The following is a 144,179-nucleotide window of genomic DNA, read 5'->3' as shown; positions in this document are numbered from 1 at the left end:
CAACAAGATATCAGAGGCTCCATCATGCTGGGCTCCTAAGTGACAACAACCTTGCTGCCTGTGTACCGAGAGAAGAGAATGTAACTTGTTGCATTAAGCCACTGAGATTCCAGAGTTAATGTTACCACAGAAAAACCTAGACTATCTTGACTAAAACACCTCTTAAAGACAGAAGCAAATTACACCTTACTGTATTTCCTCTTTCATCTCTTATTCTTTTAAGAAATATAAAAGCGGTTAACACTCTTCTGATGCTCCTGATAATACATCAGTATATCAAAACTCCCACCCATCCTTAGAGACTCAGCTCTGTATGAAGACTTCCCCACCCTCCCCAAGCGGAGTTAGACACTTCCTCCTCCTGCTCCCACGACACTCTCACTATCCCTCTATTAGAGCACTCTCTATTGTACTGAAATGATTGTGTACAGCTGTCTCTCCCTCTAGACTGTAAGCGTCAGGAGCCTCCTCTATTTCCCTCTTAAGAATCAGGGAAAATATGCCAAAGGAAGGAGAAACGCAGCTGCACTGAGGCTCTCCTCTATCCTTAGCTGGCAGTGTTTTAGTTAAGGCTCTTTTTTTTTCTTAAAGATTTAAAAAATGTTTTTTCCTTTTTCTCCCCAAAGCCCCTGGTACATCGTTGTGTACTTGTTGTTGTTGTTGTGGGTCCTTCTAGTTGTGGTGTGTGAGACACCACCTCAGTACGGCCCGATGAACGGTGCCATGTCCATGCCTGGGATTCAAACTAGCAAAACCCTGGGCCACCTAAGCAGAGTGCGAGAACTTAACCACTCAGCCATGGGGCCAGCCCCCAGTTAAGGTTTCTTTGATTGCAGGCAACAAACACCTAATCTTACTAGTTCAAGTGAAAAAGGAAATTTATGGGAAGGATACAATCATTCTTGGAATCCAAATGAAAGATAAACAAGTAACTCAAGGACCTGCAGGAGCCAGGGCAGCCCAGGAGATCTCAGTGGCAGGACGTTATCACTGTCCCTCTGAAGTTCTGCCGTGGCCCGACACAGCTTCCAACTCCTGGACTCTGGGTCTATCAGTTAAATTTTTCAGCAGACAGAATCTGATTGGCCCAGCTTGGGTTAAGTGTCTACCCCTAACCCAATCATGATGGCTGGGAGAAGTGTCATGCAGTAGAAACACAGAACTCTGAGCAATCAATATGGGTGATTCTCCAAGATAAGCAGCTGGTAAATCATCTAATAGATGCTTCTGTCAGACGATATCTTATCTAACCTTCAGAAAAAGCGTCTACTTGCCTCACTGCTCTGTAGACTCTCTCTCTCAACTTGACACTTCCTGATAAATTCCAACCAAGCACCATTCTTGGAGCCTGCCTTAAATGTCACAAATCACCCTGAACTTCTGCAGAAACACCTGGACACACAATCTCTTTGTAGATAACAGAATATGCCCAGAAGTTCCAGTAATCTTATCTGCCCTTAGCTGCCTCCTCCTTAGCTGCCCTTGCTATTCTCCTCAATGGTTCTCAACATCCAGGACACTGGGCTCCACGCATGGGCTTTATCAGCCCCAGCTGAGGCTCATCATTCAGCGAAGCTTGACGGTTAGCTGGGAACTGACAACGAGTTTCCCCATATTAGGCCCATAGGAAGTGTTTGTGGACTTAAACTGAAGTGGATTACTACAAGCTAAATTGTGTCTCCTCTTACCAGCTTTTCATGGAATGGAAAACCAGAAGCAAACTGGAGTCCTTCAGGGAAGTGGGCGTGCAGCATCAATTCTGGAAACAGATCACCCTCCAAGTCCTGACTATTCATTTCCATTTATTCATTCAACAAACTCTTCTGGGTACCTATTATGTCAAGCATTTTCCTAAATCCGGGGATATTAAAATGAAAAAGATCTTGTCATGCCATTAACTGAAGTCTAGTGGGGGGGGGGATGCAGACATTTGAATAGACAACTGAAATTCTGGATGATAAAACAGGCAGTGAACTCTTATTGAAAGAGTGTGGGTGGAGGCCAGCCCCATGGCCAAGTGATTAAAGTTTGCAGGCTCTACTTCAGTGGCCCAGGTTCGTGGGTTCGGATCCCGGGTGCGGACCTACCTCACTCATCAGCCATGCTGTGGAGGCATCCCACATACAAAATAGAGGAAGCCTGGCACAGATGTTAGCTCAGGGCTAATCTTCCTCAGGTAAAAAAGAAAAAAAAGAGAGGAAGATTGGCACAGATGTTAGCTCAGGGCTAATCTTCCTCAGGTGAAAAAAAAAAAAAGAGGAAGATTGGCAATGGATGTTAGCTCAGGGCAAAACTTCCTCACTAAAAAAAAAAAAAAAAAGAGTGTGGGTTGAAACTTCGATATGAATCCCTCCTCCACCATTTCCTAGCTGCATGACCTTGACAAGTTATTTGACCTTTCTGTATCTTAGTTGCCTTATGACAAAGGAAGGTAAAAATAATGTCAGTTTTGCAGTGCTGTTGTGAGTATTAGATATAATATGTAAAGTATCTAGCACATAATAGATGCCCAATATATGATAACTTTTAATATCTATTACAAAATCCAGGGTTTTTTTGTTGGTTTTTTTTTACATATTTATGCTTTTTGCATAAGTCCCAGGGTCTACAACAGTGTCTGGCATATAGTAAGTCCTCAACAAATATCTTTGAATGAATGAATCAATGAATGAACCATCAGTTCTTGTGCGCCTACCCCATATTAGGCATTTGTGTATATATCTGTAAAATAACTTTTAATTTAGAGAAAGACAGTATAATACAGAAGCTAAGATCTTCGTCTTTGGTGGTAGAAACATTTGTGTTCTAAGCCGTACTATGAATTTGGGCTCTGTCTTAGGTGAGACTCCTAGAAGCAGACCTGAGAAGGGGCTTCTTGGGCAAATGATGAGACTGGTTTCAGGAGAAACTTCTAAGAAAGGGAAGGAAGCAGGATAAAGTAGAATAAGAAGCTAGACAAAGATGTGGTGGCTTCTGGTGCCTCAGTCTGACCTCAGTCCAACCCTGTAGAGAGCTCTGGAGTGTGAATTGCACCTCGGGGTCAGTACTTTCTTGAAGAAAGGGGGCTGTTCTCCCCACATCAGTCAGCTGTTGGCTGCAGGTGGCTCTGGGGAGGAGCGTCATGATCTCTGAAGCATCTCCAGGCGGGTGACTCCATCTGACTTCAAGAAGAGTGCAAGTATGAGGTCCTAGCCATCAACATCAGGAGCTGGGTGCTGGAGAGGGGACCTGGTGGTGAACCAAGGGCATATGCTGTAAGATTATCAGTACTCTCACTACAAATGACACCCTCACAACTTATGACACACGAGGGACTGAGGGATCAAGAGCTTAAAAAACTCATCCGAGGTTATCTAGCTCTAAGAAAAAAGTGAACCCTAACAACTACCATATGGTCATAAAAATAACCACCAGTTATGAATTAAATTACCATGTGCTAGGTAGTGAAAACAATGCTCTACACACGCTATCTCATTTACTGCTCACAACAGACCTACAGGGTAAGTGATCTTATTATCCCGCAATTAAAATGAGGAAACAAATGCTAGGAGGGGTCACGTAACTAGCCCCACATGACATTACTGCAGTGGCACGGCCAGGGTTCAAAAACAGGAAGGTCAGCCTCCAAAACCAAAGAATCTTAACCACCACTCCAGGAAAATATTTTGAGGTATTGATGTTTATTTCTCTCCCCACAAATGTCCCTTCCCCTTGCCCCATTTCTTTCCCTCTGTTCAGTCAGGGAGCAGTGTCTGAGATGCTTTCCTCACGGGACATTTGTGGTGGAGTGCAAATCAGAAAAGAGGGTTTCCTTTTGGGCTTTTCCACAAAAGAAGCCTATAGGGAAAAAGGATCTAAGAACACAGACAAAGTGTATTGGCTTGAAGAAATGGGGGAGATTTCATTTGTTCTATTAGAATTAGGGTCTGCTTGTGAGTTTCTGTAGTGTAGAATTAGGGTCTGCTAGACTGCAGGAGGCGGGAGAGAATGAGCAGTGAGGGCAGGGGAGAGAGAGGGAGAGAGAGAGACTGGCCTCTGGATCCCTGGGCAGCAGGGATGAACTTCACTTCCCAGCACCACTGCTGGCAGAGATCACAAAACCTCAGAGAAGAAAGGTCGTGTGGTCTTAGGTAGATGGGACCACAGGAAGCCTCACAAAAGACTCTCACTTTCCAAGCTTTACAAAGAAGCATAGAGAGGGAGTGGATGAAAAGAAGCCATGCAGACAGGGACAATGGATGCATCAGTGGCAACCCCTGTAGACAGATGACTGAGAACCAAACACAGCCACTCTTTAGATGCAAGAGACATGGATATGACTGACCCTATGAAGGACCAAAGTTAACTTTTTCTACAGATCAGAGGGCTAGAGAGCATGCAGTCAGATAATCAGGTTGAGCCAGACAAAAGAGGAAATGCTTGTTGCACACCTGAGTTTGAAGTTTGAAATGCGTACCTATGATCAACAGATAAAAAATTGGCCTTGGGGACTGTGGAGACAGCGGCCTGCCTTATGGTGAGTGGAGAGAACTTTCCTGTACTGAAGTCACCACCACCAGCCCTTGAAAGGCAAACCCTTACCTCTCTATTTGGCTTCCTCTATGCACTGTCCTTACCACGATGGTGGAATAGTGAAAACTGAGGTCTAAGTAACCAAACCTAGAACACTGATAGGGTCACTGCCTCAGTGAAAGGGGTTAAAAAAATGCTGCCCATCAGGCCAGGGAAGCAAACTGGGGAATTTGTTGCAAACTAGGGCTATGGGTTGGAAAATTACAAAACTGACCCACCCATGAGAAACTGAAATGCCAAGTCTGCACCTCACGGCGATGTTGAAAATCAAATTTACGCTACTGGTAAGTGCCTGGATTTCAAAAGTGATAAAATCTCATTAAAAACTTGTTCTAGACTGGGGAAACCCCAGAGTTTCCTGCAGACATGAATGCAAACCACTCCGTAACACCATTACCACAGCTCTCGGTTCTGCGGGACTTGCACGGCATAAAATCATCCCCACTAGGATGTAGCTATCATGCAAAACTAAAAGTCATTGTCAACCATGAAGAAGAGTCAGCAGACAACACAAACGGTAAAATCAGCCACTCCAGGAACTTCAGGTAGCAGAACGACAATCTGAAAGATACTATATGGTCCTTTAAAATTTTAAAAGAGATAAAAGAAAACCTAGAAATCACCCTGAAAGAACAGGATAATATGAAAATAATAACAAGCAGATTCAAAAGTGAATCAAATAGAATGTCTACCAATTAAAAAAAAAAGTAGGCAAAGAAAATAAAATTTCAATAAATGTTTTAGACAATAGATTAAACATTGCTAAAAAGATAATTATTGAAGTATAAGATAAGGCTGAGAATATTACCCAGAATAAAGGTCATAGAGAAGAAGAGATGGACGAGATGGATAAATGATATGGAGAACAGAATGTGAGAAGAGTTCCAGAAGGAAAGATTAGAGAGAATGGAAATAGGCAATATTCAAGGAGAATTTTCAGAATTTAGGAAGCACACGAAGTGCAGAACAAGATGAATAAACATATATTCACAGATGGATACATCAAGTTGAAGGTGAAAAATAACAAAGACAAAGAAAATATTAAAGACAATGAAATTATAAGCAAAGGAAAAACAAATTGACAGCCGTAACAGAAGCCCAGAACAATGGAATAGTCCCTTCAAACTCCTGAAAAAGAAAACTGTCAATCTAGAATTCTGTACTCAGGTTAACTATCAACAATGAAAGTAACAAAAAGACATCTCTAGACAGAAAAGATGGAGGGAGTTTAACGATCCCAGAGATGTAGTTCAGTAAGAGGATACTGACCACAGAACAAAGAGGTAGGGTGCCGGGAGCATTACTGAGTAAGCAAACTGGTCAAGTCTGTGGGTAACTCTAAGAAAGCATTTCTCCTGAAAAATAGTAACTAACTTTGGGAGAGACAGTAAAAGATAGGTGGAAATAAAATAACCAGACAACAAAAATGAATTAAATAAAAGGAAAGCAATGAGACCTAAAGCTTTCTAAGGTCCTCATACCATTCTGGAGGAGAGTAGAAACAGTGATCAAGTGCAGAGACAAAGGATGCATCTTAAAAACTTAAGGGAAACTACTAAAAAAACAGAAATAGAATGCATAACTTCCAAAACAGTAGAGAGGAAAGAATACCTAATTAACTCAATATAAAAGTAGGAAGTAGAAACTATATAAAATATATAATATAAAATAAAACCTCAAAATAAGATGGTCAAAATAAATCCAAATGTGTGACCACAATAAATGTAAATGGATGGTTGTCATTAACTGACACACAGGGATTCTTGGATTGGATAAAAATAACCTGAATGTATTTATTGCAGAGATAGCTAAAAAGTAATTTTGGGAAGTAAAGGGATGGAAGAAGGAATCCCAGGCACATGCTGACCAAAGGAAGCCCAGTGTATCAATAGCAGTATCAGATATAATATTATTTAAGACAACAAAGCATAATCAGGGATAAATACGGCCTTTATATAATTACTAAATGCAAAATCCACCAGTAAAATACAAACACCTGAATCTATGTTCAACTAATAACACAGCTTCGAAACATACAAAGCAAATGTGATAGAATTACAAGAATAATCTGATAAATCTACAATCATGGAGGAATATTTTAATAAACATTTCTCAGAAACTGATGGATTAAGGAAATGAAAAATGAGTAAGGATATTGAAGTTTTGAACATCACGACTAATAAGTTTGGTCTAATGAACATGTTTAGGATGTAGAACTTCAAAAGCAGAATATATTCTTGTTAAGCACTCATGGAATATTTATTAAAAATTTCTCAGGCTGCAAAGCAAGTCTCAAAAAATATCAAAGAATCAATATCACATAGACCACTTCCTCTGGGATGAAAGAAAATTGGAACAGAAGGGCAGGAGAGCAGTCAAGCCCTCTCTCCACTCTATTGGGAAACGATTACACTTTAAAAAATTCACATGTCACAGAAGAAATTTGATAGAAGTTAAAAAATATTTAGACATAAGCAACAACGAAAAACATTTCCTATTAGAAGACGTGGATGCTGATTCTAAAAATTCATATAGAAGAGTACAGGGTCAAGTTCAGTAGAAATGGGGGAAATGCAAATTGAAATAGCAAGGAGATTCTTTTACACCTATTGGCATGGCCAAAATTTTGAAAAAGTCTGATAACGACAAGCATTGGCAAGGGTATGAGATGACAGGAGCCTCCAACATTGCTGCTGGTGGAGGAAACGTTAGAGCAGTTCTGAAGAGGGACTTGTCAGCATCTAGATAAACGAGCACACGCTTGCCCTCTCGATCAGTAATCTCTAGGCATGTACCCTGGACTGGCCACCACCCAGTAGTCAAAGGGTCCTAAAAAGACTGAAAAGGAAAAGAAGAAAAAGAAAATATTAAAGTGCATTACACATTGTGAGGATTAGGTATTGGTTTTGTAAAAATTGTGTGTGTATTGGTGGCAATGTAAATGTATGCTTTCTGGGGGTCATGGTCAAAAAAGAATTTAATAGACACGAGCCTAAAGAAACTCTCACATTTGTACACAGGGAGGTAGAGTGTTCATTGTAGTGTTGTTTGTAATAGTGAAAATTGAAAACAGCGTAAAGTGTAATAAAAAAAAGTCGTATTTATCTACTTAGTGGAATGCTATCCTTCAGTTAAAATAACCTAGATTTACATTTTTTGACGTTGAGAAATCTCAAAATCATAATATTGAAGGTACGGAGAGCATGGGATCATTTCTCCAAAATTTAAAGATGCATCCATATGTGGTAAAAATACCAAAACATTCATGGGAAGGATACATACCAGCCTCAGGGCTGTGTTTCCATCGGAGGGGAAGGGTTGGGAGGAGACTGGAGGGAGTGTGCACGTGGGGGAGGGGGTGTCTTTTGCTTTATCTGTGACATTCTCTATGTACACAAATCTGAAGCACATACGGGAAAATGTGAACACCTGTACAATTCAGGTGCTGGGTACATAGATGTCTGGTATTTACTATATGTTTCAAACAGTTCATAAATATTTAAAAATTAAAATGATCATAATAAAAATGCTTTCAGAACATTACCTATCCAGCAGAGGCTTGCAAACCACAGGGCCAGCTGAATGGCTGGTGCACTGGGCTGTTTGGAAGGGGCTCTTGCTGGCAGTTAGCTTGGGGGCAGGGAGACAGAATATAAATTTATATCACACACCGACGAAATCAATAGAGGTAATTTCCTGATTCAAACCCATAGATGTGCACAAAACCATCCAGATCTACAGAGAACTATACACATAGAGAGGGAGCTCAAGGGGTGACTTGGGGCCTGAATTATTCAGCATCTGTCTCATGGCCCCACCTCTCTGGGCTTCAGCTGGAGGGCGGTGGAGAAGCGTGAGTTGTGCTGCCGGACTGGCCTCAGCTCAGATGCTCTGACAATAACAGACTCGTGATGAATGACAATTGTGTTTCTCTACATCAGTGTATGGAAATCTGTTTATAGATTTAGATTACAAATTCTGGAAGCTTTACGTGTTTAATGATTTTTCACCGACCTTAAAGGGCTCTGTACTATTTCAACCATGACTCTGCCTAAATTCTGGGCATTGTGGAATTAACTCTGATTTTGTGGAATTAACTTTTGCGATTAAGAAACACTTGAAATGTCACTTCTTCCACCCCCAAGTTCCTTGTTTTATTTAGAAAAAAAGTGGGAAAGGGAAGAGGCAGGCATTTGGGAAAAGACTTTAGTGAATGCCTGTTTTTCTTCTCCTAGGCTTACAGGAGACCAGTAATTCCAAACTTCATAACTGGAAGCCTGTTGGGGAGAGCGGGCAGTCCACAGGGCCTCATTTGTGCCTCTCTAAGACTGAAGCAACTGGTCACGAAGTTCAGTTCTAACAAGATTAAAAACTACATCAGCAGGCGGATGGCTACAAAACCAAAAGGTGCTGAGTGACATACACATTACAAAAGGAAAATTGAATTAGTGGTGACATTTTTTGGCCTGAGGCCTTTTTTTTTTTTGGCTGTGGAAATAAAGACAAACTTTGATCTGTTCTACTCAGAACCTGACGAAGACATCAAGGCCGGAATACTGCCTCTAATCTTATTTGTTATTTCCAGGCTGTGTACCCTGGGCTCCTCTGCTCCTGGAAGATGGGACTGTGTTATCTCCGAACGGACATTTCACCCTTCTGTTACAACAGCCCCATAAGAGAAGTCCTGCCGGACGCTCAAAAGGCATCGCCGTGATTGCTGTGGGGGCCACTAGTGGTGTGGCCAAGGCTCTGGATTCCCCGGATTTATGTGTTCTTCCTCAGTGTGGAAAAACTATAATTAGTGGAAGTAATACAAAAGAGACCAGGGAAGCAGCAGCACAGTGAATATAGAATTATAAAAAGACACAGCAAAAACTTTCCTCTTCTTAAAGGAAACACGTCATTATTTTCTCAGAAAAAAAAAACTAATGAAAACAGACCTGCCACTAGACACAATCTCAAAATGTCTTTTACATTTTGAAGATAAAGAAATTAGGCAGCAAGCATCCAAGCAGGAAAATAATTATCTTCAAAAACAAACAGAAACACGAAAGGAAAACACGACAAAATACATATTTAAAAAAAGGATGCAAGCAGTTCAGAACTTTCCGCGTCAGCAATAAACGCCGTGACAGAGTCGAATGGTGGCTTTACGACTTTGAGAAAAGACTGTAACTCAACATGCATCTAAGTGGGTATTCAGGAACAAGGACAACAGAAAAGCAGGTCAGAGATCCCGCAGAGGGAACGGTGTTGCAAAACTCTCCAGGTGAAACGATCTTGGCCTGGAGAACTCTGAAAGCTGTGGTAAGGAGCTGGACCTTTTTTCTAAGGGTTCTAAGCAAAGGAGTGATGTGATTCGATGGATGTTTAAAGAAATATTAATCTAGCCTGCTGTGTGAAGGACAGACTAGAGGCTAAGAGTGGGGTGGGTATATGAATGAGTCACACACCAGGAAAGCACGCATACACCAGGCAAGAAATGATGACAGCGTGAATCAGTGGGGTAAAAGAAGTACTTGGATTTGAGATCTCCTTTCTAGGAGGATGACATAACAGGACTTGTTGAAAGAGACTGCATTGGGGGTGGGGTGGAGAAGGGGACGGCTATTGCTCCCCTGCTGCTAGGAAGTGCAACAGAGACATCTATTTGGATTTTCCAGCTCTCTATTAGATACTCCAAGAACAGCTGATAAAACCTTGCCTTCTCTTCTGGGAGCCCCACAAAACGTTCTTGAGATACGTAAAACCCTGGGCAGGTTGTTGGAGAGATGCCCCAAGCAACAATTGCTGGTCTCATCCTTCAGAGCGATGCCCCCTGCATCACTGTGGTTGGACAGCAGTTTCACCATCCCGCATCATAATTCTGGCAAATGTACCCATTTGCTTTGCATCCTAATCCTGCATCAAGATCCCCTAACACCCCCTTCTCCCATTCTTTTTATTGCCACTAGGGGAAAATCTTTTCAACATTTGATTATTGCTTGAATGTGATTCCCTGGAATTTGGAAATGTCTCATACCCACTTAAATATGCTTTAATCCCCTTATACATTCTTTCTTCTAGAACCTGCTGTCCCTTTCCCCATGTATCTATCCCGAGCATGCTTTTCTTGACTTCACTTCTTCATGAGCCAAACTCATACTTTATTCATTGTCTCCCTGACAGACTGACCTTGACTATTGTACTCTGGACTGCCCACTGGGTTTCCACGAGGTCATCTGACCATTGAGATCCAACTCTGTCCCCCAACATGTATCCTATTTCTCAGTTCATAGGAATGGCTGCCATTTTGACTTCCACCCTTTGTTCTTATTCTTACAAATTGTTTATGTCTTCCATCTCCCATGGGGACACCATTCTCACTCCAGCTGGGGGCTGGGACCTGCCACCCACAGGGAGACTTCTCAGATACTGCCTTTCTGTCTGCCTGGGCTTCTGAGCACTGTTCTTCTGGGGCTTTTCTCCTGCCATATGTCCTCACTATTCATAGCAACCATTGTGCCAACCAATCATTTACTTAAACCATGACCACAGATGGTCACAGCCCTTGGAAACCATACCTTGCTGATTGAACCTGGGAGTTCAGTCCCCCTCCTTTCCATGCATTTTTCTTTCTAGAAAGAGAATCCAGTCTAGATCATGGTGTGTCTGGCCTACCTACTCTATTTTACTGTGACTTCTGTCCCCCTTGACTCACTTCGAAATATACTAGTTCTAAAATACAGTCATGCATCACTTAACGATGGGGATACGTTTGGAGAAATGCATCGTGAGGTGATTTTGTCACTGTGTGAACATCACAGAGTGTACTTACACAAACCTAGATGGTATAGCCTACTACACACTTAGGCTATATGGTGCTAATCTTATGGGACCCCCGTTGTACATGCGGTCCATCGTTGACCAGAACATTGTTATGTGGTGGATGACTATATATGAAAATGGGATTCCAAACAACTGCTAGGAACAATTTGACTTTCTGAGGGGCAGAAACTGAGTCTCATTCATCTTTGTAACCTGGGACAGCAAGTACCCATAAATTTTATGGGAAGAAAATCCAGAGACTAGGAAAAGATGCTAATCTATTTCCAAAAAAGGCAAATTCCAAGACGCTAAAGATAGTTAAGTGGCTAAACCCTAAAGCAAGCCTTACATTTTTGCCTTGTGAGTACTTCAAAAAGAACGACATGGTCACCAAGTAAGTTGTATAAAATTGACCTAAATTCCTAATTCTGAGGGATTGGGCTCAAAAATATATATGACATAGAAGTTGTATATCTCAATTTTTTTTACTACATAATGTATTTAAAAATTTTTTTGTATTGTGGCAAAATACTATTACATAAAATTTACAATTTTAACCATTTCTAAGTGTACATCTCAGTGGCACTAGGCACATTCACATTGTTGTGCAACTATCATCACCATGCATCTCTAAAATTTTTCATCTTTCAAATTGAAACTGTACTCATTAAACAATGACTCCTGGGTCCCCTCTTCTCCCAATCCTTGGCAGCCACCACTCTACTTTCTGTCTCTATGAATTTGACTACTCTAGGTACCTCATATAAGAGGAATCATACAGTATTTGTCCTTTTGTGACTGGCTTATTTCACTTAGCGTAGTGTTGTCAAGTTTTATTGATGTTGTCGCATGTCTCAGAATTTCCTCCCTTCTTAAGGCTGAATAATAGTGTATCTCAATTTTAACATGATAAATTTTCTCCCAATGTCCTGTGGATAAATGACAGGAATGTGGACTGAGAGATGGGATACTGAACATTTCTGAGTCTGTGTCATCCGGAGGAAAGTTGTCTCGGGCAGTTCCACAATACTGTTGTCCAGACTTCCCTGGACATCATTTCTAGCAATGACTTAAATGAGGACACAGGAAGAATGCCAAGCTAATAACTTGTGAATGACACAAAATTGGCCATAACAGCTCTTCTGTTGAATGATGAATACAGATTCAAAATCTTTAGTAGACTAGAATGATATATCGAAACCAAGGAGATGAAATTTAACAATAGTAAATGTAATACACTAAAATTAGGTTAAAGAGCATATGTGCACGCATGCGCGCGCACACACACACACACACACACACACACACACACACACACACCCCTGCAGCATACAGGATGGAGTAAAATGGCCTAGGAGCAGCATGACCAAGAGTTGTGGGTTTTAATTGACCACAAGCTCAGTCTGAGACAACAGTGGGATGTGGTTGCCAGAAAAACTACTAATGTGATCCAAAGATGCATTAACAGAAGCACGATGTTCGGAGCGAGGCAGGAAATAGCTCCTCTGCCGGCCTTGCTGGTTAAGCCGCACCTGGAATGCTGTGTTCAACTCGGTACCGCAGTTTATGAGTGAGATCAAAAACCTGGAGGGCATTTGGCGGAGGGCAAATGGTCTGGAAAACATGCTGCATGACGAGGAGGAATCCAATCAGGAACTTAGCAGGTAGAAGAGAAGACTTTGCAGGGGGATACAGGAGACGACTTGAAAATTAAAAGCCTTGCCTTTTGTGTGGCATTAGAAAATGGAACTATAACTCATGGATGGAAGTTATGGGAAGGGTAAGTTCTACTTAGAAGAATAGACAATTTCCTCATCGTCGGACCTACCCAACCATAGACTGGGTGGCTTCAGGAGTGAGTTCCTCATCATTGGAGGCAATCAATAAGAGTTATTTCAGAAAAGCGGTTCTCAGGGGCAGTTTTGCCCCCCAGGAGACAGAGATGTTGTTGATCATCACAACTGGGAAGAAGCGGGGTTGCTACTGGTGTCTAGTGAGTAGAGACCAGGGATGCTGCTTAACATCCTATAACGCACAAGACAGTTTCTAGAACAAAGAATTATCCAGTGCTGAGCTTGAGAAACCTGCTTCAGATGGAATTCCTATACTAAGATGTTTCAGAGCAGAGGCCCAAGTCCCCTAGCCAGATTTTTTCTTGTTCTATCTTTTGCTCACATTTAAGAATCCTCAGATTTCTCATGAAGATCTGGAATTCCAGCCTTTCTCTTAAAAATCCCTACATTTGGCAATACTGGGCCCACCTTCCTGCTTGGCAACAATTGCCTGGAGCTGAGTAGCTGATGTCCCTGTGGATGAATCTAGAGCTCTCTAGTGGGAGCTTAACCACCGCCCCACCTCCAGGGCTAAGGCTACACCCCAGACCAATACATCGGACTCTCTAGGGATTGAACTCGGTAGCAGTATTTCTTACAGCTCCCCACAATGGATCCAAGGTGTAGTCAAGGGCAAGAACCACAGCTTTATAATGGAATGATAACTTGAGGGAAGAAGTTCTAAGGCCAATAAACTCATACCCGGCAGATAGAACTTTCTAATAGTCAAAGAATTTAAAATGGGCTGCTTCAGAAGTGAGCTTCACATTTCTGGAGGTAATCAATGGAGAGAGTTTTCAAGAAGAAATCTCTACTTTGGAATACTTGAAAGGGAAAGAGACTGGACCAGAGCAGAGGTTCTTCACCCTGAGTGTGGATGAGAATCACCTGAGGAGCCTCCCCAAGGACACAGGCCAAGGTCTCATCCCGGAAGATTACAGTCTGGTAAAGTCAGGTAAGGGCTGAGCAGGTGCAAATTGAAAAAGCTCCCCAGAAGATGCTGGTAAGTGCTCCTAGGGAAGAACCACTGAGAGAGATGGATGACCTCTAAAAGACTCAACCTCAACCTTGGCAATGACTCAGGTCCTTAAAAAAAAACTATGTAAATCTTCAAATACACACTAAAATAGAAACATAAATAACATGACCACCATGGGTTGGGGAGCATTTTCACACACACGAAGATGCGGTTAAACTTGAAGCTGCAAAATTCTCTGATTCAGTCTAACACTGAGACCCAAGGGACTCAAGGAGAGGTCTTTTCTAGTTTCTAACTCTTTCTGACATACTTGACATGTGATGTTTGCTTAAATAACCTCTCAGAAAGCAGCTTATATGCTTGTGTGAGAGCTTTCAGCTTTAGCAACAGATACTGATGCTGCCGGCTTTAAGCTAAAAAGAATTCTATTAAATGGGTGTTGGGACAGTGTAAGAAGGTTTTAAAATATGCCTGCCTTAATAAAGTATGATACCTCAATGCAAAGACTTATTATACAGCCATTGGGAACTGTCATACAGATTAAAATGTATTGGAATGTAAAGATGTCCACATTATAGGGGTCTGTGAGAAAATTAGGCTATAGAACAGGATATAAGGTATGATACAATTTATTTTTATAATAGCATATATTTGTATTAATAGTTATATACAAAATCTGAAAAAAAAAAGTCTGAATCTTGACCTAACCCTCACACCTTATACAAAAATTAACTCAAGGTGGATTATGAATTTAAATACAGAATGTAAAGCTATAAAACTTTTAGGAAACAACATAAGGGAAAACCTTCAGGATCTAGGGCCAGGCAAAGAATTCTTAGATTTAACACCAAAAGCACAATCTGTAAAAGGAAAGAGTAATAAATTTGACCTCAACAAAATTAAAAACTTTTGCTCTGCAAAGGAACTGTTAAAAGAATGAAAAGACAAGCTATAGATGGGAGAAAATATTTGCAAACCACATTATCTGACAAAGGATTGGTACCTAGAATACATAAAGAACTTCTAAGACTCAACGGTAGGAAAAAAAAAAAAGAAAAGAAAATCAAATTAGAAAATGGGCAAAAGACATGAAGAGACATTTCCCCCCAAAGGATATGCAGATGGAAAATAAGCACATGCAAAGATCTTCAACATTATTAGCCATCAGGAAAACCTAAGTTAAAACCACAATAAGATATCACTACACACCTATCAAAATGGCTAAAATAAAAAATAGTGACAATACCAAATGCCGGTGAGGATGTAAAGAAACTGGATCACTCATATATTGTAAAACGGTACAGCTACCCTTGAAAACAGTTTGGCATTTCTTACAAAACTAAACACGCAATTACCATTTGATCCAGCAATTGAGCTCTTGGGTGTTTATCCCAGAAAGATGAAAACTTATGTACATACACCAGCCCGTACATGAATGTTCACAGAGGCTATATTTGTAATAGGCAACAATGGGAAACAACCTAAATGTCCTTCGATGGGTGAATGATTAAAGAAACTGTGATACATCCATACTATGAAATACTACTCAGAAATAAACAGGAGTGAACTACTGATACATGCAACAACGTGGATGGATCTCTGGGAATTATGCTGAGTGAAAAACCCAATCTCAAAAGGTTACATACTGTATGATTCCATTTATATAACATTTGTGAAAAGACGAAATTTTGGAAGAGAACGGATTAGGGGTTAGGGATGGGGAGCAGGGTGGGAGAGAGGTGGGTGGAATTAATAAAGGGCAATATGAAGGACTCTTGTGATGATGGAATTGCTATGTATGTTGACTCTGCTGATGGATACATGGACATGTGATAATATGATATAGAACTAAATACACACACATGTGACTACCAGTAAAACTGGGGATCTGAGCAAGATCAGTGGATTGCATCAATGTCAATATCCCCACTGTGAGATTGTACTATAGTTTCAAGAGATGCTACCATTGGGGGGAACTGGGTGAAGAGTATGCAGATCTCTGAAGTTTAATTAAAAAAAAAAGAAAAATACATTGGCACGTAAATATGTCCACGATATAGGGTTTTTTGAGAAAATAAGGTTACAAAATAAAGATATGATTTATTTTTGTAATTTTGTGTATTTATATGAATAATTAGACATAAAATTTGGAATGTATGCTGAAGTGATAACCGTAAATTCTTCCAGGTGGAGGGGCTATGGGTAGCTTTCTTTTTCTTTTTCTTTTATTTCTGTGTGTGTTCTATTTTCTCTACTGAACACATGGATTAGTGAGGTGAAAATAAGTAAAGATTCTTAAAAAGAGAATAAAACGCTGTTGGGTGGTTCACAGAATCGCTAAGACGTCTGGAGAAAGAGACAAGTGGGCAAGAGTCAGGAGGGGCTGGGTGGTAGGAATCTCTGGCAGGTCCCCTCACAGAGGGTCTGGCTTAGGCACCACTGCAGCTGCCCCGAGCTGCTGAGACGACACAGCTTGCCAATCAGCATCATGGGCAGTGGACTCTGGGTGCCCCGACTCTCCCTGCCAACACTTGCCTCCAGAACTTCAACCGTGCTGGAACCTCTACTGCTACAGGGAGACAGAGAGAGAGAAAGAGAGAGAGAGAGAAACTCTGTGGTCCCTGCTTCCTATGTCCTTTCCTTGTGACTCAAAGCCTGGAGCAAGAGCACAAATGGAGGCCCACATACTATGCACTTAAACATTTAAAAGTTATAAACCAAACCTACAAACTATTAAGTAAAGTATGTTCTATAATGCAACGCTGACAGATATACCCTCAGAGCATTCTGGAAGGCCAAGTTCAGATTTAGAATTCCGACTCCTCCAAGTTCTTCACTTGAAGGTGACGATCTGAGGACAGCCAGCCCCTGGCCTGTGGCCCACTCCCCTTCTCTTTGCACTCCTGGTTCATCCTCCACTTCAAGCTGCCTCATACACAAGCATGTAAACATTCTAGCTCCATACGCACCCTCTCCTGCAAAGATCCCTTTCTTGGCCACCCTTTGGGCCTCAGGGTGTGCAAGCTGGTGGTGCAGTCCACTCTCAGAGGGACACCCCTGAGGAAGAGATCTGTGTGGACCTGAAAATGTGTTGAGGCTGTTTGGCCAGGTATTCCAGGATCCAGGACACCTGGAATGTGGTCTCTAAGGAGGGGTCATAGGTGGGCACATCTCCTTGGTCCTGTGGACTCCTCACTCCATGGGAAGGGACGCAGTCAGAGTCTGGGTCTTCCTAGCTGCAAGGGAGTCCAGGAAAGTGAGATCTGACACTTTCAGCTTCTTAGTGGAGGATAGGTTTATGCCTGCCATCAAGACTTATAGCATGGGAATTCCATAAACAGAGGAAAGATACTCAAAGCTTGGCAGCCTAAAAGAACAAATGTCACCTACAATGCTTTAGCACATAGACTTTATCCACGGTCAGCTCAGAGATTCATAGATGATGATGATGATGAGGGAAGCTAACATTTATTGAGTATTCACTTCTGTCAGGCACTATGCAAATCTCTTCACATATATTATCTTGTTTAATCCTCACAAGAACTCTAGGTTGTAGACTCTTTCATTACTGCCACTTCCAACAGAGAGAAGAAAACTGAGATGCTAAGAGATTAGATAACCTCGTCAAGGTCACTTGGGCAGCAAGTGGCAGAGACGGGCTTTGAACTCAAGAATGCCCGGCTCCAGGGTCTGCAAGCTTTACCACTGCACTGGACATCCTCTAGAGCGTAGACTGGTAGAAAGATGATTTAGAACCTAAAAATCAAAATGTGTGTTAATAGCTATTTGCCTTGACTATATAGAAACCCTGAATAATGCCCTCTATGAATGTTTGATCCTGAATGAGGACACGCACTAGGATGAGTTCATCATACAGTGTGTCCCCTGGGGCACGCTATCAAGCTGAGTTCAAGGATATTTTAACACTGTTGGCCTGACACCCTTTCCTCTCACCAGTTTCTTCAGGACCAAGGATGCACAGAGGTCAGCATTGTAGAGATAGGACTAAAGGATCCCAGTGAAATGGAGAGTAGATAGCGAGTACCTGGGAGGTGATGTCTCCATCACCGTGGTGCTGGAGAGAAAGCAGGCATCCTCTTGTCTCTTTCCTGCTTCTTTCTCTCTAGGCCCCAGGTATAAGGCTTGGGGGCGAGATGATTAATAACAGAAAGATGTTTCAGTTTTGCAGGAAGGTGGTTAGAGGTGAGAGGATGTTTTTGGCTGTGGTGTTTTGGAGGGATTTAGTTTAGGGAAGGAGTGATGGAGAGAGGGACGAGATGCTCCCGGTGTTTCTTGGGGTACTGGAGGCACCTTGCTGCTCAAGGGTAGTTCCTAGGCAAGAATATCCCAAGCTTGTCTTGCCATCAGCATCCTCTGACGCACTTTTAAGAATGACAGCTTTTGAGTTGCAATCCAGATGTACCAAATTAAAATCTCTCAGGGAGATTTATTGGTCAATAGATGGTTGGCCTGGTGTAAAGGGGAAAAGATCCAAAATCATGTTTGGGCTTACTCTTGGAAAGAGGGCAGGTAGAGGCTCTCACTAGAAATAAAAAGCAAGCACTGGGCTAGAGCAGCATTTCCCCTAGCGTGGGGTGTCTATTAGTGATGGCACCAAGATAATTTCCGGTGTCACACAGCCATCAACTCACAAAGAAAGTTATCCTTTTATAAACAACTTTCAATCCTTCTAATTACATCCAGGAGACTTCTCAGTCTTGTGCTGAAATGTCTTTAACATGACTCTTGCTTATTCACCTTCTGAACAAAGAGAGAGCAAGTCTCAAACTCAGCCTTCAGCAGGCAGCAATATCCAAAGAATGTAATAACACTGTTTTGTCTTTATTTGTGTACGTTTTTAAGGTTACCTCCAATTTTGGGAAATGATTCCAGTTTTTCACTTTGAGTAGTGATCAAGCTCACTTTAAAAATATCTATTTAAGTACAAAGGGTGAGATGATACAAAGAAATTTTATAGAAATACCCGAATTTTTGGTACATGGGCAGGGCAGAAATCATGAAGATGCCATGAAAATGACTGAAATTCAAGAAACGCCACTCTAGAATATTCCCAATTCGCTGCTTCCTCCCTCTTCGGAATTTGAGCATGGTGGAAAGGGTGCAGAAAATTAAAGAAGCCCAGTAAATACTATCCACATCTTTTTCCCTTCCTTTCTACTCACTCATCTTATACTTGGGGCGGGGGGGAGCTTCTAGACATTAATACATCACCTCCTTCAGTGTGTTAATAAATGATCTGAAATGAGCTATGGTCCTTGCAGCTAGCAATATCCATTAGACAGGGGTTGGGGTGGATGGGAGGCAGAGACAGGGCCGGGGGAGGGATTAGGGAGGAGGCAGTTGCCAATGAAAATAAAGCAACATTTTCAAGGTCTGCAGCTAAGCCTCAAGCCTCAAATCACTGGGTGAGCAAGGAAGTGCTAAAAAGTTGTTTGTGTGAAATGGAGTGTAAACTGCAAATTTGTTATTGAGGTGGGGGAGAAGGGAGCAGAGACTGAGGAGAGAGAGATGGAATGTGTGGGCAGAAGGAGGGACCCACTTAGGAAGCATTAGCCCCACCGCAAGTGGAAGACTCTGTAGGAGTTTGGCTGTCCTTATTTCTACAATACCAGATAACTCTGCAGCTCACACTCTGTGTGTTTGCTGCCGCATCTCCATCAACAGATGGAGGTAATAAAGAGGCTAAAAATGGAAACACGAACTGATGTGTAGCTTTGTCGTGGCAGTTTGTCACAGAACAGTCAAGAATCCCTCACCGGTAAGTGTGCTTGTCAAGGTCACCCATGACCTCTTTGGTATTAAATCTAACAGACACTTGGCTGGCCAGGCTGTAGCAAGGCCAGGGAGGCCAGTCTCTCGGGGTGTGAGGTTGGCCGCTGCCCACTTGCGATCAGCCCAGCTCAAGCAATGGTTTGGCTTCCCTAGGGCTTCTGGAGGCTGTTAGTTCCAGCTTTGGTCAATAGCCTTCGTAATTAATCAACTTAAAGGGAGTGCCGGTTAGCAATGGTTCTTGACCCCGGCTGCACACTAGAATCACCTAGAGAGCTTTAAAAAGTAACACCACTCCTAGACCTCACCCGGGACCAAGCTGTGGGGCCTCAGATTCTAAAAGAGCCCCAGGTGATTCTAACGTGCAGCCAGGGCTGAGAACCACTCGGCTAGATAGATCATTAAGGGGCCAAGTTCAGACGCGTATGTGGGATGCCAATCTTGCTCCTTGTCTAATCCGTGATCTCTCGCCTCTTCCCAGTACACTCTGAATTGGGATCGAGATAGGGGATTAACACTGAGAGAGCAAGAGACCATAACTTATTTAAGAAAAACCAATGGATGCAGTTTTAAGATTGCTTCCAATTTTATATAAATAATGCTATCATGAACCAATCACCTTATGCACAAACTTTGTATGTATCCGTAATCTATTTTCTTGGGATAAATTTCTACCCTGAGTAAAAAGGTATAAATACTTTCTAAAGTTTGTAACACACATTGCCAAATGGCTTCCAGAACAACTGTTCCAATTGACATACTCAAGTATGTACGAGTTTGCCCTTTCTCCGTAAGTTTCATGACCTGGAGTTTATCATTTAAAAATTATCTGCCAACTTGATTGGTAAGAAATTCTATTTAACATTATTTTATTTTGTACTTCTTTAATGTTCACTTTTTCCATTTGTGTATCAGTCATTTGTATTTCTTCTTTTCTGAAATGGCTATTCATGTGCTTTGGCCATTTTTCCATTGTGATGTTCATTTTTTCACATTAATTTTTTTATTAGCTATTCAGATCTATTTAAAAAATTTTTTATGCTATCTTTTTTTTTTTGGTGAGGAAGATTGGCCCTGAGCTCACATCTGTTGCCAATCTTCCTCTTTTTTTCCTCTCCAAAGCCCCAGTACATAGTTGTATATCCTGGTTGCAGGTCATTCTAGCTCTTCTATGTGGGATGCTGCACCACAGCGTGGCTTGATGAGTGGTGCCATGTCCACACCCAGGATCTGAACCAGTGAACCCAGGCCGCCAAAGCGGAATGTGCAAACTTAAGCACTCAGCCACGGTGCTGGCTCCCATATTAACTTTTTAAGACTTTTTATATATATTAAAGGTATTAAACTTTGTGTGTCATATATATTGTCAATATTTTTCTTGGGGTCATTTGCTTTGAATTTTATTTCCGCAAATTTTTTTAGATATACAGGTGTAAACTGTTTATGTAGCCAAATTTACCATTCTTATCCTTTATGGTATCTTCCATGGCTTTTGTGTTTAAAAGTTCTTTTTTAATCTCAAAATGTTTTTATGATTATTTTATGGCCTAATTTCTAATATTAAATGCTTCGATTCATCTAGAACTTATTTTGGCAAACAAATTGCCTCAGCTCCACACCCAGATGCCACCTCCATCACACACTGAACACGAGGGTCTGGTTGTGGGCTCGCTCTTCTGCCCTGTTCATCACTCTGTCTGTTCTGTCCTGAGCTAATACTGTACCGTTTTAATTACTGTAACTATATCATTTATTTTAAGATCTTGCAAAAAGTACATCATTCTTATTTTTATTTTCAAAAGCATCTGGTCTATTCTTTATGATTCTTACTTGAATATTATTTTGGAGAAGTCTCATAAAAATATTACAAACTTAATGCATATTAAGACAATATTGTTTGCAAATATTGACACATAGGTCTATGGAGTCAAAGAGAGAGTGCCGGGATGAGAAACACAGGGTTTAAATCTGTGAGAAAGGACAGGACTAGTCAGTATTTCATCTTGGACAACTGCTTATCCAGTTGGAAAACATGAGAGTGCTACCTTAAATTATACACAAAAATAAATCCCAGGAAAATTGGCAAAGTCCACGAATAGTCAATTTACAAACAAGGAATCCTAAACAGCCAAGAAACATAAAAAGATTCTTACCCTCCGTGATAACCAGGAAAATGCAAATAAAAACGACAATTTGGTATAATTTTTCTTACACATGATTGGCAAAATTATTTTTAAAATATAGTTTCTCAATATGTAGAGTCGATGAAGTTCGGGGAATTGCTGGGAGAGTACAGATTAGCATAGCCACGCTGGAGGGAAATCGGGGAGGATCTATTAAATTTAAAACACACACACCTTATTTCCTAGTGAATCTACTCAGAAACGCTCGCATGTGTACACAGTAAGGGAAGTATAAGCAGAACTCTACCAGTTGCTAAAATACCAAAATACTCCTCTTTCGGTTGGTAGATAGCCCCACCTTAAGGTCTGCAAGTGCCCTTGACCCCCACTGTCAAGGCCACTTTAACCTGTTCCCCTCAGCCCCATGTTGTCCTGAGATCCAGCAGCTTAAGAGTTAATGAGTTAATGACCCAGCACAGAGAAAGGTCCAGGACCCCCTCCAGCTTGAGGCCCAGGGTCTGTATCAGTTGGTTGGGGATATTTGACTGTGATCCCTGTGTTAAAGGATATACATCAGGGGCCAGCCCATGGCCAAGGGGTTAAGTGCATGTACTCCGCTTTGGTGGCCCAGGGTTCACCAGTTCAGATCCTGGGCGTGTAGCTACATACCACTCATCAAGCCACGCTATGGTCGCATCCCACATGGCAGAACTAGAGTGATTTATAACTAGGATATACAACTAGGTACTGAGGCTTTCAGGAGAAAAGAAAGAGGAAGATTGGCAACAGATGTTAGCTCAGGGTCAACCTTCCTCATACACACACACACACGCAAAATTCATTGATACCCAAAGAACTTGAAATCAACAATTCAAAGAGATTTATGCACCCCTATGTTCACTGCAGCACTATTCACAACAGCCGAAACGTGGAAGCAACTCAAGTGCCCATCAAATGAGGAATGGATAAAGAATACATGGTAAATAAATACAATGGAATACTATGCAGCCATTAAAAAGACAAAATTGTCCCATTTGCAACAACATGGATGGACCCTGAGGGTATGATGTCAAGCGAAAAAGCCAGACAGAGAAAGACAAACACTGCATGATTTCACTCATAGGTGGAAGATAAACAAACACGTGGATAAGGAGCACAGATAAGCAGTTACCAGAGGGGAAGGCCGGGGGAGGGAGAAAGGGGGAAACAGGCACAAATGTATGCTAACAGATAAAAACTAGACTATTGGTGGTGAGCACAGTGCAGTCTATACAGAAACTGAAATATAATAATATACACCTGAAATTACACAATGTTTTAAACCATTATGACCTCAACAAAATAATTGGAAAAAAAAAAAGATGTTCAGGGGCTGGCCCCGTGGCCGAGTGGTTAAGTCTATGTGCTCCGCTGCAGGCGGCCCAGTGCTTCGTTGGTTCGAATCCTGGGCACGGACATGGCACTGCTCATCAAACCATGCTGAGGCAGCGTCCCACATGCTACAACTAGAAGGACCCACAACGAAGAATATACAACTATGTACTGGGAGGCTTTGGGGAGAAAACGGAAAAAATAAAATCTTTAAAAAAAAAAAAAGATGTTCATCGAAGCATTGTTGTAAGAACAACAGATTGGAAACAGCTTGATGCAGAGACTAACTGCCTGCCAAATATCCACTCTCTTTCAAAGCCACAGAACCGATCAACATTACTGTCCATCCAAAGAGGACATGTCCCAGCTTTCCTTGCAGCCAGCTGTGGCCACGTGATTAAATTCCAGCCAATGAACCACCGGTGAGCAGACATTAGGTGGGACTTCTGGGAAATCTTCAGGGGGAGGATGGGCACCTTTCTCCCCTTCCTCCATGCAGTCACCAGGACCGAGATGTGATTGGGGGAACTGTAGCACCCATCTTCAACCACAAGGAGGCGGGACACAGCCAAGGGCACCGAGAGCTGGAAGCAGCTTGGGTGCCTGATAACTCCATGGAGCCACCGCACAGACCCAGACTGCCTCCTTCTGGACTTTCTCTGAGTGAGACAAACAAATTTATGTCCTAGCCAAACAGCTGTTGCTTTGGGTTTCTTGGTTATAGGCAGCCAAATTTAATCACAGTGGATACAAAGCTAAATGCCTATTAACAGGGAAATGGCTAAATCAACCATGATATATAAAAAATATATAAATGGAAACAGCTTGAGGTGCCAAATATATGATGAAACACTTTGCAGAAACTGAGTTAAATCTATAGGCATTAACATGCTGAGTGAAAAAAAGCAAGTTGCATAATAGCATAATCATATATGTAGACTTCTCCCCAAATCTCCAATAAAGTATGCCGGTTTTTCCTTTTTTTCTATAGATGAAAGCATAGAAGAAAGAGGGAAAGTATACTACCTAAACTGTGATCATGTTAGTGACTCTTGGAGAGAGGATAAAAATTCCTGGGGGATGGTCAAAGGGCACCTTATCTGTGGCTGCACCGTTCTACATTTTTACCAAAGGAAGGATTCATGTACTACTTGTATGGTACGAATTAATTAGGTTTCCCACCTACCCACCAGCTGACCTTCTTAAACTGTTTCCTTGCCTGCTGCTTGCCGCCTGCAGGGTCCACATTTGAGAATTGTCAGGGCTGAGGCCGCGGACCTGGAGCGGCAGCCTTTTTGGCACACAGAGATTAGCTCGAGAGCCACCACCTGAGTGCTCTTTGTCTGAGAACTTCAAGGTTCTTTCAGAACCCCTCTGTCACGAAGACTGTATTTCTTACAATACCACTGTGTCTAAAGAAATGAAATAAAGGCATTAATCTGTGAGGACAAAGAAAGTGAGAGGATGCAACAGCAAATGAGAAATTATAATAAAAAATTGCAAGTGGTACCTGGCACAGCAGAGCTGAGAAAGTTGCAGTGAATGCCTAAAGCAGGAAATACTGCCTGAGGAAATCTTCAAACAGCTCTGATCTCAGAGGTAGTGGGTGCTGCAGGCAGCAGGACAGAGATACAAGGCTGAGCAGCTGGACCCCTAGGTATCCCTTATCATGCACACAACCAGGAAATTGTGCTGCCCACTCTCTAGTCGCTTATTCTACAGAAAAATTCACTCAGATGAGCTCCAGACAGGGAGACCTCAAACACAGTGGGAGAAGAAGAGAAGTGTTGGTATAAACCAAAGGGAATTAGGTTAAAATCATCCTCTTATGCAGGATTTATCTGTGGGTCTCATGCCACATTCTTCTATTTCTCATTTTTGAATGAGGCCAGTTCTGAGTCTGCTAGTTGCTTGAGAACAGTGTGGGGGCAGGACAGAGGGGAGTAATCTGGGCAGTTGGCAGTTCTAGTTTGGCTTTATTGTCTCAAAACAATTCTTAGCAGGTTGACAAGTCTTTGGCCCCTGTGGTGGATCTGCTCTCTGAGTGAGATTAGAAGTCACAGAGGGTTTTAAGCAGAAGGATCTCTTTAAAGATGACTTTAGGAAGGCCTTTGGGGGGCTGTATCAATCAGAGTCTGCTCAGGAAAACAGAACCATGATAGGTACTTCAAACAGAAAGAATTTAATTATAGGAGATTGGTTCTAAAAATGGTGGAAGAGTGAGAGGAGAAAAAAGGGAAGGATAAAGTTACTTAGAAATTAGCAACTGCAGGAACTACCCCTAGGCTGTAGGAGCAGAAGGGAAAATGATGTTACCAGAGCCCACAGCTGCTACATCACTGTGATTGCTGGAGCATCTGCTACTGTCACTGCTGCCTTAGGAACCACGGCCACATCTGCCTTGCAAGAGTCCAGGAGGTCACATTTTCACTAACACGGCAGGATCCCGGGGGCCCCCAAATTGGCTGAGAGGTGGAGGGTTTGCCACACCCAAGAGTTCCATGTCCTATAGCTGAAGCTATAGGAATGCCCACTTCATCCTCCACGCTATTCTTGTTCATCCTCCATGAACAAGAAATGAAAAACCTGCACTTAACCAACACTGCTGTTGCTGCTAAGGCTGTGTGAGACACTTTTAGAAGCAAAACATGGTTTCTTTTCTTTTTTTTTCTCCCCAAAGCCACAGCACATAGTTGTATATTGTAGTTGCAAGTCCTTCTAGTTCTTCCATGTGGGATGCTGCCACAGCATGGCTTAATGAGCAGTGTGTAGGTCTGTGCCCAGGATCCAAACTAGCGAACCCCGGGCCGCCAAAGCAGAGCATGTAAACTTAACCACTATGCCACCAGGCTGGCCCTCAAAACATGGTTTCTCCTTTCCATTTGTTTTCTAGTCTCCTGCCAGGGACTCCCATTGGGCAAACCTAACTAGAACCCAGCTGGTAGGAGATTCTGGGAAATGTAGTTTTCAGGCTTCCAGCATCTTGAACATCAAGGGAGAGCATGGAAGAGAGGGAATAGAAAAGAGAGAAAAGAAATGAGTGATAGTGGCTACTGCAGGAATTTAGGTGGGAAAGAACCGTGGCTTGGACGAGGGTGATAGCAATGCAGCCAGTGAGAGACAGTCAAATTCAGTATATATTTTGAGGGGAGAATCAACAGGACTTGCTCACAGATCAGACATGGGGTAGAAGAGAATGAGAGGAGTCAAAGCTAACTCTAGATTATTCTTGGCTTGAGCAAATGGAAGATGAGAGTTGCCATTTACGTGGATGACTAGGACTATGATAAAAGCAGTTTTTGAAAACTAGCAAGAGTCCAGTTTGGGACATGATTAATTTGAGATGGCTGTTAGACATCCAGGTGGAGATGTTTGAGTAGACAGTTCAGGGGAAAGGGGATCTGAATTTGAGATGCAGCGGTATGTAAATGGTATATAAAGCTATGAGACTTATGATATAACTAAGGAAGTGAGTGTGGATAGAAAAGAGATGATGACCAAGGACTAATTCCTGGGATACTCCAAGGAATGGTCATGGAGGCAAAACAAAACCATCAAAGGAAGCTTAGAAGAAGCAGCAGAGAGGTGAGAAAAACACCAGAAGAATGTGGTATCTTGAAATCCTGGTGAACTAAGAGTTTCAAGAAGAGAAAAGTGTCAACTGTGTCAAATGCTGCTCATAGGCCAGGTTCAATGAAGATTAAGAACTGACGTGAGTTCAGCACTGAGGATGACATTGGTGACCTTGAGAAGAACAGTTTTAGAGGAGACGTGGGACCATCAGCCTGATTGGAAGGGGCTCCGGGTCAGTGGGAGGACAGAGGTTGGAGCCAGTGAGCAGAGCTCACTCTTGAGGTGTTGAGAAGTAAAGAGAGAAGTATAAATGGTGCTCTAGTTGGAGGGAGAGGAGAGGTCAAGACAGGGTTGTTTCTCTCTTTTCTTTTTAGGAAGGAAGAAATACCAATGTATTTGTATGCCAACAAGAAGGACCCAGTGGAGAGGAGAAAAATGAGGATGGAGGAGAAACATGGAAAGATTGCTGGAGTCATGTCCTTGAGTAGACAAGAGCGGATTGGATATAGCACGCAAGTGGAGGGATTGGCCTTATCTAAAAACACAGACCATAAAATCATATTAACAGGAGAGAAAACAGTCCATGAACACAGCTGCAGGTGGGTAAGCAGAGGGAGTGGTAAAAGTTCTCTTCCAACTGCTTCTATCTGCCAGTGAAGGAGGAAGCCAGGTCATCAGCTGATGGGATAAGGGAGGAGGCGTTAGAGGTTTGAGAAGAGGAGAGGATGATTGCTAGGAAGAGTTCAGGGTCTACCTGAGATTAGAAACGATGACTTTGAAGTGAGACTAGTCATCATGCTGGGTGGGGCATTTGCTGTGCTCAGCTGTGTGGGTGCAGGCATTGGGCACTGAGAGGACAGAAAGTTGATTTTAACAAGGAAATACAGCACAGTGACAGAGAGTCAAGGGAATTAATGATATAAGCAAAAGAGTGATGATCATGTTTCTCCATGGAATTTTGACTGAAAAAAGAGGGAAGTGATGACACGAAGGAGGTGATCAATAAACAGAGAATTCAGTCCTTTAAGATAAGTTGTACCATGTCCTCATGGCTAAAATTGTTGTCCTCCTGGCAAAGGGGTCTTTGAGGGTATTACCAATCTATTTATCCAATAAGCATACATTGAACACCTGCCATGAACTGTGCCCAGAGAGGATATTTGGTTACTTCCCCAGAAACATTTAAAATATTAGGGAGATTAGTTGGATCCAAAGCAGGAGGGGTCTTAAGTGATTACTGAGAATAGAGGTTGATGTTATTTTATTGTCAATAAAATTTTCAAGTAGGTTGAAAGATGCATATCTAGTTGAAAAGTATATAGGTATAGCAATCAAAATAGCTTAAGTCAGGGGCCAGCCCTCTGGCCGAGTTGTTAAGTTTACACGTTCTGCTTCAGCAGCCCAGGGTCTCGCTGGTTTGGATCCTGGGCACAGACATGGCACTGCTCATCAAGCCATGCTGAGGCGGCGTCCCACACAGTAGAATTAGAAGGACCTACAACTAGAATATACACGTATGTACTCGGAGTGGGGAGGGGGGCTTGGGGAAAAGAAGAAAAAAAAAGATTAGCAACAGATGTTAGCTCAGGGCCAATCTTTAAAAAACAAAATAGCTTAAGTCAAAAAGAGACTTTATTGATGGATGTAATTGAAAAGTTTGTAGCATAATAATAGCTAACGTTTATTGAGGGCTATTGTTAGTCAGGCTGCGTTCTAAGTGCATTACATTTATATCTTGCTTAATCTTAGTAGCAGAGGCAGGATTTGAACTCCAGCAGTCTGCTTCCAGACACTGCACTCCTAACTACTATGTTTTACTGTTTCTTTAAGATACAGCTGCAGGCAAAGCTGGATCCAGGGATCCAAACATTATTACCATTACTCAGTCTTTCACTCTCTGCTTACTTCTGTGTTGAATTAATTCACGTGCATGTTAGGTTCTCTTCATTGATGGTAGCTGCAGGCTTATACCATCCTTCCATCTAGCATTTTCAGAAGAAAGTTATGTCCTCTTTCTGAAAATACTAGACCTACAAATGTCTATATGGAGTGATATAAAATAGATTCACAAGATTGTTAAGTAAAAAAACATTTTACAAAACAGTAGATATAGGTCAACTCATAAACAAACATTTATAATTGGAAGGATGTCAAAAAAACCATTGACAATAGTTATTTCTGAGTGTTATGATTCGGAGGACTTATTTCTTCCTGCTTCTCAGTATTTTCGTTTGTTTCTACATTGAGGATATATTACCTTATAATAAAAATGTGGAGGGAAAACAAAAAACTCAATACAAGCCAACAAATATATCTCCCTAAATTGTTCCCTTTAGCTAGGCACTCTTCCACTCCCATACCACTAAGATCTGTCCCTCAGGACATGGATACGTTGGGGGTGATGACACCAATCTTACCTGCTTCCGTTTAGTTAAAGCCAAGGAGATGAGAGGGACTGTCACCAGGTCGCTCTGCCATCTAATTGTACAAGTGAACAGGCTTAGTATCTCCCCTGACATTACCAATAATCCACTTTGGATCAATTTGGAAATGAGATATTAGGTCTTCCTTGGAAGCCCTGGCGGGAGTAATATTTAGTGGTGCATCAAGAAGGAGAAAGGAGATGAAACCAAGGGAGTTCCTACATGAACACACAGCCCAAAGTCCAAGTCCTGGGCAGAGTTAGAACTAGCTATTTGGTCTCTGCCCCCAAGGAGTTGACAGTCTCATTAGGAAGGCAAGATGGTAAGAACGGGTGAGGACAAGAGTGTGTGAGTTAAATCATGCAGGATGGGAGGCGGGGGCGCTAAAAAGGTGGGGGCACTGACCCAAGGGAGGATTATGGGTGAAGCTGGTCGTAAATCTCCCCATTCATGCTGTTTGGCACTAGTTTCCTTCTTCAGCCTGCAGCATCTGTAAGAACATGGAAAATTCGACCTCCTTGAGATTGCATCCTTATTTATAAAACAGGGATAGTAATAATCCCTATTTTATTGGTTTATTGAGAAGATTAAATTAGGGAATGCATCTAAATGCTTAGCCCGGTGCCTGGTGCCGAAAAAATGCTCCATAAATACTGCCGATGATGATGATGATGATTATTGCCAATAGCAGAAGGAAACCAACATGGAGATGACAAAAGGTTTGGAATCTTATAGAGTACATACTTAAAAACAACCACGCCCCTGGTCTTCCAGATTTGGTTCTCTTTTATAGGCAGGATGTAGTCCCTTGAATTTTTGCCCTCTGATTTTGTCCCAAGAATGGAGCATGCGTAAGATCATTTCTCACCCTCACTCCCAACCTCTTTCCTAAACGTAGAATATTTATCCACATCCTCTTGGCTCAGATGTGAACTTTGCACCTCATCCAACCTGCAGACCACGTGACTCCATTTCACGGTCCTTTGCCTCATAGAAACCACTGTCTTGGGAACATTTTCTCATATTTTACAAATCTCGACTCTAGGGAAAAAATTTGAAACTTACACTGAAATAAAACTGAATAATAAGGCTCGATTGGGTTGAAAGATTTAAGGGAAAGAAAATTTCCTTGTTTTATTATTTCAAATTCAAAGTCTTAAATGCAGGCTATTAGAGTGGGAAGGAAGATTTAAGACAATGCTGATGCAAAAGAGAAAACGAAGACTCAGAAAGAAAGGGAAGAGAAAGAAATGTGTTCTGTAGTTGCTATTCTGTTTACAAGCCCAGGTCTCCAGCCTTCTTATTAATTCTGCAAGCTAGCTCAAAGTTCTTTTTCTATGTGAGCTATTCCAAATTCCTCTTTTTGCTTCTATTAGCCAGAGTCAGTTTCTGTTGCTCGAAACTAAGTAACCTTTACTGATTCATAAATAAAGGGGGAAAAAGGCAGTTAAGAGTAAGAAGAAAATAAATAAGGTACCAAGAGGAGTAGAGAAAATGGAGAAAATAGCCAGATCCTACAACTGTTTCACATTTTGAAGGATTCTAGTCCTAGTTTGGGCATATCCTTAAAAATAAGCTTGCACCCCACCTACACCATTTTTTAAATTAAAATGGTCCCCTTGTAATTGAGGTGGCAATTGGTTTTTGTATTAGTCAAGGTTCTTTCAGTTGTAAGTAACAGAAAAATAACTAAGCAGTTGGAGCGAAAAGTCCAGGGACCATGCTTCTGACATGGCCAGGTTCAGAGGCGCAAAGGATCCCATCAGGAATCGGATTCCCCCCCTTCAGGCCCGCTCTCCCCTGTTTGCTTCCTTCTCCAGAGCTTCTGCTCTCGATGGCAGAGAGGAAGCTTTGGGCTTATTTTGTACTAGTTCACCACCTCAGAAGAAAAAGTTTTTCTTTTCCAGTAGTTGCAACAAAAGTTCTGAGGTTGATGCTTACTGGAAAGATTTGAGTTGCTTTCAATCACTGAACTAGGATTAGAAAATTATGATTTCCAGGCTTGGTCATAAGCCTGCCTTTGAACTAGGCTCAGCCCATACAAAACCACATAGGAAAAGAATGAGGGAAAACTCTCTCTCCAAGGACAGTAGAGATGACGACTTGCCCTCCCTAAGTTTTCTTCAGTTCTTTCAGGGTAACAAAACACCCAAACATTAGCCAGGCATATAGCCACCCAGAATCAAGACTACATTTCAAAGGGTCTCTTGAAACTAGAAAGTCACGTGACAATGTTCTGACCAATTGAAGATAAGTGGAAGTAATGCAGGAAACTTGCAGGAAATGTCCTCAAAAGGATATGGCATGTCTTTCTCTGTCCTTTCTTCCTTACCAATGGTCAGAATGTGGACATGATGGCTGGAGATGAATAAGTCATCTTGGACTACATGACGATTTTGGAACGGAGGAAATACATGGTGGGGCCTGGTCCCTAACACTGTGGAGCCAGACCAGCCCTGAATCTTCATCTTCTTTGATGTGATAAAAAAAAATAAACATATATCTTGTTTAAGTGAGTGTTATTTGACAAACCACGCAACCCAACATAATCCTACCTGATTCCCCCCAAGGGAGAATCATGGTACTGTCGTAAAAAGATAGGGATCAGGGATGAGTAGCAGGCATGTCCACGGTCTCACTCCCTGAAGAATTCCATCCAGGTCATGGCCACTACTCTGGTTGGAAATTTGAAGAGGCAAATTTGCCTGCATCTGATGTACATGAATACCCAGAAATTTCAGAGTTTATGAATTCAAAGATAAAAATAATTCTAAAATTGAGCCAAGCGCAGAATTCTGAGAAATAACTGTACCCATGTCTTTTTGTCTAAGAAAAAAGTGGTTGTCAAAGTGGATTAATCCATGTATAACCTTGTAATCTTAACAATGAAGTGCAGAAATAGCAGGTTCACAATGTGAGAAACTGTTGAAGGCACATATTAGAACTCCTTTCAACATATTTGTTTTGACATTTTTATTAACAATTTGAGGAATTAATTAAATTGTAATCAAACATGGAGATGACATGATGCCAATAGAACGGTGTATGCCTTGAATAATGGAATCATGGAATTATGCAACATCAGAACCCCAAGAGGTTTTTGAAGTTAATTGTAACACCCCATTTCACAGCTGAGAAGACAGGCTTGGAGAGGTCAACCCACTTACCCAAGGCACACCTGGAATCAAGGGCGAAGCCGCTGGGATTCAATCTTTCTACTTTTTCTATTTGAATAAATGAAAGCTCTGTCATGATTCAAGATTCAAGCAGACATTTTTAAAAAATTGGAGGAGTGAACTGATGAGACAAGATAAAATTTAATCAGGTCAAATGCGTAAGGACCTACATGTTGGGTCCAAAAAAAGTCCACTGTACAAGCACAGTATGGGGTAACTGTGCCTTCATCAGCAGCACTTGTAAGAAACATTTCGAGATGCTACTTGGCTGCAAGTTTGAGACGTCAGCAGTGATGTAGCTACAAGAAACAGATTATGGACTCATAGGTGGCATTAGTAGAAATAGAGTTTACAGAAGGGAGGTGAAGAGTCCCGCTGAACTTTCCAGTCATACCCGGAATTCCTCATTCAGTCCCAGGTGTCAGATTTTAGAAGTGATATAGACAAATTAGTTTACATCCGGGAGAGAAGCCTAGGATGGAATTATGTGAGGAATGGTCAAAGGAAGTTAAGGAACTGCAAAGCACTGTAATTAAGAGCTCGAATCTTGCAGTCAGACTGCCTGGGTTTAATGCCAGCTCTGTCAATCACTGAGTATGTGTTCATTAAGCCTTAATCTCACTGTCTGTAAATTAGGAATTATAATAATACCTATCTCCAAAGATAAACGAGGTAGTGCATGTCAAGTGAGCTGCATGTTACTGGCATGAAACAAGCACTCAAATGTTAGCTACTGTGAGGATTAAGGAAGCAAAGTGAAGTGGGGCTAATGGTACCAATCTCACAGGTGAGGTGAATATTGAATGAGTTACATACTGAGTGCTGCAAACAAAGTTGGTAGTTACTATCTGTAGTAGAGAGATTGGCCTAAGGTGTCTAGGGATGGGACTGGTTTTGGGGCAAAAGATTCCCTGGCTTGGGCTAAGTTCCACAGAGCCTGACCAGGTTATCCCTAAAGAAAGACCCTGAATAAAGATATTCAGTTGGGGGCAGGTGGTGGGGATGCTGGTAGTCAACTTAGACATTCCATGGGGGTACTCGCTTGGTAAACACCTAGGCACAGTGACTTGGCATTGTTGCGGAGTGACATCTTAGTTGCATTCTTGGCCATGGCCATTTAGACCTGCTCTGACGGCCGGTTCTGACCCACTTTGTGGTCACTCAGGGCAGTACTGGGGTTGCTCACTCAAGCCTGTTCTGGGCATGGTCACTGAGAATTGTCCTGTGGGCAGTCACTTAGGAATCCTTCGAAGTGGAACTGCGCCTGGATGTCTTCTCCGACCTCTGTTTCCTCCTCCTTGTGCCACTGCGTGAAGAAGTCCTCAGCATCCTGGACTTTTTTTTTTTTAGGGACGCTGTGGGACGCTGAACAGCTCCCCGCGGAGCAGTGCGCCGCTAGGGGGCGGCCGCTAGAGAGGAACCAGCCAGGCGCGGAGTGCGCCCCAGTTCGAGCTCGCTCTCGCGCCAGGCCCAGGGAGCGGTGGAGTGACAGTGGGGTGGGGGTGCATGCTTCATGGGTGTGAGACAGAGCGAGCCGCCTGGGTGTGAGTCAGCGCGCGGGGGGCTAAGGAGCTCCATGAACAGTCACGGAATCTCACTCACGATCGGCTCCTCCGCCCATCCCGTCTAGGGCGTGTGTCCCAGTCCCGCGCGTGTGCGCACACGGCACGATGTCCGATTCCAGGCTATGTGTGTCTGTTTGGAAAGGTTGGGGTGCAGGGGGGCGGAGTGTCCCTGTCGGTGTTTCTATGGCCAGGTTGGGAGATTTCTCCCTCTCCGACCCCGTGTGGGGTGTGGGGGTGTGTCCCGGTCAGAGTACATGCGTACCTGTGTATGTGTGTGCGTGCGTGTGGTTCGACTGTTTATCATTGTAGGGTGCTTGCGTCTGCGCCTGGGTCTATGTCTGGGTCTGGATGTTGGCGCAATCTCGACCTGGGGGCCCACCCCTAGGTGTTGGGAGGCCAGAGTGGTGGGGGTGTCTAGGCTCCTGTAGGACTAAATGCCTCGACACCCTCCCCTCACCACCCCAAGCCGGCCAGGGCTCCTTAAGGAGCGGCCTGAGCTGGGAAGGCCTTGGGTGGATGAGTCGCTGGCAGAGGTAAGAGACTAGGGGCGCAGGGGGCGGGCCAGGTACCCGGGCGGGGCGCGGGCTCGGGGGACCCGCGCGGCTGACGTCAGGCGACTCCTTAAATAGAGCCGGCAGAGCGCTCCGCTCGGCATTTCTCGAGGAGCCCGAACGGGGCCGGCGCCAGCGCCACCGACCGGTCTGCCCTCCAGCCGGCACAGCCGCGCCGCCGCCGAGCGTGCGGTGCGCCGCGCTCCGAGGATCGGGAATGGGGCTTCGGGCGCTGGGCGCGCTCCGAAGCCGGCGCGCCTAAGAGCAGAGGAGCGCCAGGAGCCGCCCCGCTGCCCGGAGCCCCGGCGCCTAGGACTGGGAGATGACGGAAGCGCAGCCGCCTGTTTCCCGGGGAGCCGCCGTCCCCAGGATCCCCGGGCATGGTGCGCGCCCCGGCCAGCAGCGCCTGGAGAAGACGGCGCCCCCTTCGCCCGACCCGCGTGGCCCGGGCAGCGCCCCGCGAGCCCTCTAGGCGGCCGCAGGGCCACAGCAGCTCCGCCGCCGGCGCCCCCTCGGAAACCATGACCCCCGGCGCGGGCCCATGGAGCCATGGCCTATAGGGTCCTGGGCCGCGCGGGGCCACCTCAGCCGCGGAGGGCGCGCAGGCTGCTCTTCGCCTTCACGCTCTCGCTCTCCTGCACTTACCTGTGTTACAGCCTCCTGTGCTGCTGCGACGACCTCGGCCAGAGCCGCCTCCTCGGAGCGCCTCGCTGTCTCCGCGGCCCCAGCGCAGGGGGCCAGAAACTTCTCCAGAAGTCCCGCCCCTGTGATCCCCCGGGGCCGACGCCCAGCGAGCCCAGCGCTCCCAGCGCACCCGCCGCGGCGGTGCCCGCCCCTCGCCTCTCTGGTTCCAACCACTCCGGCTCCCCGAAGCTGGGTACCAAGCGGCTGCCCCAAGCCCTCATTGTGGGGGTGAAGAAGGGGGGCACCCGTGCCGTGCTGGAGTTTATCCGCGTGCACCCGGACGTGCGGGCCTTGGGCACGGAGCCCCACTTCTTCGACAGGAACTACGGCCGCGGGCTGGACTGGTACAGGTAAGGAGGGAGCGCCCCACTCCGCGCGCCCAGTCTCCCGTCGGCTCCATCCTAGAACCATCTCCTGCGCTTTCTCTTGTCCTTAACCCGGCTCGTTGTGTGCGTTCAGGCTGACAAGGGGAGACTGTAGCAGAAGGATTTACCCAGAACTTCCCAGTGATTATGGAGACGGGCACGCAGTTTCTTTAACTGCCAAGGGCAGTTGTCTTTGGAGTCGCCAGAAGGGAAGGGAGCTCTCTAACCAAACCTCAGAGAGCTGGAAGGCCGGCTCCGTGTCCAGCCTTTGGGGTGGGGCAGGGTGCCCAGGGAAGGGACAGGCCAGGACACGTGCTGCCTGAACACAGCGCCCTGCTGACCCTCGGCGCACCTTTCCTGGCCTCTGAAGGACCCTGAGAAGGGAAAGTCAGAACAGGGCCCCCTTGCGGCAGGGCTCTGCGCTTGGGCGAGGTCTCCATAGTTCAGGCCGAAGGAGAGGACGTCCCCTGAGGCGTCGGGATCAGAAAGCTGCCTTCGAAGTCTGTTCCCAGCTCCAGGTATTTGCTGCTGTACCTGGGCTGAGACCCCCAGGCGCTGCGACCCTGTATTAGTGGTCTTAGAGTAGTGGACAGGAACCCTGGATTTGAGTCTTGGCTCTGTCACTTAGCTTGAGCAAATGCCTAAAACTCCATGAGCCTCGATTTTCTCATCCAACACAATGGGCAGGAAAACAGTCCCTGCTGTGTCTGCCTCCCCAGGCCTTTCTAAAGTGCTTTAAAAGTGTAGCATAGATACTTTGCACTGGGCGGTGCTTCTAAACCAGCAGCCAGGACGTGGACTCTGGGATACTGGTGGGCACCTCATGTGAAGGCTGGCTAGTGTCATAGGGGCAGACAGTCATAAGTCGACGGTCCACTCCCCCCACTGCACTGCCCAGCATGAGAGCCACCCAGGCTGGTGGTGTCTGGGGATAGCCTGAAGCTTCTGGAAGATGGCACCCTCCACTGTTCAATGCCCATCTGCCTCCTAAGCCCTGTATGGTGCTGAGGTGTAGGACTAGCCCACATGTGGCCTGATCAGGGCATCCCTGAGTGGGGGTGGGGGGGGTCGGGGTGGGGGTGATGTATGGGCTCCCCATAACACATAGGTCACAGAATTCTCCCATTCACCTGACCCCTTGAAGACTTTCTGGAAGTGTCTGCATAATGATGGAACTGGGGAGGGGTGGCGTGGAGGCTGACACAGTGGCTGATGCTAGTTTTTTTATTTTTGTAAAAGTAATCCGTTTAGGAAATAGAAAGTCGTAAGCATTTCGGACAAAGGACAACTTCATAGGAAGGAGGACCCCACTGGGTTCATAATAGGGGACCTTGGATTTACAAGAAAGAGGGCAACAGGGCCGACTTGTCACCTTAGCCCTGGCCTGCGGTGGTCGTGGTTGTGGGGGCAAGGGGCACAAACCGTCCTCAGCAGGCAGACAGAGTCTGTCTCCAGTGGAGCCCAGCAGGGGATAGCTGGCCTGCGGGTGGCCCCAGCACCATTATGCCAGCTTAATGGAATAGGGTGGCACAGAGTGGCAGGTCTGGTGCTTCCCCAGCTGTGACCCACAGGCATCCCCTCTGGGTGCACGAGGTGTCGGGGACAACGCGGGAGCCAGACCCAGGGCAGAGGCAAAGGCAGCGAGCAGCAGAGCCCTGTGTGGGTCAGTGCGGTCACACTGATACACGGCAGGCTCTCCTCGGTAGGAAATCTGAAGATCGTTACGAAGCCGTTTGCCCATGTGAAGTACCTTTTAAGCGCAAAACAGCAAAATTCTGACCATGAGGCTTTTCGATATTGTGCCCCCCATTAAACACCCATCCCCTGCACCCAGTCTCTGTGCTCCCCTCCCCTCACGCCGCCCCCAAACACCCTAGCTCAGGCTTCCTTCCCGGAGCCCGTGTCATTCAGGGATGGCTGCTTTTTATTTTTAACCTTGGCATGTGTGATTCTAAGCCAGCTTAGCTGTGAACCTTAGAGATGGGAGCCGTGCCTTTTTTTTTTTTATAGCACATTTGGATTCTGCTAAAATTCTCAGCTGAGTCTTGGTAGGTTTTATTTAACATCAAGCACACTGACAGCTCCACTTCTCTCTCTACTCCCCGCTACTTCCCAGGGTCTGACTTACCCTCCCTTTCCCCCTTTATATTTCTAAAAGAACAATTAGCCTGGAGGCCTGGTACTAATTGCCCCATGCCCATCACTTCCCCAGGAAGGCTGGGCACCTACTGTCAGGAGAGAGCTCTGTGATCTGTACTTCTCTCAGTTGCAAATCCACACCCTCGGAGTCAAGGGTTTCAGCTGGCTTGCCATTTCTGCCTAAAGTAATACTGCCCCATTTGGACGGTTTTTCCATAATTGTCTCAACATTTCTCTGTATATGTTTGATCCTTTATTATCACTCAAGTAGTATGCATAATTGCAGAAATGATGGAGATTTCTGGGATCCTTTAAAACCCATGTTTTCACTTTATTCCCGAATTCCATGGGTTTGGATGACAGTTGATATGCTCCTCTTTCCCACTGCCTCTGTTATTTGACAGATGTGAAAACTGCAACCCCAGAAAGAGAGAGCATCGGGATCTGGGGACACAGCATGTGGATGAAATTTAGGATCAGAAGTCACTGGCATACAATATCCCACAAAGATACATGTGTGTGTGTCTGTGTGTGCATGTGTGCATTTCCAGCCACGTGCTCTAACCATTGCTCTGCACAGCTTGTCACCATAAAGCCAGTGTCCACGAGGTAGACATGGCCAAAGAGCCCTTGCGTCCACTGTGGTGGACTGTGTTTTCCAAGGGTGGGCTCCAGAGTTGTGGGCAGTGGATCTCATTAAATATGCCCACGGCTGAGCCCCTGGGGATAACCGCCTGGGTCCAGGGACCCAAATCAGATAGACAATGGAAAAATCCAAAGCTTAACTCTCACTCCAAAGGAGAGACTTCTTTCTGTGAGTAAATGGAGAGAAACCAGGAGGTGACAAACATGTGGTGCCTGCAGGCAGAGTGGTATAGTCAGAGAGACACCATCGGCCAGAGAGACCGGGAGAAAGAGTCTGCACCTGCCTTGCCCCAGCCTGAGCCCTCTCTTGGGAACCAGCCCCTTCAGGCCACCCTAGGAGAGCGCAGCCCTCTGTGGTGGGACCTCTCCCCTCGCTATTTGTCTGAGATCCATCATGAGGCTTACCTCACCTGTGCATCTGGCCTGAGTCCCCCTCCCAATTTCCTCCCCAAGGTAGCAGCTGGGCCTGCAGGGTGGGGTCTGCTAGCTGCTTGGACAGGTGGCAAAGCGAGACCATGCTGACTGACAAGGGAACCAGGATAGGCCTGTAGTAACTCTCATAGAAGGTTGTTTCGAAGGATGAATGAAATGGTCTCTGTGAAAGTGCCCTCAGAGTTCAATTGTACGTAAAGATGAGGTAGGAATGTTACTGTGGCCACTGTTACTCCGGCTGCAGCACTACCGACACTTCCGTGCTTACCGTCAGTTCTAGTAGTGTTAAAACTATTGGTTTCCGTCCCTGCTGCTGTTACCAGATGGGGCTGAGGAATTAATTGATGGCTAGAAAAGTAATTCCATGATAGACTGGAAGGGCCCTGGTCTGAAGTCCTGCTTTCAGCTCTGCTGCAGTTTTCTTTTTCATCCTCCCTCCCTTCCTCTGTGTTGATAAAACGTCCCCTTCACATTTCTGGGTGTCAGTTTGCTCACCTTTAAGATGGGAATGCTGCCTGACCTGCTTTACAATCTTGTGAACATCAAGTAAGACAATGTATGTGAAATGCTTCTCCCAATTGAAGATTATCTTTAGGATGCTGTCATTCCCCAAAGGTTGGGTGTGGGTCTTCATCTTTTATAAAGAGGTAAAAGCTGTGTATTGTCCAGTAGTTTTTTGAGTCTTAGGGGAGGCTGAGTTTTGTGTGAAGTGTTCTCCATTTTGCTAGTTTTCAGCGATGGGGGGGATGGTGGGGGGGTGTTGGGGGAGCAGTGTGGAGAGGAAGTGAATTTCTCTAAATGCATTGAAATGCCAACAAGAGCAAGTTAATATGTGATAATCGACTCTGTGCTCTGGTGTCAAATCTTGATAGATAAGCCCGTTCTGTAAATTTTAGACTCCACTTCACAGTGCTGGTTATTTATTTGTTCAGCGTTGATGGTGTTCTTGGGATGGTGTGAGCCAAAGAAGACACAACATTTACCCTGCAGGCAATAGTCTAAATAAGAAAGATTAAAAGCACAGAATAATGTTTATCACCTTATTCAGCTCATTTCAGTCAGGAAATCAAATTCTAGTGGCAAAGCCAAACTCTAGAAAGGCAAACTTTAGGAAGAAATAAAACCAAAGGCAGAGTCAAGTGGCCTCCTGTATGCAGTAGTTAATGCAGAAGGCTTTACTGTCTTTAACAAACTGGTTAACAAGTGACACAGATTGATCCATGCTCATCGAGTGTGCACAGACGTGTGTACATGTGCGCCCCACATGCGTACACAATTACCGTGTCTGTATAGACACACGTCTTCGTAAGGAGTTTTCCAGCCTCAGTCCAGGAGGATGTCATGCGCACTGACTAAATGAAACCATTGAGTCCATGAATTCCCCCATCCATCGTGTAGCTTCGCAGCACGCTGGAAATACAATAGTTCCTGCACGTGTACGGATCTTGTCAGGCACCGAGGAACATTCAGAATGGGCAAGCAGAGCTGTCATTGCTCAAGGAGGCTCTTGAAGAGCTGGCTTCACATCCCCCTGGAGCTTAGAGGGACAGTGAAAGAGCCTGGAATGGAGACCCGGCTTTCCCCAAGGCTTTTGGTATGTGGATATTTAGGGGGAAAAGCCCCTGACTGGCCCAGTGCCCTTCAGCCAGCCCACATTGTTACGGCTGTTTTGGATGCTAAAATGTGAAAATATCGCTTATCAGAGATTCTAAGAAGCACATTTTTTTTCACATTTTAACATCTCTGAAATTAGGATGCATCTGACGATTGCTGGGCTCTTAGATTCAATGAGATATGATGCTTCCATATAGGATGGAAACTCTCTCCCTCAGCGCTGCCTCTGTTTTGAGACCCACTGGACTTTCTAAAGAGCCACTGACTAGGTGGCAAATGCCTGGCACGGCAGGGAGCCCCTGAGACTCTGCTTGTCTCTGTGGCCAGCAGGGGTCTCTTCTGATTGGTCAAGGAGCAGTACCCATTGTAGATTTTTGATTGTTACCCAAGCCGTCTCTCTGAAAGCCTCTGTCCTGAAATGAGGGAAAGGGTGGGCTGATGCCCAGCAGGAGATAACAAGATGCTGTGGTGGGCATGTTCTGCATGGCCTGCCGTACCGCCCAGGGATTTGGAGGCACATCCAAGAGTCTCTAACAAGTTCAGGGCAGAGTCAGTGCCCATCAGGTGCTGTACCTGCGTGCTTGCTAACGCTCCATGCGTCTGGCGCACGGGACTGTAAAATAACTCTCTTTCCTTTGGTTAGACCTCCATGAGTCATTCCTGAATGACTGAGTGACAGAGTGGGTGGGGAGGGGGCCGGAGCACACAGCTCCCTATTGGTGGGGTCCCCTGGAGGGCTTGGAGGGGAGGCTGTCTCTGTGTGCAGGGGCAGTGGGTAGACAAGCACGTGGACTGTGAGTCAGGTTGGAGGGGTCTGAAAGGTCACACAGCCGAACTAAACCTGTGGGACTCAGTATGTCCTCCAGAGCTAAGCCCGGGGCGGGTTAATCCATTTATTTGTCAGACGCCTACCATTTGCCAGGCTCAGTGCCAGGCTGCTGTAGGCCAGCTCTGCTGCCACTTTCCTCTCCTGATGGGCTGCACTGATGGGCTGAAGTGCTTTGTAGTCCATGGGCAGCTTGACGAGGTGGGTAAAAGCCACCAGTGAGTGGAAATAACTTAGCATTTCAGAGGTAATTGCTGCCTGTCAAGCTACACAGCTGGGCTGTTGGTCCAATGCTGCAGTCACGGGGGCTTTCTCAGGAGGATGATGGCATAGGGAGGGAGGCAAAGGGTTATTACTGAGCATATTCTTCCAAGGAACATGGGCCAGAGGTTCTGGTTGGCTTATCTGGGGCTCGAGCATCACATGGATTTCCTGGCACAAGTCCATTGGGAGTGTCCTCCCACGCTTTGGAATCAGAGGCACTAATAATGGTCCCATCTCAGTGCCCATGGCCACCAGCTGCCATGAGTAAGTCAATTAGGGGTGTATGCACTGGGTGGAGGCCTGAGGACCTCTTACTGCTGTCTTATGAGGGGTTGCATCGCTCCCACGTTCTCTGAAATGAGTTTTCCAGGCATCAGACATTCTTGTACTGCCTTCCGATATGCCAAAACCTGGCATGACCTCTACTATTATTTTCTTAATATTTTTAAGTTAATGCATTTAAAAATTATAATTTTTCATAAAGAACTAGGCTTATTTTTCCCTTTAGTGTGTATGTTTTAGGATAGATAATATTCACATAATACAAACTTCCGAAGCGACAAAGGATACTCAGTGAAAATTATTCTTCTCCTTCCCACCCCGTCTCCCCACCATGTACTTCTTCCCAGAAGCATCACAGGTGTCCATTTTTGTGTCCTTCTAGAGATGTGCTGTGCGTTTGTGAATCTAATACAAATTATGCAAATATGGCTAAATATATATATATTTTTAAAAAACTTTATTTAAAAACCACCCTAAAGGGAAAACCAGCATCACTTGCCATAATTAGAAAGTAATCATAAAAATAAATAGATTGAAGACAAAACAGTGCTATTGAATTTTTGCTACCTAAGGTGGCTAGAATGTTCCAACCCTGCAGCCTGCTCTATCTTTGTTTAAAAGAGGACATTAGGGGATACTAGTAAGAGCAGTTAAAGAAATACTGATATCAATGTGAGACTTTTCTCCTTGATGTAATCAGGAAGAATGAAAGTGAAGTGGAAAAGATAATACCTTGTCTCACTATGTGATTTGGTGATATTTAGTAGGTCTGTGTAGTACCTACAGTTACCAAGGTGGGCTGTACACCAACATGGTGGGAAACTGCCAGAGTTTGCAGAAAATCCAGCTTCAGTAAATCCAGTGATATTTCCAGCTTTCAGATTCCTTTGATGTGTTAATGATTGGAGGAGACAAGCCAGAGAAAAACTCAGAACAAATATGGACATTCGGAAAAGTATTTTGACTTGCAGTATTTACAGGATAAGTCTAGCCTTCAGAAGAACAGGGTGTAGCGGGTATTTAAAAGAAAAAAAAACCCCACAAGGCTCCCGTTGGTTTCTTCACTGTTCTCACTGGTGGAAAGTCTGCAGTCTCCCCCGTGGTTATCAGATCTACATAGGTCATGACGTGCCTGCAGGCATCAGTGTTGCAAAAATCAGAGATAAAGTTGTGAGACAGGGTGTGTTTTTAAAATCTCAGGATGCAAAGTTCCTTTACTTCCACCCTGCGATGCGCGATGTGAGGCTTCATTAGACATAGTGGCAGGGCAGGTGTCACTTTTGCTTCCTGAGTTTAATCTCACTGAATAAAGAGGGGAAGACAATGTCTTTCCTTTGTGCATACTTGCTTAGCTGCATAGAAGGAGCTGCACTGGAGACAATTGTCCCTGGGACTTCCCATATATTGTTAACAGAAGCAACTTAGAGGGTGTCCATGACAGCAGGGCTCTCCAGGTTTGCCTTTAGTTGGGCAAATAATCATCCACACTGATGAGCAGGGGGCTTCCTGCTAGCTCAGGGTCCCCCCGGCCTCCATGCTCACTGCTGGGTGAAGGAATCCCAGATGGAGCCTGAGGCTGGTGGAGAGATGAGCAGGCATTGAAACAGTGCCTCTCGTGGAGGAGGGCTCCTGAGGGAGCACAGAGAAGAGGGATCCTCTCGGAGGGAGGGAGAGCAGCCCAGATTCAAAAGGCGCGGGTGAGATGAACTCAAAATGGAGATAAGGAGACAGAAAGCAAGGGACGACAGTCTCAGCACAGTGACTAAAAGCTCAGGATCTCGAATCAGAATGAATGAGTTGGAGTCTCAGTTCCGCTGTCTGCTAGGTGTGTGTCCGCCAACCGGTGGCTTCTCTGTGCCCCAGTTCCATCTGCTCGCTGAGACAAATCGTCACCAACCGCATCAAGCTGCTGTGAGGACTGAATGAGGAACAACATGGTAAAGAGCTCAGAAAATTCCTGGCGTGCGGAAGGGGTCCAGCAAGTGTTAGCTGTCATTATTAGTCATTGAGTTTTTCATCGTACCTTTATTGAGCTAAGTGCTGAGGACCTAGACGTGAATAGGACACAGGTCCTGCCGCTGGGCTCTTTGCAGTTTGATGGGGTTATGAGATGTTCATGGAAAATTTCTACGCAAGTCAGGTGGTGAAAGTACCATAATAGAGATACAAGCAGAACTACAGTAGCGCAGAAAGGAGACAAAATCCAATAGAGGGACTTTTCAAGGCTTCCTGGAGGAGGTGGTATGTTATTTGGGTCTCAGTGGGCAGATAGGATTTTCACAGGTGGTGGTTGATGAGGGTGGCCCCATGGGAATGCCGTTTCTGAATACATTCATCCCACAGTTTCATCTCTGATTACAGTCATATTGCAAAATAAAGTTGTTTTGGATCACTTTAGTTCTGTACGCATTTATTGACCACCTGCTATATGCCAGGCACTGGGCTAAGCCCTGAAAAAAATGAAGATGAGGGGGGCCGGACCAGTGGCACAGCAGTTAAGTGCACACGTTCTGCTTCAGCGGCACGGGGTTCGCCGGTTCGGATCCCGGGTATAGACATGGCACTGCTTGGCAAGCCATGCTGTGGCAGGCATCCCACATATAAAATAGAGGAAGATGGGCATGGATGTTAGCTCAGGGCCAGTCTTCCTCAGCAAAAAGAGGAGGATTGGTGGTAGTCAGCTCAGGGCTAATCTTCCTCCAAAAAAAAAAAAAAAAAAATGAAGATGAGGAAAAGGATCTCTCCTTTAAAGAGTGGGAGGGGCAGACAAGTTCAATAGCAAGACTTGCTGAGAGAGAATACTTCCCCGGGCATTGCAGGGTCACCGAGGAGGGGCCCCCACCTGCGGTGGGTCGGAGAGGCTTTGCGGGGAGGTGATGCCTAAGCTTTAGGTCATTTGCATTTACTGTTTCCTCTGCCTGATCACTCTTGCCCCAAAGCATCCTAGAGCTTGCTGCTTCTCAACACGCAGGTTCCAGCTCAAATGTCACCTCCTCAAAGATGCCCTCAGCCTTAGCCGCCCAATCTGAGCTGGCTCACCCTCACCACCCTCTCTCATCACCACCTTCTTTATTTGCTTCCTACTTCTTATTGCAATCTGAAATTGTGTTGTTCATTTTTCCTCTTACTTTCTGTCTCCCCCACTAGACTGATAACTCCCTGAGAGCAGGGATCTTGTCTGTCCTGTTCGTGCCTGTATCCTTGGAGCTCAGAACAATGCCTGACACACAGTAGGTGCTCAATAAATAGTTGTTGAGTGTATATACTTAGATAAGAGGGATGGCTAGGAATTGGTGAGTCTGTTCCAAGGCCACCAACTGGCCCCCTGCTTTATTGGGCTTTTCACACATGGGTCTCGGGAGACTGCGTGGGAGGATGCAGGACGCAGATGCTGGTGACTCGGCCATCACTTCACAAGATATTTATTGAGCACCTACTCTGTACCAGGCACTGTTATAGTCACTGCAGAGAGAGCAGTGAAAAAACAGACTAAAGTCCCTGTCCTATGGGGCTTCCTTTCTATGGCGGGAAGGAGATGGTCAGTACACGAAGAAGTCAATCATATCTACGTCTGATGGTGAAGAGGGCTGTGGAGGAAATAGAGGGAGAGGACAAGTGCGTGGTGGGCGGGAGGGTGTAATTTGAGATAGGGTGGGTAGGAAGGTGATATTGGAGCAAAGACCTGAAGGAGGTGAAGGGGCAACACATGCTGTGATCTGGGCGAAGAACATTCTAGGCAGGGGGAGAAAGAGAGGCAAAGGCTCTGAGGACAGCAGAGCAGCTGGTATGACTGAGGAAAATCTAGAGGCCAATATGACTGGAGGGGTGTGAGCAAGGAGGAGAGTGGTGGGAAGTAAGTTGGAGAGGTAGCTGGGGCCAGATCCTGCAGGGCCTTGTCGGCCATTGCGAGAACTTTGGCTTCTGCTCTGAGTGAATGAGGAGATATTGGGTGGTTTTGAGCTAAGGAGTCATATGGCCTGACTTACATCTTCAAGGGATCTCTTGGGCTGCTATGTAGGGGAGCGAGGATGGAAGCAGGGCAACTGGTTGGAGGCTTGTGCAGTGGTAATGGTTGGTGGAGGGGTGAGAAGTAGGGAGACGCTGGGTGCATTCCAAAGGGACACTTGTGGGATTTGCTGATGGATGGCACGGGGCAAGGTATAAGAGAGAGGAGTCAAGGAAGATGGCGATGATGATGATGATAATGATGGTGCTGCTGCTGGTGATGATGACATTTATCAAGGGTTTGCCGTCCTTCGGACCCTTACAAGTGACAGGCTGGGGTTTGAAGCTAACATACTTCTCAATACAATCCCTGCCTTGACTGGCTGTGTCTATCTGTAGGTGTCCTTGAACTAACCAAAGAAAGGAGTCATGTCCTACTATAACTTAGAGGCTTCAGGGTGACCCCTAAATAGGTGGGAGATGGCATAATCCCTCTTTCTAGGGCGTCTTCGAGGCCCTTTATATATATATACACATATAAATGCAGTGTTCTTAGGTAACGTCTTGAAATTTTTTGAAGGTTGAATTAGCTTTGTTCCAACCCAGAAAAGGCACATGTCACTCATTGTGTGTGTCACTCAGTTTCCCATTCTTGTCCCAGCCTCGTCAACGTCCATGACTAGATAGCATGACCTTGATGGCATTGCTAGACTTAGGGGGCTCATATGTGTGGTTTCCTTCAAATGGAATTGAACACCATAATACCTTCCTGCAAGATAATCGGGGTCTGAACCTCCCCGACTTGCCCAAAGCTGCTGAAGCATGGGGAATGTTCTCTGCTTTGGCAGCCTCTTTGCAGTGTGTTTCTGCTTTGATGGTTTTAATGAAGATATGAAATCATCTAACAGTTTTCATTTTGCTCAAGCAAGATGGCTTAAAGTGGAGGTAGCATTTCCCGGGATCAATCTCCATTTTCAGAAGTGGTTGGTTAAACTCTCTGCAGCTTATGGCCACTTCTGGCTGAAACAGTGTGGGATCTGAATTATTAATTCCGTGAAAAATGAGTTAAGTCATTGCAAAGCTCTGTGGTGGCAAAACCCCTACTGTAAGCCCCTTCTCTCCTATTTTCTCTAGCACGAACACCACCATTAACCAGAAATTTGGAGACAACTTGGCCAAATGTCTGCCGGTCATTTCTCTGGGTGGGAAAACACTTGACTTAATTCACTTGTTCTTTCCTGCCAAGGATGAAGAGGAAGAAACAGGCATAAATGAATGACTCTGGGAGGTCTTACGTCAAAGCCGTTTTCATAGGTACTCGAATTTGGACGTCATTCAAGTGACAACTCTGCAAGCAAGGGGACATCTCTCAAATATGAAACTCTGAGCGCCTCTACCCTATCCAGGTGGCTGATGCCGAGGGAAGTATGTGGAAGGATGGCGAGCTCTGAGCGGTTTTGAATATGGCACTGTGAGCTGGGGGCGGTGACCCAGCTGCAGAGAGCTTCTGTCCCATGGAGAAGCAGTGTAGGGCAGCGATGGCATCGCAAACTCAGCATCCTGCCGACACTCTGTGGGCACGTACATGAGTGAATGAAGCTGGCTGTGAAACAATAAGGGGGGTGGATTTTTCCCATTTAGACAAGTCCCATCTGGAGAAGGCACTTGCCCCATTTAGAGAGGAACAACCACTAGTCAATCCCAACAGATTTTTTGCCATTCCTATATTGCCAGATCTTCTAGGCTTTTTCTTTTTTAGAAGAAAACTTGAAAAGGCGTTTAACAAAAATGTGAACTGTTAATTTATAATTGTGTCTTACTGATTCACAACTTTTATAGAACACTTGTGGACCAAACCGAACATGTTTGTGGGCTGAATGTTACCTGTAAGCTTTCCTTTCAGGATTCTAAGAGGGTGGTCCTTACAAGCAAGTTCTACTTCTTTGTAATCCTGCCTCTGCCACGTATTAGCTGTGGGGTAAGCCGCTTCACCTTTCTAAGCTTTGGTTTCTCTTATATAAGATGAGGATGTTATATGTTCCCGTCTCCTAGGTTCTTGAAGTGATTCAGTGTCATAAGTGTTAGATTTCATTATTGTTGTGGGTCCCTCTTCCTGGATTGTGCTTGGAGGAGGTATGACCATCGCTAAGCTGATGGGCATGACTGGAAGACAAGAGGCATAACGTGGACCTTTGTCAAGGTAGGGAAAGCTGGAGTCTTATCAGTTAGACCAATGAGGAGGAGAAGAATTGGGAGCTAGGATGACCCAAGGTTGGAGAAACCCATTTGGTTGTAGAACTGGCACCCAGGGAGGGAGCCAGCAGTCCTCATTGCTCCTTATGTCATTCATGTATGTGCCCATGGAGCCCCTAAGGATTTTGAATTTGTGATGCCATCGTTGCTCCAAACTACTTCTCCATGGGATTGAAGCTCGCTTCAGCTCAGTCACTATGCCCAACTACAATGCCATATTCAGAACAGCTCAGAGCTCTTCATCCTTCTACCCACTTCTCTTGGCTTCAGTCCCCTGGATAGGGTAGAGATGCTCAGATGTTGATGTTTTAGAGCTGACCTTGCTTCCATAGAAGGCTAATGCCTCTTTGATTCAGTGGTTTGGTGTAGATGGAAGTCCAACCTGGAGAGTAGGATCTTGCTGACAAGCAAAGGAAGGGATGGGCAGAGGTGGACCATAAAGATGAGCCTGGAAGAATTTCTGTTCAGTCTTGGTCAGTAGTTGGCGCTTGCAGAATGACAGAAGAACATTGGACAGCGGGGCAGAGGAGGCTGGAGTGAGAAGAGCATGATGGAGCAGAGAAGGCAGCTGCCCCTCAGGAGAATGAATTGTGTCAGGCCTGGCACGATTCCGTTTAAAGTCGAGGTGAAGGGAAGTCTGTTGGGATTGGTTGCATGATCAGTGTTGAGAGCCTGGATGCATGAACCATTGGAGGAGGAGCTGGGAGATCATCCTGGCTTTGCCTCGCCTCCAGAGCAATCTGTCTACAAGCCTCCTCAATCATAGGGTCATCAAAATTCTATCTAAAATGACACCTTGTTTCCCAACCTTCTGTCATTTGGGTGCCATCTTCACGATTTATATTTGGATATATCTAAAAATACTTTTATTTACTTTACATGGTATTAAAGTTCACCTATAGCTTTTGCTTTAACTTATTTACTTAAACAGGAAACTTTATATCACTACCCTAAATGGAGATTATCACTTGCCAGAAATAGAAAGTAGTCATAAAAACCTATGCAGTAAAAATCAAACAATGCAATTAAATTCCAGGCCCATACTGTTGCCTGTGCCTTGTTCTGCCTGAGGCAGCCTCTTTTTTCTGTTAAAGAGAGGTCAAAAACTGTTAGAGAGGTGTTCGCATTTTAGCACCTAACTAAGACTTCCTCCGTGATGTAATCAGAAGATTTGAATAGAATGAAAAAGGAGATAATTATTTTCTAATGATGTGACTAGGTGGTGTTTCAAGTCACATCCGTGTGCCACCTAAATGAGTTTTTTTAATCTCTGGTGGTTCATATCCCACACGTTGGGAAACGCTGACCTACCCACCTAGATCCCTCTTGCTTTGATGTCACTGTATTATTTTATCATACCTGGTTGTCATGGTCCATCAACAGCTTGGGAGGGACTGGCTGACATTACAAAGTCTGGGTGGTTTAAAAAGCTGTGATTCCAATTTAAATTGCAAATTGATGGGGCTTCATGGGAAGAGCGAATGCAGACGTGTAGAACTAGAGGAAGAGATCCAGCTATGCAGTATTTTTAGATCTTTTTCCCTGGATCAGTTTTGTATAATTTTATCTGGACTCTGGGTTTGATAAGTTCCAGTATCTGCTCTCTACTGTATTACCTGAGGGCTAGCTCAAAGTTTCTTTACAATTCCAACTTAAGTGACCTATGTAAAATCTTTATTTATTGTTCCGTAAAAAAAAAGGTGACTTGGATGAATCTCAAAGGCATTATGCTGAGTGAAAGGAAGGTTACGTACTGTATGATTCCATCCATATGATGCTCTCAAACAGACAGAAGTAAAATGATGAAGAACAAATCAGTGGTTGCCAGGGTTTGGGGCAGGGGGAGGACGTGACTATTAAGAGGCAGACCAGGAAATTTTGGGGGGCTGATGGAACCATTCTGTATCCTGACTGCGGTGGTGGTCAAATGAATCTGTACATGTGTTAAAATTCATAGAGCTGAACACCAATGAAAAGTCTATTTAACTGTATAAGACTTTTAAAGATTTTTTGTAAAACCGACTTTATTTTTAAAACATCCATGATTATAGATCTCGGTATTGATGGGCATCCTATACCTTTAATTCCTAATTATCAAAAGGACCAAGCTCCCAGATTTTTGAAGTTCACTAGCCTCCCTAACTTCCGTCCTTATTATGAGTTAGAATCAAGGATGTGGGTGGCTTTTGCATCTTCCTCATCCCACACCCACGTTCCTGAGTGACGCTGGGATCTGAAGCAAAGTCTGAGAAGTTTCCGTTGTGGTCTGAGGCCACAGTGGCCAACACAGATGTCCAGCCAGGCTTCCACCTAAAGATCTGAGGTCAGGACCACAGAAGGCAGCAGTGGGGAATGCATCTCACAATCAGAGTGCTTGTTAGTGGATGCGAAGATCTGGCTGAGGTCCTGGGGAGAGTTGGAGAGGATATGGGATGGAGAAAAATGGGTCATAGCCATGGCAGGGTTACCCACCGCTGAACAAAACAATTCACAGTCTACCAACAGCACGTCTGTTCTCCTGACCGCCAGGCAGCCTGAGGACTGAGCTAGAGAAGCCCCTCCTCAGCCCATCCTCCACCCAGAGCCAATTTAGCAGGGACAAAAAGCTCCCAGACACCCCCTCTCCAGCCAGAGCTGGGGAAGAAGACCCCACCCTGGACTGGAGAGCCCTCAGCGCCCTCTTCCCAGTACTTGGTAAAGACCCCATCTTTCTCTAAGCCCCCCATGCCACAAGACTTCACTCCCCAGCCACTGCTACAGATGGGCCACAGTCGTGTTCTCTCTTCCCCTGGCATCTGAAATTGGACATAGAGACCATGTCAACAGCAGAGAGAGCAGCCATTAAAGCCTGGCTGTACTGCTTGCACTTTGTATCCACAAGGCACCCCGCATCCGTTCACAAACCCCAGTTTTTATTGGGGTTAGTTTGAACGGGTTTCTTTTCCTCAGGTGACTGACATATTACTTGGGTGGTTGTGCTGAAGCCATCCGGGCTGGAGGCAAACATGTGAGTGTTGCCAGTCTGTGGGTGATAATTGAATTCATAAAAGTGGCTGCAATAACTTAGGAGCCTGTATAGCTGGAGAGGGAGGTCACAAGGTGGGGCGTGACCCGGAAGTAAATTAACACAGTGCTAGAGAGGCCTGGGCGGAGGGGCAGTTGGTGCATAAACCACCGTGGAGCAGAGGGTCTGTGCACCAGACGTGTTTGAGGTGTCTGCTCCTTCAGCATCTCTTATTCTGTGCCAACCCCTAGGGAAGAGATGGTTTATATTTCTCAACTTTGCCATTTTGCTGTGGTTATTGGTCTATTTGGACTCAGGTCAACTTTGGTTATTCATATTAACCTATTTCAAAAATGATGATGATCATATTACATATCAAGATGTCTGATATCTGTTACTGTCATCATTGTCCCCAACATATAAATACTTGTGCTTTTTCTGATTATAATTTATCTATAAGTAAATAAATAAGCAGATGAGCAAATAAAGATACATCCACATGATGGAATTCAGCATAGCAGATGAAGAAAGAAAAATATATACTGATATGGAAAGTTCTCAAGATCTGTTGTTTACTTAAGAAAATAGCAAGGTGAAAATGTATTATCTTTTGTGTAAAAGGGGGAAAGGAATAATGTATATTCAAATTTTTTTGTTTATGCATAAATAAATTCTGAAAGGATACACAGAAACTAATAACAACAGTTTCCTGGGGGGTAAATTGGGTGGATGGGGACGGGGTAGGAGGAAGACTTTTCAACACATATCTTTTATTTTTTTTAGCCTATGTGAGGATATTCTTTGAAAAATTAATAGAAATTGTACATTGTGGAAAAATTAGGAAACTGATAAAAGAACTAAAAAGTCATCCAAATTGTACTTCTGGTTATAACCACTATTTGAATTTTGCTTTTTTACCATTCTAGACAAATCATGTGTCTACTTTATATAGCACTTTATATATACATATGTATATTATCGTATGTTTTATATCTTTTATAATTTGCAATTTTGCTTAACAATATGACATGGATATTATTCCATGATAATTATGGAACTACAGAATCATTTTAAATGCCTATATAGCATTTGGTTGTGTGTGTGTGTGTGTGTGTATGTATATATATATATACATACACACACACACCCTTATCTCTTTAACCAAATTTCCTGTTGTTGGACATTTAGATTTTCTCCACATTTTACTATTTAAAAATAAAAATGACAGCAGCAAGCACTTTGTCCACTTTTTCCCCCTCAGGATAAATCTCTTACAGAGGAATTTTTGGATTTGAAAATAGCATGCTTAAAAGAAAAAAAAAAGAAAGAAAAATTTGTGATACAAATTGCCAGCTGTCCCCTACTCTCCCCTACTCCTATGACAATTAGCTGAAACATTTATATTTCACTAGCAGAGCCTAAAATGGCTTTTTTCCCACAACTTTGTCAGCACTGACTACTAAGGGTCTATTTGATCTTTGCCAATCTAACACATAAAAATGATCTCCTTTTAATTTGAAATGTTTGATAGCTATTTAAAAATGTTTATGCCCATTTGTATTTACTTTCTAAAATTTTTCATTAATTGCTTTTTCCTGCTGGATATTTTTCTCTTTCTTTTTAAAAGAGGATTCTTAATGATTAATGATGCTTATTCTGGGTTGCTTTCATATTTTTAATGTCATATTATTTCAGATATGTTTCTGGTGGGTGTATGGAATTTGGCTGGCTTTTATATTTTTATCTAGTCTGATAATCTTCTCTCAATATGTTAGTTTACTTTTTTTTATTGATGTCGTAATGGTTTATAACATTGTGAAATTTCAGTTGTACATTATTGTTTGTCAGTCACTATATATATGTGCCCCTTTACCCCCTTATGTCCACACCCTAAACCCCTTCCCCTCTGGTAACCAGTAATCTGTTCTCTGTCCCTGTGTTTGTTTATCTTCCACATATGAGTGAAATGACGTGGTGTTTGTCTTTCTCTGTCTGGCTTATCTCGCTTAACATAATACCCTCAAGGTCCATCCATGTTGTTGCAAATGGGACGATATTGTCTTTTTTTATGCATGAATAGTATTCCACTATATATATATATACCACATCTTCTTTATCCATTCATCAGGCAGTGGGCACTTGGGTTGCTTCCACATCTTGGCTATTGTGAATAATGCTGCACTGAATACAGGGGTACGTAAGTCTCTTTAAATTGTTGATTTCAAGTTCTTTGGATAAATAGCCAGTAGTGGGATAGCTAGATCATATGGTATTTCTATTTTTAATTTTTTGAGAAATCTCCATACTGTTTTCCATAGTGACTGCACCAGTTTGCATCCCCACCAGCAGCGTAAAAGGGTTCCCTTTTCTCCACAACCTCTCCAAAACTTGTTATTTTTGGTCTTAGTTATTATAGCCATTTTAATGGGTGTAAGGTGATATCTCGTTGTTGTTTTGATTTGCATTTCCCTGATGATTAGTGAGGTTGAACATCTTTTCATGTGCCTGTTGGCTATCTGTATATCTTCTTTGGAAAAATATCAGTTCATATCCTTGGCCCGTTTTTTGATTGGGTTGTTTGTTTTTTTGTTGTTGCGTTATGTGAGTTATTCATATGTTTTGGAGATTAAACCCCTTGTTGGATATATGATTTGCAAATATTTGAGAGTTTACATTTTTATGTATACTGATTCAGCTATTTGAACTTTTTTTTCTATCATTTACTGTATTCATTTTCATTGTTTCTTTTTTCCTCCTTTCCTGACTCTCCACTTTTGGATTGGCAGAGAATTTTTTATTCCCCCTTTTCTTCCCACTACTGGGCTGGAAGTTATATGAGCTATTTCTGTGCTTTTGACAGTGACCCTTATATCTGACCAAACAAAACCTTAGCAGAGTAACACAGAGTGCCATGACACCCTACCTCCTCCACTCGACACTGTCCAGGTTATGCTTGCCTAGTATTTTACTCCACTTGCTTTTGTGATTTTAATGTCTATCAAAATAATGTGTATATGTAGTTTAAACAGGTAAATAATGTCATACGTCTTATCACAAAAACAGCAGCCCATTTCCTGACTCTCAACATTCTGATTCCCGCTTAACGGAAGCAACTGATTTTGAATCTTTTGGCTATCTCTCCTTCTATGTTCCTCTATATTAGTAAATAACTTGTTTCTATTGCTATGTCTTATACATCACAAAAAGGATAAACTTCTCAATTACTCAGGTAAATGAAGAATTTCAAAACAACAATTGTGCAATATGTAGAAAATAATGATAATGTGTACAATAGTTATTGAAACTAGTCAGGTGTAGCCAAAGCTATACTCCACAGCAATGTAGCTTCTTTATTAAATGAAGAAAATGAATTGACTAAGGATTTTACCCCAGAAGTTAGAAGAATGATAAAAAAAACTTAGGGAAACAAGGAAGATGTCATTTGGAAAGATAATAACAGAAAATGAATCTAGGAAAACAGTAACATTGATTGAAAAAAAAAAATAAATCCAGAGCTGATTCTTTGAAAAATCAATAAAATAGACAAACGTCTATGGTATTTAATCAAGAAACAAAAAGATAACACAAATAGGTAAAACTAGGAATAGGAAAGAGGATAAAACCACAAGATTTTTAAAAATCTGCAAAAGGCTCAAGCATCTTTATGATGCTGAAAAAGAACTAGATAAAATCTAATATTTAGTCCAATAAAACATGCAGTGCATCTTAAAGATATTTTCTTAGCAGGATTTTAAAAATAATTTTCAACATGACATCTTGAGCTGTGGATACCATTTCCCCCAAACTCTGCCTGCTGATAAATCACAGAAGTGCTAGATAAAATGTAAATAATAAATAGAAGAGTTAGAGAAAGTATAACAACTAAGATAAAAAATCTTAGCCAAGAACTTTAGACATCCTCGGGGCCACAGTGGATGAGAACGGAATGGCAAGTGGTGCTGCTGTTGCTAAGGACTCCACTTCTAAGTAATTATTACTCAATCATGTCATCTAATGCGTCTCCTATTTCAAATATTACATTTGATGTTGTACTCAAGCTTCAAAACCATATTAACAACATAAGTCTGCGTATACTGGTTCTGGTCCTCACCTTTCTTTCTCCCTTACTTTATGACTTTCTTTAGTTGTTTGTTTTTATTTCTCTCTCGACCAGTTGACCAACTTATTATGAATAATGTTTTTTTCAGTTAGTGTTTTACCTTGAGTGCTTTGCTAGTTTAAGAATATCTTCCTGCTTTTCTCGCACCTGAGCTATAATTTGGCTGAATTAAAATTTTTACGGGAAGATCTTTTAAGGTACGCCTCTGAAAGCGTGGTCCGTTGTCTTAGGGCATTTGGGGGGCGGGCAGAGGAGGAGTGTGGTGTCAGCTGGATTCATCTTTTTCCTTTGCAGACTGTTTCCTTTTGGTTTTTCCCTTGCCTGGATGCTTCCATAATTTTTCTCTGTTGTTTAAGTTACAACAGGGTAGGTTTAGGTGTGGTTCATGGGTTTACCTCGCTACTTACGGGCGCTCCTATTCTGATCCATAGCATCCACCACCTTATCTCTTCATCTGGATTTCCATTAAATTCTCATTAAACTTTACAGATTTGTCCTCTGTGGTTCTTAGGACTTCTCTGTATCACTTTTTTCCCTTGCCTCTGAATTCTGTGTCTCCTGAGATGTTTTATTCACTGATACGTGGTTTGAAATGTGGAATCTGGAGTTCCATCTCCATTTTTGGCTTTTGCCTTACTAATCAGTTACTCTTTTCTCTGCAGCCATTACTGTCTTTGGATTATTCCCGCTCCATAGATGCCCGGGTGCTGTGTTTTCTTGAGTCTTTTTGAGAATGCAGCTGGCGATTTTCTAATATTACTTTGGTTTCTTGCAGCTACTCTGCTGCTTTGATAACACTTACTCTTGTCCCTTACACTGATTTTTTGAGCTCCCTTATCCTTCTATCCATCTGGTGATCTTTCTCTTTTCTCTACAGGTGTAGACAGGTGACCTATTTCCTTCTTTCTCATGGCTGAATAATATTCCATTGTGTGTATGTATATACATGCCACATCTTCTTTATCCATTCATCTGTTGATGGACACTTAGGTTGTTTCCATGTGTTGGCTATTATAGTCTCAACTTTATTACATCTTGTTCAAAAAAATCCTTGAAATTCCTGGCATGTGAGTTAAACGCATCCGCAGGTCCCAATGCTGACACAGATTTCTCCTGTTTTTCTCATTAACAAAAGGGACCCAGGAGGTGGAGTAGGGGAGGTTAAAGATGCAAGGAGTCCTTTTTACTGAAACCAGCATTATAATCATCTTTTGCCTCCTGGAACTACTGGGTTTCTTTGCAGTGTGTCTCACTGGGGTCTGGATTTTAAATCTAGGTCTCTTGCTTGTTGACAGCCTCTCTTTCTTCTCTTTCGTTCTGTCACATAATTGGGCTTTCAGCACTCTCTCTCCAGGGGAGAGGGCCCTCGTCATGTGGGATAGGAGTTGATCTCTTCTGTCCAGAGTTCCTGAAGGTCATAACCTCTCCCCAGCGTGACACACACTGGTGCCTATCTGGATTGCAGGGGATATTGGCACTCTTGACCTCACTGTATGTCTGAGTTTGGATTTCCCTAAAAACAGAGCTGGAGATGCAAGCCTGAGTGCAGGTAGTTTATTTAGGAGGTGATTCCTGAATGCAGGAATAATTGAGTGGCCATTGGGTAAAGCCTGGGACAGAATATGAAAGAGACTCAACAGATACTTAAGAGAGACTGCCAGGGCTCACAGGAGCTGTCCAGCACAGCTGCCGCTGGCATCCAGGCAGCCTATGGGAGTGAAATGGGGCACAGAACGTAGAATGCTACAAAACATATCACAGCGCTCTCACTCTCAAACTCAAAAAGAAGTCAAGCTCTCTAGCCACTTTCATTTCCACAGTCCTTTCTCTGGAAGTAGATTTGGAAAACTGCCAAGGACCTGGAACTGAGCGTCCCACTAGGGATCTAGTTTGCTGCTCAGTATTGATGACTCAGCAGTAACTTTCAAGTCCCCCCACATTTTCAGGTTGAGCTGGTGTAGACAGAGGGTTAGGTTCTCAGTCCCATCTTGGTCTCTTGCTAAAAGGTGCCTATCAGGCCTTCACTGGCTCTGAATCCTTCAGACCAGGCCTTCTCCTCCAGGAGGGTGTGCCTTGAGGCACAGTGCCAGAGCAGCCAGCCGTTTCTAGGCCTCTGCTCCGCTGTGTGCAATCAGTGCTGACCTCGGATGGGTCATAGCTGGGAGAGAGCTGAGCCTTCATAGACTAAGAACAGTAGCCTGGTTCTCCCAGGGGAAGTAAGTGATGCTCAGGGGTCCTGCGCCATGAGGGAAGGAAAGAGGTGTCCAAAGAATTTTGGTCTTGGGCCAAGAAATCCATGTTTTAGTGCCACTGAGTTCATCAACTTGCCTTTGACCTTGGGTGGATGACTTGTGTGCTTTTAGTGTCACTGTTTCCATTTGTAGAATTAAAGGATTAGGCTAGGTTTGTGTAACCTGAGTGGAGAACATGTCATAAACTAGGTGGTTTGAGGTGATACCTGCGATGATTTAGGATGACCTGCACTCACATTACATACATCAGAGCCCATCGTGAAAGCTCACTTCGCTTTCCAGCTCCCCCTCCCTCATTCCAGTTGAGTCAAGGAGAAGGTCTTTAACATCTCTCTACCACTACCACATGACCTAGTTAGGATTCAATCTTTGTTTCCCCCTTCCATATTGTGGCAAGAGAGACTGGTCTCCCATTTATGGGTCTAACAAAGTTTTAGAAAAAAACTAAAAAATAGATTTATGTAAGCAAAAAAAGTGAGTGGATTTTAAAGAAAAATAGAAAAGATAGTACAAGAATATAGCCAGAATTGTGGGAGTTGTATGTGAACGACTGAATTTGGAGAAAGTGGCCTTAAAGTGCCTATGTCTAGCTGTAGAATCTCTTTGAGCAAAAATCCATCGTGCACTTGGGACTCAGGACGCAGTATTCCAGGGCTCAGGATTTTGAATGATCCATTTGGATTCGTTTGGAATATATTCCCGGCAGACCCACCAAGCACCACCCTTCTGATGTGATATGTCTGCACCATTGGATCAAAGGGGCTTTTTTGACAGTTGGTGGAGGCTTCTGTCTCCTACGGCAGCCACAGGAATGAGTCCTTAGAAATCATAAATGACAAACTGCTTCTTTGGCTGCTTTGATGTCCTTGTTTAGTTCAATCCAGGTGTGTTGTAGCTGAATGGTTTGGACCAGAGTCCTCACTGGGGAGAAAATCGTTATGAAAAGCTATCGATTAGGTGTCCACAGCTGCTGAAACCCAGCGGCGGAAGCTCCTGGCGCTGCATTTATGGAAGGGCAGGGGTCACAGTGAAGGGCAAGAATGTGACTGAGGGAGGAGACAGTTTGTTTAAGGGATTTGTGTGAAGGCAGGCAGGGACTGAAAAGTCCTTTCTTCCTCATTCCAGGTGGTAGGGCGGAGGGTCCAGGTGTCTGCTAAGGTGTGCCCTACTACCATTTGCAGCCTGGAAAGAGGCTAGGGGATGCTGTTTCTTCCTAGGAAATCCTGCCTTGGTCTCATTACCCTAGGACTAGGGCATGGGGATGCTGACACTCTGTTTTTACTGCACAGTCCCAGCACTGCCCAGCCCAGTCCAGTGGTTCTCTCCACTGCCCAGCCACGAACACCCAGCCCCACACTTCGCTGCAAAACACCAGCCAACACTGTCACCCCATTTGTGAACTGCACTAAACTGTGATGATCGCAGTGCATCTCTGTGTTGCCCTCGGCAACCCTGTATAACGCATGCCCTTGCTACACTGCACATCCATAGACACCTGTGCCTTCCTGTGAAATGAAGCACAACCTCCTCTGTGCCTAGGAAAGTGCCTGACACCTAACAACATAGCTGTTTGTTGAATGAGTGAATGAACATGTGTTCGTACCACCTGTGTGGGGCAGGACTCACAGGCACCCACTGAAAGCGCATGGGACTGTTGACTCACAGCTGCAAATGCCTGAGAGAGTGAAAAGCTCCTCAGGAGAGCTGGAAGGAGCTCTTGAAAAGAACAAAAGTGTAAGTAGTGAAGGAGGAGTGCCACAATACTCCTTTCTGCTTATAGCTTTAAAATAGTTGTAATTTGCAATGGTCTGTCAATCACATTTCATAAATTGAATCATACCTCAGAGCAGCATTTTCAACATTGTTTTCTTCTTGGCACAAAAGCCTCTGCATAGGTAACTTCTGCGAGGTATGTGAAATTTTCTTTCCTGGGTGGCAGCAACTCCACTCCTTTTCTTCAACTCAAGGCAGCATATTATATGCTGTTTTTTAGATGACACGCAGTTTTTCCCTCTTTCAACCAAAGATTCTTATATGCCCCCACCCGCCACTCCTGCTAGTTAGAATTGATGCCTTAGATGCTTCTACCTTCATTCTGCTCATAGATTTCTCTGAGATCATGATGAAAGCTATATTCCCATCCCCCTCCAGTTTATAAATATGTGCATGCAACATATTTGCAGAGAATTCATCTTATTGCAATGGAAATTGATTGCCTTCAAATCCGTGTGACGTAAGTCCTTGCAAAGAGCTATGTCTTTTTACCTTAGCTTTTTAATGTAAGATAAATCATCATTTAAAATAAAACCCTCAAAGTTGTGCAAAATAAGACAAAAGGTAGCCTTTAACTTTACTCAAAAGGAAATTTCAGTGATAATGCTGCTCATGTTTAGCTTGCACAAGAAGCTGAAATTATGGTGCAGTGCGCATGTCATTTGTGACATCAAGTCGATTCTGACTTTTGCTTTTGATGGCGATGTGCACCTGGCTTCCAAAGGTGTAAGTAGAAACAAATGGAATCAGAGATTCCGTGGATAGCTTTGCCCAGTGAGGATGGCCTTGTGTCAAAGAGCACAAGATTTCCCCAAGATTCCTTAAATTGAATTCATGCCACATCATTTCCTTTGTCCTCATGTCAGGGAGGTCACCTCTAGCTCTGTCTGCATATTCTTTGCTTGGCAAAGAAACTTCATTATTTCAGAGATGTCGCCTGCTTTTGCAATTACCCAAAGGAGCTCACAAAATAGGAATTCTTTGATGGTGACAGGGTGCATGTAGGAGGTGGAAAGAGCTGCTGGCTGCCCTGGGACATATCGGCAATTTTATCCAGCTGCGTGCTGGAGAGAATGGCGTAGTGATGGTCTCCTCCAGGACCTGCGTCACGCCGTTAGGAGAAACATCAGTGGTTCTGGAGTGAATGACGGCATTCTACAGAACTGCCACTTGCATTTCTTCCTCTGCTCCAAGCCGTGAGCCAGCTCAAAAGCCACACTGACTGCTGTCCTTCAGCTACTTTGGAAGTTGTCTGTTCTCCTTATATTCTATTGGGGTTATCCTTACAATTTTAACTTAACAGTCCAGAATGTATCAGTATTTTACCTTCTTCCAGAAAAATACAAGAACCTTAGCATGCTAATTCCTGTCACCAACCCCCATCTACCGTGTTTTTGTCTAGGATTTTTGTTACACCTCTTTTTGTCAACCCAAATCCTGTTATCATTATTACTCCTTTTTTAAAAAAGCAGTAAACATCTGGGGCTGGCTCAGGTGTCCTACTGGTTAAGTTCAGTGCGCTCTGCTTCAGCAGCCAGGGTTCCGTTCCCGGGTGTGGAACTACACCACTCATCTGTCAGTGGCCTTGCTGTGGGAAAAAAACCAGTAAACATCTACATAGACTTATCCAGAGGTTTCCTAATTTCTTGTTTGCCATTGCTTCTTTTATCTACTCCCTCCCTTTGAGGTCAATTGCTGTCTACTAAAGTATGCCCTTTAGTAGTTTTTTCACTGGTAAATTCTGTCAATATCTTTTTTTTTCTGAAAATGTCTTTATTTTGCCTTCTTAATTAATAGTTAGCCAGTATGGAATTCTAAATTGGCAGTTATTCTCCCTCAGATCCTGGAAGATATTTCACCGTCTTCTGAAATTTCTGCTGTTGAGAAATCTACTCTGAATCTGGCGTCGTTCCTTTATAGGCGGACATGTCTTTTATCTCTGGTTGCTTATTACGCTATCTTTGCTGTTTTGTAATTTCGCTACAATGTATATAAGTATGGTTTTGTTTTATTTTATTTTTAGCTGAACACATTTTGCTTCCTAAACGTGAGGATTAATGCCTTTTATCAATTCTGGAAGATTCTCAGCCGTCATCTCTGAGTAGTTGCTTCCCCATTCTCTCTGCTTCCTCCTTCTAAGCTCTCCTGTTAGACACTTTTTGCACCTTCTAACGCATTTCTCCCATCTCTTAACATTCTCTCCTGTTTTCCTTCCTTTGATCTCTCTGTGTTGAACTATAGAAAATTTCCTGTGTATTTTTCATTTGTTTGAGAGTATTTGTTTTTAATAAGAAAAAGGTTATATTTGGAAAGCCTAGAACTTTTGCCAAAATTTGGATTTGCCTGTTTTTTTTCTCATAATGAGCTACTCTTTTATTAGGGTTTCTGTCTTTTCTTTTAATCTCTCAATTATGTTAAACATATTTACTTTGTAGTTTCTTTTAAATTGCCTTATTATCTCAAGTTCTTGGGAAGATCCAGTCCCTTTTCCCTTTTTTGTCATGTCTTCTTACTCCCCATTACGATGGATCGTGTCCTGGTGGGTTTTGTAATTTTTAAGTTTCGAGCTCATCTTCACTGGGGTTGTTTTTGCCTTCTGAGTGCCATGTGTCCTGAGTGTGGAGTGTTTCTGCTGAGTGGCTTTGCATTTGCTTCTGCTGTACTGGGACAAACTTTTGCGTTCATTTCGTGCTCTGGGATTCCTTTACCATGCTAGACACAAGCTCGGGGTTTCAATTTCTCAAGCCTTAGTTTTTCCTCCCAGAGCCCCGAGTAAAGGCAAAATTCCTTACAGGTCCCCCGGGCCAGCGGGAAGAGTTTCTCTAGTCTTCAGTCCCTTATGAGAGTCCCAGCTCTATGCGAGCTCCATGCAGGGGTCTTGATTCCAGGTAACCCCTCACATTAACTCAGGGTCACAGCTTCAGTCCTTCTAGGGGCATAACAACTCCATTGATAAAGGCCTATGTATGGCCTATCTCTCTGGGCCACGTTGGCATCATTCTATCAATGTTCTCTTCATTTCTGGCATTCAGGGATTTCCCTTTCTTTTTTGTGAACTCATCTATCTATTTTTTATTGTAATGTTTTATCTAGTGTTTCTATTGATATGAAAATTCTTGTTGGCTCAGGCTGCTTTGCTGTGGGGCCTCGTGATGTCTCTTTAATCATGGCTGCATTTGCTTACAATAAGCAACATAGTAAGATGCTGAAGATAAGGCTTTGGTGTTAAAGCAAATTCAACTTTGGGTAAAGTTCCAGTCTTTTGAAATTGAGTTTTCTTCTCATTAACAAAAGACTTTTCTTGTCTGATTTCATTTCAAGATGGTCAGACATATGAAGGGTTAGCCCTTCAGAGTGGTCCCTGCATTGGCCCAAGAGGCCCAGTCAACACTTGATATATTATATCAGCTTTGGACAGTGATGTCCCCAATACAGATCATTGCAAACCCTTTCTGTCCTCCCACCTGTAATGCCTCTCTCATTGTATGCTTGGCCTTCTTTGTACACTCATGTAAACTTAGTGAGGTCCTGGACCATGTCACATACTTGTTTCCTATTACCCATGGCACCAAGCACATAATAGGCAGTTAAAAAAATCTGTATGCTTTATATGAACTCATTTGTAGTTGGAGATATTAAAATTAAGAAAATTTGAGATGCCATTTCACGCCTAGTAGACTAACAAAAGTTAGAAAAATGCCACATTTTGGAGTGGATGAGCGGATATAAGAACTCCCCTGCACTGATGATGGGAAGGCAGCCTGGTGTAATTCTGAAGAGCAATCTGACATTACTGTCAAATTACACATATCAAATTCCAGAGTTCCACTCCTGGGCAAATAGCCCAAAGACATTTTCACAAAGCTCCATAAAAAGACGTGCAAGGAAAGTAATTGCACTATAGTGGGGCGGGGCGTGGGGGACGGAGTGGGGAGTTGGGCACAATCTTGATGTCCATCCCTAAGAAAGTGGGTGAGCAAAGTGGGGACACACAGCATGGAGTCCTCCGCAGCACTTAGAATCAGCAGATTAGATATCTGATCACAAAGCAACACGGAGAGACCTTAAAAGTACAGCATCGAGTGAAAAACACAAGAAAGGGAAGGAGATATTCAGCACAATACCATTTATGGAAATTTTTTAAAACCCACATGTAAAGCAATATACATTTTGCAAGAACATACTCAAGCAAAAAGATACACATTAAATATATGAGAATGGATTGCTTATGGGAGAGGGGAGTGAGGAGAAAAGTGAATACGTTAATTAATAAATACATAAGAAAGGGGCCATGCACAGACCAACAATGATGATAAGACAGAGTAGAATATGATTAATGCTCAACACGCAACGTAAAAAAAAATTAAGAAACTTTGTTCAGTTGGGAATCTCATTTTCTCCTTGATTTCTTGCCTGGTCGGGCCAGCCTCGTGTGTTTTCTGGACGCCTGTAATTCTTATTTTAATATGTATCTTTTCCCTCCAACTCACTGGTAAGCTCTTTGATTGCAAGTGTTGTATCTTGTTTGTTGTTACACGGCTGCAGCAGGATGTAGTTGAAAAGGATGGATTTGGGGGTCAAAGGAGCCTCTTCCACTGACTCTGTGACCTTGGGCAAGGTCACGTCATCTTTCTGGGCCTCACTTTCCTCATTTGGAAAATGAGAGCAAAAAGACCTCTGAGGGTTGTCACAAGGACTAAATGAAGAAATATCAACTATTAGACCCGGTTCAGTGCCTATAAATGCTGGCATGCTCTCTTTGATTGTTTCCTGTAGTCTGCAACACATCCAGGTGTTCTGTCAAGATTTTTTGAGTGAAAATCAACTATAGACTGGAGCAAAAGATGGTGGCTTTAGGTCTGGCTGAAACAAAACTTCCATACAGCTTTTTTTTAAAGCATCAGGGTTGCTTCTAATGGGTTGGTGAAATGTTCTCCTCTGAGTCCCTTTAGAAAGGAACTGTCTCCTTTCACCACGCCTCCACCATCCCGCTCCTCCGCTCTGTTTCTGTGTTCAGCCTTGAGGACTCTGTACCTTCTCACTCACCTTCCTCCCTGCTGGTCTCGGGGACAAGTAGTCTGCATTCAAGTTGATTTTTCTCTCCCTTTGTTCTCCGCTGTCTGTTAGAGAGCCCATAACTTAACGTGAAGCTGCGTGATTATCTCCAGGCCTGCGGCAGAGTGGAGAAACCCTGACACTCCACCGTGGATGGTGGTGATTTTCTGAGGCCTTTAGATTGATTGCATTCATCTTAGCAGCAGGTTGTACATGCTATAAAATTATCCAGCTGCTTTCTGAAATCTGGCATTCAACCTGAGAGTCTTTAAAAGCTTTCGCATTTTGAACATTTGAAATCCAGCAGATTTGGACAATGCAACTGACTCGCTCTGGTTGGGGTGGGTGTTTTTACCTCTCTATGCCTTGTTTTTCTCATCTAGGAAACGGGAATGATCTTCAGCATGGCGTACTTAAACACCCAGAGGGACGAGAAGCATGCATGCAGTGTGCCCTAAATGGCAGGTGTGACGGAGAGTGTCTCGCTCTCTGCACTTCACTCCCTACCTGGGTTATTTCACCACTGGGGCCAGCAGGAGCTCACAGACATATACACTACCTCTTTAAAATCATCCAGTCCTCCATCTCTTTCAAATAAACCAGCCCACCCGTAGGCTAAGAGTATAAATTAAGGGGGGCAAAACCTTTTACCAAAATGTGTGCTGTGGAGAAATGTTATAGCTCATCTTCTGTATGTGGGAATACCACTCATTTTATTGTCAAGTTCTCATTCTAACTTGATTTTGGCAGACTGAATAGGCTAGGTCTGCTGCAGTAACAACTCCAACATGTCAATGGCTTAGCGCAGCAAAGGTTTATTTCTTGCTCATGCTACAAATCCTTCAAGTCTGCGGGGGACCTCTGCTCATGGTGATCACTCAGGGATCCTGTTCATGGAAGATGAGTTTTGACGTGGGCTTCCAAAGTCACCACAGAAGTAGAAAGGGATTGTGGTAAATAGTGTGTGCTGGATCTTAGCATTTTTGCCTGGAAGCAGCTTCAGGAAAGGCTTGATTCAGGGCACAAACAAGGCTGTGATGCTCCATCTTTCGGATCTGCATCCTCAGGATCTGGCAGTTCTAGGCTTTACATCATCTCAGCACCCATTTCAGCAACAGAGACAGGGTCCTCTCTAATGGTTCCCACACAAATCCTGGGAGCCCCTCTCTCATTGCCCTGAACTGAGTAATATAGCCATGCTGAAGTGATAACCTGGCTAGGGCAATACAGAGAGTTATTGGCTCAGTGTAGGTCATCCACACTCCTGGGGCTGAGTATAGGAAGAGAGTTGCTCCCATAAAATAAAATACAGGATATCCAGTTAAATTTAAATTTCAGATAAAAAACAGAATTTGTTTTTTTAGTATATTGTCCCAAATATTGCGGGGGTCATACTTACACTAAAAAATTATTCATTTTTTAATCTGAAATTCAAATTCAACTGGATATCCTGTATTTTTACTTACTAAAACTGGCAACCCCATATGGGAGCCCCCTCCCAAACCACATACAGGGACAGGGTGGTTCCTCCCAGGCAAAATTGGGATGCTGTGTTATCAGAATCAGAGACAATGTCTACTGAATGGCGTAAGCCACAGCTGTTCATTCTAATAACTATGCTAGTGCTGAATGGGTGTGATGCTCCCCCTAGGTGTATGTGTGTGATCTAGCCCTCAACTAATACCTTAAATATCTTAAAATAGCGTGACACTGTTCCAGTTATCTATTGCTGTATAAAAAAATAACCCCCAAATTTGGTCACTTCAACCAGTGATTATAATGATCTCTTATGGTTCCGTGGGGTGACTGGCCTCGGCAAGGCGGTTCTCGCATAGCATCTCTCATGCTGTTGCAGTCAAATGTCAGCTAGGCCTATAATCATCTGAAGGTTCCACTGGGATGAATGTCCGAGATGGCTCACTCACGTGGCTGGCTGTCAGCTGTGAGCTCAGCTGGGGCTCTTACCAGAGTCACTGACACGTGGCCTGTCCACATGGCTGGGGCTTCCAGCAGCATGGCACCTGGGTTCGGAGAAGAAACTTCTCAAGAGCAGGTGTTCCAAGAGGTCCAGGAAGAAGCTGCAGGACTTCTTAGGACTTCCCTCAGAAGTCCCAGAACATCACTTCTGCTGCATTCTCTTAGTCAAGCCAGTCACTGGGGCCAGTCTAGATTCAAGGGCAGAAAGGCATTAGACCCCGTGTCTTATGAGAGGGGCAGCATGTGTGTATGGGAGGGAAGGAATTGATAGGGTCATCTTGGAGACTATCAACTACATGCATTTTATGTGCATTATGTATTTTAACCCTCACACTAACTCTATCAGATAGAAACTGATATAGCCCCACTTTATAGATGAGGAAACCAAAGTCTTAGTGCAGTCAAGGGACTTGAAATTAAAGCCTGAAATGAAACAGCTAATAAGTGACAAAGCAAGGATTAGCAGTCAGGTCTTCTGATTCCAGGTCGTTGTTATTTTTTTCTTCATTGCAGCCCAGCTGACTCCTCTTTGGAGTGGTGCGGCTGTTGTATATGGATTTAAGAATAAAGATGAAAATCCATCCTCCTGAAGGAGGAAGCTCTCAGATATACTCCATTCTCTCCTGGCTCATGGGAGTTTTCCACCCCCTACTTGTTGTATCATATTCCCTGGGTCTCCTCTAGGATAATTTAAGATAAAAGGTAAAGAACTTGTTAGACTAATATAATTTTCAGCCAATTGTGGTCTTGATGGCTGGGATACTTTGGATTATTATTCCGTAAATAGTCACTCCCATCTCCCCTCCAATGTGGCATAGGATGCTTCCTTACTCCATCAGTATTGGCCTTGGCCATGTGACATGCTTTACCCAAAGGGATGTTAGCTAGTGTAACATAATCAAAGGTTGGAAATGTGCTTGTACCATTGGGCTTGCTCCCTTGTGCTTCTGCAACCACCAGTAAGAATATGCTGCAGGTAGCCAGCTGGTCCTAGAAGGATGGGAGACATGTGGAGCAGGCCTGGACCCAACCTGAAGCTGAGACCCAAGCCCAGGGGAGCCCAGCACAAGCTCAGCCTGGACCAGTGATTCTCAACTGGAAGTAATTTTGCCCACCGGAGAACATTTGGCAATGTCTGGAGACATTTTTGGTTGTCACAAATAAGAGGAGGATGCTATGGGCATCTAGAAGGTAGAGAGGCCAGGGATGCTGCTAAACATCCTACAATGCACAGGACAGCCCCCTGCGACAAAGGATTGTCTGGCCCCAAATGTCAGTAGCTTGACTTTCAGAAACCCTGAGATAGATAAGCAAGCTGCCAGCCTCCCTGCGGACACCTGAGCACAAATAAGTGATTGTTATTTGAAATCTCTGAGTTTTGAGAAAGGTTTTTAATACAGCATTATTGGTAACAAATGGCAGACATAATGGCAAATGTGCGAACAATGTTTTATGAGGCAGGCTCAACAAATAGTTCCTTCCAGCTAAACTTTGCAGTCTCCTTGCTGGCTCTGGTCCCCAGTCATTTCCTCTGGCCAAAGGCAGCCCAGCAGATCAGCCTGGATTCTTAGGCCCTGCCAGGGAAGAAAGGCGCCACCTGAGGCCCCGAAGAGTCCTGGCTCAAGCTTCCTGTTGTCCTCTTTCTTGCCTCCTGAAGCCTTTAATGACTCTCTGCCTCACAAGGCCTGCCCCTTCCCCTCTCTGTCACATTCAATTTGTCTGCAGAATTTTCTCCAGCTGGTTGTTAATGCTTGTTTTCTCCTGCAGAAAAGCTCAGCCTTTTCTCTCATCATTCCAGGCTAGACTCTCCAGCCCTGACGATCGCATGCCCTCGATGATGACTCGTGTCCCCAAGGAACCTAATTCATTCTGCACTTTTTCGGAAAAGGTGAAACATGTTCCTTTTGGTCTTTCATAAAATCCCCATGTCCCTTTTTTTTTTTTTAATGTAGCCTTGGTTCCCAAACTGAGAAAAGAATCGAGTTCTGACTAATCTACACCAAAGAAATTATAGAAACATTTTTTTACCTACTAAACTTGCAATCACATCTTACATCAGCTTCCTTTTTTCACCCACTTTGAAGAATTTTTTTTAATTGAGGCATAATTTGCATACAGTAAAATGCACAAATCTGAAGGGTACAGCTTGATCAATGTTTAGGTCTGTATACTCTGTGTAACCCACTACCCAGCTCAAGATCTAGAACATTCCATTGCCTTAGAAAGTCCCCTTGTGCCCCTTTCCAGGCAATCACTGCCCCCACAGAGGTAACTGCTGTTCTGTCTTCTATCACCAAAGATTAATTTTGGTTGTTCTCAAACTTCATATAGGTAGACTTATATAGTGTATCATACAGTATTTACTCATTTGTGTCTGGCTTCTTTCCATCCATGTAATGTTTTGAAAATCATCCACGTTGGATGTATCATTTAGAGGATTCTAAATGGCTTCTTCCGTAAAAAAGAGGCAGGATTTGGTAAAAATTTCACCACTCCTGTTTCTGGAGTTCATGAATGTAGAAGAGAGAATTAAGGACTTCTGGAGAAGACGGGCATCGAGTCTTCCTCCCCTTCTGTGACAATGATCAACACAATAGGAGGAAAATCTGCATTGGTTTTAGAACTAGGAATAGCCATTTGGTAGAAACTTCAAGGAATTTCTGCTGGACTGGTACAGATGAGGCTGGTCTGAAGGTGCCATGGAAGGTAGCCTCACTTTTCCCATCCTGAGAGATGGGAAGAGGGCCATGGGCAGGCAAAGATCCTACAGCAGGAGCCAGCATGGTGGTTGGGCTTCCTCCAAGACTGGAAGGCTGCCATGTGCAGAAAAGCTCCATGGACGGCATCTCCCCAGCATTGCAGCCAAGGCAAATACAAATCCACTGAGGCTGGCATCCTCTGAGGCTGACTGTCTGGTGGAGCAAGAAGCCTGGCATGCTTCCTGATCTAATCAGGCTGACTCTTCTCTTGAGTCCATTTTGTTGATTTATCTTTTCTTGGAAAAACATCCATTTCATCCAACTTTTCAGTTTATAACCGTGGACACATGTACTTTCACAATTGTATTTGAATCAGCTGCTGGTTGCCTGGAGAATTATTTCAATAGTGTAGAATGTGGGTTTTGAACTTTGTGAACTTTTGAATAGCTGAGAATATCTTTCTGTCGCTGCGCATGGGGACAGCACTTTGGCTGTGTGTGGAGTCCTAAGGGTTTCAGGCTCCTGGAACCCTCAATACCTGACATTGTCTTCTGTCTAATGCCACAGAGGTAAAGTCTGAGGCCAGGCTGACTTTTCCCCTTTATGGGTAATTTTTTCCCTGAGTACTTGTAGAATTCTTTTCCTTGAAGTTAGAACTTTACCAGGATATGTGTGTAGGTTTTGGTGTCTTTTCATCAATTTTTTTTATATAATTTTCACTCTTTTGAAACACAGATTTGGTTTTTCTTTAATTCAGGACACTTTTTTTCTTGGATCAAATATTGCTCCTGTTACATTTGTTTTGGCATCTTGTTCTCGGATAGACATTTTCTTTGTGCTACATCCCCCTGCCTGCTTTTGATACTTCCCCCCTCACCGTATCCCCTCTGTCCTTTTCCTCTGAATCCTGGGGAACTTTCTCAAGCTTGGCCCGTCGTCACTGAGTTTCTTCCCTGCGTTGTTAATTGAGCTGTTATTGTATCAAATGCATTTGTAAACGGTTTCATTTCTTTCTGCCTCTAAACTATAATCATTTTCATCTCTTTTTTCTTTTTATTTCATTTATATTTTTGTTTCATGATGTCTGCATTTTCTTTAATTTTATTGAAAGTACAAAGCAAACGTGATTGCAATTGACTTCTATTTCCTGCAGAAAATCATTTTCAAAAGCACATTTGTCCTCTGCCCATCTTATGACACAGTTTTCAGAGGCTTCACATTTTATTCCTTTTTATTGTTTTTAATTGATGAGAGTTCTAGCCAGGTCTGCATTTCCACCTAAGTAGGGAGCAGAGGATTCTTCGAGTAATCCCCACCACCACCACCCCCGCCCCATGGATCCTGAGCTGGAAGATTTTGCAAGTTCAGAGATTAAGCATCCTGGAGGACTGAGAAGGAAGGGAGGCCACAGACAGTGCCAGCCCTGGAGTGGGACTTGCCAACATTTGGCAAAGCCACCATGGAAATTTCAAAAACCCCGGGTGTCCAGAGCCCTAAAGTGAGGGGTTTTTGTGAGGCTCGGCACTCTTATGTGTCAAGTGACATAAAAACAAACCCAGACTGGCTTAAGCAAAAGAGGATTTATTGTCTCCCGTAACTGGAGAGTGGAGGCGCCATCCTGGCCTCACGTATGACTGAGTTCAGTGGTATCAGAAACAGTGCCTCAAGTCTCTCTCTTTCTCTCTCCTCCACTCCATGTGCTGACTTCATCCTCAGGTGCTTTACGGTGGCCTGATGCCTGCTACAGCTTCAGTCCTCATGTGCTCACAATTCCAAGTTCAACAGAAAGAGTATTTTCTTCTCTCCAAGAATTCCCAGGAAAAGTCTAGCTGTAGGCGCATCGGCTGTGATGGCATCACATTCTCATCTTGGAACCACTCAGCACGTCCTAGGGGGTGGGATGTTCTGTCTAGAGTAGACATGAGTCGTACACCCACTTCTCAAGCAGAGATTAGGATCTGCCACATCCAAATTCTAAGAAGAGATGTTGGGATGCTGTTATTAGAAGAAGGATGAATGGATGGTAGTGGCACATACAGTTGATGTCCATTATGGGAGATTCTCCCTTTAATTCTGTAAAACTGCTTTATTTCCACAGGGGTAAGTTGTAAACTGGCCCAGGAGGGCTGCAATGTACAGTTGGGCAGGTTGTGCGCTACACAACCATGCCACACTGGAGGGGCTGAAGTCACATCATACACACTATAGATTTTTATACCTTTTTTGTAAGAGTTTTCCAACGGATGGAGTTATCAGATGGGGCATCTTTTACTTATTGCATAAAGGTGCATTATAGGCTGGTATCAAATGGCAGACTTCTCCAGGAATTGTTACTCTGTGCTTCTTTCTGCGAGTTTTAATTCCCTTCCCTGGGCTGCCGGTCCTGATGCGGTTTCTTAGGTTATTTTTGCATGTTTGCATATGCAAGTTCTCGATCTTGTGTCATTTCCCAGAAATAGAAATCCCATTGCTAATACAGGATTGTTCTTCTGCTCTGCCCCCACACCTAGCCCCAAAGCACAGACCTTCTTCACTAAGGAACCGAGCCTCCCCACCCCTTACCTCTTCGTAAGCATTTCTGATGATACGAGTGGTGGGAAGCCCATGGGAGGGTAGGCGGGTTGGTCTCTGGAAGAGCAGGAGGGGTCCATATGCTTCCATTTGGTAGCGGATGCGTCGTCAAGCTGGTTGTTACCTCGGAGCACCCGAGGCAGCAGCAGTCCTGATTTTCCTCTGCCTTGGGCATGTCCTGTCTCTTCTCTGGGCCTTTAAATGAGGGAGTGGGGCTGGGTCATTTCTGAAAGCATCTCCAGCTCTCAGATCTGACACCTGGGGGTGTCATTCAATTGTAAGAAGAATGACATTTCAACAGATGCTACATAATCTCAATAACAACCTTTATTCAATGCTAATAGAATGCAGTATCTGAGGCCGTGCCCTGCGTGTTTTATACACACTGTGTTATTTAATCCTTACAACAGCCCCACAGGTATGTGTTACCATCATCCCCATTTTATAAATGAGGAAAGTGAGGCTCAGAGAGGCTAACGGACACCTGTTTGTTAAAAAAAAAAAATTCAGTTAGGTCTCATACCCATGACTTGATGTGAGATTTCCTGATGCTAAGTATGGTGACAAAAATAATATTAATTTTAATGACTCACATTTGTATAGCAAATGTGGATGTTAGAGATTCTGAAAGGGCTGGGTTCAGATTGGGCCTTTGTTACTTAATATCTCTTGACTGTGACCTTTATCTTCTCTTCTTTAAAGTGGAGATAATACTTGCCTCATAAGACGGTCAGGAGGATGAAATGAGTTCAGATGACCCCTTGGCAATGATACAAGCACTCGAGAAATGCCCCTCCCTGATTATTTATATTTATTTACTTGTTAACCTTGGGTTTCCACGGTTATAATTTTTTACGCAAGAAAATAGAAACTCTAATTGTTTCACAAGACACTTTGCATCTTTCCACCGTGTGTTATCCCACCACCATTTTCTTCCTTCCAGCTTTGGAAGATTTCCTTTTAAGAAAGCCCCTCCTTGTTATTTCCACTGTAGCCTCCGGATGAGCATTTGAGACGATTTTAAAGCATAAACAGTGGGAAAACGCGTTAATATCACTTCCTTTCCAGCCTCATTTCAAAATGAAAGGGAAATGTGTTTGGGGAAAAATTCACTTACAACTTTGGCCAAATGCCCAAACTCTCACAGGAGCCTGACACCCGGAACAAAGTTTAACTCTCTCTAAATAAGATCCCCCTGACTCTCATTCTGCAATGAGAAAAGCTCAGACCGTGCCCCATTTGCTCATGATAGCCCGGACATCAATAATGGAATGGGAAAGACAATCTTCTAATCAATTCTTTTTTTCTGCTGGTTTAGATTGAAGCACAGAAAAATGCCCAAATGCTCCATCTGCTTCCTCTAAGATTTCTGGTAGGCTGGAGCCCAATTATGGCTGCCTTATCCATTTTTAATAATCTACTTATGATCATGCAAACAGAGGGTGTGATTATACTCACATCAGCTTCTGTTTCAGGCCTCCATTTCCATCCATAATTAATAAGCCACTCGGTGCATCAGAGGGGAGCTGAAGGAGAGATGGGAGGGATTCTTAAGTAGGATAGCTTTTTCGGTTGTTGGTCATTCATTCATTTTACAAACGTTTCCTGCCGTCCACAACATGCTGGGCACAGTGCTGGACACCAGAGGTGAAAGAATGGCACAGCATGGCCCCCTCGAGCGGCTCGTGGACTCTCGAGGAAGATGCAGAAACACATATGTTTGTGGTGTGGATTGCGCTTGTTTTTAAGCCAGAAAATTCAGCTGCTGAGACAACCAACATCTTTTATGTTCTCAAGTTATGAAGTATAGGACAATGAGATTACTACAAAGCCTATTTGGAACCAATTTCTTCTGTTTGAGAGGGAGTGAGCTATTCAGGGGAGGTAGTCAATTTAGGAGTAGTAAGAGCATTAAACATAGAGTCGGACAGCCTGGGTTCCAGTCCCTGCTTTGTACTGTGTGACCTTAGACACATCCCCTCACCTCTCTGAGCCCGTTTCTGCATTGTAAAATGCGGAAAGTGCCTCCCTTGCTGGGCTTCTCTGCGATAATGTTCATGAATTCATTGTATGGAATGCAAAGTGCTATACCAGGATAATAAAGAAAACTCTAAAGTCTTGCTGATCAGAAATATGATAAAACCACTCTGTCCTTGTTTTCTGATCCTACCCCCCTACCCATATCTCCTGGTCAAATGTTACCCATGTTCCGGAAGGACCCAAGCCTTCACATTAGAGAATGAAGGATTTTGGAATACTCACGGTACGAGTTCTTCTTCCTGTTGGCAAACAATGCAAATTGCCTCTAATAATTCTCAGCACAAAGGGGTTATTTTGGGAAAGATGCTGGGGACTCGCAAATTTGCAGAAGGTTAGATAACTGAATTTAGTACATGTTCTGTTATTATTTGCTGCAAATGTAATTGAATCAATAATTGGCTGCTCGTCTTGTTTTCCGTGTCACAGTTGCCAGACTTCCTTCCCTCCTTCCCGGGGCGTGCGTGCGTCAAGAATCCAGCGTGCTCCCCCCACCGCCGTCTCAAAGTCTTCCTTGTTGGGCCAGGATGGTCCTCTCCTGCCAGAGTTGGCTTCTTAGCCCATCTTAGAGGAAGTCTCCACCTCTGACTTCAAAATTCCCACTGCCAGTCTTGATGGAAAATTCCAGCAATCTATAACCTGTGATTTATGGCTGAATTAAACCTACAGACTTTAATCTCTGGCAGTACCTGAGCGCTGAATGAGGGCAGCGCGAAACGAAAACAAATTCAGAGGAGGGAGAGTGGCTTTCATCTGGTCTGCCCCAGAGGGTTTCTTGGGGGAGGTGGCAGCTGAACTGAGACCCCCGCAGAGAGGTAGGATTTGGGCAGGTCGCGGGTGAGTGGGAGCGAGGTGGCTCGGATCCAGAGAGTTCTGACCTCCGTCTGACCTCCCCCGACCCCGCCGTCCAGCCACATGACCCCTCCTCAGACACGTCAAGCACACCCGCCTCCAAGCCTTTGCGCTCGCTCCTCCCCCTGGACTGCTCTTCCCCCAACAGACGGCCACATGGCTTGCTCTCCTGTGTCACTCAGATCTCTGCTTCACTGTGAGTGAGACTCTCCCTAACCACTCTGTTTGAAAGTGTCCCCCTACCCGCAGTGCACATGAGAACGCCCCATCCTGCTCCTGGGCTTTATTTTTCTTCATCGCAATGATCACTTTCTACTGTATCATTTACTTGGGGGGGCGGTCTCTCTCCCCCTCCCGGCAGGACCTGCCATCTATCTTGTTCACTGCCGCAGTCTCCAGCACCTGGAACTGTTTCTGGCCCATCGTAGGCTCCCAGTAGATACTTGCGTCAGGAACAGAGAAAACAGCCACAATCTTGTCATGGGCTTTGGATGTTATACATTGCTTTTCTGGCCTCCAGAACCCCAGCCTACCCTGGGGTCTATCCAGGACTCTCGGCTTGTGGGTGCCAGTCTCTCACCCTTGTCTCTGCTTGTGGCCTGGGGGCGGCTGCTCCAGCTGTGTCTGAACCAAGCTGAACCAGCTGGCTGCTGGTGTACACGGTGTTGACACCCTGTACCTCCTGGGGAGGGGGTACTTGTTTCAGAGAAACGGGAGTGGGGGCTGTGCCCTGGAATCTGGGGAGGCACGGTGACAGGGTTGCTGGAGGAGCCATGGTCTCTAGGACCAGCCTCAGTCGTCTCTCCTAGGCAGGCCTCTGCAGCAGCATCTGAATACTTATTGATTTTTAATCCAGAGTTGCAGAGGGAGCCTCCTTCCAGCCATGGGTCAATGGAACTTAAAATATGAACCTCTTACCACGGCCTCTAAGATCTTGGCCACTGCCAACCTCTGTGGCCGCGTCTCTTACTTCCCATCTTGCTCACCACACTCTAGCCGCCAGGACCTCCCTGTTTTTTGAAACTACTTCCCTGCCTCAGGGCCTTTGCACCTGTTTCCTAGAGTGCTCTACTCCCCACTCTTGGCCCCTTCTCATCATTCAAACCTGAGCCCAGTGTAGCCCAGTGGAGAGACCCTTCCCGTCTAAAGTAGCCTCTCCCATCCTGTTTATTTTCTTTGTAACATGTTTTACTTTCCTATTTGTTTAATTTCACTGCTTGTCTCTCCACCCCCACCTTGGGAGTGTGAGCTCTGTGAGAGCAGAGGTTCATTTACAACCATAGCCTTAATGCCCAGCTCAGCTCCCTGCACTTAATAGGTACTCAATAAACGTTTGTTGAATGAATAAATGAATGAATGCACCAACAGGCCAAATAGGCATTCTTTTTTTAGGATCTAAAGGCAACTGGTGTGGTTGTGTCTCATTCAGGAGGCAGGCTTCTCCTCAGTCTCTTTGAAGAGAATCAGCAGCAAAGATTGCAGCCTGGTAGACTGTGGAGCTAGATGGAGCCTGTGGATTTGTTGAAGTGGTTTGATTGGCCTCCCACAGTTTTTTAAAGGCGAACGAACCAGGCACCTGTGCTTCTTGCATTCCCGGCTGTTTAGCATCAATTGTCTTACCCTCCTCCCGTCTCACACATTTCTGTTACCTGACTGTCTCTGGCAGCATTTGCACTTACCCACCCCGGACTGTTGGATCATTTGGATCGGAACACTCAGACACCTTCTGTGGCCTCGCCTGCCGTCCTCATGGATCAAGAGTCCGTTCTCAGGAAGCTGGCTGGAGAACCAGTCTTCTCGCGTGTCTATGACGTTCCCAGGCTTAGGGGGTGTCAAGGTCTGGCTGATGGCTTTCATCTTCCCTGAGAAGTTGAGGAAGGTTGACGGCCAAGAGGAAAGGAGAAGGGGCTGGAGAGTAAAGGTTTGGGAGGGGTAGCGATGAAGGGGGCGCCTGCGAGAGCAGGAACCAGGTCTGCTTTGTCCACTGCTGGGATCCTTAGCACCTCGCACAGCTTGGAAAATAGCGATGTTAAGGAAATACTTGAGTTAAATGTTTTAAATTTTAGCCATGGCTGTAATGACAGTGTCTGGTTTTGAATTATAGCATCTCTCTTTAGTTAGGTTTTATTACTTTCCCCGTCAACCTGGTAAGAAGAGCAGAGAAACTCGATAATGATGATTTCAGTGTCCTGTGATGCCTTTAAGATGCAATGGGGTAAAAGTGACAGCGTATGGGTGCCCCCAAAAAAATTCAACGTACCTGCCAATGCCAGTGTATCCTAAGAATGCCTTGGCACAAGCTTCCTACTTCCATGAACTTGCACCTGACAGGAAGCAACTCCGCTTGGAGCAAAACGCCTTTCGGCCTTCAAGATGCAGGCATGTGGTCAAGCCTTCTGCAAGGTATTAACCACCCCTCTCCCCGACCGAAATCCCAAGATCTCTGCACTCCTGTTCAGCTTTGTCAGGCCCGAGTGTGCTGTTTGCGCCACCGTCGTCACCTCCACTTCCAGATCTCACACATCCCAGGATGTGGGTCCCCCTGGCCGTGGTGATTGGTTCACGGCACCGGCTGAACCGGAGCATCTACTGCGGGACTTTCCGGCCAGAGGCATCAGGATGACTTCGTGTTTCCATTGGGGTTGGCGGGCTGATAGGATGCCTGGTCCTGCCACGTGGAGAAAGCAGGGAGGGAGTCAGAACTGAGAGAGCTCTGAGGACATCATCTGAAGCCCCGGGTCCAGCTGGGTCTCTGTCTTCCCATTTTGTGGAAAAAATTCTCTCCCCATTTAAGCCCTTTTTGTTTTGGTTTCAGTTTGCAGCTCAAAGAGTCCTTCCAACCTCCTGATAGTCGTGGGTCCACCAGCTCCTGCAAATGCTTTTCTGCCCTAAGAGCCTGCCAGCTTGCCACCTGAGCTCAGCTTGGCACTCATGGATGGCACTCATGGATGGATCCCTCGTGAATGGGCACCTGGGCCACAGTGCTCCCAGGCAAGCCACCAGGACAATGTGTTAGTTTCCTAAGGCTGCCATAATAAATTACCACAAAGTTAGTGGCTTAAAACAACAAGAGTTTATACTCTCGTGTAGCTGGAGGCCAGAAGTCCAAAGTCAGTAGCCCTGGGCCAAGATCAAGGTGTCAGCAGGGCCGTGCTGGTCCTGGAGGCTCTTGGAGAGAATCCATTCCTTGCCAGAAACAGCAGATATTAAGAATATATAGTGCATTTATAGTGTCCATTGATGGATGAATGGATAAAGAAAATATGAGAGAGATATATACCCACTCAGAAATCCTGCTTTTAGAAAACAATTTCAAGAAAATAAAGGGTAGATGCATATTTCATCTCAAGGATGTTTAATATAGTTTTGTTTGAATATTAAAAAATGCAAACAAACAAATATCTGATTAGGAGATGGTGTGGAATACTATACAACTGTTTAAAGAGATGAAGTACATGAATGTAATCTTATTAACGTGGAATATTATCCATTGCGTATGAACAAGTTTTAAAAAGTTAAAGAACACCACATTCATTTAGTGTGACTTTGTTTACTTCTCAGAAGTACTGTACACACAAAATCATACAAATAGAAACAGAAAAAGTCTGGAAGAATATACAACACACAGTTACTAGTGTTTATTTCCATGTAAATGGGCCAGAGAATGCAAAGTCAGGAAATATCTTGAAGTCAGCAGCAGTTAAGTTTCGGATCCATTTCCGAGCCTGGGCTCTACCCAGGGCTGTTGTTAATCTGAAGATGAATTCGTCTGCAACTGTGCCCTGTCTTAACGATTACGGGCGTTGATGTGTTTCTTTTTGTAGTTAATGTTGCTGCCACAGCATTCTGAGGTCTCCTGCGCTGGGGTGTGCCTGTTTTAACCAGCAGTCCTTTGTGTCCCTTGCCAGATTTATTCAGCAGTTTATCTAGCGCTTTTCCTAATTGAATAAAACCCATAATTTCATTTTTAAAATACATGGGCCCATTAGTGTCAGTAATTAGACATTAACAAGTATGAAGATGGCCCATTAATGAAACAGCAGTTTGAGGCGGCTCTGCTGGTGGAGTCCAAGGGGGAATCACTTAGAAATGCTGTCTCCTGAGGATTTTTGATGGACCTGTTTGTGATCCTCTGAACAGCAGTGGGACCTACAATGAAATTAGCATTTTCCTGACAGGTATTAAACAGTGAGACCGGCAGCTGAGATTTATGTTGCTGGGAGAACAGAAGGAAGCCCAGCGACGCCGGAGAAGGAGGTCTCGGTGAAACCTGCCCTCCGAGGCAGAGCTGGTTCTGACTTTGCCTTCTGATAGAGGCCTCCTCAGCAGCCCTGCTGGACCAGTCTTTGAGCAGGTGGTCTCCCATCACATTCGGGAGGCAGCATGCTATGGTAAAGATGTGGCTTTAGCATCAGATAGCCATGGGTTCAAACCCAGCTCTGCCGCTTTCTGGCTCTGCAATCGTGGGGAGGTTATTGAAGATTACTTAGTCTACCCAAGACTCAGTTTCCCGACCTAAGATTGCAGAGCAGGTCTGAGCTAAAACCCCCAAGATCTATAACCTTCTTTCAGTTTAGGCCAGAGAAGCAACAGGAGCCCATTGACATCACCTGTGGTCCAGCTTAGGTTGAAGGCAAAGCCTTAGAGTCTCAACCTTATTTGGGTCACCGACGCCTTGAAAAGACTGGATAAAAATAGCTAATGTGTGTTGAACACTTCCTATGAAGTGTTTTACAAACACAGTCTTAAATTCTCACATTAAATTTATAAGGTAGGTACAGTTATTAATATCCCTGAGTTTACAGGTGAGGATCCTGAGCCTAGAGGTTTAAAGCTTACCTGGGGTTATAGAGAGAGTAACTGGCTCACGTGGAATTTGAACTTAGGCCGTTTGACCGCAGAGCGCAGCTTACACTCCCTGGGATTTACTGCCAATGCCGACTCTCCCGTGTACATACCATATACAAAATGGCATTTTGCAGACAAGTGCAGGAGCTCTGTGGACCTCCCTGAAGGAGGAATGTCCAGGAAGCTGTGGTGGCAGTAATAATCGAGGATTTGGAGATTTAGGTGTGTCCAGAATCTGACCACTTCTCACCCGCTCTTGGCCAAACCACCATCGTCACTTTCGTGGATCACTGTCAACAGCCTCCAAACTGATTCTGGCTTCTGCCCTTTCCTCCCTTCCATCTGTCCCCAGTGCTGCAGCTCATGAGACCTGCTGAAACATAGTCGGTCACACTACTCCTCTGCTTCTCCTTTCCTTCAGAGTAACTTCACGGTCCTTCTGTGACCTCCCAGATCCTACAGCCCTGCCCCTTCCACTTTGTCTCTCTGACCTCCTCTCCTGCCACTTTCCCCCTTTCCAGTTCTGTTCCAGCGACACTGGCTTGCCCGCTGTTCCTAGCATACCCCAGGTGCGGTCCCACCTCGGGGACTGTGCGTCTGGGTTTGCCCCGCCTGGAGCGCTTGCTCCTCCGAGAGCCTCGTGCCCGCTCCGTCACTCCCTTGCAGTCTCTGCTCAAACGCCCCTTTGGAGTGAAGCCTTCCCCAGACACCCTTAATAAAATTTTAACCTCCCTGACCCTTCGTTGTCGCCATACCTGTTTTATTTTTTCTCCTTAGCACTTGTAGTGATCTAACATGCTACCTATTTGTTCATTCATCTTGTTTATTGTCCATCTCCCCACAACAACACAATCTCCATGGAAGAAGGGACTTTTGTCTTTGGTTGAGCCTACCTCTGGACTCTGGGACAGTGCCAGCATGTAGTCAACCCTCAATAAATATTTGATGAATGAATGAACCTGGTCCAATATCCTTCTACCTGCAGGGGCATTTGGAGGATTTGGGATTTTGAGGCAAAGTCCTAGGGAAGCCAGCAAGACTCCTATAGTGAGAGCAGCCACTCTCGGTAACACCACATGGCCTAGAAACCTGTGTGGCTCAGACTCACTGTTGGCAGGGACCAGGATTCATTGCCAGGGCGAGGGTAGGCTCACCTGGGAGGTACAAACAGGCCTGGGAAAGTCCTTAGGGATCTGACCAGGCGTCCAGACATTCCATTGGGTGCCAGTGGAACGATTACAGATGGTGCCTGTGCTTCTGCAGACAGTCTGTTTATTGTTGATGGAAACGAGATCTGTATGCTGTGGAAACCCGGAGAGCCCGTAGTGCAGCAGATGCTCGGAGATGAAAATTTCAGAACTTGGCTTGTAAATCTGCTCTCTACACAGAAGTGGGACAGTCTTGTGATTTGTCAACTGAGTATTAGGATGTCAAATGACAGCCCTGGAGATAAACTGAAAAAAAAGACTGTTTAATAATCTACCCTTCACTTCTCATATCGACCCTAAAGATGATTATTCCTGACTTATTTTCCAGGGGATAAGTTCCCTCTTTAAACTCATGGTGATTTTTATTGTCATTTACCCCTAGTTTTATCTCTTCTACCAAATACAGCAAATGCTGCTCTTGGGCAGTATTTGGCCCAGAGAAATTTTGTTTGGCTCACATGATATTTTGAGAAAAAATTTTTTATTGGATGCCAACTTGAAAATGAAAACACGCGAAAATATTAAATTTCCGGCTTGCCTTGAAAACAGGGAAAATTGGGCAACAGCAGACCCATATTCCTGCTTGCTAACAATCAGCCAGAAAGAACTGATTTCCTCTTTAGATGAGGGATGCAGCCTAGGGTTCCCAGCAGCCCCCTCAGCCCGTTCCGCTCATCTGGTACCTGCCTGACCACTGGGTGGCAGGCTGCTCTCTGATGAGAATGGAGGAGAGGGCAGCTCAGCATCCCGAAGGTAAGATTGTCCCAAACTTCATGGAAAGAATGCAAATGTGGACTTATTAGGCAATCTGCTTCCGTGCCTGGGGCCCTCGTGTTGGTTTCTAAGAGGCAAATGAGATGGAACTACTTATACGATGACTTCCAGACTCTCAGCCACTAATGCTGAACGCTGGCTAACGTGGGTCCTTAAGGCAGAAGGCCTGGTGTCAGATCCTGGCTCGACCACTCCTCAGACGTGTGGCCATGTGCGGGTGTCTTAACCTCTCCATGCCTGTTTCCTCGTCTGTAAAGTGATGAGAACAGTAGTTCCTACCCCTCTGGGTTAGAGTTGAGGGTTGAATTATTCACGGAAAGCACGCAGACAAGGGCTTGGCACGTATGTAGTGGTCAAGAAGTGTTCCCTGGAGTAGGGGTCCTGTGGTGTCGTGAAAACACTTGAACTTTGGATTAACACAGAAGATTTCAAACCCTGGCCCTCCACTCTCAGGGAAAAACAGCAGCACTTCTTTGAGCCTGCCCTTGAGTGTGCGGAAGCCGAATCCATCTTGTAGGTTATTAAATGGGGGTGGTGGAGGCCAATGAAACCGAGAATGTTTAAAACACCAGGTTCAAAGCCTGGCACACAGTAGACATTTAAATGTCCATGAGGTCTTATCTCACTTTAATGACAAATTTCTTGGACTGTTTCCCTTGACCTCTACTTATAGCTGACTAAAATTTGGGGGTGACAGATACCCTAGACTGGAAGAGAGGGAATGATGGGACATGGCTTTTTGTTCCCGATACAGGTAATTTTGAATACATAATCACTCCCTTTGTTCTTTAAATTTTGTAAATGACCATTCTGGAATGTTCTAGATGGATATATCAGAGTCTCGCTGGATTAAGCCATATTTACTCTGGCCATCTCTGACAATACAAAATTCGTGTGTTTCGATTTGCTATTGTTGTGTAACAAACCACCCCAGAACTTAGTGGCTTAAAACAACATCCAATTATTAAACTCAGCAACTCTGCAGGTTGGCAATTTGTCCTGAGCTCTTCTGGGCAGTTCTTCTGGTCTGGGCCAGGCTCACCTGAACTTGGTTGGGCTCACTCACCATCTGTGGCCAACTAGTGGGTTGATGGGCTGGCTGCTGTATGGTGGCTTGGTCCAGGATGCCTCAGATGATGAGGGCCCCATCTCCACATGGTCTCCCATCCTCCAGCAGGTTAGCCTGGGCAAGCTCAAAGGCAGCCACAGGGGTCCAGGAGCATCAGGAGGCAAGCCTCAATGCCTGAGAGCTTTCATGTGTCTGCATGTGTCACATTTGCTACTGTCCTGTTGGCCAAAGGAAGTCACGTGACCAAGTTTCGAGTCATTATAGGCCAGTTCTACCAAAGTGGGTGAATACAGACAGGGAAGTTACTGTAGCCATTTGACCCACCATGACCATAAGCCAAGCTGGAAAACTCCTGCCTTGACTTTTATCAGGTGGAAAATCCAGAGAGTATTCCTACCCCCATCCCATCCCAAGGTCTCAGACTTGCTGGGAATTTGCTCCTTGGCGACTACACCAACCAGCCTTCCAGCAGGGCCCGTACGCCGCTCTCCTCAAGCCCAGTTCACAGCAATACCCGTTCAAGTCCGCTAACCCATGCTTCCCTGTGTGGCCTGCCTTGGCCAGAGTAGCTTAGGCAGTGGGCCCATACGGCTGTGAGTCTGTGCCTCTTGAATGCCAAACTCTGCCAAGGCCATATGCTGTCTGGAAAAAGGCATTGTTCACTGTGAACATCGCCACTGAGAACTGGCAGAGGCAGCTGCTGGGGCTGGAACCTGTCACAGTCAGGACAAGTGCTGGGACCTGCTGTACCTGTAGGCCCCAGGAAGCTGAACCAGCCGGACCAGTGAGAGATCTCCTGGTTCTCCTCAGATCTCTGGGTCCTACGTCCCTAGGCCAGTAGCACCAAAGGGGGCTAGTGTTCTGAGTCCCAGAGATCCTCACAAGAGATTAACCAGGGTCTTCACCCCCAGGAACTTTGCCAGTAACTGTACAATCCAGGACCTGCCTGATCCTTCTACCCTGTGGGGAGGCACTGTGGGCTCCATCCTCCTGTCTGGCTCCCCCAGGGCTGGGTCAGTGCAGAGGGCAGGACTCTTACCTGCAGCTCGAGTAACTCAGTCAATACCAAATCATGAACAAGAAAGGATATGGGAGGCCCAGGCTGCAGAAACGTGCCCCGGTGGGACCGTCATAACAGCAGCCAGCATTGACAGAGCATTTGCCATGTGCCAGGCCCCATGTGAAGCGTGTGTCCTGCAAGGTCAGTATTATTGTCATTTTACAGAAAGGGAAACTGAGACCCGGGAGATGCAGCGACTGGTGCTGGCTCATCTGGGGGTCAGTGGAGGGAACAATGATCAAGCCTAGCCTGTCTGTCTGACCCAGGGCCCTTAATCACTACCCCTGGATGCCAACATTGGGTGGATGAAGTGGCCCTGAGAGGTTGGACGGGGAGCTGGGAAAGACGAAGCAGAAAGAGGCGGGGAGCGAGTGAACCCAGAAAGGGTGGACTTGCTGTGGTGGGGTTCTCAAGGAACCGGACCCTTTTAAAGGGGCTGGGACTCTGGAGCTTTGGCGTGGGGTACTTAGTCTTCCAATAGCACCTCCAGTTGGGTCTTGACTACAGATTCCCTGGGGACAACCCGAGCCCAGGTCCCCTGCCTGAGCCGGTGACTTCTGGCCTCCGTAGACTTTCCACCCTGGTGAAGGTTGGGGTGGGGAGGAGGGCACTGCACATCATTGCCTTCCTCTTCCCGTCCCAAGTTCAGAACCAACTGAGTCAAGAGTCAGACAAATGGCGATCCAAATGTCACTGTCACTGATGCAGGTGGCTGGAGAATGTAGTGGAGAGAGCCTGCGAATCGTCCTGCCAAGTTAGACCGACCCTCCTGGTCACCGGCATAGCTGGGCGACTGCAGGTGTCCCCCACGGGCATCGACGGCCCAGAGGAATACGCTTGTTTGGGGGTAGCTGGTGCCAGCGGGGCTCGGGGAGGGTGCTCACCACACTATGCTTGGTTGCTTCTCCCAAACTTGCCAGCTGGTTAAGTCAACGTGAGGAGTGACTGAAGGCTGGGAAGAGGGACGAGGGTGTTGTTCTAGCTGGAGGCTTTCCACGTGGTTACAAGCGAGCAGGGGAATGGAGGTCCCTCTGACACACCCGGTTGGCCAGGTGACTCAGTGTCTAGAGGAGGGTGCACGTCCCTTCGTGCTGGCCCGAGAGACTCTCGCTTGGACAGAGGAGAGGCTCTGGAAATCTGAGGGAGCCCTTGGCTCATGACTTACCCTGAGAAGGGGAAGGCCGGTATCAGCTTGGATTTCCTCCCAGACCTATCCCTAACCCCGAAGTGCCCTGCAGTCAGATTGTCCTACAGAGGGTCCGTGAGGTAGTGTTTCACTCAGCATTTATCTGGCGTCCAATATGAGCCAGGCGCTGTAGGGGGGCCTGGTAGAGAAGAAGAGGATAGGCCAGTCTCTGCCCTCAGGACGCTGCTGTCTAAACCAGTAAGACAGAGCCGGTAACTCGCGCAACAACGCAGGTATGAACGAGGTTTACAGGTGGCAGAGAGGAGCGAAGGCTGAACTCTGTCTTGCACAGAGGGATTGTGAGGGACTTCTCAGAGGAGGTGATGCTGATGCTGACTCTGAAGCATGAGCAAGAGTTCACCGGGAAGACAATGCTGGGATGGCCATTCTGGGCAGGGATGTGTGGAACTGCGCCAAGTCCTGGGGATCCGTGAATGCTCCTGGATGTCCAGAGTCGAGCGTGAGGAAGGAGAGTATCCTTTGTCACTCGTGTCATTCATGTTGCCCTTCGTGGTTTCCTTCCTATCAGGTACTTGGGTTTTCTACTTAAATTATCTAGAAAGTAAAGTTTTTATCACCGTGGTAAGTGGAATACGGGTATCATTTGTCAAAGCAAACAATATTACAAAAACAAAATGATGTCATTCCATTCTGATTAGACACTGCAGCCTGCCAAAGGCTCAGAGCTTGAGACCTGCTCTTTGTGTTGAAAAATAGAGATAACGTGTTAGAGACACACTAACACCAAACGGAGACCGTGCCCTTGACTAGGAAGGAGGGATTGGAAAGGGATTAACCTTTTTGGTCTGTGATTCGATGTTAATTAGTGCTGAGCCCAAGGACCACCCAAATCACCCCACCCTGTGGGGGACCCAAAAGCCATGGGGAACCACTGACAGATATTAAACAGGGGCATAACGTGACCCAAACATCAGAAAAAAGTAAGTTATGGAGTATATTAGAAGGTGGTAAGTGGTGCAGAGAAAAATAAAACAAGAAATGAGGATAAGGAGCTGGGGGAGGGTAGTTGCAGTTTTAACGAGGGTGGTCAGGGAGGTGTTCCCTGAGAAGGTGCGTCTGAGTAGAGAAGGTGCATTTGAAGAAGGGGAGGGAGATTTGGAGATCTGAGGGAAGAGCTTTCCATGCATCGAGAACAGCAAGTGCAAAGGTCCTGAGGTAGAAGTGTGCCTGGAGTAATCAACTGCAAAATAGCTAGTGAGGCTGGAGTAGAGGGAGAGGTGGGGAAATAGTTGGAGATAAAGTCAGGGAAGTAAGGAGGAGGGTGCAGACAGTCTCCTGGCATTTGCCCAAAGCCTTACCTATATATTCCTGCAACAATCCCACGGGGGAAAATGTGGACAACTCAGCTAAGCACCAGCTTTCATCAGCCAGTGCCAGGACCATCTACACAGATTTTCCAGGCTCTGGCTACACCCTCAACATCAGTACTATGTCATCACCAACACAGCGTCTGTGTCTCGACAGCCCCAAACTCAGGCTCTGCTTTCTGAGCAAATAACCAGTTTGATTATTTCTTGGGATTCCAACAGAATCCACCAAGAGTTTCAGCATCTTATAGACTACCTCAGGAGCCTCCACGTGCCTAGTGCCCTGCAGGGTGGACTGTGATGTTGGGAGCTTGCCTGTCCTGCAAACTGTTACTGGGCTCCCCGTGGGAAGACAGTCAAGCTCCTTTTGTGGAGTACGTTCTTGCCAAGCATCCCGCGTGTCCTGCACCACGTCCTTGGAAGGATGAAGACAGATGGTGGATGGAGGCAGGGGGTTGAGCGCCCTCTGCTGTGTCGGTAGCCCAGTTGAGTATCCCCCCCGGGGATGTGCCACTGAGTGCAGATGGCCCTCATGAGCTGGCCCCATTTTCCATGAGATTAACTGTGTCCGAGGTGTGGTGAGGAAAGGAGAGGGACCCGGAGCTAATGAGCTGAGTTCATGGCGGCATTAATGCGGCTGCACACCCAGCAGGCATTGCCATCAATCAGTCTGTCAGCCTCTCTGGGGGCCGCTGGAGTGTAAATTAATCTGAAGGTAGCAACCCCACTGCCAAATTCTTCCTCCAAATATGTTTGAGTCTGAACTCTTTCCCTGGGCTCCCAGAGAGGGTGACGCAGTCAGTTTCATCTTTGGCCACCAAAGCATAGGGATTTTCCACGGCCAAGCACCCAGACAGGGCTCAGGGGCCACTGGCCTGGCAGGAAGACTGATTGCCCACCATGGACTGGGTGAGTCAGGGTGAGAGAGAACGAAGAACCCCACAAGGCTCCCTACAGCATGAAGCCCAGCCTCTGGGACTGTTTAAGGACGTTCTGCCAACCTAGATCTTAGACAGTAATCAGGTGAATGAGGAAAGGCTCAAATTTGGTAAGTCTCCAATTTTGATTTGTCTTCTTTCCATTAAAGGTGTGGAAAAAAAGCTTTGACATCAGAAAGTGTAGATGACGTCTATTGGTTTTGCCTGCCCAGCATCCATTCCCTTCTCTGGCATTTTCCTTTGGGGAAGCTTTGTGCCATGCAGTCCTGGTTGAGGAGTATAGAAGACTGCACCTTGTCCCCTGAGGTGGGCACATGACGAAGGCTGGCCAATCAGGGAACTCCACCCCTTGGCCATTGTTCAGGGATGGCACGTGTCTCAAACTGAGCTGATCGGGATTTCCCTAAGATAGGATGTATGGACTCTGGTAGAAATAAGTCTCTTTCCTCTGAGATCTCAAACTGTGCCAATGAACGTCTTTGCCGGTGACATGGAAGGAGCGGTTGGTCTGCAAAGGGAAGCCAACAGAGCAAGGACAGCAGAGCCAAGTGATGGAGACGGAGGGCCCTGATGACACTGTCTGAGCCCCTTGATCCAGATGGGCCTGAGACTGGGTGATCACGGGACTCCCAGAGTATGTGCGGCAGTACAGTCCCTGGTAGTTTGAGTTAATTCGAGCTGAGTTTCTGTCACTTGCAACCAAGAGACCTCAGTTCAGATCCTAGCTCTGCCGTCTGCTAGTTCTGTGATCTTGGGAAAGAACTTACCTCATCTAAACTCACTTGGCTCATCTGCAAACTAGGAATCATGAGAGCACATGCCTTGGAGGGCTGTCGGGATGGTGAAATGTGAATGCTCCTGAGCATTCCTTGGCCTTTACAGGTGCTCAGTGTGATTCCGATTCCCTTCTTTGTCTGATGCAGAGGGAGACCTGAGAGAAGGCTCTGCTCTTGGTGGGTGGCGCAGACACTGGCGCTGTCAGGAGGAGGTACAGTAGAATCCACGTGAACACCGCAGCAACGAGGACTGCTCTCAGGTGCTGCCTCCCGCACGGTCTCTACTCCCACCCTCTGTTTCCCCATCTCCCCTCAGTCACCAGCCCCCTCCGTGCTCTGCAGAGGGTCCCAGAATGCATGTCCAGACATGTCGGAATGGTAATCGACAGCGGGAAGCAAAATGAAAGAAAGCAGAGCTTACAGGAAGCTGACGGGAATAGGAACAAAGGTTTACAGAGGTACAGGTGACTGCCATGGTAGAATCCAAACTTCTCACCCAAATGACGACAGGAAGGTTTCCAGTGACCTTGGGAAGCTGGAGAACACACTTCATAGCATCTCAGCCAAAGGGTCTTAGCTTAATTTAATTGTTTGCAAGATCAGCAAGGGCAGGAACTGTGGTTCCTTTGCTGGCTTCTCTTCTCCCAGCAATTCTCAAGTGGTTGGCACTTAGTCAGTCCTTAATAAATATCTGGGAAAAGAAAGAAGAAAATACCAGTGGCGTAGGCACACAGGTTGCACACTGGCAGCCAGTCGGCTGTAGCATCAGGGGACACATTTAAATTAGTCCTTATCATGTTTTTTGAGTTGTTGATGTTGTTTCGAAACACTTGCCAAATTTTATAATTGAGAAATTTCACGTGAAAATCTTTATTTCTCAGTTCACTTTGAAAAAATAGCATATGTGGGATTTCCAAAGAGAGTCTCGGGGATCAGCGAGGGAGGTGAACTTAGCTGCATTAAGATTCCCAGACCATAGCAACACTCCTGCTAACCATATGCTCCATTTGGGGCAAATTCAGATCACTTTATAGCGCTTGCAGAATATTATAAACTGCAAGCAGATGCCAGTTTCTGAACACGTTGACCATTTGTGCTTCCTTCTCCGAGAGTCACGGGAGGAAAGAAAGTGATAGTAAAGAAGCTCAGGGAACGTTTCTCAGCCTGGCTGTGTCAGGCAAGGGCTGCCCAGAACATCAGTCCAGCAACATAGAGGGTTTCACATCCTTTAAGAGCATGCCAGATAAATTGGAGAAGCCAGAAAGGCGGGGGGAAAAGAAAAAAAAAAAAAAAAACTGGTCCAATGGGCAAGAGTTGAAGGGATAGAAGCAATCTTGCCAGCACGAGAGAGCTCTAAGATAGAAGTATTTGAAAAGCTGTTACATGGAGGAGCTGTTGCAGGGAAGGCCCGCCTTTGCTGTGGAAGACGGGTGGGAAATTCAAGGACTCACAGTTAGCGCTGTTGAAGAAATGAAGGGAGCTGCCTTCGGAAGTCACTAGGGTGGCTGGAAGAACCACTTCACTGGTTTTTTGGGTTTTTTCTTTTTCTTTTTGGCTTGAGGATAAAATAGGAGATGATAGTTGAACTGTGTACTTACCCTTCTGTTGAGATCAGAGGTTAGCAATTAATCGCACCCCTCCTCACCTCCTGGTTCTAAATTGAAAAATAGATGCAGGCGGAAATGAAAACATCATTTCTCCTTATGTAGCTGGTCGAGCTAGATTGAAGAATGCATCTTGAACCCAAGACCAAAAATGAGCATTCCACAATTGCCCACCACCCCTTAACCCTGACTTTGGGGTCAGCCAACAGGAAAAGTTGGGGCACCCAACCAGCCAGCCATATAAAGGCACTGGATCTGCCTCCCGCTCTTTTGGGTCTAGTAGAGAAAAGGCAGAAGGGTGGCTTCCAGACCTGTCTCTAGAACCCAGAACAGGTGGGTCCTGCCCCAGGTGGGGTAAGGGCTCCACTTGCAGGCACGTCACAGAGACAGAGAATGAGGGCGAAACACAGGGTCAGGAGAGAAGCTGAGCCGTACTTGACCCAAATGTCACCAGATAAACATTAATTCTAACATCCAACACAGAGAACTGATAATGTGTCAGGGACCGTTCTAAGGGCTTCCCATGATCTATCTCATTGTATTATCTCATTTAATCCTTGCAACAACCCTATTAAGTATTGCTATTACTGTCTCCGTTTTTTTTTTTTTTTTAGATTGGCACCTGAGCTAACATCTGTTGCCAATCTTCTTTTTTTCCCCTCTTCTTCTCCCCAAACCCGCACCCCACACCCACCCCAGTACATAGTTGTATATTCTAGTTGTAGGTCCCTCTGGTTGTGCTATGTGGGACGCTGCCTCAAAATGGCCTGATGAGCGGTGCCACGTCCACATCTGGGATCCGAACCGGCGAAACCCTGGGCCGCAGAAGTGGAGTGTGCAAACTTAACGACTCGGCCACAGGGCCGGCCTCTATTGTCTCCATTTGACAGATCAGAAACTCCAGGAACAGAGAAGTTAAGTAACTTGCCTAAAAACATACTAGTAAGAGGTTGAGCTTAGATTCAACCCGAGGTCCATCTGACTCCAAATTGGAGCTCCACCCAGGATAGAAGGAAATGCAGAAGGTTCATTCATGATGCTTTTCCAAGAGGATGCACGTTTTGGCAGGAGTCTTCATGGCCCCTTGGCCCAGGACTCCATAATATCCTACATCTTCTTCCTGGACCTGAGGCCCTACAGTTTCACCCTCCATGTTAAACAGCTTTGGGTTAAACAGAGCGGGTTCAACCTCTGCCACTTTCGAGCTGGACAACTTGGGTAACTTACTTAACCTCAATTTTTCCATCTGTAAAATGGAGAAAAGAAAATCTACTGTCAGTTTCATTCCCTGTGAAAAGTTAGGCAGGATCCGATCCATCTAGACGTCTACCTTGACCATCATTCCTTTTTGCCGGATAGATCTTCAGCCCCAAACCATTGTGTTCTTCGCCCTTATATGACACACCACCACCCCCCCAGCCCCGTTTTGGTCTCTTTAACTTAAGGTTCCGTGAGAGATGGCTTAGAAGAGGAAAACCTTCCCACCTTTGTTCTTCAAAGCCTCCAATTCAGGAGAATCCCCCAGAGGCCAACTCAATCCGCAGTCCCTGGAGAAGGAATTGAGAGAGGCGAAGAAAACTCTAGGAGGAAACGGAGCATCGGAACGTGGGGCTCTTGCCCTCATGTCTCACTTCCTACTGTCCCTGTGGATTCCACTTTGTCCTAGATTTTTACCAGAGATGCTCCTCTGCTGGGGATGAAGGGGACCCGTCCCTACCTTCCCCTGGTGTGTCGGGAAGAAATGAGGTCTTGGGTACAACCCTGAGGAGAGGGTCGGGCACAGGCGCCGGGTCAAACCCCCTCTGGTCATTGCTTGCAAAAGGCTGGGAGTCAGAGCCTTCAATAGACTCTCCAGACCCAGCCCGGCTCTCCGAGGTCGTCAGGAATCAGTCTTTCTCTTGTGGCTCACGTGGGGCTCGGGCTTCCTCACACCCCAAGAGCTAAATGTGCGTCACTTACAGAGGTGCAGGCAACTCTCAGATTGTCTTCTTAAGCAAAGTAGCCCCGGAGGCTCATTTTCTTCTCCCTCAAAACCCTTCCAGGCCACCACAGATCCCACTTTATAGCTCGAGTTAGCTGCACAATTAAACCCAAAGCAGCCTGTTTATGAATGTGAGATGCCAGGTTTCCCTGCAAAACATAGCAAAGTAACAGATGCTTTAGAGCAGTAAACAAACTGCAATATAGCTTTTCTTTTCTCTCTCTGATGCTAATAGGCAGAAGCCTTTCTTAGCAAGTTCAGCTTGCCAGGTGGGGGTGCTACTGGGTTTGCATCACTCCACTGGACATGGGGCCTGGGTGACCCACCTGTGGCCCCAGCCTCGATGACTGAGATTCCTAGTGTGAAGCCTAGCCACCACCAGCCTCGTGCGAAATAGACAGAGGCGCCACTCCCAGTAAATCCAGCTGCAAGAGAGGCAGCTCAGTAAGCCAGATGGAGACTGGATTTCCCCCCATTTCCCCCTTGGCCGGGCCCCTTGGGCAGGAATCGACTTGCAGAACTTTAAGTAATGGGCCGATGCAGGTGCTGTTACACTGCCCAGGAAGTGACCTCGGTTTCATAGATTTAAAAAAAACAAACAAACTCAAGAACCCAAGGAGACATTCGCTCCACTCTCCTTCGCTGGTTTATACCTCAAGCTTTAAAGATGTTACTGTGGCACTGATTCCACTTCTGGATTAGGAATCCCAACCATCGTCAGAGTCCCTAGCATTTTTGAGTCTTTTGTGTGTGTGCCTTGTGGCCTCCCCCTTTCGTTCTCCCAATGGTCATTTCAAACCTTTCATTGCACTTTGAGTCTTCTGCCCACCCTACCAGCCCCTCAGCAGGTGAGCTTGCTTCCTCAAAGCCTTGCATTGCTCACATGCAGGGCACGGTGCTAACACTTTATGTACATTTTATTTAATCCTCATAGAAGCCCTGGAAGGAATTGTATTTGGGTTCTCCAGAGAAACAGAACCAATAGGACATATACAGATATATATAGGGGAGATTTCTTCTAGGAATTGGCTCGCGTGACTATAGACGCCGAGAAGTCCCACCCCCTGCCATCTGTGAGCTGGAGACCCAGCAAGGGCGGTGGTGGAATTCAGTCCAAGTCTGAAGGCCTGAGAACCAGAAGCCCCGATGTCTGAGGGCAGGAAAACGTGCAAGTTCCAGCTCAAGAAGAGACAGTGAATTCTCCCTGCTTTCATCTTTTTGTTCCATTCCGGCCCTCAGAGGATTGGATGACGCCCTCCCACAGTGGTGAAAGCGATCTTCTTTACTCATTCTACTGACTCAAATGCTAATCTCTTCCAGAAACACCCTCACAGACACACCCAGAAATAATGTTTCACCAGCCCTCTGGGCGTCCCTTAGCCCGGTCAAGTTAACACACAAAATTATCCATTTGCAGAAATATATGACTTTCTCCATTTTGTATGTGTGGAAACTGACCCAGAGTTGAAGTGACTTGCCCAGGGGGCCCAGTGTCTTCGTGGTGGAGACTGGCTCACAGCTCAGCCCTGAGTTGTCACTGCTCTGAAAGAGCTTCCCGTGGGGTTACACTGGACACATTCAACAGGGTTTTCACCACAACTAGGAGGTGGGAGATTTGGGGAATCGCCTGTAACCTTTTTCTGGGAAATAATGGACTTTTGACAAACATATTTCTTTAAAATAAAAATAAAACAGACTAAAGGGCTGCCTTTTGAGCAATGGCTATTCTTAGATTTGATTTCAAGATACAGCAGTTAAATAGTGACTACCTTCTTCCATTTCAAGATTCTTGATCTAATAAGGAAAAATCAACGTCTCCCCATGACAATCTTGTACGATCAGAAAGGGAAAAAAAGGCTCTGACATCTCTCCTTTGACCGCCTTGCTGATTAGAAAATTACTTTTCACATAAATGCTTGGAGTTAAATAATAATTAGTTACATTTATACAACAGCCCACCCCTTGAAAAACTGTTGATATATGAGAGATCCCATTAGAGATTCACAGTAATAACCAGACTTTGAGGTTTTCTAAAGAGATTTTCTTCTTAAAGGAGCATTACTTTTTTTTCGTTGGTGTGCTTTTGACCATAATGGAATCATACTTTTAAACAGTTTTCCTTTTGGGGATATTTATTAAGCAAATTATTTATAAGTGTAACACAGAGGACAATGTGAATGTCCTTGGCCACTCTTTTCCTGGTCGTTACAGGGTTCCTTACAGAGAGCCTGCCGTGTGCCTCTTTCTGCAGTAGAGGCCCTCTCCACTGCCACCACGGGGACATTATCCTCCCTGTGGATCTTCCGATGCAAAAGCACATGCATCTTTGTTTCATGGACATTTTTTGAGGCCTTGCCGAGCACCAGACGCTGTGCAAAGTACATTTAATTCTCCTGCATCCTCTCCCTTAATTACTATAATAATCCAATGAGGATTGGCCCCATTTAACAGATGAGAAAACTGAGTCCGACAGAGGCTAAATAACTTACCAATGACTTCTCAGCTAAAAGGAGACCAATTAGAATTAGAAGCCATGTCAGACCAACTCTAGAGTCTGTGGGTTTGACCACTACATTATTGTGCCTTGCTAATTTTAAAGAGCTGTCAAACTGACCACCTTCCGGTGGGTTAAGTAGAAATTAGACTGTCTGCTGTTCAACTCCCCAGGCATTCAGCATCTTGCAGGAGGCATGAGTGGGTAGAAGAAATTGCCTGTGTTTAACAGAAACGGGCCAGGGTTTGCTGACATGTTTAGTTAATCCACGTGGAGATTGCTGATGAGGATTCTGGTTAATTAGTTGTGGAATTTTAAACAACTAGCAGATGCGCTATGGTAAAATGCATTTTACTTCCCGATCCCGGGGGAAAGCCCTCGGTGTGTTCTGTGTCTGTGTGCACTTATGTATCCTGATTGAACATGCAACAGCCTGTTTTGCAAGACTCGGGTCTCTTGGCTTTGTTCCAACATGGATAATTACATTCTGCTTCAGCTCTCCTAGTCTCCGACAGGTACAAGATTAACCATCATAACTACAGCTACAAGCGCCTACTATGCACCAGCTGACACCTTGGGAAATCTCCGCGTGTCATCTCCGATCCTTTCCACAAGCCTGCAGAAAACTGAGGCTCAGAGAGAGGTTAGTGACTTCCCCAAGGCTACATGAAGTGGCGAGACAGGGATTCAAACTTAGACACGTCTGGCTCCAAAATCTGTACTTTTTCCTCTTTTGCACTCTCCATTTGAAAGAAATGCTCTTGACAAAAAAAGTCAAAGGATGTGAAAAGGATACGTCATGAAAAACAAGTTTCCTTCCAGCCCGTAGCCAGGCCCACCCACCCGTGTTCTTATGTATCATGCAATATATTCTGTGCTTCTACACCTTATTTTCTCCTTGAAGTTGCTGTTGTAAGTTGTTTGGCTGAAACAAACTATGGCTCTGTACTGAAATTTCCTATTGAGAATTTGTGAATGCTTTGGGAGCAAAGTGGGGAAGGATTTTGTGTGAATATCAAAGAACAGCCTATTCTACACACCCTTTCAGGAAAAGTCATCAAGCACAGCAGGTGGTATGTTTATGTAGAGTTGGAGAGGTAGAGGATGCCAGACTATCATAGGGAACCAAGTCCTTCCTTTTAACATCCAAGGACACACACACACACACTTGCACACGCATGGAGACCCGTTATCATGTATATATAATGTTTTCTAACTTCTTTTTTTACCTACCAATTTAATACCAGCATTTTCCCCGTGTCTTAAATGTTTTCTGCAATGTCATCTATAATCACAGCATAGCATTTCATTAAATGCATATACCATCGCTTCATCAATATGGTATGGTGTAAATTTAGGTTGTTTCTATTATTTCACTATTTAAGTAAATAATACCGTGTTGAGCATCCTTATAATATACGTCTTTCTGAAAATATCCTAACATTTCAACAGGATAAATTCTAAAGAGTACCCTCCATAAAATTTAAACTTATTTGCAATCCTAGCATTGCATGAGAGCGCACATTTCTATGCACCATGGATAACACTAAATAATTCTTAACTTAGTGATAGGCCAAAATGCTATCTTATTTGGATTTAATTTGTGTTGTTTTGATATCTTATGACTTTCAATATTTTTCCAATTTTATATTTTCTTTCAGGAATTATATCTTTCCCTCAGTTTTCCGTTGGGGTGTTTTCCTTATTGACTTATGAAAGGTCTATTTATTAAGCATATTAAATATTTATCTATTATATATGGAACACAGTTTGTTCTTTTGCATTTTATTTCCCCTTGTGGTGATTTTTTTGTCTTCCAAACCTTAAAATTTTTATGTGGTCACATGTTAAGTCTTGTGCATTGCTTTCTTCCTTTGGAATCATGGTTATAGAGCCTTCCTGATTCTCAAGAATATATACATATTTACCGATATTTTAATCTTTTACTCCATTGTTTTCTTTTTAACATTGAATTATTTCACTCATCTTGAATTAATATTGGTGTAGGTGTCAGTGGGGAAAACTAACTTCGTTTTTTCCCCAATCAAGTAGCTAATTGTCCCCACAAAGTCCCAATAATCCATAATTTCTCAACTGATTTGAGACCTTTATTTAATCTCACCTTTATCTTGGGATTTTTATATAGTGGTGCTTATTTTTGATTCCATACTCTGTTCTAGTAATCTATTGGCCTATTCCTGAGCCGGAACCACACTGTTTTAATTACTGTGGCTTTATAATATATATCGCGTGACATTGCCATTTCCTCCCCATAATTTCTCCTTCTAACACAACACATTGGCGCTCATCTTTAATTTATTCATCCAAAAGAAACTTTATAATTGTAATGTCAAATTCAATTTTTTAAGTCCTCTTTGGATTTGGATTGGTATTACATTTGATTTATAGATTAATTTGAGAAGACCGGATGTCTTTCTAATATTACGATTTCCCATCCCACCATTTATTAAAGTTTTAATTGAACTGTCTATAAATTATAGAACAATATTAAATATTAATTGTGTTAGCAGGCATCTTTGTCTTGCCTAACTTTAATGAGACTCATAGCCTGGAGGTTACCAGCGCAGGCACTGAATCAAAACGCTTGTGTTTATTTCCAGGCTTCACCAATCAGTACTCTGGGTCTTTGGGCAGGTGACTTCTCTGTGCCAGATTTCCATATGTGAATAATAGAGCTAATACAAATACCCACCTGGTGATATTGGGGTGAAGTTTAAATGAGATAATACAGGTGAAAGTACTTAGAACTGCACCTGCCACATGGCTCTCAATCAATGTAGGCTATTGATATTATTTCGTCCTTCAGCATGCAAGGGCCATGGGTTTGAGAAGGATGTTCTTTTTCATGTTAAAGAGGCAGCCTTCCTGGTTTCTTCAGGTTATTTTTTTCTTCATTAGTAATGGATGTTGAGTTTACAAACTGCCTTTTCAGAATCTGTTGAAATGATCATTTTTTCTTTTGACTGATTTCTGTGCTGAATTGGGATTCTGTGTTCGATGTAGTGATGTGGATCTCAATGGGATGTGGCAGCTTTTCTTTTAAGAAATTGTGCTCTGGGAGATATGACTTGAAATCTTGACTGGTCAGTTTCTCTTGAGAGGGCTCTTCCACTTGTCACCTCAAGGTAGATGAGCCTGCCTGCCAGTGTCCTGGCAGGTGTCTCGCCCCGCCCCACTGTGCCCAGTGCCCGGGGACTGCCTGCTTCATAGCTCCCAAGGATAATCTCCTGAGTCCCTGCTCTACCAGGAGTGGGGCCGCGGCCTGGCTGTAGGGTTGGGGGCAAGCTCTGCAGATCCAGCTGCTCCTTTTTGAGACCTCTAACATTGACTGTGCTTCTGCCTGCACCTTTCACCCCACCAAGGCCCCTGGTGCCTCCAGTTCTGGAGCTGTTGGAAGATTCTGTGGCAAGAATTCACTTTCTTCTTATTAGTGACGCTGCCTTTCTCCCCACAGCCACTTAAGTTTCAGGTTAATATCAGCCTCCCTTCTTCCAAAAATATGTCTCTATTCATTGTCTGCTGCTGTCTTCATCCTTTCTCTTGATGTTTTGACGTTCTAGCTTTTATCCATTCATTATCCACTTAGTGGTGACCCAAGAGGGAGTGGAGATAAACACTGTGTTTGATCCACCACGTTATAAGGAAGTACCACTGTGAATCGCCATGTGTATGTTATCTGAAAGTACCACTGTGAATTGGGCCCTCTGTTAATATTAAATGAGCCACTTGGTCTCAGAGAATGTCTTTTCCTTGGATTCTACTTTTTCTGGTATTAATATCATGACTCTAGCTTTCTTGAGACTGTCATTTTCCTGATGTATCAGAACCTCTCCATTTTCACAGAAAATGTTTCTGTCCCTGTGTTCTGGGGTGGTCTTGTAAAAACAAATATGACTAGGTTTTATTTCAGAATGAGAAATCTTTATTGTTGTCATTTTAAAAGAAGTTTTGTGTTTCACCTATTTTCAATAATTTTTAATATTAACGCAATCAGTCATATTTCTATTCTTCTGTCATCTTGCTCTATATATTTTGGCTATTTTTTTCTTGCTTTCCTTTCCTGTTTCTTTTGTTATATGAGCTGCCTTGTCTCTGCTTTTTTATTTTCCAGTATTTCGGAAGATATATGTCCTGTGTTTTAATTTTTCATTTTACATTTCTCTATTAGAGTAAATGAGTGGCCGTGCCTTTTAGGAAAGATCTCAGGTACTTGCACTGTGCCCCTGCCCTCCCCTCCTTCCTCTGTTGTCAACTTCTCAGTCTTTGTTAATGTAATCTGGGATTTTTGGATTTGATTTATCAAATTATTTTTTCAACTGTATTGAGATATGAATTATTAATTTTTATATCTTCTTTTTAAAAATCTTGATATTAGAAGCTAAATTGATTAGTTACTGGGACCCAGCACTTTTTTCCATCCCAGTCACCACCCTGTGATGCACAGCTTCCCCATTCTCGAGTTCTTTGACACCATCACTCCCGTGGTTGCTTTTATTTTCAAGGAACTTTTTGGAAAGTGAGTGGAATGCTTTTCAAGCTGTTGCACATCTTTTAATGTGTTTGGGGTTTTTTTTGCCTTCACAAGAAAATTGGCTAAGAGCTAAGTATTGGGAGTCACAAATTTTTTTCTGCAAAAGTCTATTAATGATCTGTGTTTTTCCAGCATTTAATGCTGCTACAAAGTCCTTTTCTGGCTTGAATTTGTAGAAAAACTGTTTTGTTTGCTTTATCCATCCTGGGTACCTATAATACTTATAAAACTTTTACATTTTTGTCTAATTCAAAATGTTTGCCCTGATGGATGTTTATATAGCTAGATGATGGATGGACAGATGGATGGGTGGATGGATGGATTCACGGATGTGGGTTTCATTTTGTTTGGATGAAGCTCTTATGGCCTATGATCTGCTCACATAGCCATCTTTTATCTCTAGAAATGTCTGTTTAGTGGAATCTTTGCCTATAGCTCTGTCCAATTTGTTTCGAGTTTCTTCTTCAATAACATCACAAACTGTACATTGCCTGTGACTACTCTGTCTTCCATGTCACCTTCTCACTCATCAGTTCAATCTGTGGACTTTTACTTAAGAAATCCAAGATTGGGCTAAAGTTCACTCTGATCTCTATTTTCCACATCACTAGTTCTACTTTTTACTGCTCTGTATAGTTTGCTAATGCATTTTTAGATTCTCTCGGTACCATCTCACCTCATCCATACCTGGTTTTTTTTTTGTTGTCTTTTCATGTCAACCTGTGGTCTTTTCATCCAAGCCAATGCTCATCTCTTGAGCTTCTGCTCAAATGTCTCTTCTGGGGTTTCCCTGACCACTCATTGTATTACCTGCCCTTTTCCTTTACCCCAAGTTGTAATTATATATTTGTTTATTTGTCACTTATCTCCTCTACCAGACCAGAGGCTCCGTGAGGTCAGGTGCTATATCTGTCTTAGTTAGAGCTATGACCTCAGCACCGAACATATTGGCTGACAAACAGTAGGTGCTTAATAATTATTTGTTGAAAGAGTATATGTCCACATTACTCTGGCTTGGATACCCTTTGGCTGTACCAACATTGTTATATGCCAGAGGTTCCCAAACTTTAGTCATTGAAGGATCACCTTTTTTTCCATATTCGTGTACCATTTTTACTATTATTTACTTAATATTTGTCTTTAGATAAATTCACATTTCCTATGTTCACTACATATTTAAGCCTCATCCTAAGCAATAAAATCGGTTGAGTAAAGGTGATGTCCTAGTTCCAATTTGCTAAAATAAACACATAACTGTAAAAAGTGGAAGTTTCATCCACGAACCACTTGCACACTGTAGATGATAAGCGACCGCACTTTGGGAAACCCTTTCTAAAGACCTCAGGCTGCTGCATTTCCTCAAGGAGCCCAGATCTTCTTGATTTAGGCTTTGGTTCCTTCCCATGTTATTCATTCGACAAGCATGAATCATTCTTTTGTGGCTGCCTGTGATGAGATGGCACAGTGACAAGGACTGAAGATACCACAGTCAGCAAGGAAGACACCATCCCTTCCTGATCGGATTTGCACACTAATTGGGAGGAAAGGCAATAGATAAACAAACAGATATGCTAGATAATTGCAGGTCGTGCTTAAAGCTATGAGGGAAATAAACCAGGGAGTTTAGAGAGTGACATTTGAGAGTGGTGACATTTGAACAGAGACCTGAAGATGAGAAGGACTGAGCCATGAGAGGAGCCAGGAACAGTGTTCCAGGCAGAAAGAACAGAAAGGCCTCAAGACAGGGAAGGGTAGGACTGAGGGATTCAAGAATGCCTGCCAGCTCATCTAGCTGGGCATCCGGGATGCCTTCCAGAATTGAAATGCAGGGGTGGCCCATTCTATGCCCTAGCCTGGCCGAGAATCCAGATTCGTACAGTTTGGGTGGGCCTTGGACTCTGCAAAAGTATTGTTGACTCAACAACCATACCTTCAGTTTGGGGCACATCAGAGGCCTGGATGATATCTGAGCAGCTAACTTCCCAGTGCATTGGCCAGCAGCACTGCACACTGCTCTTCTTGCTCCCTGCATGATCAGAAAACCAACCCCTGCTAACCCTTTGCAACCATTAATATATTCTGTATTCCCACCTGCATCTGCGGGAGACAAAATGGAAAGGACTCTTGACGGTCGCTGATTTCTCCCAAAGAGGCAATAGGGAATTGTGGAGGGACAGGCAGATGTTCTCTCCAACAGCTGCAGTTGTATCCCCCCACTAGGGGGCACTGTTATGCTGCAGGAAGTGGGGCAGGCTTGCAAAACTCACCCTGCAAAACTTGGTACCCCTGGGGACTCTGCAGTGTGAGATTGTAAAGCTGGGTGTTAAAAAATAAAATAAACTCCCTGACTCATACCACCGTCTCCTGGGGAGTTTGCAGATGCCTGGGAAGCATTCAGAACCGGTGGGGACTGACAGATCCTTAGGGTGGATGGAGCACAGGTGGAGAGAGGGGCCTCCATGGACACTGCAGGCAAGGAACACTGGGAGGTGGAGGTGAAGACTGGCATCAGAAGGCCACTGGGTTGATCAGCTCCATCCTCTGCCTGGGGCTGGTCACATGGAAAACTTTATGTGTTTGGCAGCAGGATACTGAAGATATTCCATTCTAACAATTTCTATGTTTTCTATGGAGTTTGATGTGAGCTCCTCTGCTGAGAGGGACAGGAAAGGGCAGGCTTTGATTATTTGCAAAGAACAGAAAAGCTCTGAAATAGTCTTGCGGAGTGGGAGAGAAAGTCGGGCAAGAGGAACATGGCGGAATTGCTAGCTGTGCTGAGACCCCTTTGTGTTGGCCATCCGGCATTAGCAGTGGAGCCAATCTGCCCTTTTTAGATGCTGTCCAGCAGCACTCTCGCTCTTCCTCCCCTCCATCTGTTTCCACTTATATTGACTTTGGGAGACTGTAAGGGGCATGCAGATCCCCTAAGCCACCATCTTGCTCCCTGGATGTTGATGTCACTGGGGACTGTCACACAGGAGCAAACTGGCTCAGAATGGATGCTGTAAAGCAAAGCCTAGCAGGAGAAAGATGCTGAGCTGCTCCCTGCAGCTCTGACCATGAATGAGGAAGCTGTGATGGGTCCTGAGCTGGCTGGGACAGATGTCAGAAGAGACTGGGTAGGAGGTTACCAGTTGGGTTTGGTTATAGATGAGATGTGGGTATTGCTGAGGCAACTGGTGGATGGTGGGGCCGTTAACTGAGACGAGGTGGGGATAAGTGGTAAGTCGAGAAAAAATAACTGAAATTTGTATGGAGAAGAACTACTCAGAGGGATAAAAAGGAAACCAAGACAGTGTGTTCCCAAAGCGAAGAAAAAAATACGTTCCTCAAGACGTAGGAGGGGGCAAGGGCCTCAGATGCCACTGGAAGGTGAGACGAGACTAGGATCAAAGGTGGAACTGGCATTTAAGGGTGTGCTCGGAGAGGGCCACTTCAGAGGGTGGGAAGCAGATGTGACAAGTCGAGGATGAATGTGAGGAGGTGGAGCCATTGAGCTTTAGTTCAAGAACTTTGGGAAGAAAAGGAGATAGAGGGCTGTGGGAGAGGGACGGATGACCGCCTTTTTGAAAACAAAAAAGACAAACTGTACGGTATGGCGACTACAGTTAATTACACTGTATTGTGTATTTGGAAATTGCTAAGAGAGGGAATCTTAAAAGTTCTCATCATGAGAAAAAGAAATGGTAACTATGTGAGGTGACAGATGTTCACCAGACTTCTTGTGATGATCATTTCACAGTATATACAACAATTGAATCATCATGTTGTATACCTGAAACTAATATAATGTGATATGTCAATTATATCTCAATAAAAAAATGAAGAAGAAAATACTTACACTAAAGGGGGAAATTAAATGGAGAAAGAGGAACCCAGTGCTTTACGGTTTTCATGGAACTCTCCTGTTGATCCAGCTTAGACCTCAAACAGCCAGGTGAAGTCCACATTATCATCATCCACATCTCACAATGAGGAAACTACTCGGAAAGTCCCAAAGCCAGGAAATGGGAAAGCTGGGCCTCAAATCTGGGTCTTCTGAATCAAACCATCCACATTTCCTCACCTAACATCAATGAGCCAATTTCATTTAACGCAAGAAACCTTCACCGACTGCAGTCTGTGCCAGTGTTGCCAGGACGGCTGTTAAGACTTCGATAGTGAAAGTGGGGGCCGTGACTAGCAGGTCAGCCTCACCTCGGAGCCTGTTAAAAATGCAGAATCTTGGGCCCCCGCCCGGAAACTTACAATCAGGATCTGCATTTTAACAAGACCCCCAGGCAGTTCAAATGCACATTGTGTGAGAAGCACTGACTCAAGGGACCCACTCTCCCTAAAAAATGGAGAAGGCTTAAGTGTGAGGAAGGACTCCAAAAGCCCAGACTAAGAAAGCAGTGAGGGATCCAGAGTTACCCCCAGAAGACGCCCTGATAGTGCCCCCACGGCCAGGCCAGCCTAGCCACAAATGGCACCTGAGAAATTGAGGTCCAGTTGCCTGGAAACTTACCAGAGCTGTACATGCAGCAGCCAAAACCATTCACTCCACACCCACGATCGCCCTTCCTCCTTTCTGAGCCAAGCTTGTTGAGAGAGGAGCTGAACACTCTCTGCTTCCCTTATCCTTGCTTCCCACCCACACCTTTCCTCCCCCTCACTCCATGAAACTGCTTCCACACAGGTGATCTCAAGAATATCAACGGAGACTTTTAACATAGTTCTTTACGCTGCAAAGAATACATGCTCACGGCAAAGGAAAAGAAATCCAAGGAGTGAAGGATGGTAAAGGCGGAAATGAAGTCCCATTCTATACTACAGTCCATCCCGGGTCCCCAAGGTTATTCCTCAGACGTCATCACTGGTAGCAGTTGACTGTGTTTCCTTTTAGAGATGGTTTACGCATATCCATACTAGCATATATTTGTGTATTTTGTGTGTAAACAGGCGCATACTGAACTCGCTCTTCTGAAAGTTGCTTTTTTCACTTAATAATGCATCTTGGTCTTCTTTCTGTGTCCATATCTGTAGACCTACCTCATTTTTTAACAGCCACATAATCATCTATTGTCTGGCCTCACCATAGTTCCTTTAACCAGCTCCCTACTAATGGACATGCAGGTTGTTTCTGGTCTCTTTCTATTAGTAGTTGGGTCAATGCCAACGCTATAACAAACCCCAGGACCAAAGTGTGTCTTGCTCACAATAGTCCAAGGGGGCTGTTTTCCTAGTTGTAGGTGGTGTTCCATGCCTCTTCTGCCTTTTGGACCTGCCCCCTTCTAGGGCCTCTGAGTTCTCTGCATTCAGCTGGTGGACAGAACAGACAGCGAAGAACACACACCTACTTTGTAAGCATCTTGGCCTGGAGGAAACACACTGTACTTCTAATCACTGTCCATGGCGAGAACCAGCCACAGGGCCCACCTGGATGCAGGGGGTGCTGGGAAGTGTAGTCCTTGGCTGGGCAGGCCGTCGGGAAACAGCTATACTCTGGAGGGGTGCCAGGGGACCTTAGGTGGATGCCTCCCCATCTCTGCCACAAAGGCTGCAACGAACGTCCTTGCAGACAGGTGTTTATGTGCTTGTACAATTAAACTTCCAGAAGTGGAGTTACTGGGTTAAAGGGGATGTGCAGTTTACATTTGGGTAGAAAATATCTAATTGTCCTCCTAAAAACTGCATTGACTTATGCTCCTACCAACACTGAGAATACTTAGTTCTACACACTCCTGCCAGCAATGACTCTTACAATTTTTAAAAATATATTTCCCAGTCTTATAGGTGAATAATATTATCTTATGGTTTTAATTTGCATTTCTTTAATTTTAAGAAAGATGAAGTATCTTTCCGTATCTTTATTTTCCATTTGTAGCTCTTTCACTATTAGCTCTTGTCACGGCCTCTGTTCCTTTGTGTTACCAGCTGCTTCTCTCTTCCTTATTGATTTGCAAGAACTTTGGAAAAGTATATCAAATATATAAATATATATGTTTGTGTGTATATATATATATGAAATCATCCACTTTTGTTTTTCCTATCTTATATGCTGCAAATATTTTTCCAATTAGTCATTTTCCTTTTATTTTATTTATGGTATCTTTCCATCTCTGAGACTTACATTTTTTTGGTAGTCTAACTTTTCAGTCTTTTCCTTTCATGATTTTTGTCTCATGCTTAGAAAGGCTGTCCTCATGCCAAGATTAATTTTATATCCTCACGTTTTCTTCTCTTGCTAGAGTCACACTTGAATCCAGATTCTGCAACTTGCTGCGTTGCTTTGATGATTGACTTTGGTTCTGGGTGTCCCAGTTTTCCTCAGCCCACAAACAAGACTCAGGGAGGGCCTGCCTCCTGGAGTTACTGTGAAGACAGAGAGATGCCTCCTAGAGAGCAGGGAGCCGCACCTGGCCCCCCGGCACTGCGCGGGAAGTCTCAGGGGTCGGCTTACGTCCAGTGTGTCTATGACCATGTCTCCATCAGCTCGGGCTGTGTGATAGTGGGATGTATCATACGAAATATATATATTGGTCTCCATCCCTGTTCCTGGCACAGAGCTCCTAAAATCCTTGGAATTTCCTAAGTGATGAGAATGATCAAGGTGTCTGGTTATGTTAATGAGGTGACTTTTGGACCACACCTGAAGGATGGGGGCTGGTTGCCAGGAGAACCAAATTTGTGATTCTCACCCCTCTGACTCCGGGGAGTGACAAGGGACAGGAGATGGAGTTTAACCACCAATGGCCAATGATTTAATCAACCATGCTTATGTAATGAAGCTCCATAAAACTCCAAAAGGACGGGGTTTGGGGAGCTTCAGGTTGCTGAACACCTGAAGACTAGGGGAGAGTGGTGTGCTCGGAGAGCGTGGAAGCTTGGAGCCCCTTCCCACGTTCCTTGCCCTAAGCATGTCTTCCGTCTGGCTGTTCCTGAGTTGTATCCTTTTGTAAAAAACGAGTGACCTAGTAAGTCAACTGTTTCTCTGAGTTCTGTGAGCTAATCAAGCAAATTAATCGAACCCAAGGAGGGGGTGGTGGGAACCTCTGATTTACAGCTGTCTGTCAGAAGCACAGGTGACAACCTGGACTTGCAATTGGTGTCTGCAGTGTGGGGGACAGTCCTGTAGGACTGAGCCCTAACCTGTGGGATCTGACGCTATCTCCAGGTAGATAGTGTCAGAATTGAGTTGAATGGTAGGACACCCAGCTGGAGAATTGCCTGTTGCTGTGGGGAAAAAACCCACACATCAGAATTGGGTGCAGAATCGCAGGCTGCTATAACAAAAATACCATAGACCGGAGGGCGTAAACAACAGAAATTGATTTCTCACAGGCTGGGAGTCCAGGATCAAGGTACCAGCCGATTTGGTTCCTGGTGAGGACTCTTCCTGCTTTACAGATGGATGTCTCCTTGCTGTGTCCTCACATGGTGGAGAGAGAGAGATCACCTCTGTCGTGTCTCTTCTTAGAAGAGCACTAAGCCCATTTGTGAGGGCTCCACCATCATGACCTAATTACCTCACAGGCCCCACCTCCAAACATCGTCACACTGGGGATGAGGGCATCACCTTATGAATTTGGGGGGGACACAAACATTTAGTCTGTAGCAGACTATGTGTATGGCTGACGTATGCTGCATGCCCCCCCTTTTTTAAGATATACAACGTGATGATTTAACATACATATACATTGTGAAATGATTACCACAGCCAAGTTAATAACACATCCATCACCTCACATACTTACCATTTTGTGTGCATTTTGTGTAGTAAGAACACTTAAGATCTACTCTTTTAGCAAATTTCGAGTATGCAATACAGTATTATTAACTACAGTCACAATGCTGTGCAATAGATCCCCAGAGCTTATTCGTCTTATAACTGAAAATTTGTACCCTTTGACCAACATCTTCCCATTTCCTCAACCCCCAGCCCTGGTAACCACCATTCTACCCTCTGGTTCTATGAGTTCGACATATAGGTTCCACGTATAAGTGAAATCATGTAGTATTTGTCCTTCTGTGTCTGGCTTATTTCACTCGGCCATAAAAAAAAGGGGGGAAATCCTGCCATTTGCCACAGCGTGGGTGAACGTGGAGGACATCGTGCTCAGTGAAGTAAGCTGAGTGCCCATTTCTTATGCGTAGCAAGTGACAGAACTCAAACTCAGGGCTCTTTGCTTCCAAACCCCATGCTCACAGCCAGCCACTGAAGCAGCCCCGGCCCCTGACCATCGCTGCACGGGTATATCGGGCAGGGAGGATCCTTTCTGGTCCCCGCCTGTCACACGGCAGGCCTCAGGACAAATTCCACAATGCACAGGGGTGGTGGACAGACGAGGCTTTGCTGGGGAAACTCGCAAGCCAAGGGCCTTGATAGAAGAGGCAGGCATGGGTCACTCTGTTCCCTCACCGTCAGCCTGAGGGACATGTCAGGGTCTGGACAAACTGGCTTTAGGCCCCAGGGAAGGGCCTCCCCCCGCCACACCTCCATCCGCTTCCTTCTTCATAGGGTGGGAGTGAGAGCAGCCTCACCAGCTGGGGGATAATCAAACTTCAGGGACATCAGGCAGGCTGGGCTTAGGTGCCAGCTGTTTACAGGAGTTAGCCGGGAAAGCCTGCTGCCCGGCCCCTGGAGACCTTGATGACCGGTGGGAAACTGGGTTCTGGCAGAGCCCCTCCTGCCAGAGGGAGGATGCCACCAGCCCTTGTGGGAAGCTGAGTTCAGGTGCTGTCCCTCACACTGGGAGAAGGTGACTTCCTCCACCCCTGTGGGCCACAAGGCTGTTATCACCTTGAGGACAGAGACTATACCATGCTTATCTTTGTATCCCTGGCATACAGTAGGTACTCAATAAATGTTTGATTGATGAAAGAACACATGGATGCATACCAGGCACAGGACAGGCATTGTCGATATAGAGATGTGACAGTCATGATCCCTGCCTTCTGTGACCTTACACTCTAAGGCGATGATAGACACAGATAATGCGTAAGATGTGGGCCATGTCTACAGCGGGTACCATGGAATCACAGGGTGACAAATGCCTAACTCTTCCCGGAAGCGGGAAATAATGAGGACACAGTCAGGGAAGGCTCTGTGGTGGAGGTGATGAGGAGCTAAGAGCTGAGAGCAGCTTTGCCTGACAGGCTACAGAGGGCTTCCCTCAAAGGGCACATGTCAAAGGTCCCGTAGCACGAAAAGTACCGTCTGGCAGGGAGGACTCTGAATCATCCTGTCTGGCCAGAGCCCGGGGTGGCCATGGGCCAGAATAAGAAAAGCCACATAAATCCTGTTAAGGCCTTTATCCTGTGAGCAATGAAGAATTATTGATGGAGTTCACGCTGGGATGTAATGTTTTGCTCCTGGGTCACATAAGTGTGAGGATTTGGGGCTCTGGACGTGGGAGGAAGTGGTTCTCATTTCTCTTCCCGACCAGACGAGTATAAACGGCCACAGGTGCTGGGCCTGCGCCCCGCTCAGCACATGTGGCTTTAACAGGTTTCGTTTTAAGAACCAGTTTCTTGCAATAAAGCTTTTCCCCTCCTCTTCCGCTCCTAATTATCCCTCCAAGGAGCCTGGTTGCCCAGTTAGGAGCTAATAAATCACTGAAGGCCCCCAGGCAGCGAGGCCTTCCAGAACACAGACACGGAATGTACAGACTTAGCAGAAAATGAAATGTTCCAGAGGGTTCTAGCGGTAATAATCAGAGGTGTGCCAATTCTGTAAGTTCCCAGTGAGGCCCTGCTCAGACGGGCTCCCAGGAGCTAACACACACACACGGGATGTCCCTTGTGTGGACAGTGGGGCCAACGCAGCTGTCTCTGCCCCACTAGGTGGGTCAAAAAATATCATTTCCAGAGAGCCTCCAGCTGACAAGAGAGTATTTAGATTTTTTTCTTTTTTTGGAGGGGCCACAGGAAATCTGTGCTTTTTCCCTCGGGAAGAAGATAGAGTACAGACTTTGGTGGTTGGGGGAGGCACATGTCTCAGCTGGCACACAAGTGTGCTTCTTCCTGATTGTTCTCAGATTAAAGCCCGCCTTTCTGTTTCCCGTCAGCAAATATTTACTACACCCCCACTAAGTGCCAGTCAGCCCCTTGGTGCTGAGAATACAGCTGTGAACAAGACAGACACCAACCCTATTCTTTGGAATTTACAGTCTACAGTTGGGGGCGGGGATGGCAGAGACACAGACATAAAAATAAATATATGGCATATTAGATAGTGATGAGTGCAATCGTGTTATTTATGAGAGTAGCTTTTATTGAGGGCACACCTCCCAAGCTTCTCTGATCATAAGAATCATGGAGAAGCTTGTTAAAAATGTAGATTCCTGGACGGCACCCCAAGCCCATTGAATCCAAATGCACAGAGGAGGGGCCTGGAATTCTTTTTCCCAAGGTGCTCCCCAGGTGATGCTCATGAACAGCTGTATTATATCACAGGCTAAGTGGCTAAAGGAACACGTGGGCTGCACCAGTGCTGCTTAGGCCCAGGGTCCTCTGGGGAGCTTTAGAACTGCAGGTGCCCAGGCCCCACTCCCGGATTGCTGATTTCATCAGTCTGCCGTGGGGCCCAGCCATTTACATATCTCCAAAACCCTCCAGGTGGTCCCAGTGTGCAACTTGACTTCCCCACTCCCTCCCCTCCGGCCTCACTGCAGAGTGACCACAGCCCCGTCCTCTCTCAACACTAGAGGGAGCCTTGGGCAAAGCACCATGTGCAGGGGGCAAAACAGAAATGGCATGAGATGCGTTCCTTTAAATCTCATTTTAGCTTCTTCCGTTGGAGATTTGGGTGGACGCAAAGCCTGGACTACCTCAGTCTGTGAGCCTGAGCACCTGTGGCCGTGACGCACTCTTAAACCAGTGCAATGATCCTCCCTCCCCAGGACTCTCTGCTAAAACCTTTCTCTGCCCAAGGCCAGAATGCTGGGAAAAGGCCGGGCTTCATAAACTGACACTAGTCACTTCTGAGGACCCAAGGTAACCTCTCAATAGGCACCTACCTTTGACACTGGATCTTTGATCAATTTATTGAGCACCTATGTTGTGCCAAGTATTGTGCTAGGCAAAACTGAACAGGAAACGCATTGCCCAAGTTGCTGAAAATCTATTGATATGAATGGATGCGTAGCTAATAGGTTCCACAAAATGGGATGAGGCTCCTGGTGGCTGGGTGCACAGAGTGTCACGCAGTTACAAAAGGTCCAGGGCGGGTATGACTTTTGGCTTGAATCGGAAAGAGGAGAAAAAGTTCACCAGGGTGAAGAGTCAAGAAAGATGACCCAGAGTCTTAAAAAATAAAAACAAAACACTCAGCAAGTGCAAAACACACGAAAGGGCAGGCTGTGTTTGGGGAGTGGATTTTGTGTTCAGCACGGCATGAGCATCGGGTTACCAGGAGGTGGCAAGAGATGAGTTCTGGGAAGGTAGGCAGCAGCCTGAGTACCAAGTCAAGGAACATGGGCTTCATTCAAAGGATAACTGAGGGTTGACAAGATTGAATTTGCTTTAGGAAAGTTTCCCTGGTGGACACAGAATGCAGAGTGGATTGAAAGTGAGAAGAGAATAGAAGCATGGAGGTCAGAGAGAAATCTCTTGTCAGAGGAATAGATGACAAGGCCCTGAGGCTCTATGAGTGGGCTAGGAAAGGAGGGAGAGAGGTGAGAGCTTACAAGAACGAAAGACCTTAGATGTGAGGAGGAATCAAGATTGATTGTGGAGCTAGCTTGGTGGCATAGTGGTTAAGTTCACGTGCTCCACTTTGGCAGCCCAGGGTCCGTGGGTTCAGATCCCGGGTGCAGACCTATACACTGCTCATCAAGCCGTGCTGTGGTGGCGTACCACATACAAAAAATAGAGGAAGATTGCCACAGATGTTAGCTCAGGGACAATCTTACCCAAGCAAAAAGAGGAAGATTGGCAACAGATGGTAGCTCAGGGCCAATCTTCCTCACCAAAAAACAATAGATAAACACAAAGAGTGATTCTGAGGTTTTTCTGCTTTGTGAGTAGATTCATGGTGATATAATTTGCAAGAACAGGCAAAAGAGAGAAGTCAGTTTGGGGAAGAAGATGGCGAGTTCAGTTGTTGAGGTGAGGTGTCCAGTCCACAGACAGTTGGACATTCTGTCTGGAGCATGTGGAAAGTTGGGGCTGCAGTCACAGACTTGGGAGTCAGCAGCTCCCAGGTGGTGGTTAAAGGCTGGGAAAGGAACGAGGTCATCCAGGAAGACACAGGTGGACTGAGAGCAGTGGGAGGCAGACCTGCAGGAAGATCCAGAATGGTTTGGAGAGAGTTGGGAATTTGAAAATGGGGCGAGGGCTTCAGTGCGTAACCGGATTAGACAGGTTGTTGGTTTCATTTAAATTCTAAAAATATTGGTGGAGACCTTACTTGCGCCGTGGACTGTGGTAGACTCTGGAGATGGAGATGCTAATAAGGGGCGCCCTGCCCTGCCTTCATGGAGCTTACAATCAAGTTGGGTGAGCGTAGCTTGCACACAGAGGCAGCTAGGTTGTGAAAGATAGGTCAGAGTTCTTGGGTTGCAAGCAACGGAAACCAACTCTGACTATCTTCAAGTAATAATAAGTTTTTAGAAGGATGTGTTGTAACTTACAGAATACAGGGGAAAGTAGAAGAATCGGGTCTCAGAAAGGGCAAGAACCAAGACAGCTGAGGGGATTTGGTAAGAAAAACTGATAAAGAGATTCTTCCAGGTTCCTATGCCTGGTAGGAAGATTCAGTCCAAGCATTTTCAGTCTTTATGAGACTTTTTTTTGTCTTTATGACACAACTGGCACTGATCGGCTTAACTTCAGTGATGCACCCACCCCTTGGCCTGCTAAGATTTTATCCAAAGCAGGAGTAGAAGCTCCTTAAAGAAAAATCTGGAGGCTGTTACCAGATGTAGGGAAAATTGTTGCTGAGCAGGTTAGAATAACAGATGGGAGGTGAGGAAGTCCAAATGGTGAGTCTTAGACTCTCTTCCAGTAATTTATGCAGAGCTACCTGGAAAAGACAGGAGACTGAAGCTTAGAGGGTTTCAGGGTGAGAAAAGTTCAGCTATTTGTTAACAGCTGGAAACAAGTAAGCAAAATTTAAAGGATGACATGAAGAGGAAAAATGAGCCTTGAGGAAAAGTCTAATGCACACTCCCACATGTGCACAGAGTGGGGACATGTAGCTTCAGTCTCCAAGCACGCTATTGTCACACAGGCCTCGGATGCTCCATTCCAGTGACCTAAGGAGAAAGAAATACGTAAGGGCGTCCTTTGGTGGGACAGAGAAAATTGGAAGTACACAGGAGCCATTCGACTCAGGCCTGAGGATGCGTGTGTGGTGGTGTTCACGGTCTGGTGTTCACATCTTTCTTAGTTTTGTAATTAGGTTTTGCAGCTGCTATGCCAATTAGGAATCAGAAGGGTGGAGCTTCACTTACGTGCACAGCCGGGGGATGACGTGATGCTCCAAAGATCAGTGGAGCAGGTCAGAGTTTTCCAAACTGGTAACAGAGAGAGACGTTAACTTGTGCTCCTGGCAAAAGTTCATAGCTCTTTAGTCAAATAAGCTTGGGAAATGCTGCATCCTCAGTTCCGCTCCGGGATGTTCTTTAGTGTATTAAAGGATATTGCAGAGAAATCTATTTAATGGCTTCTCAGGTCAACTTTTTTGTGTTAGGGAAGACCTTTATATCAATAACCCCATTAGAGTTTGGAAAGTCTTTAAGTTTAAATGCCCTGTTGCATTTATATAATTTTGTCTACTCTCATCCTAAAGGCTAACACCTAATTACAACATGTACCGGGGTCATATTATAATAGAGTTGGATTTCTAAGAAAATCTAGCCAAAGAATTCTATTCAAGAGCACTTGTAATTTTTCGCTAATAAAGATATCCTATTTATGGGGCCGGCCTGGTGGCGCAGTGAAGTTCTCACGTTCCACTTCTTGGTGGCCCAGGGTTCGCTGGTTCCTATCCCAGGGTGTGGACATGGCACCGCTTGGCAAAAGCCATGCTGTGGTAGGCATCCCACATATAAAGCAGAGGAAGATGGGCATGGATGTTAGCTCAGGGCCAGTCTTCCTCAGCAAAAAGAGGAGGATTGGAAGTAGTTAGCTCAGGGCTAATCTTCCTCAAAAAAAAAAAAAAGATATCCTATTTAAAAAAATAATGGCCTACTCAACATTAATAAATACTATTAAAATTTTCAACTCACAAGGGTCCATTATAGACCTTACGCCTGGAAGGAAAATATCAGTTCTATCAGCCTGTCCGTTGCACAGTGACTTTGAAGGTTCAGGGGATAATGGGCAGGTTTGCAGGGAAAGCAGTAAGGGAAGGCACCTGAGAGCGTAGGTGGACAGGTGAGCCCCTGCCTGCCTTGTCCTCGGAGACTCGTGGGAGGGGCGCAGGATGGGTGCAGATAACAGTCAGTTTCAATATGGAGGAGAGAAAGGATGAAGTGTGCACCTTTCAGTGTAGTGGGACACTAGTTGTGTGTTTGGGTGGGTGACAGGAGTGGGAGCTTATGGTAAGAATTTGGAACACTTACTATGAAGAGTGATGGGGGGGTCTGTAAAGACAAACATAAAGATTATTGAGCAGTGCTGAGGGTTAAATTAATACAAATATAAACGATTCAGTTGTCAGGATCAGCAACTTTCTCTACTGCTGTTTGTCAACCGAGAGACAGAATGAGAATGCCTGAAGGGTTGGAAGGATGCATTACTAGAGACTGGAAGAGCAAATAGTACAGGGAAAGTAACGATGATGATGATGATGATGATAACGACGATATTGATGATGATGATATTGATGATGATGCTATTGAAATGATTGTCCATTGGGTTCAGAGAAGGTGTGGAAGAAAGTAAAATCAAGAGGACCATAGATGAATTTGAAAATCAGATATAATGAGTTTGAGACTGCGGTAAAGGAGAAAGAAATAAGGTTGTAATCTGTGTTAGTCTCCTGGGGCAGCCATACCAAATTACCACAAACTGGGGGGCGTAAAACAGCAGAAATGTATTCTTTCACATTTTTGGAGGCCAGAAGTCAGAACCCAAATTGTCGGCAAGGTTGGCTCCTTGCAGAGGCTCTGAGGGAGAATCCGCTCCAAGCTTCTCTCCTTGCGTCTGGCGGCTGCCAACAATCCTTGGCATTTCTTGGCTTGTAGACATATAACTCCATGCTCTGCCTCCTTCTTCACCTTGCCTTCTTCTCTGTGTGTCTCTTCCCTGCTTCTCTTCTAGAGACACTCCTCTTTGGATTTGGGGCCCACCCTAATCCAAAAGGATCTCATCTCGGGAGCCTTAATTTACTTACATCCGCAAACACCCTTTTTTCAAATAAGGTCACATTCGTAGGTTCTGAGTGGACATATCTTTTGGAAGGTCACCATTGAACCCACCACGTGGTCCTAGAGTAGAATTTCAGAGTGAACCATTTCATAGTTAGGGCAATTCCAGTGACAAGACCGAAGAGATGGCCGTGAGGAAGAGTTGCTAAAAGGAAAGAGAAAAGTGGAGATACTTGGTCCAACAACTGTGAGGCCACGTTATTGGAGGGAGATGATGATAGGAGCTGGGAGGAAGACGACTAGGAACCAGGAGTCTATATTCCAGGGGACGTGAGGATGAATGCTTTGAGGATTGGTAAATCATGGTGTCAGGCCTGGGGAAAGTGATCTAGAGGTGGTTCTCAACTCTGCCTTCACATTGCATCATCGGAGGGGCTTTCTAAAAGCACCCACTCCCAAATGTGTTTAATCAGGTGGTCTAGGATCAGTTGTCTGGTTTTTTGTGTTTTGTTTGTTTAATCCCTCAGGTGGTCTAATGTGCAGCCAGGATTAAGAAAAACCAGTTTAAGGTAAAGCCTGACCTTCAGAAAGAAGTAGCAACTGGGAGCCAGGAGTGTTCCCCTCCATCGAGGCCTGAAAGAGACACTCCTGGGAAGGTGACTTCAGAGTTTCCCACCTCATTCCCTAAAGTCTCAAGCAGAGCCAGGAAATTAAAAATTAACAGAGCGAGAGCTTGCATTGCCGGACTTCGACCGGGGCCCCGATGGGCCTGGAGTCCTGCGCTTCTTCAGGCTTATGCTGAGGGTGTATTTGAGATGTGTTTCAGGAGGAAAAGACATCAGAACCCGTTTCTGAAACACTTGCTATTCCTACAAAACAAGCCTTCCTCCGCCTCGCCCCCCAAAATTTTCTTAATATATTTGGAGAAGCATCTTTTGCCAGGACAATATTTGATGGCTTCCTTTGTATTTTTGAATATGTAATAAATGCATTAAAAATTTCAAGCAGCATAAAAGATTATACAAGAAAAAGTCTTTCTCATTTATCCCCGACCTCCTCGCTCTGCTTTCATCTCAAGTCCCCTCCCCGGGAGCAACCACTTTTATCAGTTGCTTGTGTATCCTTCCTGAGGAGAACAGGCTGTATCTTGCCTTTTTTCATCTTGGGAATCATTCCCTATTAGTACATACAGATCTGCCCAACTCTATTAATTGGCTCTTCTATAATTTATTTAACCCATACTGATGGACATTTAGGTTATTTCCCGTCTTAAAGCAAACCTGTTAAAGATCTTTTTAAAAAAATCAACCAGAGTTAAAGTAGGTTTCTCACCGGAGAGAGACAGTCAAGTGTAGTGATTACAGACAACAATACTGTGTTATAAAAATCAAGCTTGCTGAAAGACTCGATCATAAGGTGTGTTCCTCACCAGGTGAGAGCAGCTGGGCCTCAAATGTCACAGAGGAGAGAAGGGACTCCATTAGGGAGGCGGGTGTAGGGCAATGATCTCCCTGGGCCCCTCGGGGAACCCTGTCCGATGATGTTCTGTTTCTGCCCCGCAGAAGCCTGATGCCCCGGACCCTCGAGAGCCAGATCACACTGGAGAAGACGCCCAGCTACTTCGTCACTCAAGAGGCCCCTCGACGGATCTTCAACATGTCCCGAGACACCAAGCTGATCGTGGTGGTGCGGAACCCAGTGACCCGCGCCATCTCCGATTACACCCAGACGCTCTCCAAGAAGCCGGACATCCCCACCTTCGAGGGCCTGTCCTTCCGCAACCGCACGCTGGGCCTGGTGGACGTGTCGTGGAACGCCATCCGCATCGGCATGTACGTGCTGCACCTGGAGAGCTGGCTGCAGTACTTTCCCCTGGCTCAGATCCACTTCGTCAGCGGCGAGCGTCTCATCACTGACCCGGCGGGCGAGATGGGGCGGGTCCAGGACTTCCTGGGCATTAAGAGGTTCATCACGGACAAGCACTTCTACTTCAACAAGACCAAAGGATTCCCTTGCTTGAAAAAAACAGAATCGAGCCTCCTGCCTCGGTGCCTGGGCAAATCGAAAGGCAGAACTCATGTACAGATCGATCCTGAAGTCATAGACCAGCTCCGGGAATTTTATAGACCTTATAATATTAAATTTTATGAAACTGTTGGGCAGGACTTCAGGTGGGAATAAGCCACCAAGATGCAAAGGCTCTTCTGCTGTCTCTTCCCTGAGGTTTGCCCTTAGAGACTATGACCCTCTTCCCCCAGCAAACCCAGCCTCCAGCCTCCTTTCCCCACCTTGGGTTCCATCATCCTGGAACCAGGAAGCCCAGCTAAGGCCAAGAATCCAGGGGTGCCTGCCGCTAGGTCTCCCAAGTCTGTCCAGGCAAAGTTGATCCGCTTCTGGCATGTCCAGTCAATTCTGAATCATTTCCCTTTGGCCCGTAACAGGCCTTGGGAAATTGCTTTAAGAAGAGTGGGTCTTCCAATTATGATAGATATTGTAAGTGGTGATGGTTCTGTTGCTATGAACACAGCAGTCTGTCCTTGTCCCTGTCGCCCCAGAGTGGGCTTGTTAATTCCAAGAGGCATGTACCTCCCCTCTAAGCTTTACTCTCCGGAGCCGCGCTGGTTGTGGGATGGGAAACCATCCTCATCCTCCTGACCTTGGCAGCCCATGGAGAGTTTGCAGAACTGGAAGCACACCCTGGGCACTCCCAAGAGACAGACCCTTTAATGATGAAATAAACCCGAGATTTCAAAGCCTGTGATCTCAACAGTGCTTGAAGGGTAACTGTCTCTGAAAACCACTTTGTGACTCTCCCTGCTCCCTCTGGACAAAAGCACATACTCCTGCTCTTACGGGTACTCTCCTCACGTGAGCTTTCATGTTTGGCATGCAACAGAATCATGCTTGTCCATGTGAAATAAATATAGCTCTCTCGTGTCCTTAGCGCTGGGCTCTTCTCTGTAAGCCAGGCCTGGAGCACAGCTCCTTCACTCAACTCCTCCCATACAAGACGGGGCTGGTGCTGGGGCTGGGCTGGGAGGGCATGGGCGAGAAGCCAGAGTGGGTGATGGGGAAAAGAGGTTCTTGCTGGCAGAGGCTGGTGCAGACATGTCATGTGGGACCATCCTCTTTCTGAAACGTAAATCTGATTGGGCCAGCTCTCTGCTCAAGCTTTACATCTGAAGCGCCAAACTAGATGCCCAGGGGCTGATAGAAGATCAGACATGTTTTTGCTTGGCCAGCATGACGTTTTGAAATAATTTCTAAAATTTAAAATTTGAGTGTTTCCATAGAAAAATATGGGTTTCCAGATTCGGTTTTTTTAGTGGAGACACGGCTACACTGAGCCTGTACCCAGCATGGCAACAATTGGCCACCGCCTTTAGATGGCGTTTTCCAATCCCCACCGAGCACCCCCCCTCACTGATTGACATCATCTGCCTGGCCCCCAGGCATTTGCGTTCACAACCCTGCTTTGGGTGTGGACTGTGACCTCAGAATAAAGTCTAAATCCTCCAGTACAGTGCCCAAGACAACCTCAGTTACAGTTTCCGCATCCCTCAGCCTCTGCTCCAGCCTCACAGAACTGCAGGCCTTTTCTTGGCTCCTTCAAGTCTCTGTGCCTTTGCCTGGAATGCTTTCCGCGGCCCCTGGCCCCCACGTCTCCAGCTGACGGAAGCTCTCATAAGACTTCACTCCAGTGTCACTTGCTTGATATCTGTGAGGCCATCCCCAGCCAGGCTCTCTCTTTGCTTGTCTGCATTTAGTTGGTGGTTTGTACGTAGCTTTTATCACACTGGATTTTCATGATTTGTGTAAATATGTTTCCACCATAGACCTTGCCTCTTTGAGGGTCAAGACTGTATCTTGCTAACATATCGTAGAACACAGCATGTGTTGGATGGATGAATGTGTGAGTGGGTGGATGGATGCTGCGGGCCTGAGGGCATGGACGGGCACGCCCCAAGGAAGTGCACTCTCGGTCACACTTCCCAGATGGCTCCATGTACCCACAGGTGGCCAGGAAGGACTGCTGAACCTGCCGGGGCCGCTCTGCCTGTGTCTGCTGTCAGACATGGTGGAAGGTTCCTGAAAATGAGTGTGACTTACAAGACAGGGGGACACAAAAGCCTAAGACACAAGTTCTGTTTCTTGGCCCATCTTTCTGCCCCAAGCATGTCACAGGAGATCTAATGACTGAGACCATGGTACCAAGAAGTCAGTTCTGGGAGTCTGCCCCGCTGTGTGCTTCCCCTGTGGGTGTGGAGAGGTGATTCAGAGGCCACTGGGAGCTGTTACCACCCAGAAGCTGGGGTCCTGAACCTCTGGTGACCAGAAGAGGGACAGGTTGTATATAGACATTAATGTTACCCTTATATAGTCTCCATCCAAAAGTATTTGGTATCTGTGATCCTGGGCCATGTGGTGGCCAAGAGTGTATCCAAGGGGATACAGAATTACATTGGGACATAAAGGAAACACCCAAGAAAGAGTTGGTGGAATTTGCTTGTTTATTCTGATTGGGTAGAGTCCAGTCAGAATTGATGAAAATTCTGCATTTTGTGTGCACAAATGCAGTCTTATTCCTTTGCATTACCAGCATTCCCAGACAAAGTAGCCTCCAAGCATTAACGAATGTCAGAGTCTACTGTAACTAGCATATCAACCATTGTATGCAAACAAAAGATGCTCAAGTGCCTTTAAAATCCTAGTTTAAACAAGTGAATGCTGGTGTACAGGAATCTGCTCAGCAAACTCTGATTTCTACTCCAGCACAAATGGACCCTTTCACCCAAGGCACCCTGGGGCAAGTTTGCACAAGGTCCAAATTAGTAGTTTAAATAGATGGCGTTTGACTGTTCAATCTGAGACCCAAAAGGCTCCTCTGGGCGTGTGTGTGTGTGTGTAGTGTGTAGTGTGTTTCTCTCACAGTCCAGGATGTTGAGCGCTTCCACAGTACCAGCGGCTCCTTCCATCCCCTGCTCACAATTCACAACAGCTCACCCCATAACTGCATCCCACTCAGCAGGAAGGGCGTATAGAAACCAGTGAAGACTGCAAGAGAACAGCCTACTGACTCAGAGCTTGCTCTAACAAGGAGTCTTGCACAGGGAAGCCTTCAGGGCACCCGGATTGGAGGCTGTCTGCATGGGGAAGCTGGAGGCAGGCTCACTAGAAGCTGGGCATCCCATGTAATTGGTTTGTCGGCGTATTTGACTTTCTCTGGTTGGTCCTGAGTTGGAAGCAGGAAGATAAAAACAGGAAAGTTGGCAGTCAGTGACCAAGTCCTGACCATTCTGGGCCAGTTGCTGCAGAGGTTATGGGTCAGAGTTCTATTGCCATATTGGTCTGGCCATTGTCCATTCAAACATTCAGCCTCTCAGGAGGAAAAGGGGGCATGGGCACAACAAGCCTCTTCCATTTGAGGTTGCGACATCCTTTCCAACCACACCTCCCTCCTATTGTGAATGGTCCTATAGGGTGGTACGAGGCTAGTGGAACTACTTTTGCTCACATCTGCTTGGGTAGAACTCAGCCACTTGGTCACACTTAGATCCGAGCGAAGCTGGGAAACATCATCTTTCATTTGTATGGCACAGTGCTCAGCTAAAAAGGGGGTGTTCTATAGAAGAAGGGGAGAGCGAATATTGGGGGACAGCTCGCTGGATCTTCTGGGTCACAGAATCTTATCCAGGTATCAAAGCTTCCAGAGGTGTCTGGGTCTCCCTATGGCTCTGTGTTGATCTGTGAGCATGCTTCTCAATGCATTTTGGAATGTGCTAGGCCTGTGTCAGCCCTGCTTGGCTTTCCCTGCCTCTGTGAAGGGACACTATATCACAGAAGAAAACACAACTTCAGGAACCCAGTGGGTCTGAGTTTGAATCCTACCTCTGCTGGTTCCTAGCTGTCTGACCTTGGTCCAATTGTCTAACTTCTTTGAGCGAGTTTTATCATCAGTAAATTGGGGCATAAATTGTACCCATGGTAAGGGGTTTGTTGGGTAGATAAGTGAGAGAGTATGTGTCCAACACATAGTAGGGGCTCAATTTGTCTTCCCTTTATTCTCAGTTATTTGGTTCCTGGCAGTGGAATCTGCCACAGCTCCTCCACTTGTCTGCTTAGATCAGCTACAGTGCTAATAGAACCAAGCTCACGGCAATTTCCTCCAGCCTCTCTCTCGTGACCCAGGATCAAGTGGCTGAGTCTAAACCGCTGAGCTGCAGTTTTGGATGGTAAATCCCCGGGTGTCCTTATTGCCCCCGTGCCAAAATTGTCCCAATGTTTTGCTCATGCTGGCCCCATCCAGTCTTATCCTGGGTTGCCTTTGGTTCCAACCATTTTCCATACCTATTACGCTCATCTTAGCCTGAACTCCAACACCGGCCAGTTTCTCCCAAAGGGCTGATCTTCAAGATAGCATGACTGGCTCCTTCTCATCGTCCAGTTCTCTCAGATATCTACCTAAAGTTGCCCTCCCTCTCGCCTGTCATTCTCAATCTTGTATTCTGTTCTCCTTCCATTACAGCGCTTACCACTAGCTGACATTATATATTAGTTTCCTTGTTTGGTATCTGTTTCCTCCATGGGTCTGTCAGCGCCATGAAAGTGGAGGTCATGTCCATCTTCTTCAGCGCGGTGCTCAGCATACAGGAGATATTTAATAATTATTTGAGTAAATGAGCGAACTACTGGGGCTCTGTATCTTGAACACTAGCCTTTGACCATTGCTTAACCCCAAGAACGGACATTACCCCTAAGCTCTGTCTTCTGCCTCGAATCTCTTAGGCCTCCTGAGATCTTTCTTGCCATTATTATCGTATACAGCACCTTTGTGGGAGTTAGGAAAAGGCACTCCCTCTTGGCAGATAAGTGAGAATAGAGTGCCCCTTTGGGTTGGAAGCAGCCTTCTGGGCTTACAGTACAGTGAATGGAGTACAGATTGGCTATGAGCCCCTACTCTCCCCCTACCTGAGCTGACGTCTTTGTGCAGGGCACAGAGGGCACAAGCACGCATGGCAGCCCCGACTACCATTCCTCCCATTCATTGGGATTCCCCGGCCTGGAACACTCCTGAAATCAGCACTGAGGCATCAAGACACTTTCTATTCTCCTGGTTCCCTGCCCTGGCTTTAGGAGCTCGCCCGTCCCTACTGGTGTCATGACGCTTGGTGATTCCCCACACTTTACATTCACTCCTTCTGGTATGTGCACGTGTGTATCTCTGTGCATGCACACTCATGTGTGTCTTCTCATGCATGTGTGTCTGGCTCTTTTCTATATCCTCATATACACTTAGTAATACTCAAAACTATTCAGCAAACATTTACTGAATGTTTGCAAAACAAGGGTATGCAGGTAATGACAGCTGACATTTATTGAATGCTTTCTGTGTGCCAGCTGTTGTGCTTTCCATATCTTATCAACTCTGTGAAACAAGTACTAGTTCAAATTGGAGTAAATACAGGACAACGAGTGTGCTGGTTACGAACATGGGCTGCCTGTGTTCTAAGTCTTGCTCACTACTCTCTTACTCTGGGATCTTGGGCAACTTATTTTATGCTCTCTGTGCCTCAGTTTCCCCATCTATAAAACAGAGGTGCTAATAATAGAACCAACATCATGGTGGTTTTATGAGGATTAAACAACTTAATTCATGGGAAGTGTTGAGAGTCATATTCACAAGTGATAGCTGATATTGGTATTATCCCCATTTTTGAATTGAGGAAACTGAGGCCAAAGAAAGTGAAGAAAATTTCTCAAGTTCACACAAGTGGTAGAGCCAGGAGTCAAACGAGTCACAGCTCTCAAGGCCACACCCTTGATCACCGCAGTATGGACGCTGTCCTGGAGCAGGTCACACAAGAGATGTACAGGGGAGTGAGTCCAGCGCAGTAATTGGAGCAAAAGCAGGAGTCGAAGCGGCATAAAGGAGGAAAACATAACACGGTCAGCAAGGGCTTCACGAAGAAGGACACGGAGCACCTTCTCACTCCTTCCCACATATAGCAAATCTCACAACCTCATGACTAATGCTCAGCTTATTAGACACCAGGGATGCAATGACATTACATCTCCCGGAAACAAGAACGACTTAACACGGTCCATGCCTCCACTTTGGTGAAGCCCCTACTAGATGAAACATGAAAAATGAGTAGCCGATGAGATTTCCTTCATTCTGCTGTGCTTGTGGAACACGTCAGGTGAACTAGCCAGCCTCGGAGGATGTGCTGTTGTCTTCATCTTTGTTCCTGCTTCCCTCCTGGAGCTCCCAGTCTAATGAGCATGAGAGCCGCATAAACAAATGGTTACTATATGATGGAATAAACTGAAACTATGTGATGGGGGCACAGGGAAGAGAGCGGGGACTTTCCTGGAGGAAGTGACAGTGGAGCCATGTCTTAAAGGATGAGTAGGAATTTATCTTTTGGAGAAGAGTGTTACATGCCAGTCTGAAATGCCCCTGGGGCATGGTGTTTCCAGGTGGGGGCAACCAGGCCCAAGGATTAAGGGTATTGGGCTAAATTCTGGTCACTGGTTTGGAACCTGCGTCTGTCTACACCACATCCAGGTGCAGGGGCTACTCTCCCTTTTCCCTCAGATTCACGTTGGGTCAGGCCCACTCTTTTTCCAGGATGAGGCCACTAGTCAACTTAGACTCCTTTCTAGGAAGATGCATGTAATTCCCGTCCTCTTGTCCCACCTCCAGTGCCCAGCACTGGAGATCTGAAAAAACAGTCCACGTGGACAAACAGGTGCCCCGGTTGGGTTCCTCACACTTTGACAATGAACTTGGCTCTTGATGAACTTGGCTTCCTGATAAGTAAGGAGAACATGTTGCTTTTATTATTTGAAAAAGAAAAAAAAAACAAGCATGCATACCTCAGCCCCCAAACAAACTTAGAACATATTTTATTCCATTTTTCTAGGGTAAAACAGAAATATGAATGTGCCATTTAGGAACTATATTCCTAACTGCTTTTTATTGACAATAGTGGCTCAAACAAATTTGGGATTTATTCTCTCAAATTAAAGAAGTCTGGAGATGAACAGTCCAGGGCTGGTACAGCAGTTTGGTTGTTTTATCAGGGACTCAAGCTCCTTCTGTCTTTCTGTCACATTATTCTTAGTACATGGCTTTCGTTCTCATGATCCACGACGGATGCTGGTGCTCCAACCACCACATCTTTGTTCCAGTTGCAAAGAAGAGGAAAAGAAAGAAGACAGGGAAACACTCCTCCCAAGTAAATTAATCCCTCTTGAGGAGATTACCCAGAAATTCTACCCAGTAACTTATACTTACATCTCGTTGACCACCTCTAGCTAAAAAGGAAGCCAGAAAATGTAGTCTTTTAGCTGAATATATTGTCTCCCTGAAAACCCAGGTTTTGATGCTAAGGAAGAAGGAGAGAGTGGATATTGAGAATGCAATTAGCCTCTGTTACAATGAAACTCCAACTATTTGAAAAAGCTCTCTCTAGGATTATCAATATTTTCCAATCAATCTTCAAAATGGCTCCAGGACCTCCCACATTTGAGACCTCCAGGTTGTCCCTCTATCCCTTCTGCTTGACTGCTCAAGGAAGCGTCCCCAGCACCAACTCTCATCTCCAGCTAGGAAACTGGCTTTCTGAAGGGGCAGGAGACGGGGAGGGGGACGTCGGATTGGTATCATTTGCCAATTGCCCTGGTGTAAGTGCACCCACCGTGGGCAATTTCAAGCTACCCATGTGACGTCACCGAATGCAGAGTTGGGACACCTTCTGAGTCTGAACCCTTGGTCCAGAGGCCGCACAATCAGCTCTCAGGAGTCAGCACGAGCCCGCTCAGGCACGCTACGGCGGAACCTCTTATCTCCCTGCTCCCGAGACGGGAAACCCCTGAGAGAATAGACCGGAGGCCCCGGATGTTGTTATGCGCTGTGTGCCTGGTGCCTCCACTCGCCTGAGCTCCGGGCCCTGGACCAGCATATTTCCAACCCCTCTCCAGCGAGTCAGGCTGCATCTCATCTGATGATACAAAGGAGTTACGTCATACAAGCATCTAATTCACCTAAGTTCCGTTACACTCTGTCCGAGAGAGGAGGAGAGAGGTGATCTCAATAGTGTGAGCGGTTTTGCTCCGGGAACCTATCCGACAGTGACCGTGAAAAGGCGCCGTGGATCTTTGATCTCCTCCAGCCCTGCATTCCTGCCACAGCGTGAGCATTTTGCCTCAGCGACTGTGATTCTAATGTGGATTATTACTTATTTTTTATACTCTATGGCCCCTAAATGCAAGCCAACTACTTCCGCAGATACCCACCTGGATAAATAGACAGAAATCCGCAGCAGCGATGCAAGTGACATCGGCAGTGTTGGACGAGGCAATTTTGCCTTCATCATGTGACCTGTTGACTTCGACCCCAATCTCTGAGTAAGAGGCAACTCCACCTCATTTGCCCCCACCGCATGGCCTCCGCATCCGCTGCGTCCACACACACCCTCAGCCTGCAGGAGAGGGGACCAGAGCACGAATGAAAGGGGCAGGAGAAAAGCAGGGCAGGACAGCGGCCTTCCAGCCGCTTCTTTACTCCTCCAGCATCCTCCCGCGCTTGCTGCGGGGTACATGGTTGCGCCCTTCCTCTCTCACAGAGTGTGCGGCGGAAATGCACTCCGTGAGCCTGTGTGTGACTGACATTTGTTTTACTCCCGTGTGCCTCGAAGGCCTGGAGATGTGTCTGTGTGACTGACGCGCGTGTGGCTGCTCCGCGTCTGACCAGAACATGATTGACTACACAGGACTAATCGAATCACGGCTGACTGACACGTGCTCCGTGGGCACGGCCCGCCCAGCGCAGCTCTGGCTGGAGCTGTCTGGGAGTACCAGTCCGACCTCTGCTCAGCCTCGCAGCGGGGCTGGCATCTTGCCACGTGCTGCTGGGCCTGCAGTCCTGCCATCTGGCTTCTGGGAAGGGGCTCTGTCCCTCTCTGGGCCCAGAGCAAAGGGTGCATTTATGGCTTGGCTGTAGCTGCTCCTCAGCCCTGCCCTGGCGCTCCTTCCGTGCTGGGCATTTGGCTGTATTGGAACCCAGCACGGGCCCTGCGGTGTATTCCTCCCGGTCGAACCTGGTCCTCATGGGGTTCCGTTCTGGGCTCCTCAAAGTGGCTTTAAAGGCATCTCGTGCCTCCTTTAGAGTCCTGAACCCTCTCTCCAGAGCAGCTCAGAGCCCTCGGGCGGAGGCAGAGCAAGAGGACTCTGAGGAAATGGAGGCACAAAGTTAAGATGGCAGAGGCAAAGAATCCAGGAAACAAAGGTATTTATATAGGACTTCAATCTTTCTCCTGCCTTTGAGTAATGGTTACGTGACTTTTAAACGGGTCTAAGGGGATAAAGTTCTTTCACATACTTCACACCATTTTATCTTTGTAATAACTAAGGTTTTTATTCCCATTTTGCTGAGGGAAGAAATTGAGGCCCGGAGGTTTTTTTTTAAAAGCAACCTTTCTGAGGTCACATTGCTAGAACTCATATCTATAACTTCTAACTCCAAATTCCTCGTCTTCATGAGGAAGAGACTTGTGCCGCAGCGCTAAAATTTAAGTTGTCTTTTGGGAAGAATTTGACATCAACAAGGGTGGTTAGACCCGGGAATGAAGGACAGACATGCGACATCTCTTAGCTAGCGTTCTTTAAGCCCACTATATGAATATCTGAGAAACGGACATAATAGGAAATTGGCATAAATCTTGGTGTTTTGCTTGGGCACGCAGAGAGGGGTGAGGATAACTCACATATTAGTCTTTCTTACATAAAACAATGATAAACATAAAATAATGATAAATGTAAAATAGTAAGAATATGAGATAACGGGTCTATTAAAGGATGCTCTGGGAGATCAAGGTGATACTGTACAGAATACAAATGATGGTTGGTCCAAACTGATAGATGGATGAAGGCTGGAGAATCCTGAGAGGGAGTAATTATTGTCTCGTGCTTCCTAGAACGTCAGCCGTCTGAGTTCCGCATTAGCTGTAGGCAAATGATCCACCACTGATGTCCCCCGTGAGCATACGAAAGACGAGTATTCCGTGACTTCATGTGAAAGACCTTCTAATAAAGAAATTAAGCAAACAGTGAACAAAACTATAATTTATCATGAAAACAACTAAAAAGGAGATTATTATAAAAAGAGGAGGATTACTGGAGTAACTACCGACAGAGCCAAGAATTTGTCTCCCCAAACGGTCCTCAGTTAATTAAAAGATTCAACAAATATCCAGTGATTCTCCAAAACACCATCATGGTCCTAGCCTTGGAGATTCTGCAGTTAGAAAGTTCCAAGTTCCCACATTCACCTTGTAGCACATATACCAGCATATAAGGTGGCCCCACAGCTAGGACAAGCCACCGTTTTCCCAGTGATATTTTTAAGTGTTTTGCCCACTTGAGTTTACGAAGTTCAACCAGGTGAAATTGCCAGAGCTCAGTTGTTTTCACTGGCAAAAATGGCAATCTCGCACAGTCTTCCACCTAATGCAAACTTTCAGGAATTTAGAGGACATCGTGAGCTCTCTACTTGCAATGTCTGATTTTAGTTACTGAGATATATTTAAAACCACAGTATCTGGACAAACGTATGGACTTAAAATGCTGCTTTTTCCCCTTCTCGTATCTCATGAAATGATATTATTTAACTTCTCCTCATTAATCTTTGGCATCAGGATGCTGTTTTGAGTTAATCCAGCAGTTCTCTAATCTAGCAGAGGTTTGGTGCTCTCACCACCGCAGCCCGGGTTCTTTTCCCGGTCACAGAACCCCACCACCTGTCTGGCGGTTGTCACACTGTGGCAGCTGCGTGTTGCTGGGATGCTGAAAGTTAGGCCACCGCTATCTCAAATACCAGCAGGGGCGCCCACAGTGGACAGGTTTCAGCAGAGCTTCCAGACTAAGGCAGACTAGGAAGACGGACCTGGCCACCCACTTCCGAAAAAGTTGACCTCGAAAACCTTATGAATAGCAGTGGAGCATTGTCTGATATGCTGGAAGGGGAGAGGATGGCACAGAAAGACTGGGCAGGGTTCCACTCTGACAGGGTCACTAGGAGTCAGAATCTACTAGACAGCACTAACAACAAGGCGGTTCTCCACCATGCTTATCTCCAGTCCCGGGCACCCATTCCCAGGACATTAGGGCATTAGGACAGTTGACCTTTCTGGTGGACCCATGATTCCATCCACAGAATCACTTAACGTCCCGCTTGTTAAGATGACCTTCCAATGGCTTGTTTAATCCAACACTTGCCCTGTGAGTTCACATCCCAAAGCATAACAACGAGATCCGTGTTCAATTTCTTTTGCCTTCTCTGTTACCAAGTCCATCTGGCAACCTACATAAACATCCCAAATTAGCACTGAGTCAGCTCACTTCAGGTCGTGCAAACAGCACTTCATGGTTCAAAATAAAGTAATTTAGAGACTGTCCTTTAATACAGAGACTTTGTAAGGGCTCAAATATAGGATGACTCCATCTTTTCTGAGGGAATATTTTAGTCAGGGGAGCTGTCACCCCTGATATGTATAAGCATATTTAGAGACTACTTTCAATTTGGGGTACAAGTGTATAGCAATTAACCTTTCAAGAAAATTTGGCAGCGAAATGGCCCCCAGGTAACCGAGTGAATGAAACTTTTGATTAGGATAATTTAATGTTTCCCATTTGGATGCCAAGATTTTTTTGCCAAGTGCAGGTTTTCTTTTTGGCGTAATTCACATTTAGCTAATTCTACCTGGCACCATTTAGCCAACAGGTTTGGCTGTTTCATGTTGTCTCCCGGAACCTGTGACTATAACCTTGACATCCAGTGGATACGAGGACACCATCTCCCTGTGTGCCATGGCAGTAGGACATATTTCTAGTTCATCTAGAAATGGCATCAAATTGTTGAAGGACACCATCTTATTTTAAGCCATTTGAAAAAACGGAATTTGCAATCTTACCCACTTTAATTCTTATAGTGAATTGAGAAAAATGAGAGAGAGAGAGAGAGAGAATTAAAAGCTTTGGATCAATACTACTAAGATCATATGACTTGACCCATAAATGATTTATATATATGAAATCAAAGCCAATAATATATCAAGGGTTTTAGTTTATTCGATTTAACCACTCTCTATTGAGTGAAACAGAATCAGGCCATGATCGATGGTCAGATAACTGAAGTACGGCCGCCTGTCCCTCCTGGAGAACGTCAGGACGGGGGACCCTGGTCGGCAGTTTGTGAAGGTGAAACGCGGCATTGAGATTTCAAGGAATAGTAACTGGACCAGTGTTTCCCAAACTTTAGACACTGAAGCATCACCCACCTTTACAATTTTTGCCATATCCACATACTACCTGTACTATTATTACCGTAGTCTTTCCCTTTTAATCATCTCCTTTTTACTTAACAAATAAATTTATTTTAAAAGGAAACTTTGTGTCTCCATCATAATGGAAAATCAGTTCCACTAACCCTAATTAATTAAAACACAAAAGCATAACTATTGCTCTGAGGGAATGTCTTTTCCCCATTCTCCTGGTTTCAAAGAGAAGGCATTTTCACAAAACACTCGTAGATTCTTGCCTACTCTTTCTCTTCTTCCAGAGGTGGCGAGAATTTACCTGGCTGCTGGATGCAGACATTGGGCCTCATTTCCTGGATGGGTAGGGCTAATTTATCAAAAATCCTTGTTTTGATAGGATTCCCTTCTCTCTCCACCCAAACTGGAGTCAGGCAGTGATCGGGTAAGTGGGTCTGTTCCTCAGACTCACACTTTCCCTCAGGTGGGCTACCCAAGGTCCCAGCAGGGGGGCACGGTGTGGAGGGTGTTAGTAGGGTCCCTGGATGCTAATAAAGCCAGGTCTCAGCCTAGCCTTTGTCATAATAAGAATGTCATTGGAATCTCCCACCTGCCTTGTGCTTTTTTGTCTTTGTTCTCAGTAGATTCAGAATTCAGATGGAAAGAATAGAGTTGTACCTCAAACCCCAACAAATATTAATTTTTTTTTTAAATTATCAGATCGCTACCTAAAATCCTCTCACGTACCAACGAGACACTCATCCCACTTTGGGATACACCAAATACAGACGATGGGATTTGGGAAGTCGTGGAAATTTATCCTTTTTTTCTTTCCCTAGCTAGAATAGGTTATACTTTGCATTTACCCTGATGGACTCTATTCAAAGAGTTAACGATAATAATTTGTAATAACTGGGGCACTCAAAACTGAGAGCAAAATCTAAAGCATTCTAGTGACCAGATGTTTTCTCCAGGAGCAGGGTGATAGTCCAAAGATTGAAAAACCAGGACAACATTGTCTCTGACCAAGGAAAATAGGTTCCGGCCATATGCAACCAGCGTGGCCTCCTCCAGCTTAGGCAATGAAAAGTCCTCTGAGACCCCGCTACCCGGAGCAGGTCCTGCGGAGCAGCAGCATCGGCACCCCTGGGAATTGGTGGGTTAGAAATGGAGGCTCAGGACCGCTCTGGACCTGCTGGATCAGAATCCGCATTTTAACAAGACCCTCATGTGACCCCCAGGCACATTAACATGTAAGAAGCGCAGTGCATTTCTGCGTTTCTAAAAAGTTGCCAGGGGAAGGCAAAACAGGGGATTTTTGCTCAATGAGTACGAAGTTTCACTTACACAAGACGAATAAGATCTGGAGCTCCGCTGTGCAACACAGTGCCTGTAGTTAACAATACCGCACGGTGCGCTTCGAAATTTAAGAGGGTAGGTCTCCTGTCAAGTGTTCTTACTGAGACAGGAACCAGCCTAACGAGACAGGGTCGTCCACAAGGCCCCTGGCCTAACAGGATAAGGCCCCTAACCAATGGGCAAGGTAAGAGAATCAGATAGAGACCACCAAGATCCACGTTCCCCAGCCTCGGGACATTCCTGGGCTTACGCATGCGCCCTAGCACCCAGGAGTCCACTGAAGGTGACCCCAGCCCCATTAACATCGTAAAAATCACACCCAGGGCTGGAAAGGTAGCATGTTACTAGTACACGCATCGCATGTAGTAACATGCCAGGTGACAGTGCAGGCGCAAGCACAGCGCCCCCCTACATGCCATGACAAGCCCCTCCCCCCCAGCCTTTGCCTAATAAAAGCCCCACAATCCCACTCCCTAACGAGCTGGTCACCTGCCCCCTTCCTTTCTGCACCAGCTCCCTTGTGCCTCTCCTGTGCACAAGCTAATAAACTTCTACTTTTCTACTCCCGTTTGTTGTCTCTCTTAATTTCCATCCTGGGAGACAGTAGGAACCCAATGTGCCAGTACCATTACCACAATAATAGTAATAATAATAAATACAAAGGGACACAGGAAATATGTTTATTACCTTGATTGTGGTGACGGCATCATGGGTATGCATATGTCCAAATTCATCAAATTGTATACTTAAAACACACGCAGTTTTTTCGGTATACAATTATACCCCAATAAAGCTGTTCAGAAAAAGACAGTTCTCACGGATCCCCCCAAAACAACCCTGCCAGGGGGTACTAGTGTACAGACCCACTCTAAGTAGGAAGGTTCTCGGTTGTCTGTCGGGCAGGGAGCAGATGCCACCGGACTCCAGACCTGGGAGGAAGCTTGCAGGCACCAAGGCTGGGTGTGCTCCCCCGACTTCCCCCCTGAGGGCTGGACAACAGCAGCAGTGACCCACATCTTAGGGAGGTCCCTGGACAGCAAGTACCAGCCACTCTTGACCACGTTAGCTGCCTCTTCCACTGTCCAGAATCGAGCTCTTTCCAGAAGGACTTCAGAGAATCCCTGAGTTAACTTTCTCTGAGCACTGAAGCCTTTGATCATGAAAGACATAGATGCCCTAAAAAAAAAAAGGATCTGCAACAAATAGGGCAAATGTTAGCATTTGTTAAACTCCTATGGAGGGTACCTAGATGTCTGTTATACTATTTCCTATATGTTTGAAACTTGGAAATTAAAAGATTAAAAATCTATCAAGTAAAAGTAATAGATACCCAACTGAGATAAGAAAAATTGCAAAGAGGATAAAAAGCATCCATAATTCTAAACGAGACAAGGATGCCCTCTATCACCACTCTTATTTAACATAGTACTGGAGGTCCTGGCCAGAGCAATCAGGCAAGAAAAAGGAATAAAGGAATCCAAATAGGGAGGGAAGAAGTGAAACTCTCGCTGTTTGCAGATGACATGATCTTATATATAGAAAACCCCAAAGAATCCATTGGAAAACTGTTAGAAGTAATCAACAACTACAGCAAAGTTGCAGGGTATAAAATCAATTTGCATAAATCAGTAGCATTTCTATACTCCAGTAATGAACCAACAGAGAAAGAACTCAAGAATACAATACCATTCACAATCACAGCAAAAAGAATAAAATACCTTGGGGTAAATTTAACTAAGGAAGTGAAGGACCTATATAATGAAAATTACAAGGCCTTTCTGAGAGAATTGGATGACGACATAAGGAGATGGAAAGACATTCCATGTACATGGATTGGAAGAATAAACATAGTTAAAATGTCCGTTGTACCTAAAGCAATCTACAGATTCAATGCCATCCCAATCAAAATCCCAATGACATTCTTTACAGAATTAGAACAAAGAATCCTAAAATTCATATGGGGCAACAAAAGACCCCAAATTTCTAAAGCAATCCTGAGAAAAAAGAACAAAACGGGAGGCATCACAATCCCTGACTTCAAAACATACTACAAAGCTACAGTAATCAAAACAGCATGGTACTGGTACAAAAACAGGTGCACAGATCAATGGAACAGAATTGAAAGTCCAGAAATAAAACCACACATCTATGGACACATCTTATCTTTGACAAAGGAGCTGAGGGCATACAATGGAGAAAAGAAAGTCTTTTCAACAAATGGTGCTGGGAAAACTGGAAAGCCACATGTAAAAGAATGAAAATTGACCATTCTTTTTCACCATTCACCAAAATAAACTCAAAATGGATCAAAGACCTAAAGGTGAGACCTGAAACCATAAGGCTTCTGGAAGAAAACGTAGGCAGTACACTCTTTGACATCAGTATTAAAAGGATCTTTTCGGACACCATGCCTTCTCAGAGAAGGGAAACAATAGAAAGAATAAACAAATGGGACTTTATCAGATTAAAGAGCTTCTTCAAGGCAAATGAAAACAGGATTGAAACACAAAAACAACCCACTAACTGGGAAAAAATATTTGCAAGTCATATATCTGACAAAGGCTTAATATCCATAATATATAAAGAACTCTCACAACTCAACAACAAAACATCAAACAACCCAATCAAAAAATGGGCTGGAGACATGAACAGACATTTCTCCAAAGAAGATATACTGATGGCCAATAGGCACATGAAAAGATGCTCATCATCGCTGATCATCAGGGAAATGCAAATCAAAACTACACTAAGATATCACCTTACACCCGTTAGAATGACAAAAATATCTAAAACTAATAGCAACAAATGTTGGAGAGGTTGCGGAGAAAAAGGAACCCTTATACACTGCTGGTGGGAATGCAAACTGGTGCAGCCACTATGGAAAACAGTATGGAGATTCCTCAAAAAATTAAAAATAGAACTACCATACGATCCAGCCATCCCACTACTGGGTATTTATCCAAAGAGCTTGAAGTCAGCAATCCCAAAAGTCCTGTGCACCCCAATGTTTATTGCAGCACTGTTTACAATAGCCAAGACGTGGAAGCAACCTAAGTGTCCAGCAACAGACGAATGGATAAAGAAGATGTGGTACATATATACAATGGAATACTACTCAGCTGCAAAACAGAACAAAATCATTCCATTTGCAATAACATGGATGGACCTTGAGAGAATTATGTTAAGTGAAATAAGCCAGCGAGAGAAGGATGATCTGTGTATGACTCCACTCATATGAGGAATTTAAAATTATGGACTAAGAACAGTTTAGTGGATACCAGGGGAAAGGTGGGGTGGGGGGTGGGCACAAAGGGTGAAGTGGTGCACCTACAACACGACTGACAAACATTAATGTACAATTGAAATTTCACAAGATTGTAACTTATCATTAACTCAATAAAAAAAAAAAAAGCATCCATAATTCTACTACCCAGATATACCTTTCAGTCCCTTTTCTTGTTAAAAAGGAAACTTAAAGGACTGGCCCAGTAGTGTAGTAAATTCATGTGCTCCACTTTGGTGTCCAAGGGTTCTCAGGTTTGGATCCCACTTGCAGACCTACACACCGCTTGTCAACTTGTGCTGTGGTGGCATCCCACATCCAAAATGGAGGAAGACTGGCACAGACGTTAACTCAGTGCCAATCTTCCTCACCAAAAAAAAAAAAGAAACAAAATTTGCATTTTTATTATAATTATTTCAGCACATGCTTTTAATTCCTCTCTTTCATAAATCCCAATTAAAATGGTCACAGAAAAGTAAAAATAGGTGGGTGGGGGCAGATCTTTATCAGCATTGAGAAATAGGGAAGCTTGACAAGCAACAAGCTGAATGTGGGATTTCCACAAAGAAGCCCCAGCTCAGAGTGATGGGGACAGGACAGAACACAGGACATGAGACGTGGGCCCATGGAGCTGCTGGTCCTGGCAAGTCCCCCGGCGAGCCTGCCAAGCAACGTGTAGGCCTTTCCGCTGCGAGCTCCTAATGAGGGCGCTTAGAGGAGGGGGCGGGGCCTGCTAACTTCTGCTGCCAAAAAAAACTCAGAAAGGAAACTGCTGGGCCCAGCGCGGAGCTTACCTCCTGCAGTGCCGACTCCCACGGAAACTCACTTCCTACTCATCGCAGGCAACCCAACCCTCGTCCAACAAAAGACAACGACAAAAATACCAGCTTTCCCATCTCCCCTTCCTCTGAGGCAAAAAGTTCGAACAAGGACCCACTGGCTCTCTGACAGAACCTCTTTTTTAAACCCCAGGAATGAAGAAGAAGATCTGGGTCTCTGAAGATGCCCAAGGACAGAAAATGACAGGGAGGGTGGGGGACCAAGAGACGATTCAGGAGTTTCAATAAAGATTGTGTTAGACTTAAGCCAAAAAAAATGGGAACGCTTTTTATGATGATTCTTATTTCATTTTTTTTTTTGAGATTTGAAAAGACATTACATTTTACAAAAAGACGGTAATTCAGAAATACTGTTTTTAGCCAAAAGAAGGCATAGATTAGGTTAAAGGACAGGCTTTGGATTTAGACAGCCCACTTGGGTTCAAATTTTGGCTCTGCCATTTATTGGCTGTGTGAGCTTGACCTCTCTGCGCCTTAGTTTCTTCCTCTGTAGAAAGGGCTGGTAATGATAGTCCCCATCTCAGAATTCTCAAGAAGATGAATGGGATGATACAGCTCAAGTGCTTGCCACAACAGTCACTAATGGTACATATGCTTCATGCTGTTTTTTAAAAAAAAAACTTACCAAATTTTAAAATGCCATGGACAGCTTCTGGTTTCTAGAGAGTGAATTTAGCCTACATATTTACCTCTATTCTCTCTCAAAATACCACTGAAATGATAAAAAGCAAAAATCTTAGCAAGCCTGGAAAAGGGAGGAAACTACTACCAATAGACAAGAATCTCCGGGGAATTCCTGGAGGACGCGAGATGGATGCAGTCAGACAGAAACCCACGGGGGAGCTGGAAGCGTGAAGAAGCCTTGGCCGCTGGCCCTCCCCCCCGGAGGAGCGCTGCCCGAGAGGAGGAACAGAGGGAGCGGAAGTGTGTGTGTAGCGCTCGTGTGAGTGAGTGGGGGTGTGGGTGTGTCCATGCACGAATTGGTACTCCAGGACCTCAGGCACAGCCCTGCGGGCTCCTGTCCATGGAAGATGACCATTTGGGAAACTCAGGGAGCATAGAGAAGGAAGCCCTCGCTGCATCAAATACAAAAGCAGCTGTGTGTGGCAGAACGTGTAGTTACAAACTCCTAGGCAGCTGTCTTCATCCCTCCAGGGTCCATGCATCTTCCCGGAGCGAGCGGACTCAGAGAGACACTGCGGCCTGTTAATAATTTCCATAATCCTCAGTATCAGCTACTAAGCCAGCAGCCTACTCCACATAAGCAATAATAATTTATAGTTGCAGTTAATGGGCTGTTTTATAGGAACCCACAATTATAATTGGATGTCAAGTGTTGTGAATCTCATCGGATGGAAAGCGACAACCACTGGGGCCTGGTGTGTAATTTTTTAATGTGATTATTAAATTTCCCATCTCCTTTTCCTCCATCTTCTCTCAGTGCGGCTTCCAGCTGCGGCCCCAGCTCTGTCAGTGCTGTCTTCTTCAGCCTGGAACTTTGAAATTTACTTCTGCAAACCTGTTTCCAGCCCTATGGTTTTCACTGAGCATGGGTACACAGTCAGCCACTGGCCTGGACCCTACAGAAATAGGGCAGCTACCAACTTTCCTGATTAGGAGTCCCCCCCCCCCCAAAAAAAAACCCAGCCAAGAAAATCCCAGGTCCCCAGGTTTTCTCAGCTCGCTTTGCACAAAGGGAACCCCATGGCGCTCAGCCTGGCCACCCCAGCGCATTCAGAAGGTGACCACAGGGAGTACAACCCAGTGGCCACAGGCTCTTGGAAAGGACGCCTTGGTGTTCTGCAGTCAGAATCCGACATTAGAGTTCTGTTCTAGATTTCAGGACTTGGATTAACATAAGATTCACCAGTGTCAGGGAAGTGGCAGAGATGTTTGGGGAAGTGGTAGCCAGGCTGAGGAGCCGTGCAAAGCAGGCTTTCATACGTCCACTCCTGGTGAAGGGGAAGCATGGCCTTCTCCTAATGACGGTGCGGAGGACCTCCCAGGAGACCAGACTGTAGAGGCTGGTTGAGCAGAGAGGGCAAGAACAATCAGAGAGAGGCTGGCCGGGATGTTACTCTCTAGCGGAGGCCCTGAGCCCACCCTCCTCGTCCATGTCAGATCCCAGCTCAGCCAAGACCCCAGTGTCCAGAGGCAAGTACAGAGCCTAATGGAGCACAAACTTAGTCCCAATCCTAGCCAAAATCACAGCCAGGCCAGGAGACAATTCCCGGGGCAATCCAGACACGAGGCAAAGTCTAATCCAAGTATAACCCTGAGCCCTCTCCATAACCCATTCCAGAACACCGCCAAACCCAGAACCGCATGGAACAGTAGCCCTGAACTCAGTCTTGCCTCAAATCCATTACCAGGGCCCACATCCCAAGCCCAGGTCAGGATGAGCAATAAGGTGGGGAGTCCAGGGTATCAAGTTATGGGAAACAGGCATCCAGTGATCGTTACCTGAGTCCAGAACCCTCTGACCCAGCATTTCTCTCCCGAGAGAGAATCGCACTCTGAATAGGCTTGTCTCATAGCAGCCAAAACACCTTATTTCACATGGCCTTCCAGTTCTCCGGGGACAGAGGCTATCTTCCATTCAACTAGGAAATCCCAGGCTTCGCACAGGGCCCAGAACAGTCAATGCTTGCTCGATTACTAGATGGAAATCATGGAGTCGATTAAGAAGAAGGCGGCCTTTGGAGTCCATCAGACCTGGATGAGAAGCCCTACTCTGCCACTTCTTATCTGTGTGACCTTGAACACGTCCCTTACCCTCCCTCGGCTGTGAAATGGTGTCCACGGGGCAGCTGCGAGGAGAAAAACGGAACAGTGGCTTGAAACTACCTGGCATAGAAGATTGGTTTCCTTTTCTTTCTCTGAGGGCAATGTCTCCCAGGATACTATTAGATAATATCTATTTTTTTCTATCCATCACTGAGTACAGAACCCTCAGAGGGTTTCAGATTCGTAAAGACCCTAAGACCGGTGGAATCTACTTTGCCAACCTGCTGCCCTGTGTTCTATTTTGCCTGTTTCCAGGGTGGAGTCTCTGTAGCTTTCTGTATTAGTTACATATTGCTACAATGGGGCTGTGTAACACTCAATCACAAAACTTCAGTGGCTGCAACAATAAACACTTATTGTGGCTCATGCCTCCGGGCGCTGGCCGAGCCATTTTGCTGATCTGGGCCATTATCAGGCGATCTCATGTGTCTGCAGTCAGTTGGGGCCCTCAGCTCTACTCCATGGGTTTCTCATCGTCCTGCAGGCTAGCCTAGGCTACTTCATACAACACTTGGCAGGGTTCCAAGAGATGAGCACAAGCCTACGAGAGCCCCTGAGCGTGGGCTCAGACCTGACACACCATCACTTCCAAGGTGAGTAACAAGGCCAGCCAGTTTCCAGAGTGAAGAGCCCCTTGAAAGGAGAAACTCCAGAGTCATCTTGCAAGGGGAAAGGATCCAAAGAAGGGAAGGATTGTGGCCATTTTTTGTAATCAGTCCATCGTCCTTCTTTGTCCTCCTTCAGGCTCTTTGGTTTTGAGTAGGTGCATAAGAGGCTAGAAGGAATGATATACTTGGACTGGAGTGAGAAACATTTGGGTTCTAACCCCAGCTCTACCACTTGTGTTACTTAGCCTTCCTGGACCTCAATTTCCGCATCTGTCCAGTGACGTCAATAGTAAGAACTTCTGACCCCTTGGCTTATTCCCATTATTCCTTTGGGGCATGCCCAATCCTCCGGTAGTAAGGGCAGAAAGAAAAATCTAAGTAGAAGATTACCAAAATCACTGTCTGGTGGGTACCCCAAGCCACCCTTCCTATAGAAGCAAGAATTGACCATCTCAGATCCCAGCCATGACCCCGTGTCCAAAGACAAGTACAGAGCCACAGGTCACCAGAAGGATGGTCTTCCACCATTTCCCAGGAAAACGTTTCTCCAGGCAGCTATGCCGATGGTAGGAAAAAAGTCAATCTTGACAAGCAACTGCTCAATTTATTATCCATTCCATTTTTACCAAAGTCTGTGGGAAAAACCAAAGGCACGCTCCAAGCCCAGTTCTCTCAAGGTAGCTTGTGTACATAACACAAATGTTTCCCTCCTGCCCTCATCTACTGTCAGTCATCTCCCAGGGTGGTGCTACCTGGACCACACGCAGCTCTTTCTCTAATTACTGTTGATTTCATTTGCTTTTTCTCATTATAATGTTATTATCCTAAAGTGAGAGTCCTTTTACTGGGGCAACCAGAAGCGGGGCCTGTGTGGATTCAGTCTTGGCTGAGATCTAAATTTTACTTGGTTAAGATCCACGCTTAAGGTCAAAGAATAAAAAAACACCCCACAGGTCCACATGCCTTCTCTCCTTATTTTGTCTTTCTCCAGACAAAACTTAGTTGACCTCTATGGTTTCTCCCGAATGTACTCACATAATTCATTCGCCTTCTGCTCACCAGCCACAATATCTCATCTCCTCCCATAAGCGGATTCCCCTCTGATCAATACCACCTACTCTAGACCTACTTTGTGGGGTTGGGATGAGGTTAAACGGATAATGCATTTAAGTTCTCAGTTTGTGCTCAGTGCAGAGCAAACAACTCAATCAAGATTAATGACCAGTGGCACTATTAGTATTAATATCAGCGTCAGTATTAGTCTGTCCTCATCTTCCTCAGAAGTCATCGGAGTCTACGTCAGTTGTTACTTCCATATCCTATGTCCTCTTTTCAAGACAAAACCTGCCTCCACAGCAGATTCTTTACTATTCTCCTCTCATGCTCTGTTCCTCACCTCCGCAGGGCTCCACACCAGCAGGTAAACCTAGGTCAAGGAACAGATACTGTCTCAGTTGGCAAAGAAGCTTCTGGGCCAAGTCCAGAGAGGAAGAGAGAAGAGACCTTACCCTGCGTTTTCCCTATTGACTCCCGACCCAAGCAGAGGCCAGTGCCATGGGGTGTGAGCGGTCCTGGGGAGGGAGCTGTGGGTGTTCCCCCAGGACGAAGATGAGGAAGCCAGCAGCTGGCAGGAAACGAATATGACACAAATGCTCTGCTGGAATTGCTATAAATAGGGAAAGTCAATGGAGTGGAAAGGAAAGCATTTAACAGCTAAGTGTTCTTTGCAACAGCAGGCTCACACCTCATTTTATCAGACATTATTTACACAAAAAGAGGTGTGATGGTGCTTATGGCATCATTAGGCATGGATTACTTCCTTAACTGTGAATATAGAAGCCCAGGGGAAGCAACCGCTCTCGAACTCCTCAAGGACACCCCGAAAACCAAGTACAGACTCAGCCACTCCCTTAGTCAACCGGAAATGGCGCCATCGCTCCCGTGAAGCGTCTCGTCTGTCACTTGGTTCTCAGCCCACCAATAATAAATATAGAATGGGTGTGAATCTGCATCTCAAAAGTCAGGGGAGCAAGAATGGTCACATCTCTCTATTTGCAGTGACCAGCCTAATTTACCCTTCTGGACCTCTCGGTGCTAGCAGGAACCTCCACCTCAGTTCTTCGGGGCCTCCCTCAGCTCAACCAGGCTGTACTGTCAAGGATCTGGGGTCTTGTGCAGTGCCAGGGCCGGGGGCACAGGATCTTCAGTCACCAATCAGCCCTGAGAGTTCTCTCCTTCCGTCTGTGTGGTGCTTTCAGCTCTGCGTTCTCTTTGCTGCTTCCGCCCCAGGCGTGGGACACAGGGATCTCTGGCGAGGCTGGGAATGCAGGTCCCCGTGGTCTACGTCCATGGACACACCACATACCAGTTTCTTCCTGGGGTCGTTCTGCCTTCCCACTGCTCCAGGGACCCACTGCTCTCTCTCCCCTACCCCAGCCCAGGGGATGTCTCTTTTTTCTTAGTCTGAAGGAAGAATCTCTCTCCTTCCTGAGCCTTCCAAGCCACTCTGCCTCCTCCCACAAACCTTTCCTCAACATGTTTAGGTTTTCAGCAACAATGACAGAAATCTCGGGGGATACTCTGCCTTCAGCCCTGACACATTCCTCCCCCGACACAATCAAACACCAAGCCTGCCACCTGCCTGCATGGGAGGAAGCAAAGAGAGGAAATACAAATTAATGTCTCACAATATTATCCAAACACTAGCATTTAAGAAACTCTGGCTACGTGTTATATCCACCCAAACAGTCTGTCCTTTCAGAAGCACGTCTGCACACTCAGAGGAGGTGGGTGGAAGCATCTTGGAAGCTCAGGATAGGGCCAGGCAGAATCCCTCGTGGGCTGACCCATCCTGCAGAGTGTGGCCCACATCATCCTCTCCTGTTCTTCAGAGACCCCTCTGAAGAGTAAAATCACCATGCTGCATGTACTGAAACACAGAACCGTGACATAAGCGACAACGTGAAGCCATTGCCAATCTCGGCGCCCCTTTAGTCACTCCATGAAGGCAGTGGGTGCCTGCCCTGTGTCGGGCTCCGTGCTGGAGGCTGGGGGAGCTCCACATAGCCATTCACTTTCCAGTTCATCTCACCGATACTTCTTCATGCATACTCTGTGCCGGCCACTGTCCTGAGTTCTAGTGATACAACAGTGAACACGAGACAGCAAGGCGTCTTGTGGAAATAACATTTTATGGGGGAAGACATCAGACAAACAAATCAGTGAGTAAATAAACTGATGACAGAAAGAAGACAAAGCACAGTAAAGGGACAGAGAAGGACAGGAATCTCTATTTTACGTAGACTGATAATGGAAGGTCCTTTGGATGAGGTAACCTGGAGCAGAGATAAGAACGATAAGAAGATAGGGGAGAATAGCATTCCATGCAGAGGGAGAAAGATGGATCGTGCTGGGTGTGTTTGAATAACTAGAAGATAGCCAGTGTGGCTGAGCATAAGTCGTGAGGACAAGAGGGTAGGAGATGTCAGTGAGACACAAAAAGGCCAGAAACCTATACAGCCGCTAGTCATGGCGGAAGGTTTAACTCTATTCTAAGTGCCATGAGACACCATTGGAGAGTTTTACTCAGAAGAGTAAAATGTTTCATGTCAAAATGATTTCTCAGGCTCTGCTGTGCAGAAAGGATTGTGGGGGAAGAGTTGAGCATGTGGTCAAGGTTAGTTAAATGGCTGGTGCAGTACTCCAGCCAAAAATGATGGTGGCGTGGACCAGGATGGAGGCAGCGGAGACAAAGAGAAGTGGACACATGCAGAGTGTATTTTGGAGACAGAGATGGCAGGTCATGCTGAAGCACTGGGTGTTGGGGATAAGGGACAGAAAGGAGCCAAGCATGTTTAAGACATTGTCCCTATACTGGAGAAATTCACAGTAGATCACAAAAGACTTTGGTAAAATACATTATTCCTATCAAATGCCAAGGACCAATTTCTTATTACATGGCCTTGGAACTTTCTAGAAAGATAAATGTTCACTCTCCCTAGTTGCCTGCTCAGTATGATCTAGAGTGTAGATTTCTAACCAAGTAGTCTCCTGGGATGGGAAGGATTCCCACCAAACTGAGGTCTCCCAGGGTTTGAGTAAAACTGGTCTCAAGGAAGAGAGTGATGATGACAGGATTCCTCCTCCAGTGTCCCTGTGACACCAGCCTCTGCTCAAATGCCTCCTCATGATGGGAAACTCATTACTTCCAAGACAGTCCATTTTGGCTATAGATCATTTTGACTACTAGCTTGAGTTCCCTAATAAAAGCTGTTCTTTGAACCAAACGTTAAGGTCTATATGAAACCAGGGGCCAACTTGCTTTAACTATACTCAGTTGTTTGTTTGCAAAAGTAGTTAGAAAATCATCACTAAAGCCCTCCCTATAGGTAACATCTCTGAGGCTTGGGTCACCATGGTAACGGGTGGAGTGCTTGAGCTTTTCAGGAACTGAGACTTGGCCGCTTGCCCAGTTTAGGCCAGTTGAGACCACCAACCCATCAACTGGGCCTGTGCAAATGCTCGACAAATGACATTTTTGACACAAAGGGGCTAAAAACTCCACTCTCAGATCATGGTAAGGCTGCCATTTTGTGAACATGCACCCTATCTTCGTAGGCATGAAGCTTGACTACGCTTGCACAGATCAATTACCTCCAATCATCTATTCCCACTCCTCAGACTGCCCCACCCCCTTATCCCATAAATATCCCTGAGTCCTCATGTTTGAGGAGGCAGATCTGAGATTGATTCTCCTGCCTCTCACTTGGCTGCCTTGTGCTTAAATCCTTTCTCTTTGCAAACTAGTCATCTTGGTAATTGGCATAAGCAGCGGGCAAAACAAACCTGGTTCAGTAACACATATATCTCTTGCTTGAACTTATTTTCCTTTAATGAAAAAGGAGTTGAAAGATCAAAAACTGATGTCTTTACAAGAACCAGAGATTATTGCCTGAACAATGTCTTCCATTCTCTCCCTGTTTTGCTCCATTTACTGGATACTTCTTGTGGAATGAACTCCTTTTCGAGGGAAGGTGCAGATGAGCCCCTGCACATGAGTTATAACAGGGTGTAGTAGTCAGTAGAGGTCAGCTGCTATAACAAACAATCCCAGCATCCTGGTAGCTTAACAATAAAACTTTCTATCTTGCTTACATCACAGTCTGTGGCAAAGTAAATGCTTCACCACTCTTCCAGCTGAAGGATGGGGTCTTTTTCTCCTCCCCTGAATCTGGGTTGGTCTATGACCAGCTTGACCAATGGAATTTGGCAGAACTGACACTCGTTCTAGGTGTAGCCTTTAAGAGGCTGGACAGCCTCTGCTTACACTCTTGGGTAGAAGCTGGCCACCATGTAGGAAGTCAGATTACCCTGAAACTTCCATGCTGTGAGGAAGCCCAAGCTAGCCAGGAGGAAAGGCCACATGAAAGAGACAGAGAGGTGCTGGCCAGCACCCAGCTGTTTCAGCCATCCCAGCACCAACCTGTGAACAAAGAAGCCATCTAGAACATTCCAGTCCCTGGCCTTACATTCTGTGCCTGTCTCCCTCACCTTAGCTCAAGCTGTGCGTGAGTCTCCCAACACCATCCCTCTTGGCCATCACCTAGAGGAGATGACCCCAGCTGTGGTGGGGAGGAATCCAGACAACACAGCCCTCATGGAGCAGCTTTGACCTCTTTAGTTTTCTACAGCTGACACCTCCATGTGTATATGGGTGTGTGTGTGTGTATGTGTGTATAGTATTACATGTGCTCATCCTTGCCTATTTACATGCTACCTAGATCTTTAGGCGGGAGGCCCTAACAGAAACTATTTCTGATTTGGGTTACAGGACCCCAGAGCCAGGATGTCCAGAGGTCAGAGGTGACCCCAATCAAGGGCCAGCAAGGCCCCAGGAAAACATTATACACAAACTCATATTTTTTTCAAAAATCACTCAATCTTATTTATTTGCCAGGCCTTATTCAAAATTTCTTCTCATAGACATTTTGGTTGCTTTCCCAACCAAATTATTTTATTAGCCTTGGATAATTCACTTTACAACTGATCTGTTGCTTACATCAACAACTCCTGCCACTCAGTTACTGAGTTCTGGGTGCCTTGTAGCGAGTGGGTACAGAGTCTACTGTTAAGACCCAGACTCTACGAGCCAAATTGCCTAGGTCTGGATTCTGGTCCTGCCACTTCCTAGCTGTGGGACTCTTGGCAAGTCACTTGACTTCTCTGCTTCTCTTCATCTAGAAATGTGGATAATAGGAGTATCTACCTCATCGAGTTACTGTTAGGATAGAATCAATTCATATATGTCAAACACTTAGTGTAGTGTTTGGCACAAGCGTCAGCTGCTAGTGATGTAAGCATGACCAGCAGGGATAAGGGTGCTGCTGAGTTCTGATTGGCTGAACTGGCTTGGAATGTGACTGGTCCTAATATCAGTGAGTGATGATGGTTGTCCTAGAATGCATTCCCCAGAAGCAGGCTCCAAAACCACGATTCAGGTGAAAGGCATGTATTAGACGCGCTCTCAGGAGAAGCCTGTGGAGGGGTGAGAAGGTGGGACCAGGAAGGGAAGGGGGGAAGCAGGGGTAGGACATCAAGCAGAGTAGTTTCTGTTTATGCAGCAGAACCCAAACCTAACTACACAATGACACGCATTCACACCCTATGGGCTGCAATCACTAACATCTTAATATTAGCATAGCTAACTGTCATAGAGCAAACGCCAAGTCCTAGAGACGGCGCCAAGTTCTTCACATACATTCTCTCATCTAATTTTCAAAACCTGATGAGCTATTACGTCATCATAACAGGTCCTAACAGGCAAATGATGCACCGATGTTTCCGTTTGTTTTAAGAAAACATCTGAGGATGTTGAGTTCATTAGATTCTGCAGATTAAATGTCCTCAGATACGTTATCTTCCTCTAGATAACGGCTGAGAAGATACGCACATTTATTTGTAAAGATATTGGCTGATGCAAACTTTTCTAGTGCAATGAAAGCTGAAATGTGCTAATGCGCAACAACTGTGGGTTGTTCATTCTTAAGCGAGGCCAAAAGAGTATGACTGTGATGTAGCTTGAAGCCTCTGGTCTGCGAGGCCTAAGGCCGGGGACGGCTTGTAGATTTCATCCTGAGCACCAACCCTGATTGACTAGCTGGCGCTTGGAGTAATAACTGATTCTGTAGGCTTAGCAGGAAAGACCGCTGCCATCGATTAGTCATGTCTGCGTGGCTGGAGGACTGTGTCTTGGTCCCTTCGGCTGCCGTAACAAAAATACCATAAACTGCGTGGCTTATAAAAAACAGAAATTTATTTCTC

At 45.3% G+C, this 144,179-nt stretch overlaps 1 protein-coding gene across 1 annotated transcript; it reads left to right on the top strand.

Annotated features, from left to right (window-relative positions):
• Positions 1-34,861: 34,861 nt before the first annotated feature.
• Positions 34,862-116,608, top strand: HS3ST2 (heparan sulfate-glucosamine 3-sulfotransferase 2). The gene is made up of 2 exons (XM_070568344.1): positions 34,862-35,796; positions 115,228-116,608. The coding sequence occupies exons 1-2, from the start codon at positions 35,312-35,314 to the stop codon at positions 115,844-115,846; spliced, it is 1,104 nt and encodes a 367-aa protein (XP_070424445.1). The 5' UTR covers positions 34,862-35,311; the 3' UTR covers positions 115,847-116,608.
• The last annotated feature ends 27,571 nt before the right edge of the window (positions 116,609-144,179 follow it).

Source organism: Equus przewalskii, chromosome 12, assembly GCF_037783145.1.
Source record: "Equus przewalskii isolate Varuska chromosome 12, EquPr2, whole genome shotgun sequence".
In the NCBI taxonomy this organism is placed as follows: Eukaryota; Metazoa; Chordata; class Mammalia; order Perissodactyla; family Equidae; genus Equus; species Equus przewalskii.
The sequence above is the reverse complement of the archived record's forward strand: the minus strand, read 5'-3'. Positions and strand labels throughout refer to the sequence as shown.

What these genes read in the sequence shown, in the direction of transcription:
- HS3ST2 (XM_070568344.1), top strand. Translation starts at nt 35,312, where the DNA reads ATGGCCTATAGGGTCCTGGGCCGCGCGGGGCCACCTCAGCCGCGGAGG. An exon ending in CGCGGGCTGGACTGGTACAG is followed by an intron (nt 35,797 to 115,227) that starts GTAAGGAGGGAG and finishes TCTGCCCCGCAG; the next exon opens with AAGCCTGATGCCCCGGACCC.